The sequence below is a fragment of the Accipiter gentilis genome, chromosome 31, assembly GCF_929443795.1.
Source record: "Accipiter gentilis chromosome 31, bAccGen1.1, whole genome shotgun sequence".
In the NCBI taxonomy this organism is placed as follows: domain Eukaryota; kingdom Metazoa; phylum Chordata; class Aves; order Accipitriformes; family Accipitridae; genus Astur; species Astur gentilis.
Window position 1 is genome coordinate 5,005,567 of NC_064910.1, and position 144,179 is coordinate 5,149,745.

At 41.6% G+C, this 144,179-nt stretch overlaps 1 protein-coding gene across 3 annotated transcripts; it reads right to left on the reverse strand.

The window, feature by feature from the left end:
* Positions 1-18,119: 18,119 nt before the first annotated feature.
* NCK2 (NCK adaptor protein 2) lies at positions 18,120-106,734 on the reverse strand. 3 transcript variants are annotated; one of them, XM_049834223.1, is made up of 6 exons: positions 106,451-106,734; positions 104,312-104,403; positions 72,924-72,995; positions 51,376-51,617; positions 30,165-30,886; positions 18,120-20,536 (listed from the first exon to the last, which is right to left on the reverse strand). In XM_049834223.1, the coding sequence occupies exons 4-6, from the start codon at positions 51,599-51,601 to the stop codon at positions 20,342-20,344; spliced, it is 1,143 nt and encodes a 380-aa protein (XP_049690180.1). In that variant the 5' UTR covers positions 51,602-51,617; positions 72,924-72,995; positions 104,312-104,403; positions 106,451-106,734; the 3' UTR covers positions 18,120-20,341. The 3 variants fall into 3 exon arrangements, with proteins under 3 accessions (XP_049690180.1, XP_049690179.1, XP_049690181.1); XM_049834222.1 differs by lacking the exon at positions 104,312-104,403; XM_049834224.1 differs by lacking the exons at positions 72,924-72,995; positions 104,312-104,403; positions 106,451-106,734 and adding an exon at positions 52,801-52,908.
* Between the last annotated feature and the right edge of the window lie 37,445 nt (positions 106,735-144,179).

Below are 144,179 nucleotides of genomic sequence, written 5' to 3' on the forward strand. Positions count from 1 at the left end.
ACTGCTGAGATGATCCAGTTCTAAAAGGCTCCACTGCTGCGTTGTACATCTTAAATTATACATGCAGTGCTCTGCCATAGGAGAAGAGCAATCAAAGTGATTTATTTCTGGGTGAAGAGAAAGCATCCCCTTTGTCTCAAAACAGTAATTACTGTGGGCCACATTCCAATGCTAGCCTTAGTCAGGGCAGAAGTTACCAGAACAGAGATTATTTGTGGAGTAAGGTATTTCTCAGCAGGTATCAGGATGTTGGTTTTCAGCCCTAAAGCTCCTACGTTAAATACCACATCTTTAATTATTTCAATTTATCTTTAATCAAACTATGTGTAACTGCAGTGCCTCCCTTTCTCTTTGCTGATAGCTGCTCCCATAAATACACAGAAAAGCAATTAATTAGTGCAAATTTTAGAACAGAAATAGCTATGCAGATATCTGTGAAGATGCTAAAAATGTCAGGAGGAAAGCAAGATAAATGTCAATGTTATTAAAAATAAATGTCTACTTAATGCAACATTTACCTAAATGTTTGCCAGGAAAACAGTAAATACAGAATTTAAATCCTTATGTAGCACAATTACATACAGAGGCTCAAAGGGTAAACTCAAGCCCTGCGCTGAAAGGCAGCCCGAGACGAAAATTTCATTCTAAGCCTTTGTATCATCCGTGCTAGCCCTCTGCACAAAAGTGGACTTTATCCAACGTACGGTGCCTTTGTAAACAACCCACTTCCTTTTACCAATACCGAGATTAGTTTTCTGATGTTTCCTTCCACATCCACAAAGGTGCCTCGTCAAACCCCACACCCTGGCAGAGTATCAGGATTTAAACTCCTTTTTCCATCCATCGGGGCCTCTCAGTTGCTGCTCCGCAGGACCGAAGCCTCGGGCCCCCGTGAGACCTGCTGTCCTGAGCTCTAAATACGAGCCCCTGTACTGGGCAAATAATAAATGAGCGTTTCTTACATTCTCCCAGTTTATCAAATAATGCAGGTGGCTCTGCCAGTGAGCTGACTTATTCATCACCTCAGCAGCCTCCGGTCTGCACGCACATCTGCAAACATTATCAGTAATGATTATATGTTTTCTAGCAAGCTACTGATACAAGTGTTAAATAGCGAAAGGGCAGCAAACGATCCCCGAGGAATCCCTCTATACACGCACCGGCTCAGCGATGATTCCCTCCATCCATCTCCATTTGGAGGTCTGTCAGCGTCAAAACCATTTTCTCTTGGACATTGTTCATTTTGTCTCTGGATCAAGATGTGAAGGAGGCCCACTCAGAAGACTACCGCACCTTTTATCAGGCAAGTTTGTAATCTTGGTAAAGTAAAATATATCAAGCTGATTTGAGGAGGTCTGTTTTCCTTAGGCTCAGGTAGATAGACATTAACGAGGTGGCACTCCCTTAATTTGTTATTAAAGGACTCCTATTCAGTTGTTCCATTATTTTGCCTTTGACCAATGTCAAGCTGACAGACCTATACTTACCACCAGCACTCCATTTTCAGAGCATGTTAACAATATGCTTTTTTCCCACTTACTGACTAAAAAGCAACATATAGAGGTCAACAGAGCTCCTCTCTACAGCTCTTTAAAAATTCTCGGATACGAATTTCTTGGATTTAATGATTCTAAAATGTTCAGAGGCAGCAACTGTCCTGTGTAACCTTCTCTAGCTGCTGTCTCAATGGAAAATACTTGAATTTCATCTTCTGTGATAGAGCTACATCTTCCATTTGCTAGGCCATGCAAAACTCACGCATCAGCACTGGCTTGAACACCAATCCCAACAGAAACCACCAAAACCGAGCCAGTCTCTAGGCTGAACGTTCAAAGCTTCCACCTGAAAATATCCTGGAAGCTGGTTTCAGCTCGGGACGATCGCATCCTCTCAGCTCCACGAGGATAACTTCTCTTCTGGAACATCTTTAAGCATTTCTGGCTGAGCTGTAACAACTTCTTTGACTCTTGCCTATAGGGCTAGGAGGGAGTATAGAGGGCTTCGTGCCAAGGATAGTTATACTTCTTCTAAACTAGGATAAAGTAAAAGCTTTGTTCTACTTACCATGGGTTATGAGCAAGACCTTGGATCACTTCCTAATTTGACCAGAGTGATTTATTCCCCCCAAAAAGCCGTGCTGGAAGCGATCACCGTAACACCAGGGTAACGCGCAACTTCACACACATCACAAGAACAGTGACAAAAACCAGCAAATGTCCTCCCATGCACTGGCAGCTCCTAAACCTGCAGGGGTTGGCCTGCCTGACAGGGAGAAAGCTGGGACCTTGACACTGTTCAGACTAACAAGCACATGCTTGACTAAGATTTGAACAGCAGCTGTAATTGCCATCTGCATGATTTGCCTCTGCCGTGTACAAACAGTGGCAGGCCCCCGCTTCTGGAATATTCAAGGAGGAAATTCAAGATGTTAATATGTGCCTCCCTCTCGCAGGCTGGGGGTCGGGGTACACAAGTTACCCGTGGTTTTTTCCACATACCACCCCCCTCTCTGTTGGATCGCTTCTGCCAACGTAACTCTGCAGCTTGACCTTCTGTGAAGTTTTGAGCAAGGTGTAAAAACTTCTCTTCCTCATGGAGGGCAGGAGGAGATATTTGCAGATCGTAAAGATTGCATTTGCACAGCCTAGATATTATCAGAAACATAATACCTCTCCTTAGCATCCCAGTAATACCTAACCCATCCTAATTTCCTGTTGTTTCTTTCAGCAGACAGCGCGTCAGAACAGCTGTGGCAGCAAACATCCCCTTCAACAAGCTGGAGATGTTGCACGGAGAGCTCCTGCACTCACATCCCAGGAGTTTTTGTGGACTGGCCCCCATTAAATGCCTGTTAGCAATCCTTCCCTTTCCACTGCTTCAGCTTACTCTAGCTGCTTGATGCACAAGAACAGCAACGGTCTATAGCCAGCCAGACTTGAGTGAACGCCGTAGATCTGCTTAAGGAAAACTTTTCATCGTCAAATATGCAGCTCCTCATCCCTCTCGGAGAAAAAACACCTCCTCCCCAATAACGTTTTAAACCTCCGTTGCAGAATTTACTGGAACCGCTTCTAATGAGAGAAGCCACGCTGTCAGTATGAAAGATGAAACTGCAACGTAACGAAGAATGAATGCCCACTTTTGTGCAAAAACGCAATCCTAGAAAGCTACAAAAACATTTGGAAACAACAGCTCTTTTATTTGGCCGTAATACTGCCCTCGTGTTCAATCCAGTTCACCAAATAAGACAACCCCATATCATTAAAGATGATCTCATCGAAAAGCAGCTCCTAGGAAGTTTTCTTGCATAGGAGGCTTGAACTGCCAGCCCTGATGCAGCCTGACTAGGAGCGGTGTTTGCTCAGCACATTCTGGTGGTTTCAGAGACAAAGCCAGCGTTCCCAAGGCTCGAGATAATCGAGCAGATGAAGTCATGCACTCCGGATACTCCAGAAAGAGAAATGGATTTGGGGGGGGGGGGGGGGGGGGGGCACAGGGGACCACACTTAGCGTTACCACACAGAGAAGGAGAGAGGAAAAAGTGTTCCCCTTTTAATGATTCTCTACACGAATGACACACTGGCATTACCGATAAAATAGTATTTGAAGGGATGAACCATTTAACCCCAGGAGAAGTCAGACTCGCAGGCAGCCCGTCTAAGCCCAGGCACTACAATGGAGCATCTGGGTCTACGTGCTCTCCCCAAGGACAAAGATCTTTGGGAGGGAGCATAAAGCCAGTGGCTTCTTATGTGAGGGATCTCAATTAAGCGTCACCTTGTTATCATCCCCAGCTCTTTTGAGGAAGGTACCGCTAATACCGGTCAACAACACGTAGAAATAAAAGGTGAATCACATCCTTACAAGAAACCCTTCTTCCATTTTGGGGCCTGCTTAGGGAGCAGAGGAGAAGGGCAGAGCAGCTCTCGGTAGCGATACTTCAAAGGCAGCCCAAGGTTGGGAAGCAGGACGGGATTAGATATCGATAACCACAAACATTTTTGAAAGCAACTGGGGTTTTAAGAGCCCTTGGCTTTCAGACTTCAACTCCAACTGCTTAAGGGAAATAGATTTTCAGCCCTTTCTAGAAAATCCTGTACTAGTTGCTTAAAAACTGAAATCGTTGCATTGACCTACCCCTGAACTCCTGTGCCTTCTTTTTATATTCATCTCTGCCTGCAAGCCCTCCAGGGAGGGATCTGGCCTCACATTGCAGCATATTTCTGGGGCTTACATTGCAATTATTATAATGGACAGCTTTCTTTTCAGATTGGGGGAGAGGTTGGTGAAAATCCTTTCCATTCACATGTGTTTTCAATCATTTTTTCCTCCTTCTTACACATACACATCTCCTTCCAATTCAAAAGTACATCATTTCCCTGCAGATAGCACAGCTGGATGGGTACAGCTCATTACATTCTTAGAAGCTTCTTTTCTTCCAAACTCCTTATTTCTATTTTAACACTTGCTTTATGCTTTCTTCCACCTGGGTACGAATTATGGGCATGGTGTCTGCTGCTGGATAGAAGTGTACTATATTCCACTTATCCGCTGCATATTAGATACAGCCACCTCTGGATAAACTGGAAAACTCCCGAGGGAGCGTTTTTGGAAGGAAAGCCCATGCCAGATGCCACGCCAGAACTTCTCTCCGTACGAGACAGGCAGCTGCGATTGGGCTCCATTCACTCCTATTGCCGCCGAAATGGCAGCATGAAACTTTTAACAGCGAAAATAGTTTACGCTCAGGCATTCCAGCCGTGGATAAAACATAGCTAGCATCTCTGTTGTCAAACATCCTGCTGTCTCTCACCACATTGATTTCACCTCCTGCTGATCCTAGTGGCAAAATCTCAGCGCTAATGAAGTTAATGGTAGTTTCACCATTGGATTCCAGAGGGTTGGGATTTCACACAAACTCTTCAGATATAAAATTCCTTCCGCTCACCTCTGAGCTTAAAGACTGTGCCCGTTACACCCAGCACGTAGGATCTGGGGCTGATCCAACATCCTTTTAAGTTAATGGAAAGGCTCCCACTAACTTTAATGAGGACTGAGATAGATGGTTAGTGGATGACAGCATTTTATTTGAGAGCGGAAGATGTTGTTCTACAGCCACTTACATTGTCTTTTTAACCCCTCATGTGCTTTTTTTGTGTGTCTTTCTCTTATCTCCCATGTTGATTTCGATTGCTGCTGATAACCATTTTGCAAGAGTGGGGGAAAGGAGTCTCCCATCACGATCATGGAGGTTTTTACTCTTCCCTCTTCCTACCATTTAATATGAGCCGTAACTATTGAGGAAGTCTGAATATCAACAGAAGCATTCAGGAGAAAAAAAATACAGATGTAAAAATACACTAGAAAAAAAGACAGGCATAACTGTGGTTAAGAATATGGCACGGCCTCAGTTATGCCTGCAGCTTACGGCAACCTCTCCGCATTAAGGTAATGTCTTGTGTTGGGAGGAGACATTAGTAAGCAAACAGCTGTGACAGCACAGTTGTGCTTAAGGGAAAAGTATTACTTCTGTACCGATGCCAATCAATAGATCTGAGTTAATGCTCTTCCCTTTCTGCGTGAGTATCGGTGAAGACTCATCCCTCCTCCGGATCTTCCCTGTCACCCCCCATCCTTCTTACCGCATCAAACCCCCACGCTTGGCTACCTCAGCTTTCTCTTGTTCTACCCCACGCTCAGTTTTTCTTCAAATACCATTCTACAGGGCGTCTCCTTAAGAAGGGCTCGCTTACAGCTCCTACTACTGCCCATTTGTTTTAAACCCCACTCCTAGAACTGGGAGGCAGTTTCTTTTATCCTGGATGAAGCAAGGCACAAGGAAAGAGGTTGCGCTGATGCTCCAGGTAAACTAGATCCGATCCAAGTCTCCGAGCCTGCGGGAGGACTCTGGATGTCAGCGAGAGCTGCACGACACTGAAGCCCATGGGAACATCATGCGAACCTTCACTGTGTTTCTCTGCCCAACCACTGGCATGAAATAGGGCTTGTGTTAATGCTTCGCACCTTTATTTTTACTGTGCGCTTTAAGCCCTGTCCTCGGTATTGCAGCATGCTTGAGAACTGAGCAGAAAGCTGCAGGGCCACGTCCAGGGCTGAAACCACAGCCACAGCTAGTTACCTGAAGCATCAGCCAAGGGGTTTAAATTCCATGCCACTGGAGGGAAACAAACACATTTTGGTCCTGGCCTTCCCACCCTCAAGGCCACATCCCCGTTTTTTAATTTTTTAGATCCCAAGTGTATTCTCAGAGCAATGTATTCAAATGGAAATGAATGATTACCAGCTTAACAAAAGTCATTAATCCCCTGTAAGCATGCTTCTGCATGAATCTATTAATTCTCATTTCCAAGTTTTCAGAATTAAAGTAAGTGTTTGATATAGTACGTGCTACCTGTTCTCTTTAATTAAACAACCTCCCACTGTTGAAGTGGGTGAAATATTTCATCAGTCAACAGCATGCACAGCCCTCATGGAGAAAGTTTCCAGGATTGCCTGACACACAATAAAACACTGAACATCAGCTGAAGTTTCATCAGCTCGCATTAAATCCCATTTGTGGCAGAAGCAGCGAGGGAATTAATTCCCTGGCATCTTTACGACATGTACCTTAAGTGCAAATCGCACAGTTCAGATTTATATTGAATATCCTCTGCACCCTTCTTCACAGCCTACAGTGTGGCTCAGATCAACAGCAAAAATAAATGATTAATAACAACGCTAATCACCTGAATGACAGCACATCAGTCACCTATAGGAAACAGTTTTGCAGTGCCAATGCAATTTCAAGTGAATGACTGTCCATTCACTAGTGAGATTCACCGCTTGGCAACTCCGGCAAGGAATTTGAGTAGCAGAGGGATACACTGTCTAAGCAATTCTAGAGAAGGAAGAGACTAGCTGTGTTTGTATTTCTCAGTGCTGCAAAGCATGCGGAAGAAATGGGAGCTCTAACAAGCCGGCGGCAGAAAACACAAATCATTTGTTTTTCTAATTCCTTTTTGTAATTGCCTCTAGTTTTTTGGGTGTGTGTGGGGGTGGTCTGCAAAGTGCGTATACAGTGTGCAAAAGTAATCTTGTTATATTTTGTGATTTTTTACCATTCTTATAAATAGAAAATGGAAACATACCACTCGGTCAGGAAGGCGGACTTCCACGCATCCGAGATAAGCAGAATTCCGTAGAGGCTTTTTAATGGTGTCTCATAAGCAGGTTGTGCTTTTAGTTCAGTGCGTGATCGAGAAATCTCACAGACTAAGCAGACAGATACGAGAGGAAGGCAGAAGAGTGGAAGCGTCGGGGCAGTACAGACACCCATTTGACACGGGTGCCCCTCATCCACGCGGGATCGTGACCCTGCTCGCACGGAGGAGCTTCGGACTGGAGGAGAGGCGAGGAGAGCTGAGCACAGAGCAAGCGGACTCACTTAAAAGACCTCGGGCACTTCAGTAACTCACGTTTTAGGGCCCAGAACTGAAAACTGGTGATTGTGTTGAGACTTTTGAGCTTTTAGGTCACTTTGAACAAGGTTCCCTTAAGTGTGTGCAGTGCAAGCTGTTCCCAAAAGTCCCAAAGGCCTAACACCATCCGCTTGATGGAGTCAGATTACAAGGAAAACTTGGGTCATCCAAGAAACATCATCTAATAACAAAGTCATCTCTGGCAGTCCCAGTGGACTGCAGTGTAGGAGGCTGTGAATCACTGAAGACGTGGGAAAATGGCAGCAAGGGAAAGAAAAAAAGGCCAGCGCGCAGCAGATAAACAGGTGTAACCTCGCTAAATCCTTCTGCAAGCAGTTGTCAGAACCTGATCCCTGCCTGGAAACTCGCTGCTCTTCTCTTTAAGTAACCAAGCTCTGATACTAAACATCTTATAATGAATTCCAGAGTAATTACTGCAATATTAAGCTTGTGAATCCAGCCAGCTCCAGCCAGTAGAGAAGAAAGGAACATCACTAAGCAGCAAGGACTGAGAAGCTGAAACAGAGAGAACCCAAGCAGAACAAACTGCCTAACTTCAGCTAAGGTTTGTGTTGTATCGCCATGCCATCGCAAAGATAAACATCAAAGCCCATGAGATGAACGAATTGAAAACAACCATTCATAATCTACCCTTTGAGCTCATTCACATATTGATAAAGTTTTCACTACAATGACGCAACAAGTGACTATCTCGAAAACAAGTCCCGAAACTGGGAATATGCCAGGTGACTGCTCTGGAATTCCAGAAGACTGAGGGAAAGCATATTTCTACATCCAGAGTTTAGTTTTTTCACGCTGGCTTATTGTAGATGAACAAAACATGAAAAATCCCTGTGGGATGGGAACGTAAGGTCCAAGAGCACAGGCACAGTAATACCATAAACAAATAAGAAAAAGCAACAGCATCTTTTTCTTCTCCAACCTGAGGTTTCTAAGTCCAGATGCAGTATAATGTTCCGTAAATTTTTAATAGTAGGAAGGTTTTGTCCATTAAAAATATATCTATCGCCTAAACCACTTTCCTCTAGCTAGGATAAAATAACATTAGGAAAGGGAGCTCTGGAGTTGGAGGGCTGAATTTTAATAACCAGAAAATCTTGGAAAAGCCATAGTGATTCTATAGCAAAAAACCTAGGAAGTCAGGTTCAGTTAAAGAACAGTGCAATAGTTGATACCAAAGTAAGCATGAAATCCTCTTTCATATGACATTTTCTTTGCAGATTTGGCACTACCTCCACTTTTTATCCTTTTTGCAAGATTGGTAAAGTAAATATGCTTTGCCTATGATAGTTTAGAAAACACAGATGTATAATTCAGTCAGCTGCTCTGGAACAGAAGTTAACTCTTCTGATCCCCTCGATCCTCTAAAATTAGGCCTCTTAAAATCATAAGGGTAAGTGCCTTAATACTTTCTGATATCAAACAAAAGTCAGTAAGAAATGAATTGTATTAGAGTTTGAACCAAAGCCAAGTCTAGTCACTTTGATCTTTTCATTAAATTTCAGCCTGCTTTGCTATAAGCCCTTAGAAAACATGCAAAGTAAATGTTGATGCTCTTTGTGGTTATTGCATAACATTATGAGGCTCTTTGCAAATGATTTTGTCTTTCTGCGTCTCAGTTCATGGCCGCTGCCCATTAAAAACCGAAACATTATCAAAGTGACAATCAGGGTGCCAGATAAAGGATATGAATCTGCATGCAGGATCTAGTTATGGAAAGCAGCCATGCACACAAAGGACCAAGTCTACAAAACCACATAATAAATTAAGTAAGCGCTATCACGTTCTAACACCTAAAAGAAAAATGTTAAAACATATATATATATATATATATGCAGAGGTACACGTGCACTCACCCAGTGCAGGCAGCATCACTGAGGGTCAGCCATTTTGTGTCTGTGCTTGCATAATTACACAAGAATCTTACTCAAGTATGTTAACAAGTCTGTATATTCAACACATGTGGCGAGCGTAAATTGTAAGCATTTACCAGAAGGCAGTACCAAGACTGGCCAGTTTCCTGAGTTCTAGGGCAAGAAATTAGGAGGGGAGGAAACACTGTCAAATTTCCCTATGGGCTGGAAAGGCTGAGGCTTGCAGGAAGGGTGAATGAAATTCAGAGAAAGGAGTATCTTCATTAACTCTTCCTATTTTTGCAGTACCTGGCTATCTGTCATCTTAGATGAGCATGAAAATCTCTAGCTGTCTAAATCACAATTTATCATAGCTTAAGTTCAAAAGACTGTTCTTTCTCGTTTCTGCTGACTCAGATCCAAGCTTTTGGGAAAACATCTCCGCTTTCTTTTTCAGGCCAGTAAATGATGGATGTGGTTTTCATCACCGGGAAGCACAGCAGTCCAGAGGCCAGGGAAGGATTAGTTCGGAGCACCATGCTAGAAGTTCCAAACTCACTTCTACCCATCCCACCTGGGAGGACACGGGTCCCGTCCAGAAGTCAGGACACCCCGCAAGAACTGATGGGGAACCAGCAAAGAGACTGCATCAGTCAATACCACTAACAAGAAAGGTGTATCGTAGTCCAGATCCACTGCTTTTGCAACAATTGTGTTCTCCTGCTTTAGAAACAGAAACACCACAGGGAATTTCAGTGCTTTTCAGGCCTTGCATCACCCCGACGTAAGCCAACTATTACAACTGTACGGCTTTAGGAGGGCCAGCACAGCCATTAAGACCTCTACATTGAAAAGAGCCAATTCAGAACTGACACGTACCATATTTTACCTCTCCTCCTCGAGTTTTACACACTATCGGCTCCCGATCCAACTCATATCCTTATGGATGTGGAATGACACAGGCTCGACATAGAGCCTCATACTGCTCTTCCACTGGTGATGGAGCAATCCTTTATTTTCTGGATGCTGATGGCAGGCAACACGTTCATCTGGTTATGGCAGTGGACATGTCACCAGGTTCCCTGGCTGGCTTCTGTACAGCTACACAAGTGCAGCCATTTTTCATATTCAATGGGAAAGGCTGGTGGGAGGAGAAGCAGACTCCAGGAGTTTTTTCCAAGTATCAGACTTAAACTTAGAATAAATTTGAACAAGTAGCAGGGCTGCAAAACAGATCACAGAAGCCAAAGGGATATATGTCCCCAAGCAACAGTGTGGTGGGGAAGGTGCATTAAAAGCCCTCGACTCTTCCAATCATGGGCACAACTCAAATTGTTCAAACATCGGTGCTCCCTCCAGAGAGCACTGAGCTCATCAAGGATTAGTCACCCATGTGCAGCCTAGGACAAGTCAGCACTCATGTTCAAATGAAATCAAAGCTTTCCCCAGTGAACACCCTGCTACAGAAATGTGTGCACTGATTCTGAAAGGATAAGTGAGTTAGCTCTGGAACAAATCAAATCTGAAGAAATCCTTTAAATGGAGGGGAAGTAAACACGTACACACACGCACATCTACCCGGGACAAAGGGGACTTCTTAGATGTCTTCATTTCCTACCGCAGAAGCAGAGGCTGACTGCTTATTCAAGCCTGCTGCTGTTTATACCCAGTCTCTGCATCTCGAGAGAAAAAGCAAGAACTGCTTCAGAACGAAACTGAAGTTCCTCCAGCCTGGGCCTGCTGAGCCTGGTCCCTTAGCAAACGCCTTGTGCAATCGTTTTGAACTTCCCTCCTGCTCACTGATGCCAACACGTGTATCATCACATTCGTGTGGGCGAGCGCGCTCCTAATAGTGTTATCTGTCACCAGTCCTTTTATGATGCTTCATTTCCATGGCTCCTTGGTGTATGCTTTTGTCTGCTCTCCATCATCATTGTACAGTACCCAGCAATTATTTTGGCTGCTCTCTTCAGTTTGAGCTGTTCCTTCCTTTTGTACGTGGGCTGGGGTGGTTTTGGTTTTTGTTTTTTTTTTCTTTTTTAATTAAAGGGCTTTGTTTACAGTATCAGGTTTTTGAATAAAGATTTATAGCAGACCCCGTAATTATAACAGTCCCAATAAACAGTACGAACTGTCATTTACAGCTACAACACAGCGTTATAGTTATAAGCCAGCATAACCTCTCCACTATGTCAGCCTTCCTCTCTTGGAGGAATCCTTGGTATTTTCTCTCTTCAGTACTGGAAAATACCATCCAGTAAGTCGAGGAGAAGAAACTTTGGCAAGCAGGAAAGGAGGGGTAGGCAACCACCCCCAAATACCAACATAAGAATTTCCCTGCCCCTGTTTTGAGGAGCACGCTGAGTGACATTTGGGGTAAATATGCGGAAATACTGACTGTGTCTTTTTCCCCTCTCCATTTCAGAGTCGCAGCTGCTTAGCCAGTTTGAGCACCAAGCCTTCAGCAGTGAGAACACGTGCACTGAAGCCCTAAATTCAAGCTGCTGATTTAGGCTGGGATTATACCGTCCAGCAAACCACCTCTGTGAATGATAAGAACAGGTTTGCTCGAGCAATACAGTCGCTTGATGGCCTGTTCCTTGCGGTGCCCACAGCACAAATACAGCTCTACCCGGGGAAGGGGGCCTGCTTCTCTGCAACCTGGATGTAAAAGGGACAAATGTGGAGTACAGCAATTTTTCCTCTTCATTAGGTAGGTTCTAAATATTAAAGGTTGAAAATGGAGGGAGAGTAGAGACAACTGAAGAAAGGAAGAAGGAGCTGAAGAACTTGAGAGGCTTTATGGCACAAGAGAAAACAGAGGAGGAAAAGAGAAAAGGCAGAGTAGGAAACCCAAGAGCAAATGGGGCAGGGAAGCAGTGCAGAAGAACAACGCACAGGACAAAGCAGGATTCCTGGAAACTCAACCGGCTTGAATGGAAGTGATGGTAGACCACATGCAACTGCGCTAGAAAACACACAAGAAAAATGCATTCATCTGAGTCGTCATGAAAGTAAAATCGTTGCAGTTAACAGAAAAATAACAAAAATCCAAGCTAGATGACTGCGTGGTGCCTTATCCTCAAAGGTTCAGAACTGTATTTAGTAAGCACAGCTTGGTTTCGGGTATGTTTCTGAAGGTGGTTGGGTTGGCTTTTCAAAAATTCAATGAGTATTGCAGAATTAACATTCTGCTAATGCTGAGAAAAGCAGTCTCCTCCTTCCATTGGTAACTAAAGTAGTTCCTGGCATTGCATTACATAACGAGCTCCTCCATTCTTAGAGTTTTAAAATGATTTGCAAGAATTTACAGAGTGATTTGATTTAAACCAGAACTGTAACCTGTTCCCTTTTTTTGTTTCTTTTCTAAAGCATGGCCAGAGTTCATTCCATTAGCACAAAGTGCTTCCAAGAAATAGCATAAAGTAGGAAAACACCTTTGGTTCTTATTCCACCCCCACCCCTCCCAGGATCATGCAATTCATCAAAGAAGGGTATTATTTCCCATTAAGCCAATACTGGATGGAAACGCTCTTCTAAATGGCCCACAAAGTTTCAGAACAGTGGCCAAGGAGACTTTCCGGGAAATAACAGGACTGCCAAAGACAGATGCATGTGCATTTCTGAGGAAAAGGTGGAGGAAAAAACCAAAAAGGCAAGGAAAAAAAGAAGAAAAAAAAAAGAAAAAAGGCAAATCTGATGTTCATTTAGGGACACAAGTCTCAAAGACCACCGTTAAAAAACCATGAGATATTGCCATCAAGGGGGCCATGATTGGTAATCAAACACTCGTCACATGGCAAAGGACTGAGCTGAGATTGCTAACTTTTGAAACGTGCTCAGACTTCTCGTTTTTCCAGAAGAGGTTACACCAAAGAGCATCAGAGGACTGGCAACGTAGGTGTGCTATATACCACATCAGAAATGTCAGCTGAATGAAAATGTAATAACTTCTCTTAAACCATCCTGAATTTCATAGCAGAATGATTTCACAGAGACAAGCCAGAGAAGTGGCACATCTGATCAAAGTTGCCCGTTAGCACAAAAAAACAACTCTGTGCCTTATTAACACAGAACATCAAACACCGATAATGTCAGCACCCACTGCTGAATTTGTAAAGGCAAAGGACAAAAATAACTGGATTAAAAGAGTTCTCTACGGCACCCATCCATTACTGGTGAACACTCATTCAACAGCTTGCTCTCTTCTCTTCACCTTGAACTCTGTGCTTAGCCCAAGCGCCTTGACTACATTATGGAAATCTCTTCTACCATAATCACAGTTATCCTGTCTTCAGTGGAGACAGGTTATGCCAGTACAAAGTCAGGCTGACGCCAGAGCGAAACCAAGTAACACGGAGGAGTATCCCACTTTTCACTGGGATATAAACCTGGAAGGATTTTCAGTGGGAAAGCTGCCACAAACACCAGTACCCTTCACTTTTCTTATGGCCTCAACATCCACTTTCCCTCCTGCAGTGATAATTCCCAGAGTTTACTTCTGAATAAATAGACTGTACACCAAAAAAAGAGTTAAGTTTCACTTTTACAAATTAGCTATGCGTATTCAAATGAAAATAAGCATTCTAATTCTCCAGAGAGAAACCATCGGATACTTGCTTCATGATCCCAGGAGCCTGTTCTCTCCGCCTGTCTGCTGGTGCCCTTACCCACGATTTTTTATGGCTGTATTATCATCATCATCTATGGACTTAGTATTCCAAACATACCAGCTGCCCACAACTGAAGGGCTTCTTTGCATTACAAATTATAATTGCACTGAATGCACTACTGGTTCTGTGACATAAAAAGGAACAACAAAAAAAAAATCATCAAGCTTATTTTAACTTGACAGTTAAACCCAGGTAAAAAAGCTAAGTCAGTAACCCACAGAACCCACTAATTAATTACCATATAGATGTATGTATCCAATCTAATGGAGATCAAAATAAAAATAAATAAATAAAAACGTAACCCATTATTCACCACCAGTTTCAATTACAGCTGGGAGAATAAGTCCAGTTAACATATTCTCTGTGGCCTGGCTCACACCCAAAGAGGTGCTTCTCAGGAAGAAGCTCAGAAGCAAAATTTGGCTTGAAAACTGGAGCAAGACACCTCTTTTGAAGTCTTCTTTCAAAAATCAAAAAGATAAAAACCCAACAACAACAACAAAAATCCCCAAACTCATAGTTCGCCCCTTTTGAAGATTACTACTATTTTCTAGAGTAGGCCATTGAGATTTACAATTTTATCTATCCATTCCTTCATTAAGCTGGACCAAGTCAGCATTACTTTGTTAACCTTTGTAATAGTTCAGGCACTAGTGCCATATGGTATCAAGCTAAATGCCAAACCAAATTCACTTAAGAGAACAGAAAAGAACATTTCTTACCTGTTACTTTTTCCTCATAACTGTGGACTCCCACTGCTGATGATAATCTGTCAAGTTAGAGAGTCTTCTTTTTTCTTTTCTTTTTTTTTTTTTTTTAAACCTCCCACTCCTAAACCATTTAACATTACCACATATGAAAGAAAATGCAAGGAAAAACTTGCTTAATCTATCAATGGTTACATGCCACTTCTGTTAGTCAGCTTCCGTATGAGCTTGGGTAGGTATTTCAAATAACAGGGGAGACAATATATTTTCTAACAAGAAACACCAAGAATATGCCAGAAAACCTTGCATTTTAAAATACAAAAGTAGCACAGGGTTCCAGAGGCATGCAAAGGACCAGAAAATATTATCGTTTTAAGTGTATTATATATAGGTTATATTTCACGTTAAGTCGATTTAGGTCAAAAACCATTCTGTGTGTTGGATTTTCCAACAGCTATAGATATGAATACCCACCTAAAATAGAGAAAAAGACAATAAGCTATTGCTTTTGCAAGACAGCAGCAGAGGAACATACACATACTAGGCATTGTTCTCATATACTAAAGTTGGTGCACATTTGGGTTGCAATTGCAGTATACTTTCTAGAATGGTATCGCACAACTGAAGTACTTGTTACTTAAAAGCCTATTCCACCGAGGAGCAATTAGTGAATGAACAGCAGCATTTACCTGCATCCTCCTTTTACTCCAAAACCTTTCATGCACGTGGTCCAGGTGATTTATAACACTATTCAGGACTGTGCACCCTGTACTCTTGCTGGTTTACACTTCTTAAAAAAGACACTGAATTTTGGATGTACTGAAGAGAAAGGAATAGAAAGATTCACGGTTCCCAGTGCATTTTAAGAGCTGAGAGTTACTTTAGCAATACACCTTTCACAGCTAATCAGTATAAATATGTTAACAAGTTTCCATTTAAAAATGAGTCATCCCATCCCACTGGAGTAAGAAAACAGAACTCATCAGATTCATATTCTGGAGATTGCGCAGGTTTCATTTACCTCTAAATCACTGAATTAAACTAGTTTAATACCAAGAAAGAACAAAAGCCCTTACAGTTATTTGTAGCTTTTGCCAAGTAAATTGCCAAACCTAATCCAAAAGAAGTGTGACCCCTAATCTAGTTTTTGATTTATAATTTAGGCAAAATCTGACTCATTTTTATAATTAAAATTGTATAGTGGTATTTTAAAAGTAATTCAACTTTGTGTTACAACAGAAGTTATCATTCTAAATGTGGAAGATCTCTATTTCTCCTTAGTGAAACCATTAAACCAGGCAGCAAACTTTACAGTATAGAAAAGCTACAATAAAGGCTTGGAAGAACAGCTGTAAATTTTAAGGATTTCATATAAATTTATGAGACAACAATATCTGAATAGAGAACACTAAACAGAATCATTCAAGAGTGGGACTGTACAGTCCATTCATATAGTCCACATTCACGTTAATTACCCAACCGCACGTCTTTATTGCCTCTTCTCTCCCCAAAAGCAAAGACTAAGCAAACCCTTTGCTTTTATAATACAGTAGATCCACATGAGTTTACCTGGTATGCTCTCGGTTCACTCTTAGATTAATCCTCTAATAATTTGTCCCCACCTGAATGTGACTACCCTCAATACTAGATCAGGTTAGCCGTAGCTACCTGGTACCCGACCGTGCAGTTATTTTGCTGACAGATAACACTGCGCACCTGTATTCAGTGTTTCTGCCGTACTCCTCTGCAAGACTCTCAGGCCGAGACTCAGCACCATGCCATGGGTTCACGCTTCTTCCAATTTGGATCTGGCTAGCAGCTGCCCAGAATTTGGATCTGGCTAGCAGCTGCCCAGGACCCATGCAGAAGCTTGCAAGCATTTACCTGCAGATCAGTGTAAGCCTTGAAGTTCTCCAACGTTTTTGGCCAAATACCACCACCATCAGTCAGAGTAGCGTGGCAGTGTGGGTGCTGGTGCAAAGAGCAGCAGCTCCCAGTTGGCATGGGGCGGTACAACACTCTGGAGTGGCTGGTGTAACACTTGTCTCCCCATCCCTTGGAAAATGTCTCATACACACATACTTTTATAAGACTGAACAGCATAAAAGCTGGGACCAAGAACTACACTGTAGATATTTATGAAGAGCAGCTACTACAGCACCCTTGAAATAAAACATCCTCAGGAGAGGAGTGCTACAGAACTGATAGGCTATGATGTGTAAGTTCAAAAGTGACAGGATTTTGACCATCTTTTTGTGCCTATTCAAGGTAGGCCTATTCGGTGATAGCACAAACGGTCGAGATAACTGGAAGAGGGAGCTCGTCAACAAGCTCCTGGGGCTGAAAGTAAAAACATGGATCTCAAATTCCCGCCACTGCATGGAAAGTACAGCAACTGCTATGGATTCCGGCAACTCATTCACATTCTTATGTAAACACCAGCAAGGCAAGAAAACATTAACAGCCGTACTGGAATAATACTTAGAAGTACAACTTACGCACCTATACAAACCAGGTATGATGGGAAAAGCCAGACTGAATACCATAAAGAAAAATCACCACTTCTACTCCATCAGAAATTATTTGAGCCTTTAATGAAAACTGCAGGTGAAGAAACTCAGGTCACCACAATTGCTCTCATCTTAAACCTCTCCCCCCTCCCCCCAAGCCCAAGCTTTGACAAAGAGGCTTTAAGTAGTCAAAAAATAAGGGTGAGGTTTTGTCAAAAGATAGAAAGGTACATATAAAATAGGAAAATAAAAAATAAAACCCGTGTCTATTGCACCTTTATTAAGCAGTTAGTACTTAAGATTGTTAATGCTTAGGCCCAATCCAGCAAATGAGGTCAAAAATGCAGCAAAACTTGCAGAAACTTATCTTAAAGACAGGAAGAACTGAAGAACTATTAATGAGCCCGTTGAATGGAGAGCATGTTGATTAAATACAGTGTGGGCAAAACCAAGATGAGGCTTGTTTCAAAAAAACCCCCCAAAACCAACAAAACAAAACAAAAAACCCCACCCAAACCTCAAGCTAGTCATGCACACTGCTTGGTTGTAAATTAACTAACTGCTTCCAAAGCAAAATACTTTAACAATTCACACCTCAATACACAGAAGCTGTTTACAGAGGATGAGGTAACACACACAAAAATTAAAAACTGATAAATCCATTACAATATAAAGTATATAGTAAAAACTTCACTTAAACATCTATTTGTATTGGTTCTAAGCTACCAAGGCTAGAAAGGGGTTAGGAACTAACAGACCTTGTAAAAAGTGGCTAATAAAAAAAAGTGAAAAAAAGGATCAAAAGAGGCATATGACGGCGCCTGGAAGAGGAAACACGGGGAACATTTCAGAAATATGAACAAGGGGCATGAAAGAGTAATTGCAGTAATCAGTTTACTGAAAAGGAAAACCATTCCCGTAAATCATTTTTCCAAATACTACAAAGAATCAATGAGACTGAAAAGCAATTCAGTCAAACCTGAAAATGCTCATACAACATATAGCTGACTTTAACGTCACTGCCATACTCAGTACATGCTTAGATTCACCTAAAGAACGAACTAGGTATTAGAAGGCAAAAAAATAACATTCTCTGCAGAATTCATTTATGAAGTTTAAGCAGCAGCCCACTGTGGAGTCCTTTTGTAGGCAGATTGTAAACAACTGGTACTTCCCACCAACTTCCTAAGGAAAGCTTCTATATTCTTAGAAGACAGTCAGGGGTAGGTGCTCTTCAGGATAATGCATGACCATTCTGGATCACTCCGAATCACTGCTTTCCTTCCTTAAGCTGGACCAAGCAGAAGTGTCACTGCCCAGTTAACTGTATGTTAATGCACATACGGAAAAATACAGTTGTTAGTTAATTCAAATACAGTTGTCAATTCAGATGACCTTACAGAAATAAGATTTCAAGAGTAGTGGGAAAATAGTATGTGTGTAGAACTTCAAAAACTGTACTTGCCTCTTGAGTCTGAGCAAGACTGCAATTCATTCACAGATGTAGCGGTGCAGTTTCCCGGTAGCGGTATGATTTACACCAAGGCAAGTCAGACAGCACTGGTGTCTGCTTAACCTACACTGGAGTTATGCACAGAGGTAGCTGTACTACCACTGGCTGAAATACAGAATAGGTAAGGGACATGTTTCAATAGCAAAAAGGTACCAGGAAACAGCTCCGTCTTGCAGTTTTCATTAAAGCTATGAACAGACTTACTTATCACAGAAACAAGTAACACAGAGCTCATTAGACACTGCCTCATATCAAACCGTTCTCTGCAGTCGCAGAAGTTTTCTTTTTAGGCCACACGAATTCCAAGACAAACAAATTCATTATTCACTCTATTTCACCTTGCTAAAGCAACACCAGGACTACCACCCAAGGATAAATCCAGTACTCCATCATGACATAATACCTTTTTTATTACAATATCCAAAAAACTGAGTATGCAAGATTTTGAGATCTCACGATCCCTTCTTCAATCTGAGGAATGTGCCATCTAAAGACTGTATATTTAAACCATAAAGGAGTTTAAATGTAAAGAAAAGAGAAAAATGCATTTTCTTCATAAACATTCTCTGTGTCTCTTCCTACCAACCACACCATCCTCTGTAAAACCCGAAGATTTCTTTCTGTAAAGCAAATATATATATAGTGTTGGTAGCCCACCCCGCCCCATCCCAAGATCAGTTTTTATTAATCTTCTGTATTAGTGTCAACAATCAGCTACAGATACATATTACTTTGAGAATTAAATACATAATCGTTTAATTCAAACAAGCAGAAGGGCAAGAGGAAAAAGCATTATGTGGATGGCACATTTGGTTGTAGATTACCAAAACATTCAGCCTTTACAATTCAATGATTCTTTCTCTAGTAATCAACTTTCAAATAAAATTTCTCTTTGTTGCAATTACAGACCAAAATACACTAGATAGTTTTCTTTTACTACAATCTTACCATAGTAGTTTAAGAAGTACTATTACAAAATGCTTTTAATTAGTGTACTCTTTACAAAGAGTCAGAGAGGCAATGTAATAGCAGAGTACAGTGTAAAGAGTGCTTCTAGGAACTAGGAGTTTTTGTAATATACTACTCGGTAAGCAATATAGCTACAGAACTCACAGCCACAACTGTTATGTCTACTCTCTCACTTAAGTAGCTGCAGCTTCAGTGCATTCAAACTGTGCCCGATGTCTCTGAACGGAGAGTTCTGCCTGCGTGAGCAATCTGAACAGATTAACACTGGTTTGAATTGAAAACGCCCCTCCTTGATCTGAGCTAACTATGTAAACGTACACAGGAGAGGGGAGTTTTGAACTCAGCCGGGAAGGTGAGTGCTCGCCACGGCCACCCAAGGGAAACTCTCAACCTGAAGAGAGGTGGTCGGAGATTAACAGAACTGGAACACAAAAAGAGGCAAACAAAAAAAAAAAAAAAAAAAAAAAAAGGACAAACAGCAACCAACAGAGCAAACACTTTAGAAAGAGCCTATTCCTTAAGCCTGCTTCAGATATTGCTCTGCTCTATAAAAGTGAATTTAGGACCTAAGGCTTGTAAATTATAAGAGGCCCAGGTGGCCAAGTCCATCTTCAACGTCACTGAAGTGCTTTCACAAGATATAGCTTTTCCCCGTGTTCACTGGTGAAGATGGGAGCCTTTTTGTAGTGTTCCACCAACTCATCCATAGTATTAAAGCGACGCTGCCCAATACAATAGACATTGTCCACGAGCTGCACCTTGAAATGTTTGTTCTTCCCCGACGCCTTTAGAGATACCGAGAAGTCACTGGGCTGTTGAGAAGAATTCAGAAAGAAAAAAAAAAAAGAATTACATAAAAGTGAACAAAATGAAGGCGTAATTTTGTGGTTTCAGGAACAAACTGTGTCACATAGTTGATGGTAATTTATGCTAGTCTTTGTTCCACAGCTCAGTGCTTTAGCTACTTAAGAAACCCAATAGTCTATTATTCAATAAATAATTGCCATCATTATTAATGTGCAGAGTTAAGACAGTTAAGTGAAAGCTCCCCAGATGCACAGTCTGAAGTTGCCAATTACATGACTAAATTGCAAATATTATCTTAGTTACTTAGTCTAGAAGCACGAGAACGTCAAGGAGAAGGGAAAAACTTTCATCCTCTATGGTTTCCTTGCCAGAGAGTCCTGGAGAAAGCAATTATTGCAATATTGCTTGGGTGAGATGAAGAAAATTGCCCGTATTGCTTTTTTTAGAGCCGTGACCACCACTAGAGGGCTGTTCTTGCTTTGCATTGCAAAAGACAAAATGCACATTCACCTTTTACCTTCTTACCATGGATAGGGAATAATTTCTCCTATTAAGTACAGCTTTTTTTAAAAAAAAATAAAGCTATAGAATAAAAACACAGTACAAATCTCGCCATCAAACCACCATCCACAAAACACAAAATTTAAACACTATGTTATTCGGGACAGAACAATTTCACATGATAAGTCTTTTCGTCTTGGCGATCGGTTGCTTTAACGAAGACAGTGCTGTCATCCAAAGAGCCGGGATGAGACCATTCCGCTTTTTGCACCACATGCTGCTGTAGGGAGTGTAGAAAGGACACACTGTCCCTCGCTTCCAGCTGAACTCCATCTCTAGCCATTGACCGCTGCTGGCCGGCTGTAGAGATCGGAGCATGGGCTTTGCCCTTCTAGAGGAAGCTGGAGGCTGGTGTTGCCAGCCAGTGGGAAAATGGAATAATAAAAAATAAAAAGCGCACACCAGAGTTTGTAGCAAGCACTTAATGGGGATAAGTAACGCCTGATGAGACTCTGGAGGTACTGCTGCAGGGTCTCTGCCCACTGAAGGCACGGCTTCGGGCAGAAACCGCTGAAGGCATGTGCTAGACTTCAGACACGGCCTTCGTGCAGTCCCTCGGTCCTCCCCGCCGCCACGCTGCTGCTGTGGTCAAGCCAGCGCTGTGAACCTGAACTCGTCCAGGTTAAACAAAACCCACAAGGGACTATTTGGTTCACAGCATCGCCTTACGAACAACCATGAGCGGAGCTGTGGCGCAGCAGAGGACTGAGCTGGGGGGGGAACTGGGAGCCCTCGGCCGTTACTGGTGTCACCAGACTTCGGTTCATGAAACCACAGCCTCCGGAGCCCTCTACACTGCACTTGGGGGGGTCAGATACACACTGAGTACCTACCCAAGGAAACCGAAGGACAGCCTTTTCTCAGGCACGCTGTCTTTTATCCTGCAGTGCTGTGGGTCTCTGCCCCACACATCCCCCACGTTCTGCCTATCCCCAAAATCTCGTCCCTTGCAGCTCCCCCTCAGTTGTTTTAATACTGATGCCTTCTCCGCCTTCCCTTCCAGCTCCATCTGCCCTGTCCGCAGCAAACAAAGCTCCTGCCATGCCCATCAATCTGGCTCTGGCTTGCTCCTCAAGCTTTGGGCAGCAGCTCTTCCCCTCTTGCACTGCTCAAGCCAGCAGCCAGCTCCCCAGACCTCTGGGCTAACCCCCTTCTACCTCCAGTCACTCATTTCCAGATCCACAAGCATCACTTCTTTAAACATTGTTTTTACCTAACATGCATAGGAGAATTACTCCTTCCACCTATAATCCAGCGTCACCGGGCCTTGGCCGGGTCAGCGCAGGCTCCATCAGGAAGGCTGCCTCGGGCTCTGAGCAGCTCCAAAGCCACCGGCTCAAAATACAGGCAACACCCCCCGTGACCACCAAGAGGAGAGGACTGGGGAGGAGGGGGGGAAAGGGATAGAAATAAATGTGCGTAAGAGCGTATCTTTGGGGTTTCCAGTGCTCCACCCAAGATACGTTTCGTGCCCGGACATCCGTCCCTAGCTCCAGGTTCAAAACCTGCTATTTTAGGCCAGCCAGCTCCGATATGAAACCCCTGCCTCAGGAGCATCGCAAACAAGGCTGCAGAGAACTCACACCAAGAGTGACCTATTTTCAACACCTACCTCACTGGGTTAAAGCTAACCCAGTTGCACCAACACCGCGCTGCGGGTCAGAGCCCAAACGCAGCGTGGACAAACCCTCCAGCAGCCATAACCACGTAGGACCATGACCCGTTTCAATGGACATCTCCATGGCCCTAAGAAGGGACAGCCGTTAAATGGTAACGAAGCACAAGCCTGCACAAGCGAAGCTCTGCAGAAGCTCTGGGATCCTGGGCTCACGGAGGAGAAATTTAGGGTACGGGCTCTGGGCAGCGAGCTGATCGCTGTGCTCTAACCACAGGCTGCCAGGTAAGTCTGTAGGGTCTCTTCAATTGAGGGGAGCACGTACGGACTAGCTGCTCAGGATTCGAAAAACAAGATCAAGCCTTGCTGACTAAGTTCTGCTGCTTCCATGGGCGATGCCTATGGCAAACAAAAACCAGTAAGCAAAAGGCCTTCATTTAAAACAGAAGAACTTACCATTTGTAAGTTCATAATCTGAACCAAACGCATTTCTTTTTTTGTTTTAGGAACGAAGGTTTAAAAATAAGTGAAATAATCACTTCAAGCTCAACAAAATTTTAATGTTTTCTGGCAAAGCACAGTTGTTTTCAGCATGCCAAAATTATGAGGTTTCATCGCTCCTTGTATCTGCTAAGAATTGTTATTTTAGACCAGAAAGGATGTGCTAATGACACACAGAGGTGCTGGAATAGGTCTTAGACCTCTGATCTACTGTCCTATGTCCCAGGCACTGGCCAGACTTAGATCTTTGCGGGTGATCTACACAATACATTAAATACTTTTCCTGCCATTTTCATTATAACTCTAATGAATGAACATTCTCCTGAACTATTGTCCATTCTTCCCAGCCTTAGAGCTGCTAATTAGATTGATGCATAAATAGAAGACATTATTATCGCTTATTTTCTCCAGAATATGTTACAAAGTTTATTCTTTTCGTGATCTGATCTAATTAAAGAAAAAAAAAACCCAACACCCCCCCCCACACACACAACGGAAAGGCTGATCTAACTCTTTTGAGAGCCATCATCCGGTGCAAAGAGATGGAAGAGCTCAAACAGCTGTTGCAAGAATCCTGAAACCCTTTATTGGCCTCAGCATAGTAACTTCTACAGGATTCAAGAACAAACAGCAAAAGCAACTGGACTTGCATTTGTTTTTATTTTGGTTCTTTCCCACTCTAACAAATATGCAAAATGGTTAAAAAGACTATTTAAAAAAAAAAATCTCTAGATAAACTACTGCTCTTAAACATTCCATTTCAAAGTATGCTGGTTCGATGCAGCTTGAATTGGTTCCCTGCTGTCCTCCTTGGATTTGCTCCAAGTCTGTTTATTTTATTTACTGTTTAAGCTATTTTGTTTCAACTGCTGGCCAATTTTTCTCCCTTCTCCCTCTTAAATTAATTGCTACATTTGGATGTTTGCACACTAACTTTTCCAGGAATAAAAGCCGCACATACACCAAATAAGGGCACACCAGAAGTAAGCTTTAATCCCTGAAATGTACAGAGGAGCTGATGATTCTGCAACAGAATTACAGAGCATAGCTTCATGGCAGGGAACCTGTGAATATTTCTGTACTGGCATAATTGTGAAGACCTAAATCTGAAGTTAAACTAATTCCTAAACCAGAAAATTGAAGATTAGCTGTTATTCATTTACAGCTCTTCAGACCAGGTGTAGTACTTCTTTGAATTGTTTCAGATTCCTTCATTTTAACTCCTGCTTATGACTAAGATGACCATAAGCCAGCTGGTGCCTACAGCATTTGGAAGACAACAGGTAGGAAGATGTTCCTTTAATTTTACTTATTTGGTCAGGAGCTTCACTGTCTTTTCAAAAAAGATGGAAAACTATCATGAAGACAAGTTATAAAGCAATATAAGGGAAAACAAGTGAAACCAGGAAAGAAATTCCCCTCTTTACAAACTCCATTTGAGAATGAAACAAGACAATTTTATCATAAATGGCAATATTGGGAAAAATAACTCCCTCTGAAAGCCTTTTACTGATCCTGTAACTTATTGTTTTTCCTTTTAATCCAGTTCCAGTTGGCAATGCCCTTTCTCCATGGAAGATATTCTCAGGCACTCATTCTTCAAACTGTTTTAGACCCTTCGAGCTCCCACCTGTGAGCCTGCCCTGAAGCTCCCCAACTCCTTCCACCTCCACACCCAGGCTTTCCCTCACTCCTCCTCCTACTCAGTCACCCAGCCAAAAAAAGTCATAACTCAAAAGTCTAAGGTCAGGCTGGACAGAACCACCTGGGAGGATTAAAAATTCCTTTTTCTACCCCTTCCACCTCATTTGGATATAAACAAATACCTTCCTCTATGTAATGTTCACCATGTTCCAAAATCAACATTACACAGGGCAGAAACATGAATTAGCTCCACTGATCATCAAATACAGCTCTAATAAGATTTCTATTCTTCCATTTAAAATAAACCACTAGGTACTTCTTAAGCCTGTTTTTAAAAATAAACTTTCTCCTCCTCTCCACTGTACTCATCAATCACAATATGTCACAGAACATGACGAATGCTTCAGTTTTTTAACTGTTGCCACATTTCATTGCTTCTATCCAACACTTGCAGGATTAAAACCCCAGGAAAAAATGGGAAACCCTGAATGCTACAGAATTAGCAGCTCAAAAAGCACACAGACTCTCAACCTGTGCCTCCTCCCTCTGCTGCCACTATCGCTGGACAAAGAGCCCAGAAGCTAAATGCGACCTCAAAGGACTGACACAAATCCAGTCGCACCTACAATCCTCAGTATCATCTTAATACTATATAGCCTGCAACCCCTTTTAGGATCGGTTACTATAATCTGATAACTGTGACACTATTGGCAGAAGGTAGCCATTACTTCCCAATAAATAATTGCTCCTGAAATCGTCCAAGAAATTGCATAGATCGCTCATGCTAATAAATAGAGCTGGCCTGAGAAAAACACCTCTGCTTCACGAGAAGACATCACGCGGTTATGAAACAGCCGGTGTTTGCCTCATCGACAGTTTCGCAGCCGAGTGCGAGGGGACTGTGAGTCCTGATGGAAGCTCCCTTTGAAGTCTCGGGGTGCCTGCAGCAGGGGACCTGCTCAGCAGCCAGCGGCGAGCTGTGGTTGCCCTCCCTGGTCACCGGCCACAGCCTATTGCTGGTTCCTGTTAGCAAGAGCACTTGTTTCCCAGGGTGAATCTGAACCAAAAACCCCTCTTCCTTCCAAATTTGCTTCTCTCCCCAGTGGAACCTTAGATCTTCAAAGCATGACGATCACCTGCCCAACCCAGGCCAACGGTGTCAGCCAAGACTTGTTTGTCTTGTGGTAGGTACTACACAGAGAGAACAAAAATCTGACCGCTGGAAGAGCCTGCAATTCAAAAAGGGTAAGAAGTGGCTGTACAGAGACTGCATAGATTAAATCTGCATTATTTGTTCAGGAGTGCTACTTAAACGAGACAACAAACTTCAGTTTTTAATCAACAGAGCGGCCTGCAACACAAAGAACAAATCGAGCGGTTATTTCTTACTAAGTACGTTCTACTTCACTCTGCTCTTTCACATCTCCAAAACTGAGGCCACATTACCTGGGTATAACAGAGTTGGCAAAAATGTTACCAGTAGGTAACTGGGCCTGTTACATAAACTATAGGCTTAAATGGTTCAAACAAGTTTATGGTTCTAATAATAGTATTTCGTAATTAATGAAGATAATCAGGCTCCTAGCTACCTGACAGAGTTCATCTCAGGATATTCTCCACTATGGCAGCATCCCTTAGATCCAAATGTATCTGAGGAGAATGTTTTTGGCTAAAGCAATCTAGCTGTGAGACAAACATCTGGTAAGTTAAATCTAGAGAAACATTGTAAAATCTTGCAACTACTAAAATTTGAAATGGAGAAACATGGCAGTCTCATCAAGTGAATACAAAATACAAACCTTCATCTATCCAAGGAGAGCTTTTCATAGCTCAGTAACAAGAGCAAAATGCAAATCTAAGGAAAACTTTTACAGATGACTTTTTGTAACTATGGTGATGGAAGTCTAGAGAAAACCCTAAACCAGGTCAAAAATCAGGCACAGGATTAGCAGGATGACTCAGAGTTTTGTCTATGGGCCTTTTTAGAAAGGAATAACCCCTGCAACTACAGCTGTAATAGGTGGGTTCATAACGCAATGTAATGGGAACTGCTGGTTTGGTGGAAAGATGAGCAAACCACAGAGCTGACAACTTCGCTCAGTTCAGTCTGGTCTCTCTAATCAAGATCCTTCGCTCCGATCGTGCAGACACTCCTGGTGACTTTTAGCCACAGCGTGGCCCAATGCTTTTATAATTCACATACATAAACAAATTACATGATGGTATGATATATAAAGCATGATATATAAAGATTAGGGTAGGCAAAAGTTTGAGATGTAGTAAAATATTTCTTTAAACCTAATAAAAACTAAAACCCTCAAGTAGTACCAAGACAAAGGAGGCATTTACATGTTCAGTTACAGTTACAGTTTTTCTCCTTGCTCACAAAAACCCCCCAAATACAGGATCTGCAAGACCAGATCAAGATTAGAAAAAGAAAAAAAAAAAGCCATAAGTTCCTCAATTCAGCACATTTTTTTTGCGTGTGTGAAAAAGCTTGCTGTAATGTGAATGGAGCAAGTTTTCTAGGATTCCAGTAAGTGTTAGATGCTAGACACAACTTGAAGACCACATTCTGAATGAATCTTTTTGTGCTCCGCAAGCAACAATTTCCCCAGCAACAATGCAGGCAGCAAATTTGAAACTGCTTTGAATACAAGCGTCTTTAGTATTATGATGTCATATTAAATTAAAAGGTTACTGTGTCCTTTCAAGGAAATTTGTTTACTCCAGAGGTTAGACTCTTAAGAGCAAAGAAACGAGCCGTAGCACAGTGGTCACTGTGACATGACGTGCGCTGAGAAATGGCTGCGCATTTTTGTATTTTAAGTAATGTATTAATTTTCAAACTGTCCTTCTGGCACTTTCCCAAAAGACACAAGAAAATGCAGCATCCAAATCTGAAAGTGAGCTTCTACCTGCTGGATGGACACACCAAGGGTATACTGACTGCATCCACGATACCCGCCTGCCCCTGGGAGACAGGATGCTACCTGGAAGAGACAGCTGAACTACTGTAATTTAATGATTACCATAATCCTCTCGTGGCTTTCTACATTTTAGAAGGCTGCATGCCTAACCTCAGTCTTTTCTTCTGTTGACTAAACAAACTTCAGTCCTCTCAGCCTCTGTAAGTCAGAAATGTTTTCTAAATCTCTATTTTTCTTCCTGTTCTCCTCTGGTTTATTTTTATTTAATCTCTATTTTTCTTCCTGTTCTCCTCTAGTTTATTTGCATTTGCCTTCATTTAGTGATTACAGTTAAAACTAAGAGCAGAAATAGCAACTCAATGACAGAGAACTTCAAAGGAAGGGTAGTCTGACAGCTACCGTGTCTTCTTCAGAGCAAATTCATCAAGGAAAGATGCTTGAAATTTAATCAGACAATACTGTATGCAGGAAAAAAAAATATTTGGGACTATTACAGAATTGTATTTTGTCAATAATGTTACATATGATGTAAAAATTTCAGGGAATAGCAAGAGTCCTAACTTCAATAATAATAATAATAATAAACTACTACTGTTTTCCAAAAATTAGAATGCAAAGTTTTAAAAATCCTACACAGTTAACAATTTCCTTGTCTTTCACCTGTTGTTCTGCTGTCTCTAGAAACCTCTGTTCATCTCCCTCACCAAGAGTCAACATGCCAGCCAACCCCAAATTTAAGTATTACATATGAGGAATACACAAAAAGCCTAAAATATTTAGCTGCTTGTCCACTAAAGAGTATCCTTTAGTACGCACGACCTAATGAATCTGCCTCAACACCCCCTCTGATTTTGACTTCACTCTGCAACCTCTTCTGAGTAGCTGAAATTGCAACTTTGGAAGAACAGAATCAGCAAATGAAATGTGAAACATACTTCCAAAAAAGTATTGTGAGCTAAAAGGATCTTTACTTCCAGATTTGAGCTCAAGCTTAATCCTGCCGTTTAGAGCTAATTCTTTGTTTTCCAGCACGCAGCCATGCCAACATCTACTACCAACTAATTACTAAAATAATTTACACGAGGAATAGTATATAGGAACAGTTTTCCCCCAGTTTACAGACAATTATGATAAAGAATATCACAAGTTCTAACCAGAAGTGACATATGCAATCAATACAGCCTTCTAAAGACATCAGAATCAAGAAGTCTTAAAAACCATATTATGGTTCAAACTGTATGCTGTTGACACTGCTTTAGTTTTTATTCACAACCTACGCTGTAAATGAAGATAGCCCATAATACGGGCACAGTGAAACCCAATACAAATACGGCATAGAGATAGATGTCCGTAGCTGTATAAGGTATACTTATTTTAGTAGTACCGTATGCTCAAATTAGAAGACTGAGCTAATGTAACTACATTATTTTTTAATTTTTATACATGAAGCGACAAAATACTTAGATGGAGACATCTACTAAACAACGTGTTTTCATGGAATGGCTCTACAGTTGAAACAGTAAATGCAGAAAAGCCCTAATCACAAATTCAGATATTTTTTTTTTGGTACCTTTTGAAAGATATATTAAGGGATTATTAAAATCTGTCACCTTTTCAAAATCACAGTCAAGGGTTAATTAAATTTTGAGTGCTTTGACTATGAAATCTCTGGCCTTAGCATACATGAAAGGCCTCTCAGTGTAATTTTAAATTTGAACTTTCAGAATCACAGTGATCCCTAATCAGCACTACTCGTATCCCTCTGATGTCATCAAGGCTCAATTTCCAAAGCATATGAGCTGCTGACTTGACCCTCTCTGTTGTTTATCATAATCTTAACAGTTAGATACAATAATAAGTTTCCGTTATTACAACCTAAATAATCTAAGTAGAGCAGAAATACATTAAAATGGGATTTTAACCCATAGTTTAAAGAACCTATGTTATTATTCAATTAAAAGCAGAACAAAACTGACCAATGCAAAGATCCCATTTGAAATTAGCTTAAAATCAAATTCATAACCAAATTTGCAATTCACAAGAGTTATTTTACCTTGTAGCGCTGTAAATTTAAGGAGGATTGCATATGAGGAATGCCTGAAAAGTCAAACTGAAGCCTGAAATATTTACTTGCTTGTCCACTAATTAAAAACCCCTGGATAATACAGACCACAGCTGCTAAATTTCAGTGTAAATGTCACTGCATTTCAGCAACAGACCGATTCTCGCAAGCAGTAAGCGTATCGGTTGGTAACGCCAAAGCGTTGCTTGCTTCGTTAAGGGTGAAAAGCCCTTTACTACAGATAGGGAAGCTATTAACTGTCATGCCTGCTACCCCAAGCGTCGGGTATTACGAAGCCTGCCGGGCTGAGTACCACTTACCGAAGATTCACTATCTCTAACAAGGAAGTCTCCTTCCACTCCCCTTTCGTTCAGGGCACATTCTGCTTGGTGTCGGGTAACATTCCCGTAATACCACTCTCTTCCAGCAAACCGTCCGGTGGAAGATGGTCCCGTGTAGCTTATCTGAGGCGGATGGGAAGTGTTAATGGTAGGACCATCGCTAATGATTACTACATAGTTTTTAGGAACAAGACCAATTTGCCCTCTGGAATTTTTACATTTCCACCATTCTGGGTCGTTTTCTGGCTTTTCAATGACTTCCATCGTTTCCCCTTTTTCAAAATTGAGCTCTTCTTCTGTGACGGAGCTGAACGGATACAGTGTCTGAACAACGTGGAGTACTTTGGTGCCCTGGCCGTTACTCATGGAAGCGCCTTTCCTTAAGCTGAGAAAGCTGGGTGAATCTGCAGTTGCCTCCTCAACCTCCTCTACCACATAGTTCGAAGGAAACCAGCCAATCTGTCCATTGTAGCTACCTCTCCACCAGCCGTCGCTGCACTTCTCCATGACAATCACTCGGGATCCTTTAACGAGGGACAGTTCATCCTCCCTCTCCGCGACATAGGCAAATTTCACGTAGGCTGGAATGTTAAGATCATAAATCCGGTCGGCGCTGCTGCCGTTGGATGGGTATTCTGCGTCCGTGCTAGGAGTGGGTGAGGCGTCTCTCGCGCTCGTCTTTCTCTTGGTTTTTCCCAAACCTGTTAAAGAGAGAAACGTAAAGTGGTCATTGGGAATGCTTGTCCCCAGACTGCCAACACTGGATTTGGTGGCATGCTCCTCCATCACTTTAACAACACTGCTAAACGGAGATCTCTTCTGTGACACCGCATAGTCGGGAAACGGTAACGCCTTTAAGAGATTATCTTTAACATCCAGCTGATGCAGCATCAGGTAAGGGGCAATGTGCATTATAATGGCTCTCTTCCCTTCCAGAAGTACCACAGTTTTAGCACACTTAAAACCAGTGGTTTCTTCACTAGGAGAACAGCTAATCACTGGAACGGTTGCACAGCTTGCTGTTCTGTCTCTTAAAAATCCAGCCAAATGATCATGCCTTTTAATTTTAGTGATGACTTTAATTTGGCTCAAGCAAAAGATGAAAGAAAATCTACAAAAATAAATAGCACAGCAACAGAAGCTTAAGTTTCACTGCAGATTACATTTTGCTCCCTTCATTCTTCAGTCAGTCCCCAGGCAGCTACAGCTACAACTCCTTCCAACTGCAAGCCCCCTTTTGAAATCCACACCTCTTTCATCTACATTTCATCACATACTATAAAAGCGTAAACCTGACTGGGAGGAAGACCATTTGCATACGTTCCTCTGTAATATGTAAATTCTGATGTACTGTCGTGGCTTTAAGTATAGCATGAAATACAATGTACAGAAGAAACAACAATAACATTAAACACATAACTTTTTTAAAATTTTCTTAATTAGAGGAACCATGCTAATGTCTGTTTAAATACGGCAGAAAAACTGCACAACACGCTTGGTGTACTTTTCAAACCTTCACAGCAAGGACTGCTGAAGCTTATATATGAACAGAAAGATAAAGTGAACAAGTAGCCCTCTCTTGTGAAATTCACTTACAAAAGTTCTGAAAAGAAAACAAAAGATGAAGTCTCAGTTTAGCACAAACCAAGCAACATCCAAAATGTCATGCAGGGGACAGAAAGCAAAAACCAACACAGAAACAGGAGCTTTTGTACTTTTCTCCATGTTCCTAGAGCCTTGCTGGCAGGCGAGAGATTCGCTTGAGACACAATGAGTACACACTGATTATGGCAGACTGAATGAAAAAAAAAAATAGGACTTTGCTTTTGTTTCTTCCAATAACCTGATAGAAGAAGATGCATGCTATTTAATTTCTAACAATTCAGGACTATTTAATCTGACTGCTCCACTGCTGAAAAGTGTGTTCATTTTTTAATACATATATACATGAATAGGTACATCCACACACAATTACTATCTTCAGCAAAGTTGTTTGTTCAGTGCAAAACTACCTGTTTTATTTCACAGGGTTAGCTGTACAGCACAAAGAGCACACACATGACCACGCAGGGATTGCTAACTAGAAGGGTTAAATACATTAATTAATACATGTTTAAGGTCTCAGAAGACAGCAGAAAATTCCAATCATCCTAAAGTGTTTCCTGACCTTCCCCAGCAGCTCCTTGCTTCCTGCTGGAGCCTGCTTACATCCTAATGTCATTCTAACCACATCATTTCAGCCGACAGCCAGCGGCTGCACTCTCAGGCAAAAAGAGGGAGAGCAGCTTATTGTACTAGGGGAGACAATCGCAGGAAAAGAACGTCCAAGCAAGTGCTAATCAGAAGCTGGCCAGGCTCTGGTCTCTGCCAAGACTGGAAATTTTCATCAGTTTAGAGATCGTTTGCAACCAAAAGACAAGGATCTATCAGAACTTAGGAGTATTAAATTAGGGTGACAGAAACAAGGACAACTTAAGGGTTGCTCTGTTAGGAAAGGGGGGAAATTACTTGTATAAATTCATGGAAAACAAGCAATTTTATTTCAATAGATTCACTCTACATAAAGCCCTACACTGAGATTGAACCTTCCAGATTAAAAGCTTAGGTTTTGATGTGCTTTGTAATGGAGATCTGCAGCACCACTTCTTGGAATTACAGCAGCAGAACTAATAAAATAAAAAAACCCAGCAGATGATGAAGTAGCTAGCCAGGAGAAAACTAGTTGAAAATCAAAGCACAGAGATAACTGTGAGCTATGGGGATGTAGAGTGATAAGAGAATGCCATAAACTGAAATATCTAGAGAAGAAATTGTTGACAAACAGGTGAAAAAAAATTTCTGAATTCCAATAAAGGTGTCTAAACATTTAGCAAAAGGTTATCATCCAAGCAGTCTTTCACTTGGAGTTTCAGAAGTTGCATCTTTTTCCACAAACTTTCCAATGCCGTGTCTGACATTTTAAATGTTCCTTTCTATCCTCCCCATTCAACACAAACCATAACAACACAGAAAAAAAACCCCAAACAACAGAAACTTCACTTTTTTTTCTTTATCAATAAAGGCAGTCAGAGCTCTTCAGTTTAAGCTTAACATTTAATGTAACCAAACTTTTTAAGGCCGATAGCATGGTAATGATTGGCCTTTTGCACTACCAGCAACATGCACCAAAGGCTCTGTTTCCAGCTGGTTTGAGCAAGGTAACTGACTATGCAGAGACCCAGCTGCAGCCAAGCACGGCAAAGGGCACGCACAACATTATCCAACACTCATTTTTTCTGTGAGGCTACAACATTCATAACTGCGTCTATGACAGAAGAGGAAACAAGTTGTTCCGTGAGCAGAACGAAGGAAATCTGTTCCTGTTTTTCTCCTTACACCTCCTGCTGCACTATTCCTCCTCTGCCTCCCCCATCTCCTGCAGGATCCACAATAAACCCCCTTACCATCTGACTGCTTTTGCATCCCCCCCATCCTTCTCGTACCTCCAGCTCCCCAGTGCGATCTCCAAACTGCCCTCAAAGTATACTCCGTGTCCCCTGGTGTTACCCTCCCTACCTTTGTTGGGCTGGCCAGCCAAGCACCGTGCCCAGCGTCCCGCTGTCCTTCAGGCCCGCTTGGACCGAGCAAAGAGCTGGAATTGCTCTGGCTTCTCCTCCAGCGAGGGACACCAACAATGACCCTCCCAGGCACCAAGTCGGAGAAAAGTAGTTAGCTTATCTCTGCCAGTCTGTCAAGTTTGCTTAAAATTGGCTGAGTTATCAAGGGTGGACAGATGGACGGACGATGACAGCTGACTGTGACAGCATGACTACTGCAAGCTTCATTTCCTTAGGAAACAAGTCTAAAAATATAATTTAGTAGGGTGGCTGGTCATAGCTAAGCAAGAATAAACTTAGCACGATTATGAACTTCGTATGCATCTATGACAAAATCAGAACTCCATTGAAAAAAAAGTACAATCTACATGAGTCATCTCTGGAAGAGTAAATGCTGCCATAACTCGCTACTAACAGAAATGTTCGCTTACTACGATTTGCAAGGGTATCCCTATTCTTATGTCCAAATGGAATGAGGCCCATGTAATGAAATTCATGGAAAACATTCAAGCACTTTGGGAGTCACATTTGGGAGAGTCAAATATACTTGTAATGGCAGTCATTATTTTGGCATTTTTATTGTCTTTGTTTTAAGGAAAACTTATCTACTAGTGAGATACAACTGTATTTTCCCATTCTGACTCATTGGTTACAGTTCACGTGAAGCCGTAATCCTTTGTAATACAACTAAAATCTAAAGCAATGGATCAGCTTTCAAGTGAGGGGAAAACAGTGGGAGCAAATGCACTGCAAAGCAGCAGAAAGCCTGGTTTACGGGATGGCATCTCATTGGAAATAACACTGTTCACAATCTACAGCTGACCCACACTAAGCCAACTCATTTTCATTTTTACAAACAAGTCGCCAAGTGAGGTGAGTAGGTTTAATTTTTAGGTGGATATATTGCTGAGATTAAAAAAACAACTGGCTAGCATCATTTCCAGAAAAGGGATCCACTGCAAATCCTCCTTCTCTCTGCAGTGAAAGAAATCCTCCGGCCCCAAGATTAGTCCTAGGGAGACTCAGAAATGTGCGTTATTTCATGCCCTCTTCCTCTCCTCGCTCAGTTGCGGCTCTAAAGAATAGCTTGTTTTGCGAGCAGCAGGCTGAAGGAAGACCAGTTTCCTATGAATTTGCTTCCTGTCTCTTAAGTCCCCATTGTGCAAACCCCAACTTTACACCCTTTCGTTACCAGCTTGTCCCTGTGACGGCCTTCCCGTTGTACCCACAGCTCCTCCAGCTCGTACCTCCAATGCCCTCTCCCTGCAGCACTTCCAGCCTTCCCACCTCGCATTCCTTAAGCTCCCCCAGGAAACACCGAAGTGGTGGAATTTCCTTCTGGTCACTCCCTTTTGGCCCGACACCGTGATAATGCCAGTTCCCCTACCTCTACCTAGGTCTTCTGCCATGCTGGCTACGCTCCTGGCCCAAAGCTCGGCCGCCCATCAGACGGCACGGACGCCCCGACTGCTCAGCCTTCTCCTGCTAAAACCAATTTCTCTTCCTTCAGCGAAGGCACTGAAACAAGGCTGTGTAGCCACGATCTTTATGAAAATTGGTGCTTAGGAGAAACAAGTTTAATTAAAACTTTATCTTGATACATACTTTATCAAATACATAGATAATACCTGTATAAAAAGGGATTTTGCCGCCACTAAATTCATATTCCATTTGCTAATTACGGTTCGTATTACATACTACCTTTACTAGAAAAGGCCCATCTACAAAACAGGTTATCTTCCTAATTTTAGGAAGACTTATTTGATGAGTCTTTCCATGCTCCTGCAAGCTGGTGTCCTTGCCTGAAACCGATGAGTGACCACATTTGTATTTTAACTGCTTTTGCTCATCCCCAGAGGTGAAAGAAGATTCACTGACATGGCTGTATAATGCATCTCCGCAGGCTTATCCGTACTCATATTTATTTTATTAAGTTCTATTTAAGAATAACATGCACTAAACACTGAAGATATTTGCAGTCAAATTGTCTAGCATCTCCCTCCCAAAACTGCTCCCTAAATTTATGACATCTTGTATGTCGCTTAACTTTAAATAGACTAAAACCAGCTGCATTTCTTTTCCAAAGGATTTTTAAGTTTGATACCTCAGATTACTGATTTTTCCATTCTCCCATTTTCTGTATATAAAAAAGGTCAGTCAATACCCAAAGCCAATTTCTGAAAAATCATTGGCAAGTGAAACTAGTGTCATCTGAATTCTCCCAACCTACCTTTTCTAAAACCTTTTCCGATTTTAATACATAAATCATGAGCAAAAATATTTTCTGTAGCTTACTTGTACATCAAATCACATTCACAGGACAAAAAAAAGGCCTTTCAGGAAAAAGGTGCAATACAAGAAAACTGTATTGTTTTGAGAAATCATAAAGGCAACACTAAACAATTTTGAAAACAGAATTCTTCAATCCAGAACTCAACGAAAGAGACCATGCCACTAAATATGCCAGACACAACTGCTTAAGAAGCCTCCAACAACTTCTTATTAAAATACAGAGAGCAATTAAGGAAGAACAACTCCCCCCAAAGTAAGTGGCCTTTAAACTACAAAAAACACTGCAAAAACAACAACATAATTGCCACAATACAACTGACTTCTTGGAAACTACTAAATTTCTACTAAATGGTATCCTTCGAATATCCTCTATCACTTTTGAAGCAGCTAGTTTTAAGTCTAAATATACAGCTGGAAGTATAATAACAAATGCTACCGAGTAATACCGTTACCTTCCCTCTCCCTGCGGCAATTAGAAAAATCAACTTTTAATATATTTTCTTTTATTGCTATATTTACATATTGTAATAGATTCTTTTTCATAACAAGTCAGAACTGATTTTTGTATCATGTATTCAACCTTTCATGTTTGAAATTAGTCTTCCATCAGTTATTATATATTATTACAAAGCTGTAAATCAGCAAAAAGTTACATCAAATATGGTAAGGGTCATCAAATTGATATCTTGAATTAATAATACATCAAATACTGCCAGCTACTTTCTTTCAGTGTATTTACAAATAAAACAAGCTTTTTGTCAATTAAAAGATTAAATTATTTGACCTAGTCAAAACACAGGAACTGATACTAAAGCTGAATTAAAAGCACGCTGATGTACAGCCAAAACCAAAGGTGGGTAAAAATTGATATATTTAATTTTTCTCTCTCTAAACTAAATTTTCTAGTGAAAATTTAGGATCCCTGCCTTCCCACCTCGTGGCTGCCCACCAGCCCCAAAGTTGCCCAAACCAGCCATGCTTTCCCCAAAGAGACTTGCTCTGCAGTCATGTTAGCACCCCCCCCACACCCCCCCCAAAAAAACCAACCAAACAACAACAACAAAAAAACGACCCACGATCCACGGTTCTGTCAAAAGCTGCCTAACCGAACACAGCACCGGGCTGATTTCGATGGGTCCGCAGGAGTGCCGTGGTGGTGGGGTTGTGGTTTGCGGGGCTGAGCACCCCCTTCCTTGCACACCAGAACACCCTCACCCGGCTTCCCAGTTTGCAATGCCTTCCAGCACGACGCTCAACTGCAGCGCTTGACTTTGCAGCTACTCCGTATCAAAGTGACTAATACATCAACCTAAAGGTATTGGAAAGAGGAGGAAAGGGAGAAAATTCCGGGAGACGGTTCCTTCAGTTTCTACCTTAAATCTCATCCATGCTGCCACAACTCTCACGCAAACTGTCAAAGCACAGGTTTTAAACATAACATGAATGAGTATTTGAAAAATTATTTAGGGGAAAGAATGATTAGAAAAGATCTTTCATTGGCATTACAAATTACCCAGTAGCTGAAATTTCTTTACGTTACTGGTCATGCTTCTCTGAATTAAAAAAAACTCAAAAAACAAACCAACCAAATCAACAACAGAGCAGTTACTTGTAAAATTTTTCATACAAATTTTAATGCATCTCAATTTGTGTACCCTCCTCCTAGAGTAAAATGCTTTAAACAGTACTACTTGCTTTATGGTTAAAAAAAATGATCCTAGAAGCCACCACAAAGAGCATAAGTACAGTACATTTTTTATGAAAATATTTTCATTTTAATCAGATTTTTAAAATAATGTTTTTCTTCTTCAAAAATAAACCCATTATAATTCAATTTGAAACCAGGCACTCCAGAGCTGAAAAATTTAAGACCACTATAATCTATTAAGACAAGTTCCATTAAACAGCTGAAACATTCAAGCAAAACAGGTTTGAGGCTGATAAATTTAAGGAAGTCAAACAAATGAGCTAGGACAACTCCTAGTATAAATACCTAGAGCAAGAGCTTGTTCAAGTACTGAATAGTCATCTCTGAAAGAGTTAGGAAAAAGTATTTTCAAAAGAATTTCTGTTAAGTTTAGTGACTTATATAAAACCCTAAAGAAATCAATTTCAGCTGAGATGGAAATATGTTTTAATTCCCCCAAATATAAAACCAAATTTTACAGAACAGCTCTCCTAGTTCTAAAAATCTTCAGAGACAAGGTAACCAGACATTCTCATTCAATTTACTAATCAAGTGTTTTATGTAAGATGCAGCAGGAACAAGCAAGTTTATTTAGAGGTAACATTTATTTAACATTTTCGCCAATTTATATTTAAGATACTTAAAATAATGATTTTTTCCTGTGCATTTTAATAGAATCACAATTCCATCTGGCTTCACACATATGTAGTTAAAAAAAATGATCCTTCTCTGTTTACCAAATAAATTATTCATCGCCTAATACTAAGGCTCTGAATTACATTGCATATTAATGCATACAGTTAATAAGTATGCAAAGTGTACAGTGTTTTCTTAAAAAAAAAAGTATTAAAAAGGAAGTAATTAACTTTTCAGGAAAATTCTTAAGAAAAAAAACATAAACCAATGTAAATTAAGTAATTCATTCACCCAATACAGAGATAAACACATAACTTCTTGACAGCTGGAATGTCCAGATCAGACATTCATTTAGCTTTATGTTATTTATTATTATTATTATTATAATTTTAAATTAACTTGTCTTTGCTTCTTTATTAAAAAGGAATTCAGCAGACTGAAGTTTCTTCTGTTACACGGAAAGAAACCCCAAACATTCCTGCACATTTTCAGTCTGCAACCTCCCACCCCTTCTCCTCCCCCTCCACCTACGTGTCCAGTTTCCAAGCGAATGTTCAAAGGCCAAGATCCATATGGGATAGTCAGTATTTTAGAAGAAACATCTCCATCAACAGCACTCTTTAAAGGACACTGCTATAAATCCTAGAAATCTTTAACTGCACTTGTGATACAGAAATGAAACCTTACAGCTCTATTAATGGCTTTTTGTATCTTCTTTAAGAAGCTCAATATCAAAAAAAGCCACAGCAGAACAAATCAGAAATTCTGACATTTCAACAACCAGTCTGCTTTACCACTATGTTTTTAAACACAAGAAAAAGTAGTGTCAAAGTTCCCCATACATCAAACACTATTTGGTATGGAGGCTTCCATAAAGAAATCAACTCAACAACTGTATTAAAAACAACTACTGCATTAATTCTTGTAATTTGGACTGTGTTAAACATGCCTATATCTTATCAGGAAAGGTACATTCAAATTCCAGTACTAGATAAGGCGTTTCCTGTACCCAGAGTGTTTTAAAGCAAGAGGTTAAAATGAAAGATGTACTACAGGGACATATGTGGACAGAGTTTTCCAAAGGCATCAAACACACGATCCGAAGGCGTCCATCAACCAACTCATGTATGTTCTTACCCCAGTGGAAAAGTGAAGTTGATGAAGTCTTACTAGGCAAACTCAAAATGGCCTTGGGATTTTAAATCCTCTGTGGAATAGGAAAATGGCTGTCCTAGTCTCAAAGAGAAGGCATACAAAATGAATGGGGTTTCTCAAGATCTATGTCTCAAATTCTGTTTACAAATTTAAATTGAAGACAGCTTGCTTTAAATACACAGTCTTTGCTTTCAAATAGAGATCATTTCCACCTACTTTGTAATCTTCCTACTGATGCTCTCTTGATTTTGTAGGATGCCCTGATAAGAAAAAATAACAAGGACTGCCTATCGTTCTAAGAACAGATCTATACGGTATGGGGAGAAGGTATCCCCCCAGTCCTGTAGGACTTCCAGTGCTTTCTGGTCCCCTGATGTAGAGAAGGAAAGCTATCCCATTTTGCCTCTCCTTCACAAGCACTAACAGAATATTGACAAAGAAACCCCTAGTATGCATGAGGTGCTCCCCACTGTCTACCCCAATACATGCTCCTGTCCCTCAGTAAGTATACAACAGCTTATGGTCCCCCTCCTCCTCCAGCATTTGATGGAAAGATGACTTCTATTTAGCTATCTCACATTTATATTAAGTAAAAGAGGTGCACGGGACAGCTAAGGATACAAATCCAACTTGCTAACATGAACCCACTCAATTTTTTATTTAAAAAAACCAAAAGAAACAAAAAAAACCCAAAACTGCAGGTACATAGTAGACTACCCTGAATGTAAGATGATAACCCCCCAATTTAAAAACTCTTCCAGATAACTGAGAAGGATTTACTCTATTTTGGATACAGGCAATTATAGTATTAACTTTGTCTTTTCACTTCTTGTTTGCTCAAATTTGCTCTCAATTCCGTACATGAAAATGAAAGGCTTAAGAGGTGTTACAAATACAGATTGAAGTTTAGATCATCAAGCCCAAACCTGAACAGATGAATTACAAAGGAGTAATTATACAGCCCCTCAATTCAAAGAAATGCATTAGAAGACTAAAGGACAATCTCTCAGCATCAAAAAGCTCAAGATAGTCCCCGTGCAATGTAACATGGTCAGACAGTCTTTGAGGTTATAGCGTTTTATTCCAGTTGGCTCATACCAACACCAAGCATGATGTAAAGCCTTAGTAATTCTACCACAAGGTCAGAATGACAATGCTATACTATACTAATGTTTTCAAACATTAAATACCATCTTACAACAAAATCCAAGGTGTTTATTACTTTTTTCTTTGGAAACCTCAGAACTCCTTAGAAGCCTGTCATAGATACTGCAGTTTTATTCAGAGCTTCTTTTAGGAAAGGAAAGGAAAGCAAAGTAAATACCACCTTTTCTTTCTTAACTTCCTCTCTGAATTGCAATGCCCATAGCTTCATTCATCAAGGGCTCTCAGGTTATTTGCAACTTCATAGACAACACCAGACCTCCCCATCACTGAAGGAGAAGTAACAGGGGAAAATGGCTTCTTTCACAAAACAGCCCGTCTCCTCTGAGAGAGGGGCCAAAACTCAAAACCCCACAACTCACACGCAAACTAAAAAAAATTATTCTGTAGATTAAAACTCAAGAATGAATTATTAAGTAATATAGTAATAAATTTAGCTCCCATTCTGGAGAACAACTTCCTGAATGAACAATTTAAAAAATATCTTACAGCTTTGTAAATTGGTATAACCCGTGTACAAGAACAACGGCATTTTCACTACATCAAAATACATTTTCTCTTTCTTTTTTCTTTCACTTTCCATTTTCTTTCATTTACAAGGTCCCAAAGACTGCTAAATGAAAGCGATGGCAATGATTGCATATAGTTTAGACATTCTACAGCCAAAGTCCTAGACCAATTTTCTGGTCCAAAATACAGCTACAAATAGTCACCTGGTAGAAATAGCACGCCTGAACGTCCACCTCGCCAACCTGATCACCCATTCACGTTAAGAGCAGTGTCTTACCAAATCAGTTTGCTGTGACCACAAAAACTACTTGTCAGTAAAAAACCATGTTCAGCACTGAAGTGACTCTCCAAGAAAGCCATCTCTGCCACTGGAACCCTCCTCCTGAAAAATAACAGAGGTGGGCATTTTCTCTCATGTAGCAGATTTATGCTGGGAGTCTGCATACACTGCACACATCTTGATTCCTGCTTTATGGACGCACTCCGCATAACATTTCTGAGACTCAGAAGAAGGAAGGAAATCTTCTCTTGTACATTATAAGATAAAGCCCATTTTTTTTGGCGTGAATCCTAATTTAGAAATTTTGTTGGCATAGTATGAAAACATGCCCCAGGATGGCCATCTATTGTTCAGGTCTTCAAAATACCCAAGAAACAGAAAGCAATGGAACCCAAGTGGGACCAAGCAGAGAAAAAGAAACAAATTAATACTCTGAAAGACACTGGAAGATTAAATGTTAAGACAGCCCAAGGCCTCAAAAAAAGAGAGAGCCAGTAATACTGAAAGTATTATTTAGGGATGCATACCGGAGGAAGTACCCAGACCTAAATGAGAAGAATTCCCCTACGATGCTAAGACAGTAGAAAGAGCAGCCACTGTCACTTTAATATAGAAAAATCTCCTGTCCTCTGAGTCACTGGAATTCTTTGGAAAATGATGTCCCCAAGACTACATGGACAGGCTATTGATTTTTGCCGGCCATCTTAGTTTGGTTTTTAGAAGGGTGACCCAGCTATACACACGGAACAAGGTATACGCAAGACCTCAAAATCAGCTACTGTGGACTGCTGCTTCTCTGCTACCACCCTCACGTGCTGGGACGTGAAGCTAACGGAGAGGACAGTACGCAGAGCACGCAGAGACCACGTTTTCTGGAGAACCGTGGTCACCGCATCCCCCCATAAGCACACGTTTACGGGGAGGGTCCAACCCAGGCAGCAGCAGGGTGCAATGCGGTGACCCACGCCGCGGCCCCGGTTCTGGTGCTTCAGACTTTGGTCTTCCCAGGAACCTGCGGGAAGGGAAGACAGAAAGAGACACAATGCAAGAAATCCAGTACAATGCTACTTGGAAAAAAAAATTAAAAAATAATAAAAAAATAGGTACTCTATTTAGTCACTGCCTCAGAAGAAGAGACATCATTAGCAGATCGCTTAAAGGATTTTATTCTATGGAAAAAATGAAACATCAAAAGAGTTGAGGGTTCAGACGCAAACTTTTAACGCTAAGAGAGCAAAAGGCTCTGCCTCCATGGCTGGAACAGGGTGTAGGAAGAGCTACTGGCAATGGGGTGACTCTCTTAATTTAATAGGGAACAATGAAACTACCTTGGGAGCTAATTTTTGGGCTTGCTCTAAGGCCAAACACAATTACACACTGAAACATAACTGGCTCAGAGAGGGGCAAAACCAAGGGTCCTCAAAGGTGAGAGCTGAGGGAAGTAATACCACCAGACACTAGTACATGCAGCCACACTGAGTTAAGGCGATCCTTTTATCTTTTCAGAACATAATTATGACTAAAATAAAGGCTCGTTCTGCAATCTGTACATGTCAAATTGTACCTCCAAGCACACATATACACTGCACGGGGAGGGGGGAGACATAAAACTTCTATTACAACATAAAGAACAAATTTATTCACTCGATGTGGACTAAAACCAGCAAGATTTCTTTATGCCTTCAGCCTTGAAACATTTTACTGCAAGCACTGTATTAGAAAAATCTGCTGAAAGGTAGGACACATCATGGCTTCCATTATATGTTTGTTTCAAACTCCTGAAGCAGCAAGTCCTTTAAATAATCCACCTCAATAAATAATTCACGTAAGACAAACTTTCAGCAGAATATAATACATTCAAGTGTAAACTTAAAAAAAAAGAGCAAACTTCTGCTCCCATCACCAGCCAGCGCTGGAGCTCAGGGGCACCGCAACAAGCTGCAGGTTCTGCTTTCACTGCTGCTTTTGGCTTTTCACCTCGGATCAGATAAAGGGCCCGATGCATGCATCCGGCAGAGAAAGTCTTTTATCAAGCAGTAAAAGAAGCATTACTCCGTACCTTGAGTTCTCCAGAACATTTACCAATTTTCTTTGCTTTCAAGTCTTTTTGCTGCAGGTAACAAAAAAGCATGAAGTTTGTGTTTTATTTTGTTTTGGGGTTTGGTGGGGTGGGTGGTTTTGGTTTTTTTCATTAGTCTGTTCTGCAATTTCAGATTTTTTTTACTTCTTAAGCACACGTTCCTTTAGAAATTGTAACACGGTATTTTTTAGAATGTCTGATTTTAGTTGCACAAAGCGGAGACTTCAGTTCCTTTAATGCTACTTTCACTGGACATAGTTGATATGCATAAAGTTATTTAGATTTTTACAGGCATACAATAGGTCCATAACCATAAATTTGTGAGTTTGTTTTGCATTCTGGATAACTATTTTAACAGCCATAATAGTAACATTACTTCAAAATTCATATATTCTTCTGCCATTATGTATATATCAAATTGATAGTGAGATAGCAGACCCTACCGCGTCAGCAATATCTTCTTGTATCATTTTCCATATGCAGAGCTACTGCTATTGAATATGCCTCTAGATCTTCAAAGACTGTCAATGAACTGAAAATAGCCGCTTAAGCTAACTCTAGGTTATTATGATGATCACCAGGCAGATATATTTCCAGAAAGTAGCAAAGCATTTGAATTCCTTATTATACAAATCATCTGCTACCACTCCCGTGGTATTAGCACCGCCAGCTCCTAAGTCCACATGCTCTAATGGGAATGGAAGACATCTCTTCCCTGTGTTTTGAAATCATTGTGAGCATCTCCCATTTCTCCTTCCTCAGCATCTATTGACAGGAATCCATGCAACTGGACTGATCTATCATTACTGTGAAGATGAAAGAAATGCAATTGTTCCAGCCTTTTTTTTTTTTTTTTTTTTAAACCACCAAAGACACCACACCTAAACAGAGCTCCCATCAGCTTCTCTCACTACCCCAAAACCACGTTCCTCAGTTTCACCACTGGTGAAGAGTCACCGCTGTTGCCATGCTGTCCCACAAACAAACATGCTTACTTTGAGCAATGCAACCAAAACAGGAGGATGCAATGCAGCAGGGAAAGTGCTTTTGCTGAACAAATTCAACCATAGCATAAGCTATTTTAACACAGAGATTCTAGGCAACTGAACAAGAATTTGTGCTTCATGTAAAAACTTGAACTACTTCCTCTCTGTAAAGATGAACTTAAATTCCTGTATATCTACTGATTAAAAGTGCCAGTACAGACAGCTTAGCCGCATCCAGTCCTCCAAGAGACACGACAGACGTGTCACTACTGTCATGCCCACATTTTCTGACAAGCTAGAAAGCTTCAAAGCAACATAAAGTGACACAGGAAAAATACTTTTTTTGTGTTGAATTCCTATCAAGGGGATTTTACTGCTAATGTCAACTGGAGATATTTGGCTAAATGAAAGACTTTGTATCATTCCTTCTTAGAAATCTTTACATATGATAAATAATTTGACAAGTAGCTACATACTGTAGAAAGTTCTGAAAGTTGGTTGGTTATTTTTTTATTTATTTTTTTTTTTACATCAAATTAATTGTCTTCTTTTGAGTGAAAAACTAGCATTTCTTACAGGTCTGTGACAAGGAAGTCCAACAACATTGGGAACTCCAAGTTCTAGAGAGATTAAAATAACTTCTGTTTGTCTTACAAGGCAGCTCTGTTTTTATTAACATGAGCTCTACAAAGCTTAAGAGGCTGTGCGATACAACAGTGTATTTATTATACAATGATACCATATTTATTCTTATTTCCACCATTCTTTCATCCTGTAGTAAATTTTACACCCACATGGTGTCCAGAAAATACTAAAATGGAAACCAACTAATTAAGAACTAATAGAAAAATTTTCAAACTAGTACTTGGTCATATTACCAATTTAATGTGTTTTCTGTGATTTTGAAGCTAATATGGCTAAGGCAGTTTGCTGATAAACACAAATTGATCATGCAAAGATTACGAAAGACTTTATTTATAGCTACGACTGTGCCAGAAAGACTGTGTATGCTTCTCATGATTACGCTTTTAAAAAACTAGTGCTGAAGAAGTGGAAAAAGTTCAGTTAAAACCCACAACAAAGTCATATAAGTAACTTTCACCAGTGAAAGACTCGAGTACTGAAATTTGATTACCAAAGACAAGATTTAGAAGCGATTTGATGAATGTCAAAATACCACCTTGTACAATTAACTAGACATACCAAGTCAGAAATACCGAAACTGGGCCACTAAGATAGTTTTAAAAAGAAAAAATCCTCAAAACCAAAATAAAAAATAAAGACCACTAACCCACACACCAGAAGTTAAAGATTGATCACTTATTTGGAGAATGAGATTTCATGACCATGTTATGCAGAACTATGATGGTTAATAGTATATATTTGAGTTATTTCGATCTAAAAAAGAAGTACACCAAACCTCTCAACCAACAGTGTTTTCCAATGCTAAAGAAAACATTGCATTAAAAAATGATCTATTCCACATTTCTGCTTGTTACTAAGCAGTGACTGACTAATGAAAAAGAGAGCTAACTTCCCCAGCAATTTCCAGAAAGGCATGGTGAAAGTGGTATTAAGTAGCTCTCAAATAGGAAAATGTGAAGTTATAAATGTGGACCCCCCCCCCCCCAAAACCAAACCAAAAACAACAAAACCCCAAACCTTTTCATATAAATAAATAAAAATAACCAGGGGAGAAGGGGAGAGGTGTAAAACTGTCGATTTCTGGAAGCGACAATAAATACAGCACTCAGGAAACTGCTGCACAGATCTACAAATTGACCCAGGTAGACACGGTGGAGGCTGACAAACACAGGAAATACTCCTGGACGCTCACAACACTTCTGAAATAACATACTAGCAACAGTGATGCAAGTAAGGACTCGTTTCTGTACTTACACCTCACTTGGCAGTTCTTTCTTTCCACGTGAAGAGCTGGCACACTGAGTGATTTAAAACTAAAAAGTTACTGAAATGTTTTGCCAACTTACAGATGCTTAATAAAGAAGTCATTTGAAGAGTCCCTCGTGCAACTTAAAGATCTCTGTGAAATGTTATCAAGATTTCTGTTATTTGCCATCATTGCCAACACTCATCTCTAGTGTTTCGATTGTTCCTACGCGTTTTGCAAATCTATCTCCTGTATTCTTGGTGTCCAATCTCTCTTTCAATACCTTTTAATAAACCTTCTTTCTTTTGCTGGGCATCCGTTCAAAAACCCACACTGAGTGGAAATGTCTTCAAGGTTTCTTAGGGGTTGTTCGGACACCTTTAAGGAATCCCCATTTATGCAGTGCTGGTTGTGAAGCAAAAGCAGCAATGTTCAGAAAATCGTGGATTCCCATGAAAATGGCACCCTGCTGCTGGATCACATGCATCAGTCACCCGTGGCACGTTGCTGCCTGGGGATTTGTGCTGCTGCCAGGAAAATGACTTGCAAAGGGATGGAAAAAATGCAGAAGTTTTATTTTGCTTACACAAACAACTGATTTCATAATTATTTTTACTTCCTTCAGATAAGGTTTATGTTCAGCGTGACAGAGATGAGCCAGCCAGCATAGATCATCTTTGCTGCAGAAGAGGAAACCCATGGAGCCGTGCTCAGAGGCAGCTCTGGGGGTGGTGCTGGCAAACACCCGCTTCATCCAAATGGGTACGGGAATTCCTTCCCACCCCCGGTGCATGGGAAGAATTGCATTACAGAAAATTACGGTTTGGAAGATGCATGCTGGAGGTCTGTTGCTCAGTAAGGCTTAATCGAAATGCATAAAAAATACCCTCCCCACAAAAGAAATACTGTACAAGGAAACTATTTTAAACTTCATTATGATGAATGAAGATGAAATTTTAATCACAGGCCTGGAAGCTGGCTTTTGCCTTAAGAATAGTAATAATTACCAGATTTCATTCAATATGAGCAAACAGTAGACAGTAATTTGAAATGGCTAAATTGCCATTAACTTTTTACTCACAGTATCACTCAGTTAAGACAAAAAAGGGAATGAGAAGATGAATCATTTAAAATACTTAATAGGTGGCCTATATGCCACATTTCCATAATTAAACCCAGGCCATCGTAGCTAAGTATCCATTAGAATTCACTCAAGAAAGAGATTTAAGAACACAGAAGTAGTGTATATCAAACAGAATAAACAGACAGCCATCAACAGAAAAATTACAAGTCTCAAAATGTCTCCAAGTCACTTAAGAAAAACTAAAAGTTCTGGAAAATTTCCCTCCTGACAGGACTAAAAGAAGATACAGTATAACAGAGTAAGCCCTTAGAAGGGGAAAGACAAAGTGAATGGTGCAGAACAGGATATTGTTTTGTAAGACGACACAGGATGATCTGAAAGTATCTCTTCAGAAATTACTGGGGGTCATCTGAGATTTGAGGCGAGCTGTTTTTCAATCCACAAGTAATCAATTTAATGAACATATGCTAAGAATTCAGCGACACATTTCAAAATGTGTTTAAAACACATTTAAAAGAGCTGGCTCTGAACACATTTTATTTGCTGATGTTCTTTTCCAAAAACACTGAAATACAATGGAAATTCTAGGAGCCTTAAGACATTGCTGAAAATGGGCTGAAGTTTTAAACCATCAAGCTGCGTGTTCTAGGTACCCACATGCCCATTAACCTTCCACCAACACCAAGCCAAACAGTAAAGCTGATGGGATTCTATTAATAAAGTATTCAAGGGCTGAGATTCAATTAATGACAGTCAACAGAGTTCCAGGAAAATTAGTTTTCAGCTTCAAACAGGCATGACTTCATTCTCTGATGAGATTAGAAGTTTTCCTGATAAAGGCAACTTTGTAAAAGGTAGTAAACTTTCGTGGTATATTTGGCTTTTTATGAACGGGACACCGATGTATTAACTGGTGTCGTAAACTTTCATTAGAACACAGACTACATGGATTAAGAACTATCTAGATGATGCATCTTCAACAGCCAGCGATGGGGACTATTAATTAAATAGTAATAGCTCTTTATAGGGTCTGCCACAATTTGAACTATGGCTGGCACTCTTCATATTGATTGAATATCTGGAAGTAAGTGTAAATCAACCACCGGTAATTACTGTGGATAAGCGTAAGAGTGGCAGATAGCTATGGGCAATCACACAGACAATACACGACATCATTTGTGCGATAACAATGCTTTCAGATGAAATATGTTTGAACACAAGGAAACCTAATTGATTAAGGTATAGGTAGGGAAAAGTGCATCTCCATGGGAGCAACCGTTTGCTGGAGTACCACAAGTATGAAAGGCGGGTCCAGGTCCATCAGAGGGTCTATCCCTTTCTTTAAAGCCCGTTAGTCTTATCACTGGAAGCAACTTAGAGCCTGCTGTTTTCCTCCTGAGATTTCACAAAACTTACGATTAATTATTGACTGATTATTAAATGACTTTTTTTTTTTTTTAGTTCAGCACCTGATATTTTGATAATAGCTTCAAGATCAAAGTCGGAAACAGATTTGGTTTAAGGACTAATACTCGTGACCGCCATTCCCACCTGTGCTAGCTTAGCGGGTATTTTAATGTGAATTTTCTTGTGATGTTGGGAGAGGCATGTTTGGTGAGACATTAGACATACTTCTTTAAAGAGAACTTAAGAACTTGTTTCACTGGGTGCAGCAAAACTTTCAAAAGCTGTTTCACTAGATCAAACACCAGCCTTGCAATTTGCAAGCCTTTGTTTAAAAAAAAAACCACCCAAGAATTGCATTCCTGATGGCCGCTCAGAACGAAGGATCCTCTAAAGGACACATGCTCTCCTTGTTCTGAATGGGAAATTACTGTACAGCCAGACAAACATGGCTTAAAGACTATATAGTTTAGCTGAGGGGGTGTTAAGAATATCCTGAGCCAATTTGTGGGTTAGGTATGGCTTAGGCAGTTTCTTACTGTCACAGGATGTACGAGCATAAAAGAGCATGAAAGGTGCTTTGTACGCTTAGCACGCACGTGTGGTCACTGCAAAAGAAAAAGCTAAGCTCTGCCACGTGATATTTTCTGCCTCAGCTGTACAAACAACACAGAGAAAACTATTAGAAAAGGTATGGGGGAATCAGTAGATTGTAATAATGGTCCTTCAGAACTTAAAAACCTGTGGACATGTGTGCAAAGGGCTGAGGTTTAGAAGATGGAACACTAGCGAAGGCTCGGCCATGAAACCACCAAGCTTTGCTCTCACACCGTTTCATCGGTCGCCACCACAGTGAAGCGAAGCACCCTGCAGCATGCGGCTTTGTTAAGATCAAGGAGGTAAACACGCATATATGCTAGGACACGTCTCTATTCTTTCACTTAAACACTTTTCTGTTGGATATAAATACAAATGTGTTTGTTCACGTCAAGTAAATACTGTCCACATTTTATACAAACACAATACATTATCACAACAGAAATGCAATCCTTTCATAAAGCAGCTTTTAGGCTACACATATATATATTTTTAAACAACATAAATCCATATAAAAGGAGCTTAAAGTCACAACTGGGATTTTGATTTTAACTAGTTAATTGATGTTGGAGCTTATTCTTTATACAAATCTTTGAAAAGGCATAATCACATTTGCTGGCACTGTAATGAGTATATTCCAAGAGTATCTGTAGAGAGGCCTATGATTTTAAATATTACCATGGTAAATCTTTTGGTAACCTTATTTGCTTGCTACCTGTCCTGTAGTCCCCAATTTCCACATACTTTATGGCAGCTCAGCAGCGGAGGATACAGTAATGAAGAAGTGACCAAGAAGTCTAACCTGTTAGACACAACACTAGCAGAGGACACCTGCAATAAACCTATAAGAGCTACTGCCATTTTAAAGCAAACTTTTTTGCTTCCTAACAAGTCCAATCCCAAATTCTAATTTTTCTGTTGAGGAGTCAGTATTTTCTACAGCAAACTGCAACAGAGTAAGTTTTCCCTATGTAAGACTTCACAGGTAAAAACCAAAACACAAGCAAAAAATAACCTCAAAACACCTCCAGGTGCATATCTGTTTCTGTTTTATTCACTATATCCTAAAATACCACTAGTAGGGGTTTTTTGGACTCTATATGTAAAATGATCACTTATCACTGTTTAGCATTTCCTAGCCATATGCAAAGCCCTTTATTTTTTAGTAATTTAAGCAGTCACTAGAAGTAATTGCAAAAATAAAGAAAAAAAGAATTCGTTTCACCTGACTTCCAAATACATTTCTTCAAAATACACTCAAAATTTTTCAAAGGTATATTATTTTTTATATATTATATACTGTTGTGAAGAATTTATGTGCAAGTATAAAACAGAGTACATATGAAGCAGTTGGAAGCAGAAGGAACATCTCAGACCACAGAAACTTAACCCCTGACATTGCACATAGCCACATCATATAATCCCATTCATAAAGTGGTTTAGCTTTGCTGTGATAGTTATGCTGAACAATAAAGTTTACATCCTATTTCTGAGCAAGAGGACTTGGCATGAGAGGAGAGGATTCAGCATTTGGTATCTCAATGAAAACACAGTTCTTCAGCCACTGAAAACATACAATCTCTGACAAACTGGAACAAAAACAACATCTTATTCTCCTGGATGTGATACGAGAAAACCCGTTACAGATTTTTCAACATGATTCTCCCCCCACACTCTCCCTCCCTCCCCCACCATGTCACCTCAAACTAAGGATTAAGAAAATCCAAACAAGCATGTTAAAAAAAAAAAATATTTATATGAACATTACATTCCCAATCTGAAACCCATCAAGTCTACTAAAGTTCTTCCAAAATACAAAAGGACTTACCCAATGTGTCTTTTAGATTTTTAACCAGAGAACCTTTCTTCAAGCTGTTTTTTCGCTCCACATAATTTGATGGCACGTATCCCGTTTTGTTGGCCGCGTTTCTTACCCTCCACCATGTCTTGGAATCATCTAATAGCCAAAGACGCTCATTTTTCTTGATGTCAAGTTCTTGGTCCTGCTGTGCAGTGTAATCCCACTTTGCAATAACAATAACTTCTTCTGTCATCTTTCATGGAGTCCTTCTGCAACAAAATATTAAAACACGCTCATCAGTACGTTATATCATGTAACTCTTACTCAATTTTTTTCTTTGAGTTCTTCTGAAATAGAAGGGTAGGGAAAAATGAGAAAGCCATACAGAGAAACACCTCACAGATTGGAATGCCTCTTTCAAAAATAAGGGAAGTCATATTGACCTTTCTTGCTTTTTCTGTCACTGAAATATGACAACACCTTGATAGAAAATTCTAGTCATAATGTATTACATTCACTTCCCCTGAATGTATATAAAATATTATTCAGAAATACGTTAACAAAGGCTAATTTATAAAACCCATTTAGTTTTCGTATGTAGCATTATAAAACTATCCCACATCTGGCATTCAAAGTTCTGGTCTGAGAAAAAAAAAAAAAATAGCAGCATTCAAAAAATATTTTTTCCTTCTGCCCTAGTTCCTCATCTTCATACTAAACGCAGAAAACTTAAAAATAATACATTAAACAAAGTTATCCATCTTTTTTTCATAGGAAGTTAAAAATACTTCAAGTAATGTAACTCAGCAGGGAAATTTGCGATCAAGAAGAGGGTACTGTCTTTAGTTAGCCTTTGTTCACAATGTTTTGCACAGGCAGCACAAGACTGCATTTTAGGAGAAGCCTTCGCTCCCATTTTGCTCCCAGGAAGATCCCAGCTCACCGCAGTCCTGTGCTGGGCACAAGACAGCAGGGTGAAGAGCACCCGCTGCGCTTCCCTCGATTGCATTGCTTTTCTTCCCTACCCGAAACTTATCCAGAGTTCTGTTAAGACTGAATAAGTTGACTTTTTTTACTTACCTGTAACAAGAACAATCTTTCCCAAAGCAATTTGTCAGCTGCATAAAGACAGCTGCGTGCCTCCACGTTTTCCTACGCATCCCAGTAATTACCGGGAACAATGTGAGGGAGGACAATAGTGTACAAGGAAGACAAAACTCCCATGCCAGTACCACTGACATTCAAACATATTACAATGCCAACAAAAACATGTTGATTTTATCCTCTAAATTCTGAGAAGTTACCTAAAATTTTCTAACCACTGCTGGGAGTTTTTGGGGGAGAGGGAAGTGGAGGAGGATGGGAGAGAGTGAGAGGTGATAATATATTTAAAATCAATGTAACAGATTATTTTTTTTAAAAAGTAAAAGCTGTAGATTTTTTTTAACTTACAGATTAGTAGAAACAGGTCCCAGAGTACTTCAAACTATTAATGTCCAAGGATCTTTTTAACATTGACTTTGTTGCCTAGTTCTTAGCAGTCCACAACCCTATGAACTTTGATACCTAATAGTTTATGGGACAAAAAGGCAATTAAAAAAAAACCAACCCCAAACCTCATTCAGAAATTCTGTTCAGCATATCACCTGTATTCAGAGAGGTTCCTTCTGCAGTCTGTAAACACACACACACACTTTCTCCCTTTAGCTACAGTACAAGATGTGAAAACTACGTGCTAGACAGCCCAGCAGTCTACTCTTCCAAAGGAAAAGAAGTGTTTCCCTTATTTAAAGTTAACCTATTCATAAGACACAACAGTGGACTCTATTACAATTTAACAGCCTCCTCTTATCATCACTTTTGTTTCCAGGAGAGCATCACATAAGGTTGAGCTATGGTTGCTAAACTATTTGGCAGCAAAGTTCTGGAAAGCACCAACAACGGCACCCCTCATGGCCAAGGCAGGATGACATTTTTGAAAATCTGAAGCTGAAATCAACAGGTTTAAATTCTCATTTTCCAATTAGAAAACACAAAGGAACATACAACAATTAAAACATTATTCAAATGCACATTTGCACAGCTGAGAGCTCCAAGATTAATTCAAAAAGAAGTTACGATGTTTTGAACAATTGAGAAGAAACACCACCCTTAGAGTTCAAACAGCCAGTGACTTATGCAGGTGGAATTGAGGATTTTACAAGAAATAAGTCACCATACCCTTCAACAATTTTTTTTTTTCTCCCCTAAAATAATAATCCTGTCTGACAATGACATAGGAGAGCCTGAGCTTTGGACCACAGCCTCCAATAAACTGCCCTGGTTTCTGACTCACAGAAAATGGACAGATAGCCTACAGGTCGATAAGCTGATGTAGCCACAGGGGGACTGCAATCAAGCATGTTCTGGAGGCCGGCGTTGTCAATATAATCTCTCTCTCCCATTTAGATCAGTTTATTTTATCTCAGCAATTGTAAAATGGTCAATTCTTACTATTCCTGGGGACATGGAGAACATGAAGAAATAGGACACCATCAATGCAGTTGGCTCATGCTGCCACAACACAGGCTCCACTTCTAAAAAATGGTTATTTTCACAACACAGGCAAGTTAAAATTATCAATATTACAGTATATTAGTAATAAAAAAACAAATTAGGTGTAATATTTGACTAGTGACTGATGGAAAACTATTAAACTCTTCTTATCCCTCTGAAGCAACAAAAAATAACTGAATTGGCTCCTGTTGTAAGAGTCGCCAAGTTTTTCTCCGAGCTGTTGGGGCAAGGACAGAAGCACAGGAAAAGACCACACGTCAGGGCTGACGACATCAACTACACAGTCCTCCGAAAAAATCACTCTGGGAGCCCCAAGCCACCCAACTTCTACAATTCTAGTTATTGTTGAGGTATGAAACTGCCACTCTGCCTGAGAAACAATGTCATTTCACAAGCAGACCCCTTGCATGATGCAATTTTGGCAGAAGTGTAGAAAGCCAAGTTTCTCAAGTGGCACGCTCACGCAGAACCCATTTCAGTAAAGCACTCAGGTTTTGCTGAATGTTTAATGGCAAAAGCACTCCTACCCAAGTGGGGACAGGATTTATAAAGAGTCAAAACGCATCATATAATTGCAGCTGAGCATTTGTCCATTTAAAACTGCATGCATGTCTGTCAAAGAGCTTGATTGTGCTGGGTTTTTAGTTTGGGGTTTTCTGGGGGAGGGGGCAGATCTGGGTTTGGGTTTTTTTTGTTGCAGGGGGGGGGGTCTTTCTGTTTGGTTTTTTGGTTGGTTGGTTTTAAATTTGGGGAACTAGTATTAAAGTTTTTAAAATTACTTTCTTATGGTTACATCATTAGACTGGCTCCATCAAGGACAATAAGGTTCTTCCTGTGACATTTGCAGAGCTAAGATTTCCTCGTATGTGAATAAGGACACATTTGTTCCCCAGAAGGGGGGCTGTAGAATTAGTAGTTTTGAAATACTTCTGCAGCACAGCTGTGTGCCGAACAAAAGATTAGAAGTAAAGGACATATCTAGATCTGGGGAAAAACATAAGGAAAAAACAGTAATACAGCCTTCCAAAGCAGGCGAGTGTCCCATAAAAACTTGACACGCACTCAAAATGTGAAATTTCTTCAGTATACTGCTTATACACTGTGCAACAAAATATACCACAGTCCCCATAGATTCTAATGTTAACATGAGACTCTTTCACATCAAGAAAATGAAAGTCCTTTACTGCTAAGAGTGTACAACGTTCTGGAATGTTCCTCCTCAAAAAGCTCAGAAGTCCTAGTGCTGACATGCAGTCTCCTCCTCATACCCAACAGGACAACACCCCCCACTTTAAAATGCACCAGTGAAAAGCTTTGAAATACCTATGCAAGGAACTGTAAATTTATGAAATACAACACAGTCATTTCTCAGTACAAGATTGCTTCACTTCAGAAGTATATGTATGGCCTTAGTTTTTAGCTTACCGTATCAAGCGGTCATTTGCTTTACTTTTATGGCAATCTAACTTCCAATCGCAGTTTTTAAACAAACAAACAAAAAACCCAAACAACCCAAAACAAAAGACACCACACTAAATGAGCCAACAAACAAAACTCCACATCCCAGACCTTCAACAGGCAATTCTTACACTAGCAAGGTGACCGATCCCCACTTCCAACCCCTTTTAACCCAGCATTTCCTTCATTGCTAGCAGTGGTAGTAAACTAATTTATTTTACCAACATTGTATTTGCTGAAATGTTACAACTAATTAGTTTAGATTGAACTCGGGTATTTTCAGCCACTTTTGTTTCTTCCCTCCAGTTTAGGTTTTTTTAGCCGAGGAGTCCTGTCTTCAGTGGCAGCTGCCCTACTGCAGAAGCACACCTGAAAATTTTCCCCCACAAAAACATCCTGGGGAGAGAGGGAAAACCTGAAAAATCTGCCCGGCTAGGAAGGCAGTGAACAAAAACCCAACCAAGGTAAAGGCAGTTATAAGAAGACTGTACTGAAAGCTTGCTCAGACAGGTGAGGAACATTAGCTAACCCTAAGGCAGACATCAGTGGAATGTCTAGTACTGTAGCTCCTGTAAAGCCTTTATCAGAAAAAAGTCCAGAAGGGAAAAGGTTACGTTCAATAAACCATCAATGATTCAAGAATTTAGCAATGTCAGAAAGAAACCAAAGACAAACAACCACCTATGCCGTTTTGAACCAATGCTTAAAACCGAACCATGCAAGCAGTATTTGAGGTTATGGAAACTAAAATGTAGAGGACCTGAAGAGAATTTGCTCCCACAAACTTTTAAATCTGCTACGTGATTTTTCATGTGAAAGATTTGTTGGGTTGATGTTATTTCAAATATCAAACTATACACAATTGTTACACAGATCTCATTATCTTCTACCAAGCCTGGATTTCTCCCCCCACCATATAGGTCTAATGTGTTTCTCCCACAATGATAAATAAGAAAGGATCCATTCCAGCATGCCGCCTGAACTGGAATCTTCTCCTATAGACTGAAACAAGTTAGCACTCCCACTAGTTTAATGCCCTAGCCCAAAGGGCAGAAAAGCAGTATTTTTTTCTTGCCTTCAGGGTTACATCAGGGATACACAGTTGGTATAGTGCAAACAGGAGGAGGTATGGTTGAGCTTTAAAGAAGCAGTGAGAAAGGAAGCGGTTGCTCTCCTTGTTCACAATTTATTTTGCAAAAAGGAACATGGCTGAAAAATGACTGACAGTAATGCTTGAAATTTAATCCCTCACCAAGGGAACAAGCAAAAATTCTATTAATAGGAAGTGACAATTGATGTAACAGACTGTTCTGGAATTGGATGCCCTCCTAAGACACACTGAAAGAAAGGCACTAAATTGATACGGAGGCTTTTACATGACACTGATGTACATTAAAACACGTAATTGCTATGCAACATTACATAATATTGTACAGTAATTATGTCTTGAGTTAATTGTCTTGGGAGAATGAAAAGCTAACTAATGACGTATCACAGTTTTCTCTAAGATTTGATGCTGAACAACCTCTCTCCTTCTCCTGCCCCCAAACTCTGAATCAAAATGGGTTTGGAACCCTCCAGCACATCTTGCTGGCGGGCCAGCTATCCGGTGGTGTCCACTTGGCTGATCTTTTGTAAGCTACAGCAAATAGGCAGTATTTGGTCCTCTAAGGTATCACAGCTATGAAAAAATAAAAAAAAGTCTCTTTCCATCAAGGCCTCTTTTATAGTAAGCGGATGTGCTTACTGTATTCTGTAATTAATAAAATAACTTGTATTGGATCACTTCATCTGAAGCACATTCTAAGTCTGAAGCTTTCTTATTTATGAAGAGGCAATCTCGGGTTAGCCTGCCTACTGTTTCAGGAAGTTTGAAGCTTTGTTTTCACTTACAGATGTTCTCTTTGTTGCATGTGTGGTTAGGTTTTTCTAAATCAGCCTGGATGAAGAGTTTTGACATATAGAAAGATTTCAAAAAAGCATTTCTACATTTGAGATTGTTTCACTCGGTTCTTGGGGATCAGTAAAGCACCAGACTCAAAGACAGAACTCAAAATGCATTAAAAAGAACAGAAATGTGAATTCAAATGAAAATTTGTGAAAAAGAATACACCTTTTGGACATACTTTCAGCAATTTCCAGTAGAACGCAGCACTTTTTACAATTAAAGTATGTATGTCTGAAAAAACAGGAAAATATCATCTCCTCCTTGCAAAGGCTAAAGTTAACCTAAACCAAGCAAAATGTATTTCGAATGATTGCTACAAGAAAAATCTCAAAATGCAGAGGTTTAGAAAGAGTAAGCAAGCTGACCCAAATTATGGCAAATCGCAGCCCTTTGTTAAAACCAGTAAAAACCCTTCCATGCTTTGTTACATGGGCTATTTGCTGGCACTTAGACAAATGGAGATGGATCACATAAAGGCCACCTTGTCTAACTGCTGCTGCAGTTTAACACTTTTAATACTGCATATAATGTGTGTCAATCCACCCCAAGGGACACATTTCTTTGAAAAGAGGTCACTGCACCAAAAATTATTGTAAGAATACTCCCCCCCTCTTTTAAAGGAAGTTAACCAAATAGCTGTAGTGATCAAACATTCATCATCTTGCTATGCAGTTCTGAGGTGCCAAACTGATACCCGGGCTGCCTAAAATTGCTGACTGTTTTAACACAAGTTTTACAATTAATTTGGGGTATTTCACTATTAGGTCTCATTAGGATGCATTGACTACAGCACTAAAAGTGATAGCTGAGTAAGTGCAAGTGATTATTATCTAATTTACTTTGATGTGCAAACTGAAGACACAATCACAATCAATAGAAGCTGCTGTTGGTAATTTAGGAGGGTCAGTTTTCCAAAGCTGAAAACAAGCATGAGTGGAAGCTGTAAACAATAAACGTGAGCAAAGATATAAATAAATGGATCCACTGCAAAGGAGGACTGTTTTATTACATTTCCCAACTTACTCTCACAATTTAGCATTTATGAAAGAAGTATTATATGGTTAAAAGAATATTCTGTTTAAAAAGTGAGGTAAAAAGCTCTGGAAGTTTTCTGTGTCCCCTCTCCCTGGTCAGTTAAAAGAAAAAACTGATAGCAACAAGCTCAAGTCAGGAAACGCAAACTGAAGCTAAGAAAAAACTGCAGTTCAGCTCATTAAGAACTATAAAAAGTTATTAAACTGCATCTGGAATAAATTAAATATTAGCAATAGAATAAGTACAGAATTAGATAGAACATAAAGTTTCCTGCACATGATGTAGGAAAAAAATGTTTAACACTTATTTCTACACTATGGGATTATTTTACAACGACAACCATTTTCTTCTCTGTCATTAACTAGGGTATGAAAACAATACAAGAAATTAAACACTTTTAATCTTCAAATGCACCCCAAGATAGCAGAACCATGCACAAAGCTTTTACAGTTTTAGTGTCAACTCTGACAAAATTTAGAGCAATGAAGAAGTTCTGGAGAATTGCAGCTGTGCCACTAATTTGAAAGCATAAATTGGACAATCCTTGATAACACCACCAAGCAGTCAGATGAACTCTAATCCTAAAGAAAAATAAAGGAAACAGACAAAGGACCCCCCCCAAAAAAACCCCACACAGTATACCAGCAGGTTATGGATGTGCAATTAGTACTTATCAAAAGGCTTTTAAGGAAGATAGTCATGAACAAACTATTTTTTCGGTACATTTTTCACTTCATTTGATCTCCCAATTTAGGTCTACCAATCGACCCAAGCCCACAGCCATGCTGGACAGATGAACAACCAGCCGACGGACAGCTCCAGCCGCAGGGCTGACTTCAAAGGCAGGCTCAGCAGACACCATGAGCCGTTCTGGCAGGTCCCGAGACATCTGTTCTTAGGTGCAAAAGTACTCGGTTTCCTTATGAGTCACTTGGGGAGGGGCGGGGGGGGGGGGGAGAATAATTATAGATAAAACTGTGAGGGTGATACAGCCCGGTAAAACAGTTAATCACATGCAGGACTGCCCTGCCGCGGGCCCACTTCTACATGACACTTCTTGCTAAAATATAAGCAGGCTGTATATCTTCAAAAAAAGTGAAGGATCAGTCTTAATTAACCGGTAGTTTAGAACTCTACTAAATAACTTCATCTTGATGCTATCCAACAGGCTGCCCCTGCACACCTCGCACCCTCTCCCCTTCTGTATCACCTGCCACTGTTTCAGGGCACAATCCTGCAAGGTTTGGGGTTTTGTTTCTTCAACCGGATGCCTCCGACAGCTTCTAAGCAATGTTTTCTTCTCTCAGCCCCACAACATATCTGATATCCCAATCTCTAATACAACTGCAGCTACACTCTGGCGCCTTGTATCTTGTGCTACAGAACAACTGCAAACAGGAAACCTCAAGACTAGTTTAGTGGTAACGAATTTCTGCACAGCTCTAACAAAGCACAAAAGCCAAGCTTGTTTTTTGTCTTGTAAGTGGCTTAGAAGTCTTTTTAAAAGACACACAAAGAAATAAAGGAGAATACAGATTATAAACACCCAGAAATACATCCTTCCTGCTAAGAAGTCAGTACAGCACTTTACCATTCAACAAAAAAAGAAATCTCACTTTATATATGTTTGTATAATAACATATAAAAGGATGTTTGTAAAAAAAATTTCCCACCCAGTGTTTTCATCAATGTTCACACGAATCGGTCTGCCCTGATAAAAAAAGCAGGGACTGCTTCAAGTGTTCTTTTCAAATGTAAGCTCACCATTTAAGGAAAAGAAATAGTTTTAATCACAGAGTCCGCATCTCTTCGGCGAGACCCACCTATGTTTTGTGTGCAGCCCAGAGCCTTAGTGATGACTGTCTCTGATGGCTGCAGGTGATGCTTAGGACCTTTCCAGCTCTCCAAGCCCTACTCCAGCAGGAAGGTGTAGCACCAGTGGGGATGCCCTTGAACGTAGAGACCGCCAAGCACAACGAACGCAGCGAGGGCAATCCCCCAGCTCACATCTTTCCTCCTTTCTTGTAAGCCAAAGTCACCTCACAGTCACAATTGCCCATTATTCAGATCAATACAGCTTCGTAATTTTGAGGTATATGGTCTCAGAAAAAGTTGAAGTTGCAAGAAGAGGACACAATGCTGTCACAACAGTAAGACTTTGGACAATATTATTAGGTAAGAATAAAATTGCTAACATTTATATGAGAAACTAGCAGATACTTTAGCCTGCTACATCTCTAGTGGTAGAAAAGAGAAAGCCATCCAGGCTATTACAAGGTAGGCTGCTGGAGCACTAAAAGAACCCAAAACTGAGTTCTGGCCTTCTATTAATTCATGCAATACCACCCTAATTTTATACGATATACACTGTTCCATGTTGTGACCTTCATAGAAGCTAACCTTCCCAATTCCCTATTTTTTTAATTTCATTAGTAGTACTGCTATGCCCCAGCATTTCCTGGTCTGGGGCAGTTCAAGATACAAATGCTTAATCAATGGGACAGTTTTTAAAACACATAATACGAAGTACTATCTTTCCTGTTTATGTGATAAGCACTCTGCTGTTTTGGGAAGCTAAGTTTTTTTAAATCTTTTGATGTCTAACTTAAAAAGAAGAGGATATTTCTATACCCTTTTTGGAACAGCATGCCTGATATAAAGTAGGCAGTGTTCATTTTTAGCTTCTGACAGATGATTTAAATTGAAAATTCTATTTCAAAGGACAAAAAGCTGGTATTCTACAGCAAAAAGCAACATATGTTACAGTTTTGCAATACTAGTTAGGAGCCTTATAACTTACCTATGCTTAAAAGATAGATAATGTTAGTAATAGAAATTACAGAGAAAACACTCTAATAGGTCTTTAGCTAAGCTGAAGCTGAGTATAGTCACAAACACAGTTATAATAAAAACCTGGCTCAAGTCTTTCCATAAATGTGGGATGACTATTAAGAAAATCGCTAAGGATAACCTTAAGGGATTAAAAGACCCAAACAAACATATTTCAGCTTGTTTGGGGGTGGGGGCATTTTTGAGAAATTTGTACTTTTATTTATTTGGAAAGCAAGACAAAGATTAACAGACAGTACCGGCAACGTTATAGAGACCAGGCAAAAAACAAGAGAGGGGGTTTTTGTAGTTAGATGATTTTATTAGTGCTTCATCCAACCCAGACGGTATTTTTGGAAGAAGGTATTTCCCTATACCTTGAAGACTATACAAAATTGCGTCTTTTCATGCCCTTTTATTACATATTTATCAGAAAACACAAGGAGCATGAATTATTAAGTCATCATCGCTGGTTTTAGTCTGTCAAAAAAGAGTTTTAAAAAAAAAAAAGGTATTGAATATAAAGCAACTCTGACCGCAGACAGCCAGCTAACGTCCCTTCCTACCAACCCCTTCCTTCCTCCAGCCTTTGGCCCCCCTGTGCTCGTACCATCTGCCCTCAACCTCCCTCTCCTGCATCTGTTGCTGCAAGCTCCACCAGCAGGCAGGGCTCAGGCAGGTGCCGGCAGCAGCTGCAGGTTCTTCTGCCTCCATCAGCAGCCTACGCAGATGCAACCACTGCGGCTGACCCGATCTGCGGTGACTTTTTCCACTATTAGGGCAAAAAGCTGCTGGTTGCTTTGTTTTGAAGGCACTGCCATCAAGAGCCATGGTTTTCCACGTTCTGGACAGCAATGGTAAAAGCCAGACTGTGCAGAGAGGACATTTTCAGACCCTTCGGCTGCAAACGGCATGAGACAAACAGGGAGGAGGCAGCTTTTTTGGCCTATGTTTCTCGGCTGCTGAGTAAACAAAACAGAACCCCAAATGTTACCTCACATTTAGACAAATATAGCGAGAGGGTCAGAAAAGAGCATCGGCTCACCTTTTCTTGATTTCTTTTAGAAGCAGTTTCAGAAAAGCCACGCTGCTAATAAACAGCTCAACTGCACTAAAGGAAACTTTTGGGAAAAGAGACCTCATCTCTCCTCTAAAACAGCAGCAGTGATTAACAGCCACACCTCCTCCGCGTTGGTTTACGGGTATTTCTACTAAGTCAGAGACACAGATAAGCTTAATGTTTGTTGTTGGTGTTGCTCTGGACTGTTGTATCTCCACTCCTCCCAGCAGACAACATTTAAGCTTACCTATACCTTTGGAAATACATGAAAATAATAAAAAAAAAAACCAAACAAAACAGAAGAGAGAGGAAAGTCCAGGAAAAATACAACGTATGTTAGGTGTCTACGCAAGACAAAATTAGAAATCATTTTACATCTACCAACCCCTCCACAGTCCCTTACAAAAAGGGGGTAAGGAGGGAGCCAAGCACACAAGATCATAGGAAAAAAAATCCAGACACTCTACTGAGAGGACATTTAGGTAATATTATCTATATGACAGACTGGTGAAATGCTCTGCGGAAGAACAAATTAAGTGTACCGCTGTTTGTGCATTTTCATCCTCACTGTCAATAAACCTGCCTTCTCACCTTGAAATTAAAACAGCCAGCCACTCAAGATAGGGTGAACACCATGAAATTTTATGAAGGCGACATCCTTGAATTTCTTTCAAGATAAAAAAAAAAAAAAAAAAAGGCGGCATTTGAACGATTTGCTTCCATTGCCGCTTCTTTTCCCCTAGCTCAAACATTCAATGGACTGCAGGAATTACACTTCACTGGAAGTGTTAGTACATTTATGTATTGTATAAACAAAGAACAGTCCTCAGACATAAGAAGTTTAACCTTGATCTCACACAGAAGGACAAAGCTCAGAATCACTGTGGATTGCTACGTTTTACTGCTAATCCCTTGAAACACTGCTACCTACTTTTCAAGGGATTTCACTTTAAACTGTCTATAAAATGCTGAAAATAAAATTGAACTGCTGACCTTCTGTTCCCCAATAGAAAAATCATATATTCGCTTTTTAACTAGAAAGAGGAAGAGATGTTTGTTCAGTTCAAAAACGCATTTATTCCCAACCAAAGCTGTTTAGGAAAAAGAGTACATTGTCCATTTCTAGACAATGTTCACTTTATAGTCTTAAGCAATTTATCAATTGCTTTACAAAAAAGCCCATTCAATCTACCTCATGACAGTAGGAAAATGTGAAAAATACGTATATTAAAACAATTTTTAACTTTCTAGCTCACAGAGCCCTAAGTAACTTACGGGCCCTGTTCAGACTGTTGCTGTGAGCTTTCCAGTTCACTATCATTTCAAATACTGAATAAATTCTTGGACTTCTGGATTTATTTTTTTTTTTTTTAACCACCTGGACCAGAACTTTTGTCCAATATAAAAAGGTGCACGTAGCAGCACAAAAAAAGTATTAAGACGCTTCTCAATTTAACTCTCAGGCACACAGTTCCACAGATTTTTACCTGAATTTGGAGTTACTGAACATCTATTTGTCATATCTAGGAGACTTTCTCACAGAAAAAGCTACTTTCTAGAAGCAGAGTCTTTGAATAGTACAGGTAAAAATAATCACCGGATGCAAGATAACATTCTTGATTCTGTGCTTATGTATATAGCCAAAGAGGCAGCTTAAAAGATACAGTGTTAGATTTCATTAAGAAACAGCTAGTACTCTTAAATTTATTCCCGTATAAATCTGTACATCTTCCTGAAGAAGACTGGACCACAAGATAGCTACTCGGAAAGCTATCCTTTTAATTTCCTGATAGGAACACGTACCAAGAGAAAGCACAATTTAAATAAAGAGACACTCTTGGACCTCGTATGAGACATGAGTAAATGCTGCAGCTTTACAAGTCTCTGGTACGGCATTAGCACAGCAGTCAGTCTGACTGACAACTGGGAAAGTATCAGCCCAGGCAAGAAAGGGCTATCTCTCCAGTCTCTCCCTAAAGTTATCTGTTCTCCTTCCATCTGACAGCTCTTCAGAGTCAAGACAGGAATCCTGTCTTACTGCTCCCAAAACACAAGTGCAGGGGAAACTCCCTCACGCTTTTCCAAATAAAACAGGTTTCAAAATGACCTGTCCTGTAGCTCTTAAAAATGCTTTAAATCTAAAGTCAAGACTGCATTTTTGGTCTGGAATGTTGGCAGCATTCATATATTTCAATCAAATTATTTCTTACATATCTTCCTCCCGTTCAGATGAGGTCCTCTTCTGAAAAATAGTACTTGCGAGTGCTCTGCCGCACAACTACAGCAGGCAGCCATTGTTAAATCCTCAATCGAAGGGGAGGGACACAAAACCAAGAGAGAAACACCATTCACTGAAGGGGGAAACGGATGAAAGGGGATTTACTGAAACCCTTCTGCCAGCCGTGCTCCAGAGAATGCAGGCTGCTGTAAGCATGTTAGGAAGATGCTCCTTATTCTGAACTCTCACCTTGCTGTTCTGGTGTCAGCTGCTCTAAGACTGCTTACACAGACAACCTAAAAAGTTGTTCCACTACTATTACCCCAACATGATTTTCCACTGCTGCTCAAAAAGGTAAGCTTCTGAAAGTAAACTTTTACCAGATGAAGACTAGGAATATCTGACTTTTTCCATAGAAACAGTTACCAAAAACCAAGAATAAGCAATTAGAAGAGTCTACATTTCCATTAACAAAATATACATTCAATAGAGACCAACATTGCCTAACGATGCCAGACTCTCATCCTCCTTTACTCCTACTCTCGGCTCCAGTGCCTGAACAAAACGGAATCTTTCCAAACTCCTCTAAATCTACTGTTTTATCTTCTGCCAGAAACTTCTTCACAGCTCACTTTTCTGAAGAAATTCTCCCTGCAATAAACAAATCGGTTCAAAATTAAACACTTGGTTTTGGCTGCTATATCACATTCCCTTTCATACAGAAATGTTATGTACTCTTACACTGATGAAGATGTTCTATCCTCACACACACGGACACATTTTCTTCCTTACTCCCACCAGATAACAATAAAATGCATCAACAAATGTGAAAGGGAATTAATAGTAGCCAAATAATTTCCAAACATGGAGAGAGACTGCGGGGATTAATATCTGCGCTAGAACAAAGATTAAATAAAGGAAAAACAGGTTCAAAACCACAGGTCTGAAATTTGGAAGTTTAGCCACAGAATTCTTGTTCCTCCTAGATTAATACAAATTTAAAAATGTATATTACAACAGAAGAGAAGCCAATAGCGTTACCAAATCTGCATCAAGCCTCAATGAAAAAGGCTTTTTAAAGAAAATTCATACACAAATATTGGGAGCTGTGGAGCAGCAAGTTACAATCCCTTGACTCATCAAAAGTAGGAGGAAGTATATAAAAATTCACAGATTAGCTCCAGGTGGGGAAGAGAATAGGGAGAAAGGGGAAGACACATGTATCCCCTCTCCCCCTGGACCTCAGGGAGAACTTACAGAAGAGATCCCTTTTCCTTTCCTACACCACAGAACCTCTGAATGCTTCAAGTGGCTAATACCAAGCTTTTTTATTTTATTTGTTCCTTTTCTTAAGTTTCTAGTTGAAAATTAAGTTCTGAGGAACAGGTCTGGGACTGAAGTGTTACTTGATGCCTCGTTCCTGCTCCTCTACTGCGTAGTTAAAAAACTCAACCCTGAAATCAAGCTTTAGTTCCACAAAGGTAAGCAGGACTGTGTCATTGCATCAGATGCTGCCCTCACAGTTTTTGTTTCTCCTATTTTTAAGGATCCTGCAGAATTAGCCAGGGTACTGACTCAGGATGAAGAGATGCCCAGTCACCACTTACAGGCCAGAATCCTCAGTCTGACCAGTGACCTGCTTAGTGCCGTCATTTTCCTCCGCTCCTCCTAAAGCGCAGCCAGCGAGCAAGTCACAACCACCTACTGATGTCTCTGCCGCAACACCTTCTTTGCTGAAGAGTACACAGCAGCAGCCACTCCTCACGCCACTGGACATAAACCCAGCACACATACGGGACGCCCCCGTTTTGGCCACACGATGATGTGTTACCGGTTTCACGGGAGAAGGCTTACAGCTCACAGGTCAAGACTTCCTGAAGTTTCAGTAACTTACTGCAGTCAGAAAGTATGTTATAGCAGCCACGCATCCAATGAGTGCCTGAAGCACAAGTCAGCAGTTGAGAATGCAAGTTTCCATTATCCCTCTGACAGTAAATTCAATTCTCTAAGGAGCACAACTGTCAAAACCTTGCTTAGGAGCTACTTTCAAAACCAGTTTTATAAACATATATACACACACACAGACACAGAGGACGTTTGTAGTTCTAGTCAAAACACTTAAGCAAACCCAAGGATGTCACACCCTTTTCTTTTGAGATAAATACTTTAGCTCACCAGGCACCCTGATCTTCATCATCATAAACCAGCACTCTCTCTAGCAATAATGGAATAGACCTTTCCAGATCTTATACAAATCCAGGGCTGGCAGCAAATGCCATTCAGTAATCTTCAGGGAGAACTAAGAAAGGAAAACTAATACTCTGACTGTTTAATCTTGAAAAACAAATTCAGAGATCAAATATGAAGAGAGGTCTAACCCTCATTCAACAGCATTTTTGGGGCTGGTATGTGATAACTTGAGAACTAATGGTATGAGACAACCCAGCTTATCAGAGAACGTGCCAAGTGACAGACAAAGAGCTACTGATTTTGGTGCAAGATGGAGAACTCAAAACCAGCCTCTTGGGAAAATCCGGATCCCCCAACCGCCTGCTGCTTCAGGGAAAGGATGTCTCTGACATCACCCGCCGCAGCCAGCTGCCATGAGGGGCAGATATTTAACTTGCATATAGGAACACGTCTCTTCAGATGTCTGTATTTCACATTAAAAAAAAATATCAGGCTACGGGTAAATTGTAAAGGTTAGTAGGAAGAGGTGGAACAAGCGGTCGCAAGGAAAAGACATGCTAAAAAGAAACGCAAGCACTCAAACTAGTGAGGAAAAAGAACAGTGTGAGTAGCACTGACAGTAGCAGGGGACCTACTGGAAGGATTATGCATACAGCTGCTGAATCAAAAAGCAGGAGTAGGATCATTTAAAAGAAAGGGGTTAGCGGGGGGAGAGTGATGGAGCAGGTAGAAAATAAGCTGCACAGAGGCTCTATTATGGGGAACAACTAAAAGCAGCTGACACAGACAACAGCCTCCAAAATAAGGAGGGATAAGAGGAGAGCTGCAGGGGAACTCTGAAACAAAAGGGTGTGAAAAGCGAGGACAAAGGAAAGCGGGGGTTAAACCCAGGAGACTGCAAGGAGGCTGTGATGTCTTAAAGTGAGACTCTCCAAGTCAGGGAAAGAAAAATAGACTGTAAAAACATTTCTATCTGTACACATGGTATTCTATGCTTTGTGTTACTACTGGCTTAAAAAAATAAAAAACAGGACAAGCTCATTTTCTCAGTCCTCTCTGCTTAGTACAATTCGAGCTTTGTTACTACAGCGCAAACAGTAATTGTAATCCAAGATTAATTAACCAAATTATTAGAAACAGAATTCCACAGCAAATATACCACACTAACCTTTAAACATTTTCTGTTCTGTGAAATTCACCACTTTCAGCATTTATCCAGAATGCCCGTGGGTAACACGCGCAAAATCATTCGCCAGATACGAAATGAGATGAACTGCATGTGCAGTCTCTTCCCATGCATTAAAAGGCAGTATTTCAGCAAGCCGAACTGTTTTTTAACGCCATAATACATTTGATGTAACACATACCATTTGAATATGATGTATGGAATACGTTAACAGAACTACTGAAAATACACACATTTAAGGCTTTAGCTGTATTTCTACTACACACCAATTCCAACATGAACAATGAAGCGTTTAAAGTTCCCTCAAAGCCTTCACACCAGAAGAACCGCCTTCCAGCCATTATCGAATGGAGAAACAAGCCTTAAACAGATTTTTTAAGTGACCTACACCAACGCTGGCTGTGTACCTGCTCCTGCAAAGCACCAGCCAGCCCCAAAGAGCTACGGAACAGGGACGGCACCCCTCAGAAACCCAAGGAGGCATTTGCAAGCAGGAGATGACAACAGCTCCTTTATGGGGCAGTTAGATCTTAGAGTAACTCGGTGACTGTGGCCTCAGCCGCTAATCCGTTTCCTCCGTCGGGAGGGTTTGGGATCACTGACCTGGCCCCGCACCGATACAGCCCTATCGCACTGCACAGCGCTGGCGCAAGGACTGCTCCCCGTCCCCGCGCCCCAAAAACCTCAAGCTGACTTTCCCCGATGTATGCCTCCACGTACAACACTCACCTAAGGCATGAACGCGTTCAGCATCTCAGGATAACCTCCCTGTGATGTAGCTTAACTACGTGAGCTACCCTGAAGAGTTTCTCAAGATCATATTCTTGGCCACATCAGTTGTCCCTCAGAAGTGCAGTGCATATTCAAATCTAACTGAAACTGGTGTAATGCAGGGATATGTTTATTTAGAAGCCACAGAAATACGGGCTCAGTAACCAGTTCTGCCAGTGGCATTCCTCTAAACACTCATCAAGACACCAAGGTTGGTTGCTGAGTGTTCTGTACTCAGTTCACGAATATACTGGGGCACAAGCTTAACCTTAGCCTACTCATATATATCTATTTTATACACACAGCTTAACTAATAGCTATATTCATGAGCAACATGCTAGATGCTTTTCAGCAGGCAAAGCTTTTTTTGGCTCAGAAAAACTAACATGCTGGATGAGAAGACAGACGAAGTCCACATTAGCTATCAAACCACAAAACTACTTCCACCAGGAAGAACGTGGTCATTGTTTTATTTTTACTGAACTGAATTGTCATGTATTGATGAAAGAGCTGTACAGTGTCCTCTGATGAGGACTCCATAGGGACTGCAGTTAAAGTATGCTGCAAAGGCTATTTGTGGACCATAGCAGGTACCATTGATACCCACAAACCTGAGTTGCGCCTGAAGCTATCAATGCGGGAAAAAAATTATAGACAAGTGATTCTTAATAATCTAGTTTTATATTATTAGTATATAAGAGCATGCCTGTATTTTCATGTGAAGAACTACAATTACTACAAAGAGAAATAGAAAAAAATGTAAAAAATCCAAAAGAGAAAGTACTAAAATTATGTAACTCAGGGAAGATCAATTTATTGGGGGGGTGGGGCGGGGTGTATACCTGTAGTTATGGGGGCGTAGGATGGTATGAAAGTGTTCTCCCTACCGTCCACAATTACAGGTTAGAAAGTATTCTGCCACTAGCATAGCATAATGGGCAGTATTCTACAAATTCATTTATTATACTAAATGTCTGTAAATATATTTAAGTAATGCTAAAGTTGCATTCGAAGGCTTAAAAGCAACACTTTAGGCACCTGGGATAATTGATGTAATTACAGGAAACATTTTTTTCTTAAGGGAAAGGAATCCAGACATCCACTCAGTACATTCAGTACATACCTTTCATTCTCTTAATTACTGTCAGAATCAAAATTTCCCATAACTATCTCATACAAAACACCAAGAACAGGGATTGTTTTCCTTGGGTTTAAACTCCTCAAAAATCAACAACTACAAACATGCTGATCCATAGAAAAATACCAAGAACTATTTTGGTACAGCATCGCAGACAGTTCCATCAAATTGAAATGTCTGTGGTGCTTTTTCCTTTAAATGAGGAAGATCAGTCTTTCAGAAGCTGCGAGCAGGTCCCCAGTCTCGCAACACGAGGAGTACATCGGCCTCACAGTTGTTCCAAGTACCTTTACAGACTAGGCTTTCCACCAAATGTTGTGGTACTGCAGCCATTGACATCTGATCACATTTTGGCGTATCTGCTGAGTACTAGGACACTGATAACTTTGCTTGTACCTGTTGCTCCTGATATGTTCAGAGGTATCCCTGAAGAACCAAGCAGTACATTCCATAAAGGTGTACGAAGTCTCAAAAAATTATACTATTAAAGAACACTTCCCAGAAGATTTTATCTAAAATACAAAAAAGAACTGCTCAAGGCACATATTAATATTGCAATCACTTTTTAAAATATTCTATTATGAAAATATGAGATGAAATTTATTTTTTGATTCAAAGACCGCAAGTGAATGAGGAACAAGTTCAAAAGTACAGAATACCACTACATACAACATGATGTTCTATGTTTTCCGGATAGTTTCAGATTTGCAACAACTGAATGATTGCAATAAATTGCCAGAACATTAGGCTTCATCTGTAACTTCATACTAATTTAATTGCAGAAATGACAGATCTTTTCTTTTTTAAAAAAGGGTGCTTTCCATATAGTTCTCTTCAGAGAGAGAGAGAGAGAGAGAAACAAAACCAAACAACTGAAAAAAGCCAGCTTGCCCAGCTAGATAAAAGATGAGCTGGCAGATCTTGACAACCACATACTAATTACACTGTAGTTCTGACTCAACAAAATCCCATAATGACACATTATCGTCTGCAGTTCAGTGAAGTTTAAGAAAATTTTGACTGTAATTTGTGAATATTTACTCTGTTGTCAATTGCATTTCATTTTCAAAGGGCAAATGGTTTACTATGTTCTGGTTCAACAAAGCATTTCAAGTGTAGGCTTTACTGAGCACACACCTATGCATTCATTTCCTTTCAGGAAAGGCATTAGAAGGCTCCCTGTTTTGCAGAATCACATCTTTACCAAGTTGAACATAGTCCATCAGAACCATGCACACAAAGGAGGGAAAAAGACATAAAATATTAATACAGAAGTTAATTTCAGTAACAAAATTAAATCTAAGTATTGTCTCATTGGACGCAGCAAGTATTCTGGGTACCCATACTTTAGAAGAAGAGAAAAAAAAAAAAAAGACGACAGACTACTACACACCCTGTCAACTGAGATGTCCAAAGAGTTCTTGCTCTACTCCCTTCAGTGAGCTATTATCTATTTATTGCCTTTTTGGGAAGTATAGAAAACCTTCACCTGCTGTAAACACCTGCACTTTGGGCATATTTGGCTCCCCTCCCCCCTTCTTGTTTTAAAGAGTAGAACTAAAAATTACTCAGTAAGCCAAATATCACAGAAATAAGTTCAACAAATAAAGATGACTCTAAATCTATAACTCAGATTCCAAACACCTATTTCCTTGAACAAATAAGTGGATTTTTTTAAAAATTCGTTTCACTGAACATTTAACTGAAAACTATTATAAAAGATGACAAAAAAGAGATTCCAAAGATAAAACTCTAAAGACTTTTATATTACACATTTGAAGTCAATGCAAAATTTGGGACATAGTCAGTAAAATACAAGCTTAATTTTTAGTAGAAAAAATAGAATAATTTTACTATGATTAAGTCTACAGTCTGATGAATCATTGGCTATACTCTGATCTGTTGGAAAGGCCAGCGTTATAAATTCGTCCATTACGCTTAAAGACATATATCAAATAATTTGGAAATGTATTGCAAGAGCCAATTGCAGCATCTCAGAGTTTCTATTCTAGTACTTCATAATTTCCTTGTCAGTTTGAAGGAAACTGAATAATTTGCAAAAACTTATGTAGATGTTATACTTAAGACTGGGCTGCATTTTTAATTCTAACTGGTTGGTTCACCTGCACTTTATTAAACAAATTAAGTCTAATTTCAACATCTAATAACACTTCATTGAACAAGTATTTAACAGAACTCGCAACAAATATCAAGGCACACAAGGACTTAATACCTTGCTTTCCATTTAAAGGCTCCAAAATGTCAATAATGAGCCTTCATAACTTCCTTCTGAAGATGGTAACATTACTTTTATTTTATAAACAGAGAATTGGAGTAAGAAATAATAAATCCACCTGGTGAAGTAATGAATGAAACTAAGATTCCCAGTTTTCTGTTCGGTCTGCAGTCACTACAATGCTGAAAGTTCTTTCAGTGTTCTGTCTTTTTGCTTTTATTTTTTGGTACAGTTGTAATGAGGTTGACTTTTATTAAAAGCTTCTGTTAATAAATCTCTGCTAAGCCACAGAGATAACTACAGATACTAGAAACAGACAACAGGGTACATGAATTAACAGAAAAAAAGATAGCCAGACTTTACCACAAAATGAATCCTATGGAAAACATCAGCTTCATTAGGTTATTTCAGGTCTTCAGAGCCAGCCCAGGAAGATACTCTATATATACTGAATGCAGTTCTGTTCTACTCCCACAGAAACCCCAAAACTCCTTTCCTCTCAATGCTTTATAAGCTATTACTTAGTTTTTAGATTTCAATCAAAGAACAATATTAAGTCTGCTCCACCACAGGCTATGGATGGCTGCTACTCCTCCATACCTCCCACACTACTACATCCTGCCTACAGCACCTTCAAGGGAAAACGTCCCAAGTCAAAGCAGTAGGTAAAGGGAGACAGGAGCCAAAAAGCAGTGGTAGCAATATCTGGTGCTTAATTAATAGTCTGAGCATATCCTTTTTTCTTGTCTTTTTCTGCAAGTAAGAGCTAAAACTGATTTGTCTCAGATCGCTGAAGGAAAAAGACTTGCTATTTAATCATCCATCCAGCAGTTTAAAAAAAAATAAAAAATTGCAAGTACTACACTGCACAGAAGCAAAAATCAAGCAATACATCCAGTTCACTCATTATCTTTAGTTATGAAAACAACCACTGAACTTGAACCACTCACCTTTGGCACACTGTTAAAAGGATCCAGGCAGTGAAAGGCAGGACTCTCCAACAAAGTTATGTACACCACTATCTGAAACAACAAACAACACTTATTTTAGTTTCAGCACTAAACTTAGAAGACCTTCAGGTAGGTAATTTAGTTTTCATACTACCAAGATCTCCTCAGAGATGCTGAAGAGCAGGCAGAATGGCTCCAACTTAAGCCACCTGTTCAGCATAAATAGAATCCATCTTCATACTTAACTTTTCTCCATGTGAATACACAGACAATCAAAACCATCTAGGAAAGAAAGTAACTACAAACCCAGCCATCACAGTACAGAGAGAAACCAATCAAGAAATGGAATTAAAAATTCAGCCCAGTTTTAGAAAGATTATGTTTTAAAAAGCACCATCATTTACTGTTTCCTTCACTTTTACATTAGTCAGTTTAACTTGCCCATACTTCCTAAGAAAAGAGAAATGCTGTTGCACATGGAAACTTGAGGTACATCAGCAAAAGCATAGCCAACAGTTTTGGGGACATGACTATTTCCACCCAGGAGGCAGTCACACACAGTTGGATGTGCAATGCAGCGGGATTACCATCACATCTAATAGCGATACTGACCCAACAAGAGAGCTCTGACAGAGGCAGTGAAACTGGGCATAGGGCTGGAGAACTCCATTAAGGGATATTCTGGCTGGATGTAAAGAAGACACGAGGGTGGCTGAGCACAGCCACGTGCCCCCTGAGAAGTGATGGACCTCTCTCCCGGGAGAGTCTCAAATTCTCCTGGACATGGCCCCAGCCTCCAGCAGTCCCTCCCAGCATCCATTCTTCTGTTAAGTATTCCTAGCCGCAAAAGTAACCTTTCAGAAGGGACTTCAAAGTCTTTAAACATTTGTTTCTTTTTTTTAATGACGCTTCTAACTCCATAGGTTGTCTGACAAATTCAGGCAGCGTAAACCCATTAAGATCCAATTCAAAGAGAAGGAAAAAATTCTGAGCGTCTTCCTGCGCTGCAGCCCCTAGCTCGTAAGGATGATATATCACAACTCCTACTCAACCTGAGGCCGCTCATGGACAAATGTTTCTGTTCAAAGTCTTCTCTGAACAGATTCCAACCAGTTGCCACTCTACAAAAGCATCCTATGAAGAAATTAAATTAAAAAGAGCAATTCATCCAATGAACCCACACATCATAACGAGGGGGGGGGGGGGGGGGAGTATATTGACAAAGGTGTAATAAATACCTTACACAGATGTTTAAATGTGAGATTTAGACTTCCACCCATTAACAAGTGGAGTAACAGAACTACTAAAACCACAGTTTGACAAACATTTAAGCACAAACATATTGTTAGGGTATAAAGCACTAGCGAATCCCTGCCCCTCAGCTCCCCAGCTGCTCACCCCTTGCTCCCCAGCAGCTGCAAGGGAAGCCAGAGCATTGCCAGCCCTCCTGAAAAACACACAAGGAAAAAAAAAAAATAAATAAATAAATAAATAAATAAACAGAGGAAGGCAAATCATGAGGCAGTGTAATTCAACCAGAAGAGCCTCCTGATCCAGTTCATCACCTGAATGAAGATATGCCTGTGAAAGCAGAGGACAGACGGGACTGGAAGGTGACCTATCCCTTTCTCTGCCAGGCTGCTGGCTGGAACGCCTGCTGCCCCACCACCCGACCTGGGTTTTCAGCTTTCTGCAGACACAGACCATGGGCAACCACACTTTGCTCTATCAATTTTCCTACCCAGTTACAGACCTTAACTGTGTTCTTGCTGAAAACTGCTCTGTATTTGAAATTATAGGACAGATATCAAGTAAATGGGAAAGATACTTTAACAAAGGAAGCAACATTAAAACCCAGAAGCAGGGCAGATCTATTTTCCTACTGGGTGAGTATTTTGTAGTACATGTTTTCCTCCTGTAAATAATGCAAGAACATTTTTAATAATAAGGGGAAAAAGTGAGAAAATAAAAGTCACTTCATTTTTTGTTACAAGATCTTCGGAACAGTACTATCTTTCCCCTTCCTACCTCACAAATCATCTACTGCCCATTACCACCCACCACTGAAGTACTGTACCAAGCTTCTGATTTCGTTTGGGGTTTTTTTTGTTTTGTTCCTTAAAAAAAACCCAACACCTCTCTCAATTACTGCTTCCACCTTCACAAATGCACGTTTGCATATAGAACTTGGGTTTGAAAGTGAGCTGAAAAACAGTACTGTTAATTGTCAATACCTGAAAAACTAACCTCATATGTGTTAGTCAACTGGAGACTAAATTGGGCAAAATAAGAGTCCAAATTCCATCTAAACACGAGCCGTGTTTATCTCAATATAACAATGCTAAGTTCCTTCTGTACAGCAAGAATGGTTTTTACTATCCCAGTTCAATTAACATACATTAAAAGTAGCTCAGAACATTAATGGTGATAGTGCAGAGTCAAAGGAAGAAAACGCACAAGAAAACCTCATTCCTATCAACACTTTGATTGAAATGAATCTCTGTTAATCTAACGCACTAACGAGCGCAAGATGCAAGACTGGTTTCTGTCCTCTCTGGGCTCAATTCCACTGCATTATGACCTCCTTTTCTATTTTTCTTCTGGTAAAAATCTTCACTTTGCTATGGAAGAGCCAGAGGAAGTTTTTTTGCTAAGAGTCACACTGAGAGTGACTTTCCCAGCAGAGTAACCAATTTCCATCACACCCCCCCACGGCCCAAAGCTTTGCTTGCAAAACGTCATGACTTGCAGAGTGACTCAAACTCAGGATGGAAACCTGGACCGCAAATAATTCACTTGTACTTTAAATATGTTCCTTGAAACAATCTTTCAGTTATAGAAGTTTAAGATCTTTCTTCTCAAAGGGCAGTAAATGGAAACAGTGGTTAGGGTTTGGGACTATCACTCCCAGGCAAAGGGTTTGCACCGTAAGTAGGTTTTTCTGGTTCTGCTGCTGTGTCCTACCAGCCAGGACTCTAGACAGCTGTATTTGATAGCAAAGCCAGGCTGGGGAATGAATAGTTAAAAACTTTGAGAGTATAAAATGCTCTCCATCAGCCTTCAAGAGCCTTGAGGCACACATGGCAAACCCTTAACGTCCACCCAAAAGACAAACTGGCATAACATTACAAAACTTGGGAAATGAAGTCAACAACTTTTTTGAAAGGCTGTAAGGCAAACAGAGGCACAGAGCTGGGCAGTTATGTCCCATGGTATCACCAGCGCCCATCACTTCAGTACCATCTAGTGTGATGTCAATTTGTCATTATCTCAATCTTAACAACAATACTACTGCAGTAATGTCAGCCCTGCTGCATCCAAAATGCCACGGTTCCTTACCACTCACGACTGCCTTCAGATCCTACGCTTACCGTGAGCCCAGAGCAGAGGAACAGAAGACGACAAGGAACAGGAATGGCAGCGTATAGGAATTGGATGAACATGTGATCACAAACATGCAAGGCAGAAAGACAAATTTGTCTATGTCTGAACAGCAACCTCAGTTGCTCTCGTTTGTTTTCTCCATCAAGGCCTTCCAAACACAAGGACTATACGCATGCCACAGTGAAAAGCACTTTTGAATAGTCAGAAATAAAAGTTTGAACCTGATGCTTGCCAACAAGCACCAGAAGATAAATATCAGTAACTTCTAATATAATAAGCACTTTAACTGTATAATCTTTAAAGATTACAACCTTAAGAATAAATTAGCAGTCTTGTAATGATTACAAGTAACATCCAAAGTTATTAACCACCTTTCTTTTCACTAATAATAGCTCTAATGTGCCCCATTCTCTTTATCCCCATGGCTAAAATCCAGATTCAGCCTTACAATGACTATTTCAATGACAATTCTCTCAGGCTTTCTTCCCAACACCCAACCACCTCCTATTTAAATTCTGACATGAAATAGCTAAAATAATCTCTTTGATACTTAATATGCTAATACACAAGAATGACCCAACCATAAACCTGTATTGCACAGAGTGGGTATTTCAACTCCAATGGTAAGGCATTCAAGTGACTTCGATAACTATGATAAAATTCAACAATTGACATATTACTGGTGACCTTCTGGATAACAAGTGAAAAGCATCACATTAATACAAATTCTCCTCTGGAGAAGATCATGCTGGCAATCTGCCAGTTCATTACACCATCTAGCTCCACTCCCAACATTAAATATTGCCTTCCTTTGTAATTGCCTGAAATATACTGGAGCAATTGCAGGTAACCACTTTGGGCTATTAAAGTATTCCATTAAGACTTCTCCATTAGGCAGATATTTCAAATGAAGTTACATCAAAATAGGCTATGTTCAAAATATTTTAACTATGCAGACAATTGGGCAAGCACAATCCAGTTCCACGGAGAGGCAGACAGATCAGCCTAAGCACTCAAAAGCTCAGTGCCTGAATTTGCTTAAAGGAAAAAGAAATCCACCAAGTTTATTCAAGACTCTAGTATATGCTTAGTATTTTAACCTCCTAGTCATATATATCCTCATCGAACTCACTTAATATTACCTTCTCCTAAAGCTAAGAAAATGGTAATGTTAAAATACACAACTATTCTTTAACTTGGGTAAGTCAAGGCATCCATTGAATACTACATTTTAAAAACTAATGAAAGATTGGCAGGAAACAAAGAACTGGATTTGCATTGTACTTAAGGTTTCAAAAAGGCAGCAAACTGCAATGTTGCATTACAATGGGTATAACATTCTGAAAACAAACAAAAAAATTAAAATCCTTTCAAGCTATATACTCTACACAACTACGCTTTTCTTCTCTTAAGATTGCGGTTCCTTAACCGCAAGGAAGCAAGTGAAATGGGGCACAAGAACAGGTTCACTGCCTTGCATGCAGAAAAGACTGCCAGATTCTTAAAACGTTGGAAAAGATTTAAGCCTGTATGCCAGCTGTGAAAATGAGCCTAGTTCCTGAAGCAAAGACGAACTTCTGTGTTTAAATGGGCTTTTTTTAAGCGGTCCAGGTCTGGAGCCATCACCAGAGGCTGTAAGAGTTAGCCTACAAAATTCAGTTCTCTTCTGAACAGTGCACGGGCAGCAGGTTGTGTATCTTCCCTGCGCTCCTATCTGGCATGTGAGAGCTGTAGTACACCTCCCGACCACGCTGTCTGTATCAAAGAGAAAGCGATCAGACATGTATCACTGCTCACTCAAAAAACTTTTTTTTTTTTTTTTTCTCTTAACAAACATATACTCAGAGGGAGAGGTAGGGAGAAGAACACAGCTAGAGAAAGTGTGCAATGGCTCACACTTTAACGACATGCAATGAAAGAGGCTATGCTGACGTGTATTCCCATTTAACTCCTGCAGTCGAATGCATATCTCCTGGAGACTCTGGTGTATATACGATACGTTTATCAAAAACCAAGACCATTTTTTATGACTACTTGCATAACCACCAACTCCCAATCTACTCGTGAAACACAAGTAGCTGATTCTCTAAATGATATCAACATTTAAAATAAATACTGTATTTCAGAAACCAACTTCCAGTGTCAGCTTCCTCTGTAGTTGCAATCCAAATACATGCATGACTAGCATCTTTTTAAACTGGAAATAATGAGGAGAGTTACATCTGTTCATGACTGCATCTGCTAAGAATTCTACTATATATATTGTACAGATTTACACTACTTTCTTAAGAGGAATCACATGCTTCTTACATTCTCTCAGCTAGAAGTTTCCCCCAAAAGTCTGAGCTATTAAAAAACCTAATACTGATACCAAATTACTAACTAAACTCACTGTGATATGCAAATTTTTTAATTCTTGGCTTAAGCAGGATTTTCCATCTTGATACTTACTGATACTGACCTAATTCAAATTAGATTATGCTGAGCTGCAAACACTTCCAGGGTAGTCCCTGAATGAGAAAAAGAAAAAACCCACAAAGTAGAGCAGAGAAATCATGAACGGGAAGCCGGGAAGCCTGCCCCCAGCAAGGGGGACAAACTCTTTGAGAGGACATGTAATACTGCAGTCTCAAAAATAAACAAAAAAACCCACACACCTGTTTTTCAGACTGATAATCAAGCATCAAAATAAATGCAAGCTGTGTTCAGTCTCCGAAAGCTGAAGGAGGCTCACAACAAAGGTACTGTGACACCAAAACAGCCTCGGGTTTTTTAAGCATTCGTATTCAAGAGCCATCTGTGAAAGGTGAAGTAGTTCAAACTCCATTTTATCTCAATTCCCCTATTTTTTCTTTTCTATTTACAATACAGAACAGGAACTCACAATCTTTCTAATTTTCCTTATTAAGGGTTTACCAGCTGGCTATGTAAGCACACGCATAAATATCCCTAAAGCCCACACAGGAGAAGCAACAAAGGTCTTTCTTGATATGCTTAGGACAGCTCTAAGCACCTCAAGAACCCTTACAAATGTATGCTGAAAGACCTGAATTACCAATTATAATTGCAGATAGATAAGCAGAAACGGAACTATACTTACCAAGGCTGTTCTTAAACTTTGTCTCGCATTATCTTTAAGGAAAGGAAAGGATTAGACTTCAACCTTATGTAGTGCTTAACTAAGCAAGCTTCTCAGGCCATGGTTTGAACATGAGATAATTATTTTGGTTTCCTTAGCAGGATACCTTGTCATTCAAATTGCAGATTTCATTTTTAGAAACATCCTAGCATTTATAGTTGGATAACTTTCTTCAGCACTTTAGAAATTAGTATTTTGTATATACAGTTTAATAATGCATTCCAGTGGAACTTTAGCCTTTTTCTGATTGATACTTTATTGTTTGTAAAAACTGCACAATGACAATCTTTTCCATTCAGTAAAATCAGCTCAGAATCTTTGAGGAACCAAGTGGTTAACAACTCATCAGCCCAAGCAGCTCCTTCACAAATCTATTTTTCCTATTGCATCTTTGCCATTAAAATGTTTTACATAAAGACATATACGACCCACCAAACCATATCAGTTCTTCCGAACCTCTCTACTAGAGTCAGAGCTTTTAATTCAGTACTTGTGAATTTCAGGGCTGTGAAAGATGACTACAAACATCTTATTAATATACTCTTTACAGTAATCTAGTAATCTGCACGTGTAAATTACTGAAAATGCACACCCCCACTGGAAAAGAAGTGAAACCCACAGATTCCGATGAATTAGCTACCACAGAAGGATGCAACACTAACTCACTCTCAGAGAAACACTAGGCCTCTAGAGACGCCTGGTTACCACTCTTGGCTAGGGAGACTAATGTTTAAAATAAGCAAATAAATCTCACATCTACACAGTTAGAGAAGATTTGCTTTGGAGTGAGATGTAACAGAAAATGGGTTGTAACAGGGGCTACAGATCACTAACACAGTAGAGTCAAGTAAGGCAGACTTAGCCCATTGGCAATTCAAAGTTAAAGGCTGGCTGCAACCTTTACTATAGCTCCTGTTCTGGTATAGTCCAAAGAAAATCTTTCCTATGCGTACATTCAACGCAGCATTGTCTGAATTTGAAATAATAGTGCCACTACTGTCTCAGTGCTAAAATATACAGATAAGGTGATTTTAAGAGGGATAGATTAAGGTCCATGGTTGTCTTTGAAACCACCAGGCAGACAGAAGGAGTTGGAGGAAATGCACAGAGCAGATCCTGACTGACATCTTCAAGGAAAACATTGTCAGAAACTTCTTGATAACTCTCAAACTGCCAAGTGGCAACTTGATATGTTACGCCAATAGAACAAGACCTGGTCTGGGCACTCCTCACCTGCTGTAAAAGCTGTCATCACCAACAGCTGCAGCGATCACTCCCTGCGCCTGAGCCTGTTTGCTCAGGGTGTTTCTGGGTTTTACCCTGCCTCCAGGTGCAGAGCTACTGGGTATAAAAAGATGCTGTAGGCATTACTGTCCAAGTAGAGTAATCTTATTCTGAAGAGTAAGCAAGCTCTGCCCTATTCCGTTCAGGCAAACTGCATCTGAAGTACTGTCAGCATAAATGAGCGCCATTTCATATCTAAGGGATGGTAGAAAGAAGTCCAGGCATCTTGGCCCTCAGGTGAAGAAATCTATAATGACTTCAGCTGAGGGAGCAAGTTGAAAAAATCTCTCCCAACCACCACCAGCAGAAAGAGTAGATAGATTTACTGTTTATTCAAACTTGGTATTTCATTTACAGCGTTGAAAAGCACAGGGCTGCAAACTCACACAAACATAAACTGGAACACATTAGTAAATTGAGGGAGGGGAAAAAAAGCAATGACCACAACACAAAATCCCTTACTAAAACTGGAATATGCTCAAACGGTACCTGGTGTTAGTATTCAGTAAAGCACTGCTAGAAATGATCTTCCCTGGGAGGAGCAAGACATTTTTGTCCCAACATATTTGTATATCAAAGGCTGGGAAAAAACAGCATTCCAGATTTAAAGTTTTTCTGAGCCTCCTCTGATGACCCCACTGAAGAAAAACAACAAGCTTCATGCAGTTCAAGTACAAAACTACCACAACGAGGGGTTCACAACTAAGACCCAAAGGTAAGTGGAAGACAAACACTTAGAACCTGGAAGTGGCCTTGGTTCCTACAGGACTTGGTAGGTAGTAGACGCTAGTCAGTGACGTGTGGGGTACCGCGACCGTCCTCTTTGGACATGGCAGAATGGCAGTCCCTAAAGTCTGCACCTTCAATGTGCAGGTCAAAACAAAATGGCTAGGTTCCTCAGATCCACAAAAAGGAACCAACGCCTGAGTTGCCAGGATTGCTACTTCCCAAGAACGGGGAGTCCCCCAAAACACCTCCTTTTTCTTCCAAGTTAATCACCAGAAACTGTTGAAGTAGTTTTTGCCTGAACTGCCCCATAAACTTTGCTTTGGGTTGACAACAAGAAGTGAAATGTTAACACAGGTTTGGTTCCACAACAGCATACAGCAGCCCTAGCCACAGGCGCTGCTGTTATTGCTGTTTGAAAGATAACTAGATATTCCAAAATCTTGTAATACCCAAATAAAATTTGGCAACAGCCTACCTTCTGAGGTTTTCAGAACTGATTTTCTCCCTTTCATGTCTTGTACACATTTGATGGTGTCTTATTCTACTCATTTTAATCACGCCAATTCAATGGCAGACTACAAATGAAAATGCAATAGAAACATTGCAGGCCCTGTAACAATAGTCAAAACAAAGATTTCCTATGGCAGCTGTCAAATTAATGACATCTCCAAAGCTATCTAAATACAGTATCTGGGCAGAAATCCAATCATGTCAATTCTTTGTGAATACCCCAAAAGAAAGTCCTACTGGGGTTAGAAGTGGAAATAATTTTAAGTGCAGATTAGCTACATAAGCAGCTCCACACTTGAAACCAGAACAAGGGAACAAAATCCTAAAGGCATGACATTTATCTGGACACAAGGGAGAGGGGAAAAAGAACTGTTACACATCTGGCAAAAGGTCAAAGCCAATTATCTTGTCGAAATTTGCCCCCCAAGATAATAGCTTCCACATTCACTTCTTCAAAAAAAAGATGTATTGACTCCAGTAATTAAAAAGATTTCTGTCTACCTCTACATCCTCCAGTACTGCTTTGGTTTTTCCAAAACTTCTTTTTCCCAACAAAATATTAACAGCAGTAGTAGAACATGCCAACTTCCTAGAAGCACAAACTAAATTTATCTAAAACCTACATAAAAGAAAATAATATTCTCCCTCACTTAAATATTAGGCAGCAGTGACAAATGGTATTCAGGGCTTTTAATTCAAGAGTATGATTTCTTGCTGCTTTTGCTTCTTCCCTTAAACCATTGTAACCACTGGTTTCCCTTTTGCCTTGGAAGTGTCTGTGTAACTGCTTAATTATGTGGCAAATTCAGTTTGCTGAACCTTGCCACAAGATTCTGCTTATTTGTGGTTTTAAAACAAGACAACGATCAAGGTGGGGGGAAAAACAGCATTTTAATTCAACAAAGAAAAGAATACAAGGATTGTTGTTTTCTTTCTTTGCAGGCATATTAAAGTAACTGCTTTTGAAGCTACAGATAAAATTATCTGTTTTTTAAATTAAACTATTCAAGAGTGCTACAAAACTGAAGAAAAACCTGCGCGTGCCAAATAACTGAAGTAATATATATTGGTTAGTAACTACATTCTAACTAGAAATGTTTATCTCTATTACGAATAGATAAATAAACCTTTAAATAAATATAAGTGAATGATGATGAAAAATAGCAGGCTCAGACAAGTTTCTAACCCCGATCTGCCCGTATACTGGAGAGAACACTTTCAAAGCTAAGGATATAACTCACTGTACACATATTGTGAGTGCTTCTGCTATCAACACACTATCAAATTCTGGAGAGAGTAAAGCATTCATTATGAATGGGCCTATATTTAGGATTGCACATTCCAGGCTGTGCTTCTTACACCAAGGCTCACACAGTTAGAGGTGGGGGTTTTTCTTGTTGTTGGGTTGCTGTTTTGTGTTTGGTTTTTTTTTCCTGAGCACAGTCATTAGGGATATTCAGAAAAGTCTGAAAATAAGAAGCATTTTTGGCCTAGAGCGTACAGCTAATTCAAAGAGAAATTCAAAGTGGGTAATACGCAAATGCAGAGTTGCACTCCAGAACTCCAGGTAGCCTTAATTCAAAGCAGTACCAATGAAGACCAGCTACCATCTTCACCCGCTCCGTGCATTTAACCTCAAAATCATTTCTAGAGGCATGCACAGAGATCCCTTTGCAAGCCAGCAATTTTGGATATTACCAGTTTGGACCAAATTCAAATCAGTAACCCACCACATTTTCTGATGTTAAAGCATAACTTAAAATATCAGACAAAATAATTTTAACTAAACTTGATAATAATATACTTTACTGTGAGTGTTTTCTTACAATGAAAATACACACAGTTTACTTAAAATAGCTTCCAATTGAACCATGCAGTCAACGAGGCTGCCAGAAATGTTCTGGCAATGCCTAGAACAAATTTCTTCAGCTTCATTTTTTTTTTCTTTTTAAGTTTAAGAATATATACAAGGAATCCATTTGTTGCCAGTTCTTTATTAGAAGAGATTTCATTTTTGCATTTGCTCTCTGGAACGCACTGAACACAGTACCATGAATCCTCCTTTATGTCACACAGGCACTGCAAATCCAATTACTACTCTATTAGGTCTCATTTAAATCCCATACGGTATGACAATAAACTAAACGAAATGAGCATCAGCACGTTTTTCAACCATCTTTACAGTATGACATAGATGGCAATCACAGCTTAATAAAATTTCATTTACAAGGAAGGTAGCTCTGAATTTTCTCTTTCTCTGCCAGGCATTTCAGGGATACTTGGAAAATGCTCCTTCTTCCCACCCACCCTTGAAGAAGCCAGTTGGCCATCACTATTTCATGCTTCTCAAACACCTGAGCCTTCTGCCTGTAGCACTGAAGTTTGTCCTGGTGCTCCATGCTTAAAAGTACATGCAAACCCTACCAACCACCACCTAGTGAATTCAACATTTACTCCCCAAAGTGTCACAGTCGGGTTTGGTTTTTTGGTTGTGGGGTTTGGTTTGGTTTTGGGGTTTTTTTTGTGGGTTTTTTTTGTTGGGGTTTTTTTTTTTGGGGGGGGGGATAAATTTCCCAGGCAAGGAACCCTTTGACACAGGGTAACATCAGGTTGGGAAGCAGGGAGGGGAGAGTGAAAGAAAACCCCACCAGCCTGAAGGGTACTAAAAAGATGATGGCCTTTTTCAGTAAGCTCTCATCCTATCTGGATATAAAAAAAACCTATCGTTGCTAAATATTGCAAAGTAAATTTGCACAACTTTCAGAAGCTCTGAATACCTCACCACTTCAGTGGAGTTAATTTATGCATATATTATAATCATGTCGCCTCTACCTTCATTACAATATTTCCCAAGCTTGTGTCACTACCCAGCGACTACTGTTTACAGATGTCCAGGACTGGCCTTTCTTTTGGGAATGCAAAAAAAACCCAAAGAAAACAAACAAAAAAATCCCTCATTTGTAGTAAGCAGTCGCCACAGTCAAAGCTTTCTCTGAAGGATGCATAAGAGCCTTGTTGAATAGCTGTTTCTTAATAGCTGACCCAACTAAATCATCTTCCTCATGCAGGCTAGAAATCAAAATGTCATGCTGACATTTAAACACATGGTCTGTTGTTAAAGCACAAAAGCCAGGAAAACATATGCTGTCCACTTTCAAACACAGTCCCCAGACACTTTCTTGTTAGGACAGAAAGGTTCAAAGTTTCAAGAACTTCAAATACTTCAGTCATTCCATTAAACAAATTTATTTATAATTTTATTAATTTTTGTCCTTTACATGCCTACTACCAATAGTCAGTAAAACCATGAGAAATAGGTAAGTTCCAGGTTGAGGGAGAGAGGATGTTGATGGGGGGAAGGGAGAGTAATTAAGTCATTTCAAGGTTTGTGCTCCAATTCTGCAATTAGAATGGGAAGATTTGGTCCAAAGCTTTCTCTGTGCAGAGATTATAAAGACAGTAACATTACTGATTTTTTTCCCTTTTGCTAGAAAAGGAATCAAAAGGCAGAGGCATTTTTCCATGCATATTACTCAATCACATGGTCTTTTCTAGTGTATTTCCATGGGCTGCTTCTGCATGCTCTTTAAAACACCTTCACCAGTGCTTTGCCTATCTTTTGCTCCCATTTAAGTCTTTCCCGTTTAGCTTCACCTTATATCTAAAACCATGAGCAGGCCACATTAGGGAACAACAAAAGCCAAAACCCACAGACCCTGAATTAACTCTGCCTGCAACTTTGAGCAACATAACAGACTTTAAGGAACATAAGCTTCGCTTACAAAAATACGAAGATGCCAGCTTCATGATCCAAATGTCTTTGCCTGAAAATGAAGCTAAGAGTATCACCTCTTCGTTTTTAAAGCTAATAAAGAACTGAAAACACTAAATTGTACTTGTAAACTTAAAAAATTTTCAAAATTCTGGTTTACCTTCAAGGAGGGGGAACAATTTCTCCTCCTTTCTACAGGATTTTAATTATATTTGCTTTCATTGTATTTCACCATTCCTTTCAGTAAGTTATGATGGCAAATACAGTTCCTACAACAAGAACTTATCCTCTAGGGAAGTTACACCTCTTGAGCTGCAAAAGAGCACAAACTTCCCACATGCTTCAGAACACAAAGCCTATTTCCATGAAACCTAAGAGTAACAGTCTCAGAAACCCACTGTCAATTGCTAAAGCTTACACACAATTTTTCTTCAAAAAGTCAGTTACAGCAACCTTCCATTTAAATCAGCGATATCACAGATGCCACAAATGCCTTCTTCTTGACAAATATAAAGTAACAGTTCCAGTAAAAATGAAGAATTTTCAAAACTGGAGCCTAAATACAGACTACAAACATATCAAGTGCTTACATTATAGCTACTGTATTTTTAGAAGCACTAGGTACCTTAAGAAAGCAGTTCAACAAGCTTCAAGTTCTTAGCACATTTGACATATGGTAGCAAAAAAATTACAGAAAAAAAAAAAAAAATCAGTCCAGGAACAGACATCCTGTGCAAACAGGATTCAAAATTCTGGTGATGGTCCAATAGTCAGAAATAAACATACCACAGTGAAGCAATACCAAGGACAAAAAGCATGATGCATCATCTAGTACTGGTTCTGCCCCTTATGGGGTACACCATTAATTCAATCCTTTGCCAAAAAACAATTCTTACCTTACATTTTCCTAACTTGTAGCAACTTCACATGTGTAAGCTTACTTGTTTGACTAGAATTACCTTACCCTTCCTGCATTAATGAGCTCAAGAAGGGTCAATCAATATTCAGCATTTCAAAATACACATGGAACAAAGCAACTTGGGTCTACTTATTTTTATTACAGATTACTGTCTCACTTTGTGAGATGCCAAGGGAAACAGAGGACAGGAAAAAAAGCGACCCTCCAGAGCACGTACCAACCAAAATGCCCTAGTATGGGCTTTTATGCCTATTACTATGCCTAGTGATCACTAATGCAGTTCTGAAGAACAGAGTGTTGCACTTATAAACTGCAAAGCTAAATGTTACACGCTTTGCATAACTTATGTTTCAGAAGCCAATTTTGTCTTTGCCACCTAAAAAAAAGCTGGCTGGCTTCACCACAGAAACATGACTCCTCTTTTCTGCAGAATACAACCTGATGGGAGCTTCAAATGAGCACACTGGGTCTGAGAACCAAACTCAAAGCCATCAGAGAGCAAAAACGCCTCCTGTTTGAGTAAAGCTTCAGATTCTTGCAGGAAGGATCACCTCAAAGGAGGGTGGTATTGTTTCTTCTTCCAGCCTTTTAATATACCCACAGGCAAAAAAACTTCTCTTTCCCATCAATGCTCTCCCCAGAGCTGCGAGGCAGGAGGACTGCCTGGACCTGCTACTTGACGAAGAGTTACGCTGGCAAGCAGAAAAGTAATCCGACATAAACACCAGCTTTAAAAAGTTCTTGGCACATGTTAGTCAAATTAAAGAATGAGCCATCAGACTAATACACACACATCCACAAACTCTGAAGGCATCTTGTGTACCTACACAAAAGCTTTCCTGGAAAACAGAATGAGACTGTGGGGTCCTCAAAAATCAACAACAGGACTTCTGTAATTCTCCACAGGGCAGGATTTCCCCCACAACTCAAAAGACTGACTCACGTTAATTACCACCAAATGTTACGAAACAATTCTTCCAAAAAAAAAAAAAAAACAAAAAAAAAAAAACAACACCCCAAAAACACGTCTCAAAACAAAACAAAAAACCACCCCACACACCTATGGTTTCAAAGAAAACTTGCAGAACTATAAGTATGTGTAAATTGATGGCCTGAGGACAGCATGAGTTCCGCTTCAGGTCTACAGAGCTTCTCCAAACAGTACCAACATGTAAAGGAGAGTACAAATCTACCAGGGATCCTGGTTGCTAGACCACACTATGGCATCTTCATTACTGCCATTACCTGCAATATCTAGATTAAAGCTTGGATGGGCATACAATCACAACTTAATTTTATTGCAGAAAGATGTGCCAAATTGCCCCTCACTGGTGTCTTCAAAAGGAGAGCTTGGATAGCAGATGTAGTCTTTTAGTAAGCGGCTGGTAAAGACTCCATGCCTTGCATACAATACGGAGCAGGAGGCTGGTGTGATAACTCACATGAGAAGGTTGAGCACTGCAAAAGCAGAGGAAGAAAACAGGACAAGAGCAGCCAAAACGTAAGAGGAAAAACACAGAGACATGCAGAAAGATTTTACGCAATTAGCAATTCCCTGCACAGACAGGGAAGGAAAAATACACACACAAGAGCTATGCAGAGTTTAGTTTTCTTAATTAAGCTGACGACAAACCATCAGTTATAACAGATTCTTTTAAAGTATTCAGAACCATTTGACAGAAAATAAGGGTTGGCTCGTAATAGGATGTCTGTACCTAGGCTTTCTGATACATTGAAATTTCAGAGATAATAAATTTAAGGAAATTTATAAACAGTAAAGGAAATAGACCATCTACACTGAGTACACACCAAAAGATCTCAGGTTTTAGTTAAGGTTTTGTATTTAACAGCTTAAACTCTAATCCTGAAAGCTAAAATAAAACACCAGTGAATTTGAACCAGTCTTTCAGAACTAGAAGAACTGCAGAGATTTTTGTTGTTAATTCTGACCCAAGTCAAAGACACAAGATGAAAAGGTTCAGCGTACAGGGATTCTTCAAATGTCTGACTACTTGTTCATTTTGTGATTTTTCAAAGTTTCCTTCCAAAGTTTCTTTAAAGATGTGAATACACACAGCATTTCTAGAGAAAGTGGGACAAGAGTTTTCAAATGAAGATATGAAGAAAGAGGCCTAACTAACAAATCCACTAATACTCCTCTTAAAACATTTCAAAACCAGTTTCTATACAGATGGAAATTTGACAAGCGTGTTACCATTCTGACACTGAACACTATGCCTAAAAGTTGTTTTCTGTGGAAAACAGGTAAAGCTAAAAACTCTGAAGTGTCTTTCATTTTATTCCTACCAAAAAAAACAGAAGTTGGATTTCAGAAATGCCAAATCCTTGATCACAAATAAACATTACATTGAGTACATGCTTACTGCTACATATGGTATTACAGAATTTCAAGAGCAAAGAACAATGTCCTAGGGGTTTTTTATTTATACTCCGGAAGTCTTTAAGTGGAGTACAGATATCAACTGAGATTCTGTTAAAAAAGAAGTTTGCTTTAATTATTAAAAAAAAAAATCCCTTGTCTCAGAAAGAGGAAGATCATTTGAAGATGGATTTTTTAAAAAAAAAAAAAAAAAAAAAAAATTATATAGTCTTCCCCTCCTAGAAATCTCCCTGAATTTTCAGACAGTTACTCATTGGCCCCCACAAAAGAACATGCTCTCAGCATCAGGAACCCCCCCACCCTGTGCCCGTTCATGTTCCTGACCATGATTTCTAACAGGGGAGAGCTGCCCCATGGCCCGGAGCAGAAACACACACATCCAGATCCCAAGTGCAGCTCCTGGCCCTCCTGCCTGCCACCGGTGATTGACTCTCACCAGAAGATCCATCCTTGCCAAACTGATTTATTAATTAAGAGTGGCTTAATGAATCGGTGTTTTCCAGGAGGAAGGAAAACATTTTTCCACCAGAAGGCTGTGTGACTAAGAACATCAGAAATGTCGGTAATTATAAAAACACATGTAAAACTGCAGCTTTACATCACTGAATACCATCCCTTCGCTGTCACATTTTTATTGCAACTGGAGTGCACAACACACGCTTTCATTCAAGGTCAGAAACAGCAATTAATGGGTACATGGCAAGTTCAACTGAACTATGGAGATAATCTAACATGGAGGAAACTCACGACCTTATCAAAAGCCTTGGGGTTTCATACGAATCAAAGAGCATAAGGGCTGTGGGTTGGAAGTGGTTATGAACAATTACCGTATCAAGGTACAACACTTTTTAAAAGAAAAATTTAGGGAAATGATTTAGTAGAGTAACATGATTTCCCCTGTGAACTCTCTCTTATTGCTACAGGAAGACAGAATTAATTTTAACAAATTCTACCAGTTAAGCAACTACTAATCACTCAAATTATGTATGTCACAAGTTTCCCCCCCCCCCCTCTTTCTGTATGAAGAAAATTTCAAAATTCATTCTTTGATTCTGAAGAAAACTCACAGAATCTGTGTAAGCTTATATGAGCACAACTAACCTTAATAAGGAACTACCTTATTACTTTACCCTTTGCAAGGAGATGTTTTTTTCTAACCAAAACCTGACAAAAGTTCCCCAAACATCTTTTCTGCATTTAAAAAGTTTTCATAGAGTCTCCAGGATTAAAAATAACCCTGGTACAAATATCTCCAGTAATGCCTCCTCAGCTTTTACTAACCAACAAAAGCTTAAGAAATCTGCACATGAAGTACAATCAATACAGAACCTTTTAAGGAGACACAGCATATATAAAAATAACAGTTCAACAATACTTAAGAATTAAGTTCAGGCATTAAAGCCTGAGAGAGAGGGTTAGGCACAAAAAGGGTTGGAAATGAAGGATTGAAAATGGTAACAGAGTTGCCAGCAGCAAAAGGATGCTCAGTATTTCTTAGCATCTCCCAGAATAAACACAGTGGCACGTAAACTGACAGACCTGCTGAAATTAGTGCGTATTTTGAAACATAAATTACATCTATACCTTGCTGCATTAGGACAGCAGCTCAGAAATAAGCATGCAATCCCTCCAGCAGGATTTACTTCAAAGCTTCCCCCCCTCCTCTACCTACAGAGCTCAGCAATAGATAAAATTGAGAATGTGGTTTTCATTCATTTCTTCCAGGCACTCTAAAATTCACATATGCACCTCGGAGTGGCTTGAAATCTGGCGTGCCATATGGCAGTGCATTTGTCATTTCCAGAAATATGTTGAATATGGGTTCCAGAGATATAAAGCCCCAATAAAAAAAATTAAAAAAAAAAAAAAAAAAAAGACAGCTCCTGAAGCCAACAGGTTCTGCTCAAACGCCACCAACTTTATACTACATGCAACTAGAGAGCCTGGGCTTTGATCAGGCTTCAAAGAACCTCTTCATTTGCCCCAGAAAATGAATCTGATGCCTTAGCTTGTGGAGGCTCATTTCCCTACCGTTTTGCAACTCTGTAAAGTTATTTACAATTGCCTTAAGTGAGACTGAAGTAGAAATAATACATCAACATCAATACTAGAATTACACAAACACGTTGTACTTGGAGCACCAAATAAATGATTTACAAGCTGCAAAACAGCGGTGAATCAGGATCAAGAGTTTTATGGCTATTTCAGTGTGATCCAACTGAAGAAGAAATAATTACTTCTTCCTATTCCTGCATACAGAGCTTAATGGTGCACATTATGAAGAAACGTTCAAAAAAAAAAACCCCACCAGAACAATTAGCAAACAGATTTTTTTTTTTTTTTTTTTTTAAACCTGAAAAAGAAATAAGGCTCTCCTTCTGGCTGGAATATTAGCAGAGTCTCCAAACTCAGCAAATCAGACTGAGATTTTAAAAAAAAAAAAAAAAAAAAAAAAATTGGTGGAGCTGACCTAAACACCTTGCTGTTGGCAAAATGAGCAAGTCCTGTGCTGTAGGTAGAAAGCAACTAATTCATCCTTCTACTACAATTTCTACTTTCCAAGGTCATCTACTTCCCACTATTTGCAGTCTGTGATGAAATGATCCTTTTTCTTTTTCTAAGAAAGAAAACGTTGATTAGCAAGCAGCAATCAAATGACATTACATGACCAGAACAACTTTCCCCCCCTTTTTTTTTTTCTCCTTTCCCCCTTCCAAGGCTGGAATCACAAAACATGATCTTTTCTGACACAGATACAGAGAAAGAGAAACAGAGAATAATTCACCTTTCTGCTGGCACGCTCAGTTTTACCTTCCTCTCTTTTCTCCTCACCTTGCCTCTTGAAACTATGTTATCTTAGCACACATCTTTTTACCCCAAGGACAAAAATTAACAGCAAGTAGTAACTCTGTTGACAAGAACTGCTTTGGGGGTAGTACTTTATTTTGAAACACACACAGAAATCAAGAAAAATCTTACTCCAGAGGGTTGGATCCTAGAGTCTCTGAAGAACTTCCTGTGTGCATATTCCATAGCAAAATTTGTTTTCAAGACAGTGTGTGTATACAATTTATCCAGCATGGGGAGGTGAGCAGCAAGACTGCAAGAAAGTACAGGTGATTCTGTAATCAGAGTCTAATCCAGACCTACTGCAAGGTTTCTAGATATAAGGAAGAAAATCAAGAGCATTTTCGCCCTAACTGGGAGAGAATACTTGCAAGCACCAAAAAAAAAAAAAAAACAAAAAAAAAAAAACAAACAAACAAAAAAACAAACAAAAAAAAAAAACACCACTTACGGCAGCAGCAACTGGGATATTTAACATAGCACAGACATTGTTCCACTATACTAATCAATCATGTTCATCCAAGACCAGGATCCATTCAGCTGCTCCAGCTGATGAGTGTTTCAGCCATCCAGAGACAAGACTACCGCGTATCTGCCAGTCACATCTCCTAATGACGACAGCATATCTGCTCATTCTGCTAGAGGCAGTGGGCTTCAAGAAAGCCAGGGCTTTTTCCCCAGGCTTAACAAGCACAGAGCTGCCAGCCGCTGGTGTTGCCATCTAGGGAAGCTATTCCTAGAAAAGCAAGAAAAACGTGTGGGCTGAGCTGGAAAGACAATGTAGAAACTAAAGCAAGCAGAAGAGTCCTCTGTAACAAAGAGGTAAGGAAAATCCCCATGTCTGATAAGATTTAGGTTGATGAGCAGATCTCCAGCCAATACCTGGTTTTTTTAAGTATACTGAGCTTGTGGGTGGGATGAAAAGCTGCTTTCACATGCTACAGCAAAATTTTACTGTGCCCAGCAGACAAATAAAGTGCACTAAATTTCCTGAACATTTTAATATTCATTGCAAGGCAGAATAAAAACAAACAAAAACCCTACAAAATCTGTACTTTACAGAACTTTCTGTATGTTTTGCAGGTTGCATGGAAACCACTTGGTGATGCTGCCAGAACAATCCAAGAACACAAGTCTGTGTTTGACAGGTCCAGACCTACTGCAAAGAAACGAAAATCCCACACGGGAAGCCTAAGCGAGGGAATGACTTCAGTGTGATAGAGGGAGGTATTCCTGGATAATTCAGAAGAAATTTCTTCTTTAATTATTCTTACAAGAAAACATTGGCCATCAGTCTGAAATTCAACTTTTATCATATTCTTAAATCTAGGTCTAGAAAACAGAAAAACAGCTATTGAAGTTACACATACTCTACCATCCTCCCACTGCTATTACTACACTGGCAACAGTAATAGCTGTAACTCTATGTGCCCATATAGGAACACCTATGTAGCTGCGACCCCACGTTTTATCCGTCATCACCCCAGTTACCTCCTGCAAAGACAGTAAGTCAGCGGTAATTGTCTGTACTAAGACTCTCTGAAGTAACTACATAAGGATTGCAAGACAAAGTTTTACAAAATGATGTTAAGAAAGGTTTGATTGTAGTATTAACATTTAATGAATACATTCGTATAGTAATCCTATACAGCAGGTAGATAATTGTCTTCCTGTTAAAATAGGGTTTTAGTCTGTAGGATTTCCTTCCTTTGAAGCAAAAGTGAACAGGCACTGCCAATGACCGGATACTAGTGTAGCTATATCTAGGATAGCAATCTAGGATTTGCTCAAATCCTAACAAACTATCTTAGATGGACAAAAGTATCTACAATAGCAATTCTCACATTGTCACAACTAAAATGCTGAAGAGACCGAAGAACTGATTCTCAACTATACATACACTTCTTTTAATCACAGTTTTCTTCTTCACATATGTGTTTTTCTTGCCAAAGTCCAAAATCTAAGCCTCAGAAAAGTCAACTAAACATATTCGTAAGTGGCTTGAGTGTAACAACTCAGTTGATTAAATATTTGGAAGAGTTCACCTGGTGGCTTTGAAGTGAAGCAGAGGACCAAAGCAGAGCTCTGCAGGTGGTAATATACTCCTTGGGGATCTATCAATAAAACAGTAACAATCTTTTAGCCAAAGCAAAGCCAAAAGATTCAAGATGGGAAATGAAGCTATAAACAGTAAGAACATAAAAGTTTACTTCCTGTACCCAAGGTTAGCAAAGTATTACAACTTTAAGGTACATGCCAGTAAAGCTATTTTCCTTTCTTACTTACAGATTTAGCCTTTAAGGTGTTCTATGTACTTTTTCAAGCTCTTGCTGCATATTTTAATTTTATACTTAAAGATCTTCCTGCATTCCTAGACAATTCTTATTATTTTGCTTTGATGCTTTTTTCCTTGGATGTTTTCCAGATGAAGCTCTAAATTGAAGTTCAGCAGAAAAACGATCAGAGCACTACATTTCAATAACAGAAGCATTGAAAATGTGGCCTTCAGTGTATTAAACTCATTGCTGGAAGCTACATATGAAAATATATTACCCACCTCAGAAAACTCTCCATTGTTATAATTTGGTCATTTCACACACCAGTGATCAATCTCAGCTGAGCACATTCTGTAGGTCCACACATAATGATAAAAAATTAGACGTACCAGAGAAAAATTAAAGCCCTTCCTTGGTGAACAAGTTTATTCACCTAGTGATTTTATATAAAAATCACTTTTCTACTGGTTCCTAGTATGAAGCTAAACAAGCTGAAGATATATAAATTGTTGATTACAAGGGTCAATGACTCAGCAACCTCCATTATGTCCACTTTGCAGCAAAAGCAAAGAATCAACTTTAAAAAACAATCTTAGAAGCATGCCCAAATAAACATTCTTCTTCCAAAAAAGCTACATACACATTCAATACTACTAGCTGTAAATCACACATCCCTTGTCAAACTCTCCTTAAACTCACGATTTCTATTCCCCTACTCACTCTCCTTTACCTACCCTTAGAAATTTAAAAGTTTCAGATTGGCATTGCATATAAAAGACTCAGAATCAGTGGTTGTCACAAATCATATTACACACACATCTGCAAGCCGAAAACCCCAGGCTACGTTTCAGCACAGAAGAACGGAGACTTTTCATAACAGCAATGCTCTGGAGAAGTATTACTAAGAAGAGAATATCCAGCTATTGGGAAACAGAAAAGTTAGATTGCTTCTGCTGTCCCCCAGCTCCCTATCACACCGAGATCCAGCGCAGGACCTCATCACATACTTTGCACTAGGGCAGCTCTCCCATGCTGAAGAGTGGGCAAGCAGGAGGAAGATGCTGCACAGGGAAGAAAAGTACAGTGCTATTTTTATACAATTCATGTTATCCAAAGCCAGCTCACACTGGTAAATCCTACCCCAATTTGGACTACAGTGGTATTCATAAATTAAGTTCAGATTTAATGAGTAATTCCCAAATACCAGGTTGCAGGCATATACGTACGTAAGTAGAAAAAGAAAACATGATATTCAACAGAATAACCGGTAAGGCACCGTGTACTTATTCCCAGCCTGAGCAGATAAAGCAAACAACCTTATTTCATGCGACTACATGCTTAGAATAGTGAGCCAACAAAACAAGAACAAAAACATCTCCATCCAAATCCTATTCACAGCTGTTAATTTAATGGAAAGACTCTTTCAACATGAAAAATACATGAGTAATAGCCTCCACGGCAACTTTAAAGAGCAGACCGTTAGACAAGGGGCTTCATAACGCAGCGACTGGATGCCATTCAGCTACCTGACAGCCTCTAAGTCGCTTGGAAAAAGTGAATTAATAAGACGACATGTATTTCTACGGCAATGACCAGTGCCCCCTGGTACTGCAAAGAGAGCAGAAGGGAGAAGAGGGGAAGGAGGCAGATTCGGATGCTTTGAAAGAGGGATTAGAGCAAGGGGCTGCGTGATTCAAGACAATGTATGATGATCACTCTCACACAGAAGCTGCAGGAACATAAAGACTTCTCCACAGGATGGTTACACACATTCATTTTAGCCTTCCGTAAATTTACAATATTTTAAAACAACTGTACTGAAAATGATACAAAAACAATGTAAAACATTCACTCACAACTTTTCTCTGTGTGAAAATGCTTCTTTTTATTTAGTGAAAGACATTTACTGACTGAAACATGTGGGAGCCCACACCAATACCCTAATGCAATGCCAGAACATAGTCATGGAAGAAGAAAGTTTAAAACAATTATGCAGAAATGTTCTACGCGAGGGTCCACAAGTGTGGATAATCTGTCCTCATTTCAGAAACATCATCAACTGTATTTCTGAACATCACTTTTAACGGCAATATTTCAGGCAAATCTCGCTCATTTTATTCCCAAATGAGCATAATCATGCTAGACAGGATACATGGGGTTTTAGTTTTATCTAATGATTTTTTTTATATTTGCTGAAATATTTCTGCCATATGAATGGATTACAGACAACACAAACACACATCCACTCACAATCAAGGCCATTCCCAATCCTATGTACAAAACACTGCAAATGGAAAAGGAGGAGGAAAAAACCTAAAAAAGCCACAAAGCAGAGGTGATTGCCATCTGCTTAGATAACAAGACAATCAACATATGCGCCAACTAAAGTTCTTCTAGAATGAAGATCAAATATTTAAGACTTTGTAAAATAAAATGGTATTTCCCCAAGAAAATTTAAAGGTGCATCTACACAACCACCAAAACTATGAATTACATTGATACCAGGGGAAAGTATTCTTACTGGGTTTTGATTGTTGATGGGGTTTTGGGGGGTTGGGTTTGTTGGGGTTTTCTTACATCTAGTAGGCACCACAATTTCAGGACGGTGTCAGCAATTTAACCCGCTGAAATCTGCCTGCTTAACACTGGGCACGGTGTCTTGCAAGGTGGACACATCGCTTCCATTCAAAAAGCTGGTCCCAGAAAAACGGGGCAGAAGCCAGCACAAACAAGAGCCGAGGGCTGCTGCCGGGCAGGCAGCAGGCAGGGCAGGCAGGACAGACCAGCAGGGTGGCAGAGGGAGGTCACAGCTGCCTGCTGCCAGCACTGCCCAGGCAGACAGAGCAGGGACTCACCTGCAGGCAGGACGGGCACTGCCTGAGGGTTGGGGCTTGAAAGGCAACACCTGATTTATTCCCCCCCACCTGGCTGGGATGAGAGCCAACCAGGGGACATGATTGGAGCTGTTTGATACCGCATTTCGTTTTCCTGGGTTTTGAGCTGCTCACAGTTTAGAAGCCCTGCCCTGCACTTTTATCAACCCCTCCCCACGTAGCTGTGGAGCATGGGAGACCTGGGGGACACCAGCCCTTCCCTCATCCTTACCAGCTCCTTTGCCAAACACGTTTGGTTCGGTCATTGTAAAACAATTTCTAACCTGCCAAATGCACCTGGAATTAGCAATGCCAAGCTGTTCTCTACACAATCAACAAGAAAAAGGCTGTATGTGCACAAGTTAGTTGATTATTATCTTGCTGATCTATGGTTTATATATACATATGGACTCCTCCCAGGTTTTTCTGTAACTGAAGTGACTTGATAGTACAGCAACAGGTGCTCTACCTCAACCATCAGAAAAATTACCTCCTCTCTAGTGTAACTCCACCTTGGCTCACCTGCATTCACAATTCACTGACATAAGACTCAGGATTACTATCTTTGAAGAATGAAACATTTAAAATTTTACTACCTCCTTAGCAAGCACAGTATAATCTACTGAATACCAAGCTGCTTCTAACGCTGTGTACACTTAGTAATGGTATGCATGCCATTGCTGCAGAAGAGTAAGGCAATGTCCATTAATTCAGATTGCAGTTATGTATGGTATCTTCTTTTAACCACGAGTATGTCACTTATGTTATCTCAAAGGAATCCAAATGACCAACTACTTAACCACTAAAATTATCCATTCAGAAAGAAGAAAAAAATCAAAGAACAGATAAATCACAAGGGCAAGCTGAAATGACTTTTATCGTAGAAGATTGAAACTAAGTCTAGTTGCATCGCTAAACAATTTATTATAGTTAAAATGGGGGGTGGGGGGAAGAGTTTTAAAAATTGTTTATTTCAGTGATCTGCATTAATACACTTATCTTCAAACCTCGATTCCTCCAAAACAGATATTATAACCCTCGATGCATTTAAGAGCTTTTCCTGCATTGCATTTTAATTTTCTGCTTCCATACAGTCTGGTTTTCTGTTTTAAATTCTAGGTTTCCATATTTTAAAATTAAACACCAAACTAAACCATTCCTTGTTTTCCCCCATGACGAACTAACTTCCTTTTTCCATCAACTTAAGCAGGCATTATACGAAGCACTGCCTGATCCATCCCTGTTCTTTAACATCTCAGTATTACCATTCATTAAACAACGCTAAACTACTAGCAGTCCCACTGACACTATGGGACTGCTGATAGAGTAATGTAATACACAATGTATAGGTGTAAAGTCTGTCTGTAAAAGTAAGCTGGCTATGTGACACTGCAGGCAGAAGTTCAACATGCAATTTAACATACATGTCATGACAAGTTAAAGAATGTATAACTAAAAAAGAGTTGACCTGCAATGTAATTGTGGTTCTTGTCTTGAAAAGACATACTTATGGCTCAGCTTCATGTTTCATAAATAAGAGATGTTCGTTCCAATAGGACCACTAGCGGTACTAGGCGCATGCTCGCATTTTCACAGGGCCACAGCAACAGTGGGAAAAGCTGGGATACAAGACAAAGAATGAACATTTTGGCAAAGCCGCAACGTTGCATCTTCCCGACGTTCCAGAGCAGCAAAAGGAATATCTGAGCAAAATAAATATCCAGGATCTCCTGTCAGCAGAACCGGAAAAGATCCTAAAGGAATACAACCATCAGTATTACAAGACAGGACTAACAGCAGAAGACACACATCGCCACAATAACAACATTACAGAGACTTTAATAGTTTTCTGTCATAGGAGGTCTATAACATTTCAGTTCATTACGATTCCCCATGCATCCCTTAAGAGCCTCAGAGCTCAATAAAAATGATGTGTCATATTTTGATACTTGTGCTAAACACAAAGCTTTATTATTACCAGTGTTTAAACCCAATACAATCCACACAGTCCTTACTGAGATATCTGATTAAATTTCTAATATTCATGAACTAGAATTTTAATATTGAATGCTCAAAATGATTTAAGTCTTCTGATGTAACGAAACATAAGTCATTCAGTGTCAAGTGGAAGGCAGATCCTTTATTATAGCATTAATTATTTGGGATATTAGCATTAATTTCTTTCTCTATTTGAATTAAATGGAATTCAAAACAGTGTGAATTTATGAATAGTCCACAATATAATTATTTCTATATTATCCCTGCAGCACTAGCAAAAAGACTGCCTACAGACCTGAAAGTCTAAAGGAAAGAGATTGATCATCAATTTTTCTTTTAATCTTTTTTCTGAAAGACAGGAAAGGTGAAGCTCAATGTTTATATTCTAAATGGCTAACGCTCTTTTTTTGATGTAGAAATATACGTCTATAAATGCCATCTACATATTTTCATATTCAACATGCAATGATTAAAAGGAAAACACATTTAAGCAAGATATACCATAGCCAATTTCTTTTTACAACTGGAACAAAAACATTCTTAATTAAAACCACAAAGCTGCAAAAATACCAGGGACTTTTACAAAATTTCAATACTCGCTGGGAAAAACACTACGTCTTAACTTACATTTCCAAAGTTGCTATGTGCACAGGATTTCAAGGAGTTCTGGTAGAAAGGACTAATTAAAGATACAAACACGGTACCTTTTTTCCAGCAGCTAAATGGTACCAACTTTTAATTAACTTACGTTACAGGTATAGCCAGACAGTACTGCTAACAAAAAATAACTCACAACTATGAATAAATAAATAAATAAATACAACCCCACTCATGTAAAACTGCTGTTTGCAGATCATCCAAGTCAGAGTTACCAGAATGCTAGATACTCAAGGACCATAACCCAGCACAACATTCCCATATAAAACACACAAAAATCAGTATTTACAGGTTTTTATCCAACTTTACAAGACTTCTGCAGTCTGGTTAAACCAGAAACAGCTGTCCAACTGAAATTGCAACTTTACAAATAAACAACAGCCAAGGCTAAAAATAAGCCAAACAAACCATCTGTGCCACTGCCCCTGTTCACAGCCCATCTACACAGGTGTCAGCTCCCATCCCTGCACACAGCAGAACTAGCATGGGGTGTTTGTATCATCACCGACTGATAGCACTAACACAGAATGAAAAATCAGTGAATAAAGCGCTCACTTCCAACCTAAAAAATACTCAACACTTGTCCTTCTGGTTCTGCTGAAGTTCCTACTAAAACCAGTGAAAGCGTCTAAATCATACACACCTTTTAAGTGGCTGGATCAATTCCAAACACCTTTTTTTTTTTCTTCTACCAATCTAGCAAGCAAATTTTCAATCTAAAGTTATCAATTAAATTTTCAACACACACTAAATCTGTTTAAAACAAAACAAACAAAAACCCAAAGGGCACTTGTTTTTCCACCTGAACTCAAAACCAAGAAAAAGCCTGAAGTAAGTTTTGCTAAGCCAGGCGGCAACGTGCATTTGCAGCAGCCCAAGTCTCCTGTGGTGGAATCCAGAATCCTTGACATGTCATCATTCAAGATCTGTCAAATTTGATAACACTCTGTGTGTGTCTGGAGGGACACCATCCATTCAGGGAAATGAATGTGTGATTTGTTGTCATGACAGCTATCAAAATTCAGCCCAAGAACACATCATACAGCCACGTATCTCTCCTTCTGCATTAAAAGGTTGAAAAATACTTTCCTCATCGTCATCCGAAACATCATTAGGGTGTCAACTAAGAAGTCAACTCCCTTGGAACAGTGGTAGCCCAGGTCAGCACTGGGAGCCAAGTCCGACACATAATGGAAGCAGGAGAAAACGAGTGTGATGAATACACTGCTACTGCAATGACAGGAAGGAAAAACCTTGCAGCCGTGCTATGCTGAGGGTGTTCCTATTCCATTAAAACCAAGAGGTCAGTCCGATCGATGCTTGGGACTCCTCTGGTATCAGTGGCACAGTTTGCTAAACAGGAGGCTTAATTTATTGCTGTTCCTTGAATTGTTTTATTAGTTCAGAATGCCCTAAAGAAATTCAGAGTAATACACCAATTTAACTCTCCATACGTAGAGGAAGTTTTAACAGGATTTAGTGCTCCTCTTCTCCCTTAAACCTCTGAAGGGACTACTCATGAACTGCTTTGTTTTACTATATAGTTAACTAAAGACTTAATTGGTATACAAAAAGGATGATTTCAGCCAACTTAAATTTGACAAGATAGACAAGTTAGAAAATTCCAATATATTTAACTTATAGTTTGTGTGCTTAATGAACACCACATTTCCTTTCTAAACCTTCCCACCCTGCAAGCCTCTATTCTCATTTTGAAAGAAAGATTCTAAAACAGTGTTTAATGACTTTTTAAAAATAATATAAATAAGGACAATATAGTTACATCAGGAGATAAATGGACTAGGTTTTTTTTAAAGAGCTTACTTTTATTATCTTAAAAATAAAAAGTTGGGGTTTTTTGGGTTTTGGTTTGGGTTTTTTTCCTAAATGCTGCACTGCTAGCAGAACCCAGAATCTCATCCCAACATAAGCAGAAAAGCACCTGCTTTTGCCAACCCTCCTCCCATTCTCCTGCAGGGTCTGACGGCTCCTCTGTATTCACATGGAGCTGATCCAGTGTAACCCGTAGGGAAAGAGAGCCAAGAGACAGCACTCAGCTAAAAGCAGCTTCTCACACCGTAAGAGGACATGACCCAGTTCACCTGTGTCGGGAAGAGCATTCACAGCCTCTAGCCTCTTGCTAAACTTTGGTACCCACTTCCACACCACTGTCGCTTCTCCTTATTAAGGCTCCCACAAATACTCTGATCATTTCTAGAACTCAGAAACTTCAAATGGCTCAGAAGGCTAAAATCTGCCTTTTTTCGAAAGAAGTAATAATCTGAAGGCCTGCTCAATTATTTTTGGTTATTGATCCATTTTGGCTAAAGAGTCCAGCCCTGACACTGCAAACGCTATCCACATCGCTTCCAAGGACCACAGGTTAGACACCTGCTAGAGCGACAGAAGAAGAAAGCACTCTACCTATCAAAAGAGCACAACCTGCTGAAACACAACAGTAATGAGTTACCATGTAACCATATTTTGGGGGTTGTTTATGGGTTTTTTTAATTAAAAAATCTTCTTGGAAACAATTTTATATTTCATTTGATTTTAAAAAAAAAATTTAAAAAAGGAGGTTGCCTAATAAGTTTACTACTTGATTTTGTAAACGTACTAAATATACCAGTTTTATCTAATAAAATTTCAGGTATACTCTATCTGTGGTGTATCTCACTACCTGTTTTTGCACCTATTTCTACAGTTGTGTGTACTCTGCAGTTAGTAACTTAGATGAGTTGAGGAAAACTAGATCAAGTTTCTCCAGCCTAGACTGAAAACACACCTGTACTGCATTTTATTTTGCATCTGTATTCTATCATGACTGTGAGAGAAGCAACATTTTTGAGAATTCAGATATCTACCAAGAGTCCCAGCATGCTCACCCCACTGTCTGCTTCACAGAATAATCAATATTAGTTACATGTCACCATATTAATACTTGTTAATGAGATCCGGACCAAATCCAGCACAACAAACCTACAGAGGAAAAAAGCCTCTAAGCCACAAAGTTTGTTTCTACAACTTTGAACAAATACTGGCTATACGAGCATACATGAGCTTCCACCCTAACAGATGGTTTTTTTAGCACGAGTATTTCTAAAACTTTACTGACACTGGGTTATTGTGCATAGCTGCAGTAATTTAAAATGCAATGGGTTGCTATTCTCTAATCAAGATTTATTCCTCTGCACCTGCATTCTTAAAATTTACAATACTCATATTAAAGCTTAAAAACATACACTGCCAGGCCACCCCACCGCACACAAAGTTATTTATGCTGGGTTTAAAATATGAACTCACTTCATTAACAGTGAGAAACAAATTCATTTGTTGTGTCACATATATTTAATGGAATATAAGAATGTGTATTTCATATTTCAATGCACTTCCAATTTACTCATTTCATTAGCATTTATGAAACAATTAAGAATCCTTATGATGGGGAAAAAAAGATTACTCCAAGAAAAAAAACAACTCAACACTTGAAAGAATTACTTTACCCACCACTGAACAGAGCAACGGTTTAATTGGGCAGAACACCGACGACTACGTTATTATGAGGAAACTAATGGGCCTAATTGAATCGGCAAGAAAAATTTAAATGGAACTACCTAAAACAGAAATGAGCTTAGGATTCCTGGGCCGACATTCATAAATTTGCAAAGCAAAACAAACAGAAAAGTAATTTTTCAAAAGGTGTAAGTCACCAGGATCTCATGCAGTACCTTTTTCAGAAGACTGAACAATGGTGCATGGGTTAAACGACCAGCACAGGCCTCATTTCTACGCTTTAGGAGGAAGAAACAACATTACTTCCCACATTACAAACACCACCCCGGTTCTCTCTGAAGGTCTTCCACTCCAGGAACTAATAAGGATTCTTGACTTTCACTCTGTGGAAACTATTGTTCTGCAACATTTCTATATACCTAGTAAATACAAGGATAAAGTGTATTGCCTTTAAGTTTATTATTTCAGTAGAAGTAGAAAGCAGCTTTCCTGCAGAGCGCCTCAACTCTCCGCCTCTTCAACAAGCCAGATGACCTACTTCAGGAGAGCAGGGTGTCCAGCGACGAGCACCCAGCACCTTGCCCCGGGTCTGACTAAACTAACCAAAACACGGTAGCATCTGGTTTCACAGCCAGTTTTCAGCCATCTAAAAACTCCTTCAAACACCTCTAATAAATCCCCACCAGCAATCCCCCTTCCTCAAAACACAGAGCAGGGGGGTGGGGGGAATATCCACGGCTTAGAAACCATCGGTCCGATGCAAACGGGAAACATTTTCTAGAACATACGCTTCAGATTCAAAGATGCCTTGGTTTTGATTTCAAACCTGCAGCAAGTAAATTGATACAGCACCTGTCTCCATGAGTCTGGAAGCAGCTTTTATGCTCAAGGAGCATGAAAAACACAGATACTTCGGGTAGTTTCGCTGCTGCTCAAGCCCATGACCAGCAAACAAAGCTATCTGGGCATTGCTTTTTGAGTTGCTACTGTTGTAGCTTCTACCGAGGAAAGCCATGAGCTCTGCAAAGCCAACAGCAACACAAGGTACAAAAAACAAAGGCTGGAAAAGAAGCAGACACCACTGACCTTGTCCCTCTTCTTTAGCTGACAGTAGATGCGAGGTGGCACATAAGAGAGCAAATACCTTTCCTTATGCTCCCACACAGCTAGCCAGGAAACTATAGAAGAGAGGAAGGGGAGATAATAAGTTCCCTTTCCACTGCGGTAAAAAGCCAAAGGCTGAAGTTTTGAATTTATCATATATTCAGTAGCAAGGATGTAATAAAAAGGATCATCCAGACAAATCAAGGAGTAACTCTGCTGTTGGTTTTGGAAAAATACAGCAAAAGAGATTTTGTGGATCATTATACAACAACAGCAATCAGAAATGTCATCTCGTAGAAGTAAAAGGCCAATACAACAGCTAACGTTGCAATGACAGAATGACAGCAATGAGAGTTAACATCATAACGAGTCTGTATCTGTTTCATGGCCTATATAAAAATATTTGCTAATTACAGTCTTGATCTTCTTGGTACAGGTGCCTTCTATCTCTACACTTATTCACTGTTCCCGAAAGTGACATCTTCTGTCAAAGTCTCCAGAAGCAAGTCAGTTACAAAGACAAAGCGATCTGCTTAACTGCTTAGGCTGACTTGGGTCAGACAGAGGATTTCAATTTCCAGAGTTGTGAAATCAGTATTTCTACGAAGCAACAACATTATTTTACTTCAGAAGTTATAATCCTAAAAATGGAAACACAGTACCATTAACATCACCTATGTGGTGCTAACTGCTTCAGGTTCCTAAAAAGCAGTGGCAAAACAAGTACTTTCAAACAGAAATTCTTCATTCGCTCCTACCCAGTGAGCCCTTTCAAATTCCTCCATATTAAGTTACCAGCCTGAACTCCCGATGATACAAACCACGCGTGGTTAGGCCATGAAAATTTGTTTTTACAAAGGCCACTACCGCGCTTCATGAAAGAGAAGTCTGATTCTCCTACGTTGAGCTGCTACAACAGTAGCGGTATGTTCCTCAGAAACAAACATTGCTTCACAGCAAGGGGAAGAAACGCAGTACAGCTGAAGAACGCTTCAAATTCTTGCCGAGGTTCGGTCAGCATTCAAGTTTTAAAGTCACAAAAGAGCAAGACCGTTCCGAGTCAAATGCTACATGAAATTCACGGAATAACCCTGATACATGTAGAGGGCCACACGCACTGTTAAAAAAAACCAACCGTGGGAGACGTTAACATAGGAACCAGAGTCGAGAGGCACTCACGATTAGCCAGTCGCAGGTCAGACCTGAATTACAAACCTGAACCCCGATCTGACAACTTTATCTGGGGTGGGCCACAGCGCCCAGCCTGCCAGCAAGGGGTACCTGTTAGCGTGGGCACATTTTTAATTAAAAACAGGATGAAAACACTTAGAAGCTTAAGTAATTTCCCTGCCAAAACAGCCAGGGATGCGCTTTACCGAACAGTCGGTATGCGAGGTATAATTTTACCTTTATATTTTTATTTTTCTCTTTTTTTTTTTTCTTTGAGCTTTATGTCCTTTACCTACATCAGCCTCGACCCGGGGGGGGGGGGGGGGGCAGACTGCACCGTGCTCCTCCAGAAACCCACACACACACCTTCAGCCCTCGTGAAGTCGGGAAGGGAAAAGAACGAAGAAAACACAGACCCGGGGCTCCCCGGGGGCCGTACCCCGCTGCGACCGCCCGCCCCGCACCGCGGCCGCGCTCCCGCCCGGGAAACTTTCCGGTTGCGCCGCGCTCCGGCCGGGAGGCGCTGCCCGATTTCCCCCGCCTCCGTTCGCCCGACCGAAGCGGGGGGGGGACGACGGGGAAAGCGGGGTGTCCCGACTCGCCCCGCTACCCCCCCACGGGGGGGCAGAACGGCGTGTGGCACAAAGCAGCGGCTGTCACACACACACGCACTCACAAGAGGCAACTCGGGAGGATGAGGAGGAGCCGACCCCGACACCCCCCAACACAACACCCCCCCCCCCCAAAGCTGGACGTGGCACACAAACACCTTCCCCCCCCCCCCCCACGGGGGGCCTCCCCCGCCCCCAGGTGACACCCGCCCTTCCCCCCGCTCCCGGCGGCCCTTCCCCCCCCCCCCCCTCCCTCCTCCGCGGCCGCCACAAGTTTACGGCGGGCCCCGGCCCCGGCCCCCCGCCCCGGCCCCATCCCCGTTCCGCCCGCCGCGCTTACCTCCGGCCGGCCGGCCCGGCGGGGAGCAGAGCGGGGAGGCAGTGGGGAGGCTCCCAGCCCAGGCGGGCTCCGCTTCTTTGTCTCCTCGGCGGCGGCGGCGGCGCTCGCTCGCTCGCTCCCCCCCCCCCTCCGCTTCCCTCTGCCCTTCCCCGGGCGGATGCGGGCCGCGTCCTCCGAGAGGGGCCGGCTGGCTGGCTCCCCCCCCCCCTCCCCTTCCCCTTCCTCCTCCTCCGTTCCTCGCCGGACGCCTCCAAGGCCCCGGCCCTCAGCTCCTCTCCCTGCCTCCCCTCAGCCTTGCTGCGCCCGGCGGCGGCGGCGGCGGCGGCGGCAGCCCCTCCCCCGCCAACCGCCCGCCCCCCCCCCCCCCCCCGCCCTGCCCTTCCTGCCGCTGCCGCTGCCGGGATCGCGCGGGAGGAGCTCCCCGGACTCCCCCTTCTCTTCTCCCCGAAGAGGAGAACCGACGTTCACCCTCTGCCCCAGCGCAGGAAGGCCGAGACGAGCCGGGCTGGGCCGGGCCGGGCGGCTCCTTCCCCTCTGCGGGCCGGGACCGGGGAGCGCCCGCCCTGACTGACTGACTGACACACACACACACACCCCCCCCACCGCCGCCTCCCGTCCCCGTCAAGCCCCGGTTCTCCCGGTAAAGCTTCCCCCACCGGGAGCGGAAGCGCCCGGGGAAAGTACTACCGAAGGCTTAAAGAACCGGGGAAGGGAGAAGCGAACACTTGGGGGCCGGCGGAGGAGCCCCGGAGCGGGGAGAGGAGACCGGGGGACGGAGCCGCCGCCGCCGGGGAACTTCCAGTCATGGCATCAGGGCGCCTCCGCCGCCCATTGGCCGCCGCTCGTGACGTCACGCCGGGGCGCGCGGGGCGGTGGTGGCCCCAGCCCCACAGTGGCGGACGGGGTCGGGGCGGGAATAGAGCGGCCCCGATCTCTCTCTCTCCGTCTCCCTTCTCCCCTCTCCTCTTGCACCCCGAGGCGAAGTTTCAGCCTCAGCGCCCCGCGCATTAACCGCCTTGAGGCGGTAATTGTCATGAAGTGGGGCGCGGTAACGTACCTGCCCAGGTGTCGTTCCCTCAGGAAAAAGCGCCGGAGCGCGCAAATCACCCCGATCCGCCCTTTATCTTACAAAAGAAACGCCTGTCCACGCATACCGGGCTGGTCCCGGCCGCCCCACGAGTGGTGGAAGACGGGTTTCCCCACGGGTGGTGGAAGGCGGCGGGCAGAAGCCCCCCCACACACACACACACGGAGGCCGGGGAAGGGCCGAGGTGCCGGCCGGGCCACCGGCCGCGGGCAGTCACGGTGCCGGGGCACAATCCCTCAGCGGGGGGGACTGTCCCCGGGCTGTGAGGAAAGATCATCGTCCCTCGATTAAGCCGGGGAGTTCAGAGTAAAAAGCGGTGCTGCGGAGAGGGGGGCGGGGGGGGAGCCGCTCTGAAAGGTTCTAAACCCGTTAACCCTTCCCAACATGGCGGCTTCCCAAGAGGGCAGGCTGGCGCCTTTCCCGTGATGGTTCGGGCTCTCCTCAGGACGCGTTTCCCGCCTCGGGAGGCAAGGCTACGCAACATCACCCTTCCCAAATCCGAAATAAAATCGGCAGCCCCGCTGTGTTGTTTTCTCTGACCAAGCTAAAAAGCAGCAGGGAGAACTTTGGACAAAGACTTTCAACTCTTTAAATGTAATGATTGAAAAATGCAGGCTTGGAGATGGTTCCACGCTCCTACTTGGAATAGTTTAGAAATCCTCAAATAACTCCCTCTTCCCTTTGTTAACTTTTACTAATTCTTGCAGCGTTTAATTGATGGTTTGGGAAGCCCCAAGCGCCTTTCACGTGGCTGTGAGATAAACCTGAAAGGAAAATGCAGCCGCTGCTTTCTTCCAAGAAAGACTTTGCGTGCACCTCAGGGAGGAACGGAAAGCCCCTTTCCTTTCCAGGCTTTTCATGCACGCATTTGACTTCGATTCAGGGAGGTGTTAATCTTCCTTTTGAAACAATAATCTGACCCTGCTTTTTGAGAGCTGGAAAATATTTGGGGTCCCTGCCGCCTCCGCCTCACCAGGCGGTCAGGCCTCACTCCAGCCTGCAGAGAGTTAGGCTGAATTTAAATGGGATCGGTCATCCAAGGACTTTCAGATAGAAGTCTCTGTTGTTCCTGGAACAAAATGCACCATGGGAGCGATAAAGGAGAGGTGAATTATCCCTGCTCTCTTTTGCATGTATAATACACAGTTAGGTTTCAGTCTCAGGTTTGTCCCTTCTTATCACACCCTTGCTAATGCCGTCCTACAGAAACCTTCTTCCACTTCGTTGTTTCCCCTACGCTGGTGTTGAGTTGAGGATGTCCAGGGGAAGATGACGTGACCCTGCAAGGTTTCCAGGCTAAATTAGACCTCCGAAATTGTTCGGCACTGTAAGACGCCGAGTGAGCAGTAGATCTAAAAGCTTTCCAGGTATCTGAAAAAAAAAAAAATGATAAAGTACACCTAGCTTTAGCAGATTAATGCTAATAGGATTTACAGAAGAAGAATGTTTTAGGGAGGGATTTGGATGAATACATTGTCTTCAGGCAAAGGACTAATTTAAGGACTCTGAAGCATACCGTTGTTAAATATATTTAATTACATTAAGAAATGATCCATTAAAGCTGTTTTTTTCCAAACTGTGGCTTAAGATGAACGGAAGACACTGTAGAAAGGATTTGCAAGAGTATGTTGAAGGGTGTTTTAACTGCCTGTCTGCTGAACGGATCCTTATGTTTCACCAGCAAAAAACCCCACGTTGTTGCCCTGAGTATATTTCAAAATGTTGAGCCTACTGAAATATTAATGTACACTTTTTAAAATGTCGTAATTAGCTGTTATCTCTGGAATAACTGTTACTAAGAAGAGCTGGCTGCTTGTGATTTGAGTGAGAATTGCATTCTAAATATGAGAAGATGATAAATTTGAGGGAATCTGCACAGAAGTGAAAGCGGTACATGATGTGGCGGGCACACTATTTTGTATAAAGAAAGTAAATATGCAAAGCATGCACTTTTGCATATGCATAACAGCATTGCAGTCCTTAGAAAATATATATGCAGGAGAGAAGAGCATGAATATTTCTCCCAGCCTAAGGCTGTAACCGTATAGTAAAAATAAAAGAAAAAATGGTTAAGCAATAGAAAGATTCCCCTTCATCTTTGGCAAAGAAACATCCTGCCTCATGCTGCTGCTTCGAACAGGGTTACAGGCAAATAACAAACCCAAAGGTTGTGTGACCGACCTGTTTCGCGATTACGTCATGGCAGTCAATTCATCTTGGCATTCGTATCTTGCACAAGAGGCTAAAAAATCATATTGTGTCTTACGGCTTGGATTTCTTCATTTTTCTTCACCTTTCTTTTTTTTTATGATTACCCATTTTCTGTCCCCTATGCAATGCTGCTTGTGCTTTACCACCCGCCCAGCAGAGAGGTGGCTTCCTCGGGATGGGCACGCATCCGTAATCTCCGCCACGGATCCCAGCCATGCAGATCCAAACCACGCTAGTGTATTTGCACCCTGTTGTGGTGAGGAGACAACTGCCACCTCCCAGGTGGGACTCCATCCACCTTCTGTGCAAATACCTGATCCTTTTTCCAGGTGCATCAGGTTTTCTCACCAGTTGCTCTGTCTAGAGTACGAGCTAATACCCACTCCTGTAGGCCACTGGGAGATATTTCAGAGGGGATGTGAGAAGGAGGGACTGGAAAGTTTTTTTTAAATCTGGAAAACGGCATTTTCCAGTTCAGAGGTGGACAGCAAAGATGTTTGGTCACCCTGTGTTAGTCCATGAGGGAGAAAATACACCTAAATCTGAATTAACCTGTTTTAAAAATCACTACTACTGCTTTTCAAAACTGCCTTTTAAAGGCCTTGATGTTGTAATAAACTCCATTTATACGCCTGGGGTTGTAATACTGTGTCACTAACAGATGGAGAGGTGAAGAAACACTGGGTACTCTGGAAAAAAAAAAGGTGATTTTTAATTCTCTCTAATCTGAAAAAGATGTTCATTTTAATAACACCTTTCAGAAAACTTCCCAGCTTTCTATTCAGTTAATTTTAAAATGTTGAAAGCAGTGTCAGTGTCTTTTCTCTAAAAAAAAAACCCAAACACCTCCTTAAAGGGCTTCCATCACTACACATCATCTAGTTTCTGCTTAAAGCATATGCTCGGTTCCCATGTAGATGAAGGGGAATTACATGACCGCTACCAGGGGAGAACAGATCCCAAATACTCAATTAGTTACTGCTGAGTCACTTAAGTATATTTGCACAATGATTCTAATTCAGCCTGACGGTAACGCAGCTGCTTTTCTCACTTGCTGCATGGCTGCTGCATCTTCAATGACATTTACGAAAAATGTTGAGGGGGAAGAACGTGTCCTTAGAGCTCAAAATACATCCAAATTCTTCTCTTCAATGGACCAAAGCTACCCAAAGGTGCTGTAAAACTGCAAGCTAAATCTATCAGCAGATCACATTTTATTATGACAAATTCTATCGTTATCTTTTGTAGACAGTTGCTAAGATTCAAAGTATTTATGTAAGGAAAACAAACTGGTGTTTTGGGCTTTGGAAATGTCAGGGCCCTTGATTCTCCTGTTTATTTAAAAGTGAAAGTGTGCTGAGGGACATCTTTTGAACTCTATTCAAAGGTTAAAACTGATCTTTCATACAGTTTTGAAATTCAAAATATTGCTGCTAAATGCCTTGGCTCTGCAGCATAGTCTCCATTTTGCATTTAAGTACCCAGTCCTGCCCAGAGCTGGCCATTCTGCGCACCGCAGAGACCTGGACATCGCATCTTCCAGCCATGGGATGCAGCCATCTCAAGGGAGGAGCACAACACCCCGACACGTGGCAGGGCCGTGGAAGAGTTCAGAGCAAGCGGCACAGGATAGAGTGTCCCACTGCCAGGGTAGGTTATGTTGGCAAAATCTAGTTCCCCACACTGGACTTTGCTCAGGACTGCAAGCTGATACTTCCTTCTCATGCAGGGAGAGGCAACAGAAGAGAGACAGAAGAAGTTATCTCTTACTTGGAGATCCAGTAGGCTGCATGACCGATTTATGGATTGCATAAGCCCAGGGACCGGTCTTTTCTTTGCTTGGAAGGAGCATTTTTCAAGTGTATGGGTTTGTTTATCTCTACTGATGGAGGGAAACTCAACCCGGTGGGCCCTCAACCTGGTTAAGCTCCATGGCAGCTTCCTTGGGGACCCACCAGCCGCAATCTTGCAGCATCTGCGTGCATGGGCAGGACTTCTTCTCTGCCCCATCCCAGCTTGGCATGGCAGCCACGACCTGGGGAGGTGGGCAAAGAGAGTTGCTGCAGATCCATAGTTACGTGGTGGACCCTGTCAACCCAAGCGTCTGTGCAAACGGAGCAGGAGGTCGCTGGAACTGATTTGGGCCAAGAGGTTGGAAAAGCAGCTGCAGGTTGTGAGTGAAGGCAATGCAACAATCCTATAACGTGAGGCTGACTTGGGTTTATGTTCCTACTCAGCTCTGCACTATGTGTCTACAGCCTTAAATTACCAACTTCATAGGTGAGAGGCAACTTCATCCTTAAGAGCTCTAGCTGGTGTCAGAGTTTCACAAGCTAACAATACTGTAGTTGACTACAGAGAAGGAAACAAATGCTCCTTATTAGCCTTTCCATTTCCTTTCTAATAACTGATGACTAATTGTAGGCCCTGCCTTTGAAAACCGTATTGCTAATTATTATAGCATTGTCATTGTTGCACAAAATATTTGTTATCTCTCAGAGCACCGATTCCAAGAAGCATAAGGCTATGTGAGAAGCTCAACCTTCAAACAATGTTTTCATCCTTCATGACTGCCAGGGAAAGGCTGGAAGCCTGATCCCTGTGAACTTAGAAACCTGTAGATAAAAGAAAAATCAATGTGCTTTTAAATCAGAATTTGACATTAGTTCCATGATTGGTGTCCTGATTGAGTTTTTGAAGGTTTGAGGTTAGCGATTCTGAATTAGGTCAGATGCTGTAAGTAGTTTTTTGCTATTATATACTGGCATGAGGTTTACCTTCATGCAACATTTCATATTTGAATAGGGAATGCAGACTGTTGCAATCAGTACACAAGGTTTTAGTCTACAGTCTACACAGATGTACAATCCACACAGAACAAACATCATCTACAATCTACATGGGTCATGGCCAAATCTGCTTTGTCTGGTTCAGAAAATACGAAAGTGTAGTCTGTATTTTGCCTTTCAATCTGGAATTAAAAGACAAAAAAGACTGTAACAGTAGAGTGATCACTAGATGATTTTCCCTACATCTACATGACCTACAATAATAGGGAGTAAAACACAATGGATGTACAATAACAAACCAACACTCCACCTGCTTCTGATGAAAAACTTAAGATGTTTTGTATGGTCAGTTTTCAAAATTCCTTCTTAACATTACAGAGCTTATGATCTCTACACTTAACAAGCGAAGTTGTCCTTGTTTTCTAATGGGAAATAGGTTAAAAAATATGTTAATAGGTGTAGCTTTAAAATCAGAATTTGGATATACAAGATGATGGACCACTGTTTCCAGTGGAACCGGTACGTAATTATTGTAAAATACAGTGTACTCTGGTATTTTGCTGTCACTCAGCAAATAACCTCAGTCACCACTGTGGAATTAATTGAGTAGTACATCAGTATAATCAATTGCTGCTCTAACTAATTAAAATTAGAATTAGCTGAAAGAAAAATAGTATGAAGAAGTAACATGATTGAAAGAGAAATTGTTCTGTGACTCCATCAGTTATAATTGAAATTGCTGAATGATTATACATAATAGAAAAGCTGAACACTAGACAGCAATATAAAAATCACTGGTCAAATACAAATACTACATAAAAGAATCTGGAAACACTGAATTGTTAAATCAGAGCTGGAAAAAAAAAAGTAACTATACAAAATTCTAAATAGAGTTTGTTAACTGAAATCAAGATAAAGTAAAACTTATTTTCAATATTGATTGTATTTTAAACAGAACTCATGCTTTATAGAGTTAATTATTTTAAGGAGCAATCTTACTTTTTAGTTGTGACAAAAGAGCTGGGAAAAAAATAACCAGGTTGCAAAATACAGTTACAGGGGGGAGGGGTGTTCAGCTTTAGAGAAATCCCTTTTTAAGCAGCTATTGCAAAGACAGCAACCTGGTGATAGCAAATGGCTGAGCATATCTAACCTCAGATCTGCTCCACTACCATTCTTTTAGCTGATCTTTATTACATACAAGTATTGTCTAGAGACAAGAAAAATAATTCAGAAATCAGTGTTCCCAGCCTTTGTTTTCTATCTGTCATTGTCAGCCAAGCGCTATATAGTGTTAGCTTAGTTGGTAAAGCTTTGGCAGTTTAGCATTCCCATTTTTTATATGATTATAGTAATAGTTCACTGGGATGATGGAGGGCTAATTTGTAGATGTAAAGCATGGAGGGCATCGTATACAGGTGGTATATTTTAGTGTTATGATTCACAGCAGTGAAGTCAGTTCTGACTTAGCTGAAAAATCCAGCACTCAGCTGAAACATATCAGGTGCTATTGTGTTTTAAATAAATTTTGGGTAGATCCGTTCTATTTGTAGTTTTGACACTCATTAGCCAAATATCTTTGTCATTATGACGTAAGTCAAGGAACGTTTATCTGTAGTCTGCCAACATACATGGCCACATGAAGCAGGGGACTCTGAACGAGCATCTGAGTCAGTGCCATCTGCCAAAAGTAGGAGCAATTTCTACTCTTGGCAAGAAATTGGCTATTCCGGATGAGGGGTCCACATAGTTCCCCAAATCCCCAATTTAAAATATCGCAGCTCATTCAATGCCAAACCTCTCTGGAGTGGAGATTGCTCGCCGTAGCTGTGAACGCACGCTCTGCCGTCAGGCAGGAGGCACGGCGAGCAGGCGGCCTCGTGCTGCTCGGCTGCTGTACGAAAACGCCGTGGTCCAATCCAAGGAGTTATTCGACCTCATACTAACGACCAGGTCTATTCTGGGTTTGAAATTACCTACACACTGATGTTTAAATTTATGTGAAATGAGTTAATTCTTACAAAATCTTGCACGGTGCTTTCCTCCTTGGCTCCTGGAGGGTTTTCTGCAGCGCTCACCACCGCGGCACCCTGCCGCTCTCCTGGGATTTTAAATCCAGTGGGTGAGGTCCCTAGCTGACAGGGCAAATCATGTAAGCAACCTTAATTGCAGCTCATTTACTTTGTGTTGATAATGGTAGGTCCTGACGGTCCTTTCGCAGATCAATCAGGAAAAAGACCGTTTCCTCTGCCCGCACCCCACAGAACAGGTTCATTGACCATAGGGGTTTGCCAGCAGACCGCAGGGAATCCTGCAGAGGGTCAAGGCTCGAGGTCCGTTGCCTCTCCAGCCGCCCTTAAAGCCCTCACCAGTACAGCTGTAGCTGGCTCGCCTCCCCTTGCCAGCTGCTGCCTTCGGAGCTCCCGCAAAAGCATCGGGGCGGGAGAAAAGCTCCACGCCGTGGGAGGGTGGGTGGGAAAAACGATAACGGGGAGTGGTTGCATTCTCCCCATTCCTGTCCTAAACCTCCTAGTCACTAGGCCCTCCCCACCGAAATAACCCCGGGAGGGGAATTCCTGGGAAGTATTCAAGCTAGAGGGAGTGAATTGTGCCTTTAGGTCCAGATGTTATTGTTCACATAGGTCTAAAGATGTTGCAAACTGGGATTTGTGCTCGTCCCCACACTGTTCTTTGCCCGGTGAGGCGGACCGCATCACGGTGCTGTGTGTTTTAATGGTCACCTCCCCTAACGGGGGCCTAACGCTGCGCTGCCTTGTGCTTTGGTGTCTGTAACTTTGAAATTGTTTACGGAAAAGCTCATGGCTCTCACTGATTTCATCTGCTCTTGCAATTTCACTGTGAGTCATCCAATATGGTGTGTACTTTGTTTTACTTACAGACTGAACTGCCTGGATCGCATCTTTAGTTAGGTCATCTACTCTCAGCTTTCTTTAGGCAAAAAAGCAAGCAAATAGAAAGTTTCTTGCTCTCAAAGCTGTGGAGGCACACTTGAAAATGTGTGCTCCTAAGCTCTTTTTTACTAGGAGGTAAATAAAAATAAGCCTGCCATCGCGCTTTTAATAGTGCTTATTTGGGGTCATGAGTTATGCATACCAGTGGCTGGCAGCTCTGGGTGTTTGGTATCTCTGAAATTTTCACGTATCTCCATGTGGGCACCCAGAAATCACATTACCCACCCTTGGGAAAGGAGCGATGTTATAACACCTCACAGGGCGGTGGTGAGGCTCGATGAATGTTCATAAAGTGCTTTGAGATCCACAAAGGGAAAGCACTGAAAGAATAGTAGTCCTGTGTTTTTTAAGTGCTTCTAAATAGCCTAGGTCTACTTTCAACTGCATTCAACGTTTTTTTCTTAAGTGGGCTTGCACTATACTGCTTTGCCTGTAGATCTTTATAATGGGGATGGCATGATTGCTACAGCAATGCAGCATCTACCCATTTATATTTCAGTCTTAGACCTGACTTGGTCTTCCAAGGGTGGTTAGTTAGAAGCAGCAGCACACAGCGGAGCCCAAAAGGAGTGCAGCGGAATCTGCTGAGATGGGTGCAACCGCCCAGTCCTCTTCTAGCCCAGAGCTTCACTTGCTGCCTCTAACCTGTGGGATAACAATAAAGGCAATCTCACACTCTTCTGCCAAAGCTGAGCCTACTGAGAGCACCAATTACTGTGAAAATCCTTAAACTACACTTGCAGGGAGAATCCTTTTAATTTTATGATTTGCTGTGAAGCCAGGAAGTCACTAAGTGAGTGCAGCCCTCTCCGAGCGGGGATGCTGCTAATAAGCAACATCAGTGTTGGTTTTAAGAAAAACGCATTCAGGTGCACCAGCCAGGCTAACGGAATGGAAAGTTATTTTTCCAACAATTTGGCTAAAAGTGGCATAATTATGTGCATTACTTTATCAGAGTTGTTACCTTTGCAGTTGTAAACAAGAAAGCCTTGCCAATTTTCTACTCAATGGAAAAATTCTGTATGCTTTGATAGCAATACACCAGAGACAGCACATAATGGAAATGTCATGGAGTGCCAACTCAGAAAGAGAGGAAAATGGCTGAAGAATTAACTCTCAAAATACTTTTTCCTTTTCCTTTTCCTCTCTCTTTCTCTTTTTCATTCTCTTTCTCTTTTTCTTTCTTTTTAGTATAGAAACATATCGAGAAAAGGATTTCTATCTCAAATGGGCCTGTATGTCTTTTTTTTTTTTTTGCTATAATTTAAGATTAAGACCTATAGCAAATCCACTTGACTTTTCAGTTGTAATTTCCCAGGCGTTTCCTGCTTATGTCTTTTATCAGTGCTGGTTAAATACTGGAAAAATAGACTTGCGGGCATGCAGAATAATGGAATTAAAGGTAACTTTCTGCATAAACTGAATAAAGCAGTTCGGGGAATATATCTGCCGATGAATTTTTCCCAGTTAGATGAATGCTGTACTGTTTTTATGTATCTCTGGGTCAAATTATGATCTGCTTATGTGCCCTCACCTGGCAGTTCCTTGCCTTCTGAAGAGCCGGATGGGCAGAAGGGTCTTGGTAAACTATAAGTCTGCTCAGTCTTTGCTGCCTACATACATCAGCTGAGCTAATGCCAAGAAGCAACCTGTCCCATTTGGAGCTATATTTGGTCTTAGTTCTTTTCCTGCAGCAGTGCAGAAGTGTATGTGTTTGACCTGTGTCGCCTGAGTCCTCTTTAATTCAGATTAATTATTTGCTGACCAACAGCAATTGATTATCTGAAACAAATGTAAATATTACTCTAGACATTTGCGGTTTCCCTAAGGCTAATTCCTAGATTAAATCATAAATGTTTATGCTCTGGGAGAAAACGTTTATTCAAAGCTAGGAGAGCATGTATCTAGTATGAACATATCCCCAGCAGCCACCATTTAGGCTGTATGTAACTATTTGGACAGCCACCTATGTTCATACTGATTAACCTTTTGATGAAGTTATACCGATCTTCATTCCTCAGATCTTTGCTAATATTTTCACCGGCAGAGGTGTTCATCACATGCAAGCAGGAGTACAAGCTGGGCTCGGTGCTCCAGGGAGAGCACACACGGAGCCTGTGGACGCAGCCACCGAAATGCTCAGCTCAGGACAAAGAGGGGAGGCTGCGCGTCCCTCTCCTCCTTTCCCAATCCTGCGTCCTGCTTACACCAGCTCTGGCCCCAACTGGAACCTCCCCTCTGACTCACTAGAGTGGCACAAAGCTATGTAGGTCTTGCTGTTGGTTGTTTTTCTTCCAGGCTGTTGAACTGATGTGGTTCAAGTACAAAGCCAACGCGTGAGTGACAATGTCACCGTGAGATACAGAGTGGGACTGTGCGGTGGCAAGGCGTGAGAGATGGGTAGGACCTCCACCTTTGGGGTCACAAAGCGGTTATTTGACTCCGCAGGACTTGTGAAACCAAACCCTTGGGGCAAAGGAGTCAGAATAACAACACCCTCAGCCGGCACCTTCTGCAGGGTGCGCCTGCAGCCCGGCACCAGGAGACGTGGTGCACGAGGACCCCTTAGAGATCCCACCCCTGCTCCTCTGGTCGGGACGGAGGGATCCTGAACTTGCTTTGCTGATGGAGATCTGTGGATTTTACTGACTCCCTCCTTTCCACGTGAGTGCCTGACTTATTAAGCAGTGACACCACACAGCCTTTCTCTGGTCCCATAAATCTTGCCTTTGCCTTCAACAGCAAAGGTGGAGGGTATTTGTAGTGAAAACTGCTCCATAACCACTGCTACCTCCCATGGTGGATCCATCCTGCGGTGGTGTGCCAAGCCCACTGTGGCAGGCCCTCAAGGCGAACGAGCGCTGTATTTTTGGGTTACGATCAAGCCCAGACATGACAAGAGCATCAGGGCCGGTCCCAGGCACATGCAGGCGCAGAGTTGGCGGTGTTTAGAGACTTGTGAAGTCAAACAGGAAGGTATGGATTTGTGATGTTGAGCATAGGCGTCTTAATAATACATAAGTCTTTCGTTAGTCACTTAAACCTTTCATTGGGTCAAGCCCTGAGCAGCTCATTAAGTTGCAGCCATACAATCAGGAAGCCGAAGCGATGTCATGTAGAGCCACTGCCCCCACGTTGTCCCTGCTGAACAACTGCAGGAGTGTGGTGAGCCATCCTTAGCCACCTAAAAATGATTCCTGCAAACTATTTCGTGGCTACTTTAAAAGTAAAGTATATGTTCATGATTTATGAGTGATTGGAGAATCAGTCTTCCGATTCTCCCTAATTTTCTTCAACATTTGGTTTACTGTTTGAGCAGGTGTATAATTTCTACAGATTATATTGATACATGTATTTAGACAAGAAAAAATCTAGTACGAGTGCCTTATTTTACCGATTTTCATGTACTAGGAACAGATCCTTTACGTACTTTAGGTGGAAGTGGATTTGATGAAGAAACAAAAGTCTCCAAGCATCAGCCTTAGGCAACAGCATTTTGTTATTAAAATAGCAAATAACAAACAGCTGCAGAGAGGGAGGTAGAGTCTATATCGGGAAATTATTGGAAGACTGCAGCCAGGGAAGAGGGAGGCTGAGTGTAGGATTAACAAATGAATTCCCCTAACTCCTCTCCCGCAAATAAATCAGTGGAACGTGGATGACCCTAATTCTGGTAGGGAGAGGCAGCACGCAGTAACCCTACCCCTTCCACCCGGCTCCCTTTGCTCCCAGTAACACTCCCGGCCCCAGAGAGCAGAAGCCCTGGCTTGTCCTGCCCTGCGGCCGCTGCCAGACGCAGGAGCATCGCCTCCGCCTTCGGCTCCTGACTGAACTGCTCCTCCTAAGTTTATGTGTTTGCTGTTATTCCTACGTGCTCTTCCCAGCTTTCATTTTTCGAGGAAGTGGGTGTATTCCGACCCAAATTCTTGTGTATTTTAATAACCCTTCCATTCATTTACTGCTTGCTAAATGAACAGCGTAATCAGTATGTCCAATACAGGAAAGAGTTCAAGGGGGATGTTCACTCTAGGAGAGACTTAAATATGTATGCAAGAAGCAATTTACTTTGGCATGTTTTTAAGTATTTTGCCTCCCATTACAAATGATGCAGTCATGCCATTTGGACTAATCAAATATGATTACGGATTTCTTCATTTTCATTAAGTCTGAGGCAATAAAATAAACCTTCTATAAAACAGAACCACGAACTACAGATACATCTCATACTGCCCAGGCAGGTAAAAAGAGAAGGCATCTCTACATTGAGTATATATACTGGAAGCCTGCATCTCTTATTCATACACAGGGAAATTTTGCTTCAGGTTTAAGTGCTCACCAGTTCAGATATTAGGATGATGAGCCAGGTCTAAAATGGTAAACCTATTGATTTAGAATAGACATGTATGTGTTGAAAACTTAGGTCAGAACATTAGCTGGACTAGACTGGTGCTGTACCGCTGCAGCGGTGTAGAGATGAGGGTACGAGCATGGGTCATCTTGTCTGGATAACTTTAAATTACAGCCCGACTCAAAGCAATAGTCTTTTCTTCACGATTTCCTGTAAAATACCATCTATATCCATAGTGGCATGGGAGCAATAATAATACTAGTGCAGCATGAATTAATTTCTGAACTGTCTCCTCATATGAAAGTCATCTTGGAGGGGAAAAAAAATAGATCAATAGGCAAAATCCACTGCATTTGCACCAGGCCAGGATGCTTGGGCTGCCTGTGCGGCTGGAGTGTGGTAATCCAAATCCTCTCCCCACGTAACCGGAGTGAGCTCGGGCTGCTTTGCTGGGCTCTTAAATGTTGTTTTTTCCCAGGGAATGAGGAAGCAATAGGCTGCCGGACTCGTTGCACCCAGACTGCGAACAGGTTTCTTTGGGTGCTGCGCCTTGCTACCTGGCCGGCTCCTGGCTGTCCGTGGGCGAGCAGGCGTCTGGAGATGGAAGCCAACCTGCTGGGGAAGGTGCAAGAGCTCAGGGGTCTTGACTGTCCCTCTGAAAAACCATTTTGTCGATGATGCTGGTGAAAAGTAGTTGCGCCCTTCTGCAGCCGGGCATCGCGGCTGAGACGGCGTGGGCTCCTCGGGGAACGGGGGTGAAGGGGTTTGTGCGGGTCCTCCGCACCGCAGCAGGGGTCAGGATGGCTGCAAGGACAGCCCCGGTTGACCTCGCCGACACTCTGTCCTCTGGCTCGGTCTGAACGGCTCAATTAATGCAGCGTGGTCGACCCTGCCTTGCCTACAGCTAAATCTTGCAGCGCTTGCGAGGGACGCGGCGGTGAGTCCCCGTGAAATCTGCCTTTCCCCAACATGCCGAGCCCTCTGCGCAGGGGTCCCTGGCCTTGCTCCCATCTCCAAATTTCCCTCTACAACGGAGCGGAGCAGGTGGGGAAAGCACTTCTGTGTGTGCGTGCAGAGGAATGGGCGATGAGGGCTCCTGAGCGTCCTCCCGCCGCGGCATCGCTCCCACGCACAGCCCGATGCTCAGATGGAGTTCGAAAACAGCCAGGTAAAAAGACCAAAATAAACCATCCTCTCTAGTACAGATACAGCTCTTCAGTTTAGTCTAAACCACTCAGCCAAACCACAATATTTTGAGAAAGAGAGTAAATGTAAGTACTCATGTCCTTACAGCCAGTAAAACAAAATAAAATAAATGCAGCAGATAGCTAGTTACAATGGACAAACGGTCCTTTGGGGAAAACTTTCCCAAGCCAGCCATTAAATTCAATACATTTCTCCCTGCTTGGTCTGGGCTTCTAAAGAAAGGGTCAAGCTCGGGGGATGACAGGGGAACTGAGGAAATGAGATAAAAAAGCTACCAAAATTGAATTTCCTCACAGAGTAATTCTTTCATAAGCTGCATAAACTTTCCTTACCTAAATAAATACTCCAGAGTGCATGAGTTTTTTTCATTTCCAGTGTGGTTCTGATGGTAACCTTTGCCTATGTTGTGACTGCCCAAGAATCTCAGAAAATAGCTGGTACATTTACATCTTATATACCATCTTGAGCTAGGCAACAGTTGGGAACCACAAAACCCATCCAAATGTTTGAAAATACCGGAGCCTTAAAAAAAAAAAAAAAAAAAACCAAAGCAAAAAAACCCCCCCAAACCCAACCTCCCTTCCCCACCCCCCCCCCCCCCCCCCCGACTGCAAATTATTTTAAATTTGTAAAGAAAAAGATCTTTGGACTTTTTGGTGACCAGACCATAAACACCCCTACCTCTTTCCTTGTAACTACTTAATTGATTCTGCCTGGACAGGCCACATATAAGCAGAAAAGAAAATAAGGAGGTAATAAGAAAAGTGTTCCAGACACTTAGGCTGTAAGGTATCAACCTAAATATCAGCTATAGTTGCACTGTGTAGTACTTTCGATATAGACAGTTCTATTCATTGCCGGAGTATCCCATGAGGCAGGTATACTTTATATACAGCTACATTTAGGACAAAGAAGTCACAGCGTGCAGCAGTTAGGAGACTTGCCTTTGATCAAAAAGCATTTCATTATCAGAGACAAAATTCAACAGAAAGCTCCTGATTCCACTGCTCCCACCGTCTCAACAAGAAAATAAATATGTTTACATTCATAAAATAAGAATTAAAATTCTTTTGCTTCAAGTGCTTCTGATGTCTCAAAAGTATTCAAAAAAATAAACCCAGCCCTCAATTTCTTACCTTACCTATAATCTAATGAATGAAGAAATCCATCCCGTAACCACTAACCCTACATATATGTTAGACAGCAGCATAGGGACTAATAGCATCAGCTCTCGACAGGTGGTGATGGGTAAAGTCTTACCCTCTTGCTCTACCAGAGCCAGCCTTTGGAGAGTTTGCTTTTAATCTCTTTTCTCTCTGTTAAATGAACAGCTGAAATCAGATGGATTGCCTTGAAAGGAATTAATTTTTTTTTTTCTCCGTGAGACTCTCATAAAGATCTACTTTCCATCCTTGAAAGAAAAAAAACACCTAAATAGAAGAAAAAAAAAACCCAAATAGCAGAGCGTGAGCTGTGATTTATTCAGTCCAGCATCAGAGAATCAGTTCTTCACTCAGAGCTGAAGATGGAGAATTTAGAACCAATTTTGCTCCTTTCATTCAAAGAAAGAGAAGACCATGAATCAGTACTTGTTTACATACAGTCTGTCTTACTATACTTTGTGTAGAGGAAGTGTTTTCACCCACATGTTGCTCCGCCTGACCTGTTCTTGTTCAGATTTCATGTAGAAATGTCCTTGACATCAACAATAACAAGAACTAAATATAGTTTTGTAGTATTTAAATTGTTTCATCAAAAGTGTCAATTAAAAAAAGATACCTTAAAGTTAACCTGCTGGGAAGAAAGAGGATAAAATCCATCACCCATATAGATTTTTTTTTTTTTTTTCACTCTTCAGAGCAGCCTTCAGTCTTGCATCCCTGGAGTTAATTACCTTTAACAGAATTTTGCTATCCCCTCACTTTTATTGTTTAAAATAAAGTCTTCCATCGTAAATTAAGACCACCATAAACTGAACCACAGACCTCAGCTTATGATTATTGCTACCACCGATAATGAAAAACTTCTCTGCCATACTGGAACAAATCCCACAGCCTTTCAAGCTGCCTGCATGAATAATCTGTGATGTCCCCTACTTTAAATCTTTACTAACATTGCCTCCGACTTCTGAGAGCATTGAGAATTTGACAGGGCAGTTTCAATTTATTGCAGCCTAAAGATCTTTGCAGGACCAGGAATAAGAAGAGTCCTTGTCTAAAGGGCAGGGAAGAGGTGGCTCCAGGCTGGCTACCTGCTGCGTTTGCAAACCCTGCAGCAGCTGATGGTGCCTACAGGGGCGAAAGCTCCTTCCATCCTGCTTTTCTCCCTCTCCTCCCCTCACGCATCATCTCCGCTGGGTGATTAAAGACAATATTCTCAATAAAATGCTGTCATTGGAGATACAGGAAATACAGCAGAACAAAAGGTCAAAGTACATTCTTGGTCCACTGACCTAAACATTCAAACCAAATCAGACTGATTCAGTTATACAGTATGAAGAGATTTATATTGCTGATGTTGGCCGCGTGCATACTTCTGCAGTCCTCCTGACCAAGAAAATGCCATCGCCTTCATAGCTTGGAGTAGCCTAAGTGAATTTTACAGTCAGAACAGATATATGCACACAACATCACTCAGATAGATATAGAAACAGTTGCAGTCAGGGGGAAAATGCTGTTTGATATTATTTTGAAAGAAGTAATTATTTCCTCTGTTGCAAACGTTGAAGAGTGTACCAGAAAAGGTGCTTGTGCCATCTACCTAAGTGCCTTACCTCTCACATAATAAGGGACAAAACCAATGGGAAAATAGCTTTGGGGAAATCTATGAATGAAGGTAATATTTAAATAATTCAGTTCTCTGGAATGTTCCCTGAAGTCTTTTTCCCATCTTAGTGAAAAAGGTAACATCCACTCGTGGCAGCCTATAGATGAGGACTATGTTGAGGCATTTAAATCAAGATGTGATTCCAGCAATTTCTAACTTCCCCTACTTTGGAGAGCACTCTTTTGGCATGGACTGAGGTTACAGGAGCTGTAATAAATATACAGTTTTAAAACATCTTGTATAATTTTTAGACTATTTACTATTAGCAAAACATGGCCTTTGAAATAACAGAACTTAAACCAAGGATTGAAACTCAGCTCTTAAGCAAGATTTCCACCTCTGCAGGATCTGGGTAAAACAAAAAAATTTGCATCGACTGCTCTAAGATGCAGATGCAATGGAAAGGATTGGACCAGAAGCATGTTTTTAAATAGAGATATCCCCAGAGAGATACAGTTCTTTGGACCGCAATATTCTGGGGTCGATGCTTGGCGACAGGGGTCAGCAAAACTCCAAAGCTCTTCTTATGGGGGGCATCTGTACAACAGATAAAGCATAATGCACCCACATTTGGGGCAGGGGGCTGAGCAAGAGACGTCTGTACGGTAAAAACTCCTTTTGCAGGTCGAGTGATAAATGCCACACACAAGACCTGCAGCACCGTCAGGACAGAGTGGGTTACAGCTCCATTCCTTCCCCCGTAGCTCCATCCCTGGACATAAATGTCAAAAAATAAAGACTGCCTCTTCAAATGCCGTTTAACACAAGAACTGCATTTTGAAAATATATCTTTTCAAGTGAACCCTGTTAGAGTTTTGTTTCCCCAAAGTACAAGGGCAACAATGTTAAAAAATAAAGGAAGAAAGATGAATTGGAATAAAACATTTGGGTGGAAACACTGAGTTGTTGCCATGGCTAAAGGGAACTAATTTATTTACTTATACATTCTTTGTCATCTCATTTTCTCCCATGCGACAGCCAATGACTCATTGTTTGTTTACTGATGAAGAAAATGTACTTTCTGAAATCTGTACATGCAGGGATCTTCTCCGGATGGTCCGCATTCCTCCCGCGCCCAAAAGCGGGCTGAGCATCCTCCGCAGTGCCCTTCCCATACGGCCCCACAGCCCCACGGACACCAGCCCTCAGCACCCCGGGGCTGGTGGGGCAGAGGCGTTTGCCTTATCTTTTCCTTCCTCTCCCCTCTCTTACATCCACATCCTGGTAAAAATGAGCAGAAACTGAAATGGAAAGGTGTTTCTGCGATGCTTCTTCAAGTCAGCAGACGAAAGAAGATTTCCATTGAAGAAGAGAAATTCATAGTTTTTGACAAAGGAAGCCAGCTGCAAGAATATCTGTGGTAATCTGCCAGCATCTTAGGAATGAGGACTACCCGCTTGTAGGTGCCTCATGTAGAAGGCTGCTACTTTATTGTTGTTGGTTTGCTTTTTCCTCTTCCACTTCAGAGAGACTTGCTGGACCTCTCAGAGCGGTTGTTGGCTGGCCACGTACACCGTCCACCGCCTGGAAGAACGTGAGCCCAAACCCCAGTGCCTTTCCCCAAACCCCAATGCCTTTCCCCAAATGCCGGTGCCTTTCCCCAAACCCCAGTGTCTTTCCCCAAACCGCCGGCCTCTCTACCATCTGAGGTGACAGACAGCCACCGTCGTTTGATGCAGCGGATTTGCATCATTCTAGACCTCTAGTTATTAAAAAGTAACAAAACTCCCAACAGATAAACACATGAGATCATCAACCCTTCCGTTAATTAAAAGGGAGTGTTTCAATACGAGCAATAATTATCTTAAGTGGGTACGGGATACGAGCCTCATCGTAGGACTGAGCATAGCAGGGAAGCCCTTAATGCCAGGAGGGAACGTTAGTCACCTGGGAAATCCTGGGAGCACTCTCGGACAGCAAGACTAAGCTACCTGTCTGCAGCTGGAAAACAAACGATTTCCTTCGGTCTAAGCCAGTGCCTCTGCCCAAGTCCACAAATTCTGCTCGTGGCTTAGCCGTAGGCTCGCCTTTGACAGTCCGCTTCACGGGTCTGTAGCTCGGTTTCTGTAATTACAACAACAAACCTAAAAAAGAAAGCCCCAGATTCAGGAAAAAAAAATATGTTTCAGCGGGGTGACTTCAGGAGGGAAAGGCAGCAGCTTGTTACTCCTCTCTGGAGCTGTGCTGGGATGGGGACGATGGCGTGGAGGAGATGTTGCTGCCCGCTCCCAAGAGCCTGATGTTTTTTGGGTTTGAGATATCGAGTCAAGGCTCCGGACTGCGGCTCCGCAGGGAGCCCCGCGTCGCTGGGCTCCAGGCACGTTAGCATTTGCTATACCGCAGGAATGAAACAGGTTATTAGAAATATTTTTTAGGTAACGCAGGCTCCAGTAGTAACGTTATTGCTTCTTTTGTGTCACAGAACCGAACTGCGAGAGCGCGGAGCTCTGCCTAGCACAGCCCTGCAGGAAGGACACCCGGAACGCCTGCAAACCTGACAATAATTGAAAGATTTTATGCATATTCATCTTTGAATCTTTGCTTACAGGAAAATTTGGATGGACATATAATTTATCTATCTCTAACCTAAAATACTCCAGGGTGATTTTTCAGCTTGTAAAATATTTAGATGCACACACCCACGCATGGCCCAATTTTTTAAACTGGGTTTGTGTAGCTGTATGCCTAATTTGTTTGTGCAACTGCTGTGATTGAATGTTCAGCTAGGAAATGGACATGCAAATGCTTAGATGTATAGATACCAAACTCGCTGTTTCCTCATTTTTAGGTGTAAATAAAATAAATGTTAAATACAGTCTTCTGTCAGACTCCAAGCAGACAGCAGTCCATGCTCCTTTTAAAAAGGAAAGTGGGCCCAGGAAGAAAAAATTCCAGTTACCCCACCACTAAATGCATTAAACCTAAAATAAGTAGTTCTATAAATATATGTACTGAAGCTGTAAGTGGGAACTATTCATAGTGGATGGTCACATTCTTAACCTCAGTCTGTGTCGCTTGTCAGATAACTACTGGAATTCCCAAGTTGCATTTACAAGCACTGCATTGTATTCCAAAAACACTTGAAAATAAAGTTATGCTTACTGTAAAGAGGTACTCCTGAATTTTATTTTCTCGCTAATGCAAAAAGATGTAATTGGCACATTCCTCGAGCACTGGTTAGGTTAAACTTCATAAGGGTTTTACCAGGTACCATACATAACTCCTAGGGAGTAGCTCAGAGAAGTTTTAAACTTGCATTATAGGGACAGATGAAAATAGAGTCATAAACGAGGTGCATATATAATCTATATAAAATCATATGGTATTTATGCATCAGTCAGTGCTGTGACTCATGTTAAACTATAGTGTGAACACTATATCACTGTAATACAGGTATTACCTATGGGAGATCCTGTGCCTCACAATGCACTGTTGTTCTCCTCAGTGCTTAAGAAGCAGTTTTCCAAATGCCTCTCTGTAATTTCATAGACGTCATCCATATGGAATTTCTGCTCTAATATTCACCTTAATCTCTGCAAATTGAATCTTTTCCAGTCGCACAAGGTATATCTCTTGGAGGAATCCCCTCCCTCTCCTCGGCATTTTATTTGCCGTCCGCGGTGGTGGGAGTGGGAGAGGTGCGATGCTGTATTTCATCAGGGCACAGAACTGTCAGCGGGGAGTATTCTCCACTCCCCCTCTGAAAAATCACCCAGCATTTTCCCAGCTCACCGGCCAATCTGACCACGTTGGTGCGGGCACGCTTCCCGCGACCCTCACCCAGAAGGAGCCGAGATTTATTTCACCCCAGGAAGACAGCAAACGGAGAAAACCACAAGCCAGGGCTGCTGTGCTGTGGTTTGAAGTGATGATGCACTCACAGAGCGACGCGGCATTTGTTTTTAAACAAAGCTACCTCTGCCAAACAAGTCCCACACAGGCCACGGAGGACGAAGACAAGCGGTTGACTCATTTCCTCAGCCCGGTCCCCGTTGCTGTGACTCAGGGTGGCGAGTCTTGCCCTGGGTGTCACGTCCTCACCGGGGACCCACGCTGCACCCCGTGGGGTGTGGGTGCTTCTCCCCACGGGACCCCAAGTCTGAGGGTGAGCTGGACGTGGGGGAGACACGGCTTTGCAGGGAAAGGAGCCGAGGTCTGCTCACCACGCAGTGCGGTCGCCAACACGCCGGGGAGGAAACTGGAGCGCGTTACAGTTCTTCTCTCATTTTGCCATATGTAATTAGCCCTCCTAGCGTTTCTTCAGGAGAAATCACTTCCAGACCCTGGAGAAAAAAAAAAAAAAGAAAGAGCTGCTTTTCTTTTGCGTGCACCAGCAGAAAGCTGGCTTCGGCGCTCGAAATGCTGAGAAAAATCACTCTCTTTAGGAGCACCAAGCACTTGAGAAAGGGAATCCCTCCTATTTTAGAGGTCTGCTTTGGAGCGAGAGGGGTTGCGGCTCCGTGCCTGTCTCTCTTCATCAGCTGTGGAGCGGGTAGCTTGCTCTGTCGTAAACGGCTCTGAAGGAGATGTCTGAAGTTAGACCAGGATCATGAAGATAGCCGGGAGGAGGACCCCCGCCTCTCGCACAGCCCGGCGCTGGGCTGAATTTCTCTGCTGTACCTTGTGCTCTGAGTGCCGTAGGTGCCCGTACTAAGATTAGCCGACGTAACCTTTGGACGTGATGTTTAGATGCCAATACCTATACTGAATCATTTGTCCACTGGGGGGATAGAGAAGGAACTTTAACATCTAGCTTATGTGCGGAGATGGGCATTTGGAGCCTTAATTTGGAGCTACCTCCCGCTCCCAGCTCCAGATTCGGCCGGTTAACCGCAGGTGCCCGGTGCATTTTGTGATGCTCAAAGCCTGTCCTGTCCTGCCTGGCCTCCAACCCTTTGCTCCAGAGGGACGTGCGTTCCCGATGGTTCCTGTGAGATATCTGTCAGTCCCCAGTGCATGTCTGCTGTCCCCCGGGGCCGTCAGGCCATGCCTGTGTGTGAGCAACTGATTAAGCCCCAAATTGCCACCGATTATAATGGGACATTGGATACCTCCACCCTGTGTAGACGCCTCCCTGTTTATGGGTGTCTTAAATCAGCAAGCTGAGTCTTCCCCTGTATTATTTCCCCCGTCTTAATGTATTTTTCCGTTTCTCTGAGGCGTAAGAAATAATGTGCAATTCCATAATAATCCCTTCAATATTATGGATTAACTTAGTCAGGGCAGTTAATTTACCAAATATTTTCTTGCATGCTTTTTTATCAACAGCTAAAGCGTTGTCGATACTTCCTAATTGCCAGCACTCCATCTTAAATATTCTTTCTATTAAAAAAAAACCATTTAGAAATAGTTCTGCATCATTCCCATTTTGTAACAATTCCTTTCACTTCCCTCTTTAAAAGGGGGTCCGCTTCCTCTTTAGCACAGCACTCCTCTTATCTGATGTCCCTTTGGCTACCCTTCACTTGTGTTTTCTTGCTAGTTTTATCTTTTCCCGGGGGCTTGAGCGGAGCCTGACAAGCAGGCTTTCTAAAGACACACTGCCTGCTTCCTGCTCCATTTCGTTTTCTCTTTTGGAATGGAACTGTGGACAGATATGTGGCAACTGTGGTTTCTTTTAGAGTTTTCCAGCTTTCTTAGAAACTCATGTTGGTTGTTTTGTTTGTTGACGTACGCCATTGCATCATAGTGACTAGTTTTCTTAAGACCTTCCAAATTTTCTTCCACAACTCTTACCTCCTGTACTAAACATTTAATCCAAAACTTCTGGTTATCAGCGGCAGTCTTCTGTACAACGCCTTTTGGGGCTTTGCTTACTTGAACTTGAATCATAGTGAGTACCAGCATCAAACTTTCCTATTACTCTCACATGCCTAATTTCCCCCTTACCAAAGAGAAATAACTCCAGACTAACATCTTCCTTGACAGGATTCCAGCTGTGCCAAACCCCCCAAAATCAGAAAATGCAGATCAACTTTCCTGTCTACAACTATGTGATGCTGTTAAAAAAAAAAAAAAGGAACATGGGAGATCAAGAAAACATGGAAGGAAGTTAGGTTTTGTTTGTGTTTCAGTCCTTCCAGCTTGTGGGGCATCCTTTTGCACTTTTCACTGCATCAGAGAGGGAAAGAGAGATAGAAAGGAGAGGAGGGGGGGCGGGGCAGGAGGGATGATGGAGGGAAGGAAGGAAGGGAAGGAAAGAAGGAAGGAAGGGAGGGAGGGAGGGAGGTAAGGAATTTTTTTGTGGCAGGTTAACTCCAAAAGTGAGCTTTTAATACTGCTATTAGGAAGTTCCCGGGAAAGTTAAAATAGCTGCCAACACTGAGGCACTCTACTACCTCAATCACGATGCAGCTGTATCTGCATCTTAGAAGTGCCTTGATATTTGCAGTAGCTGTAATTGCCGTACCGTGGATGTCAGGGTGGGGTGGTCCCCACCCCCTGTATTCCCAAGCTCTGGGGCTGTTGGTGCTGGGATTGCTGAGATTCCCTCTCCGCCAGGCTCTCATCACACACCCATTCTTTGTTCTCCCTAATAAAAATAATCTAACTCCCCATAACCTGCTGCCCCTTTCCTTATCTGATTGCACCCAACTCCATCAGCGTCCTCTGTCCCACCTCTGTCTCCCGTGGCCGAACCTGGACCTCTGCAGCCGGCAGCCAGCCCGCACACCTACGATGACAGCCCTGGGGGCTCTTTTCTTTGCTGGCACCCTCCAGCACCATCCGGGGGCTGCAAAAAGAGGTTGGGGTGCTGCAGTGGGGAGGGTGCCGTGGAGGAAAGCACGCACCTCCAGGACGGGCAGGGACCGTGCTTCGGGCGGTTGGATGTGTGAGTTCCTCACGTGCTGAAAAAACAGACAATTAGGAGGTGGGGAGCTATCAAAACTAATAGCGGGTTTGTTCTGGAAATGCTGGACAGAAGCGGTATGAAGATGAAAAGATAGGAAAACAAGATCTTCCCATGGTAGATCGATGTTGTTAATATAACTAAGATCTTTGCAAAAGACAAGGGCGCACATTTACTACGCTAGACGTTGTTATAGCGAGTGGTCCCTACTGTTCACATTTAAAAATTGACCTTTTCATCTTTCATTACTGCCATGGAGATCAATAATCTCATGCATGAGGAGAGATACTGGTATCTGTAGGATGTCCAAAAGATAAAAAAATAAGATTGTGGTACTGACTCTGCTGTCTGCCTAAACGCCTCTTTGCGAGTGTCCCAAAACAGCCTGCTTTAATTTCTTCTACAGTGTAGAGATGGAAGATAAAGCGAGAACTCATCATCATTCATTCTACATAATTAATCAGCTATGATAAGAGCTTGATGAAGCAACATTTGCAGTAATGCAGACTTTAAAAATAGATTGTATAATTCCCGCCATGTTTTCAGTTTCAGTCTACATGCATGCAGGATGTTATGCAAATCCATAATCATATCCTCTCCTCCCACACACGTGTGCTCATAGGAAGGCTGGCTGATACGTACAGAAATAAAACACATGTACCCGTGCAAAAACATGCTTGTGGTGAGGTGTATGCGTTCATTTTAAATACACTAACAAATATTTACATTACTTTCAGCATTCTTTTCAACCGCGTGTTTCTATATGTGCTTACGCACCATGCTGCCATAACATGTCATGTAAGCACAGCTTACATATATTAAGCTGTAGAGACATGGGATGAACATTGCTGGTGAGAGACACAGAGTGCATGTACAGGTGCATCTCCATTACGTACAAACATTCAATAGATTTGTGTCCTCTCTAAGTGTATCTCACAAAACCATTGCTGCAAAGGCATTTTTAGTCTCTATTTATTATCCAGTACATTTAAACAGGAAGGGGAAAAAATAAGGGGGGAAAAGAAGGAACAAAATACAAAAATAAAACAAGAAAGAAGTTAAAGAGGGGAAAAAAGTAAAATGTACTTTCAGTCAGTCTCTCTGTAATAGAGATTATAATGTGTACGATTGTTTTTACCAAAGGAGTCTATGCTAATTACAGGTACACTGTCCTACATCTGAAACCTCTGTCTCACATATGTATACATGCATATATATATATGTATACACACACGTGCATGTATATATCCATATTTTCATATGTGCTTTTATCTATGTATCCACATATACAGGTGGATATATATGCGGTATATAAATACCACCCTAACCCCAAAACTTTTGACAGGGGAGGAGACCAGTGAAGCAGCTTCCTGACTGTCGGACAGAGCTGGGGAGCCAGCCTATCTAATTTCTGTCTCCAGTTCACTCGAAATACAAAGGACAAATTTCTGCTTTACCTGCCGCTTCTAAAAGCAGCGCCTTACGGGCAGACTTACAGCACCAACAACATCAACAACGGCAGAGTGGGGATAAAGTCACTGAAATCGCTGACACAACTCCTCAGCCAGAAAAAGCCTTGCGGTGCCCCCCCAAAAAACCCAAACCACCCCGGCCAATTTCTTTCCTCATCATGTCCTAATATACATCGCTGTCATGTCTTGGAAGAAATTCAGGGCTTTCTACTGCAAGAAATAGCAAAAAAAGGAGGATAAATTGCTTTATCTTTGGCAGAAGTGGAGCAGGCCTTCTGTCATATCCCCAAAGCTGCTCCGGGGAGAGGATTTCCTCACGTGGATTCAAGCAATTATTTTACATTGAATGAGGAGCAGGAACGTTTCTAGTTCTGCGACTAAGCCTCCCTGGGGGTCCTTTGCTACCAACAGCCAGGATCTGCAGCTCCTGGGAGATGGGTCCGAGGGCTGACGTGGTTTTCGGCAGCGGGTATCTCCCCCGGGGACATCTCCCTTCCCGTGGGTGGAAAGGCTGCAAGCCACCCTTCGTTCACATCCCAACCCCAGGACGGCAGAAACTGGGGCACCAGCAGCTGTGGTTTGGACCTTGAGCCCAGCCTGGCCACCTCTTCTCTCCCATGGGGTCCAGTGGCTGGGCTCCTGGACCAGCCAACCCCAAAACCTGGGCAGGGGATGCAATCGCATCCTGCAGAGCGCCTGCCCACGGGTTGCTGTCCCACCGAGCTTTCATTCACTATTAAAAAAAATCATCTTTAAAAAGTAAAAAAAAAAAAAAATAAAATAAATATATAAATCCTACACTCAGGAAAGCTGAGAACACTGAAAAAAAAAAGGTTTTCCGAAAAGCACAGTCCTCGGCAGAGGAGCAGCAAAATTTTCTGTGCTGGGCAGAGGCCGCCCGGCCCCGGGGGGGTGGGAAGGAGCCCCCCAGCAGTGCCCCAGGCGTGGGGTGTGCGAGGAAGCCAAGCTTTCCCTTGGCGTACAGCCCCTGGCAGCCACTGTTGCCTTCCAGGTACTATCAAGGGAGCCGCGCTCCGGGAGCACGGCCACGCCATGCTGGGCAGTAGGAAAAAACACATTAAAAGATGTCACCCTGGCTGAAAGGTGATTTGTTGCAATTCTGTTACAATAAATTAAAGGGACGATTGCAGTAGTGTTCTGCGTTTCTGCTTAGTTTATTGGCTTCGGTTTCTGTAAACGCAATGGGACGGCCAACAGTGATTCAGTCCGTAGAGTGGCCATTGTATTTCTCAGCTCCGCGCAGACTCCTTGTAAACTCGATGTTGTAATTAGTGGCCAAGCACATCCCTTGCTATTGGTGACAATATCATTAAGTGAGAGACAACTGAACTTTTGTCACCAATCTAGTTTTAATTTAGGACACAGAAAATTTATTATCCAAAAGATCTGCTTATGTTTGTGGCCATCAGAATTTCAAATTTACTGGAGCACACCCGCTGTGAATACTTCTTTCTGCAACTTCTATTATTCTGGAGAATGAATCTGTGAAGAACATAAGAAAAATAAAACTGGACATGTAAACCGTATGGCCTGAATCCACCTATCTGTAATTGAAATAAATACTTGGGTGTTTCAGTTCTACTTAATTGAAACTCATACTGATTGTGGGGGTGACAAATACAATTTACGAGTCTTTAACATCTCTAAATAGGCATGATCTTCATCTGAGTTTCCACATTAGTTTGTAGCTTTGAAAAAGTGGGAACATTTTAGTTTTTGCTATGTTCCCATGCAGTGGCTGAATTTCAACAGGATTTTCTACCTGAAGTATAGTATCTGACTGACTGCCACCTTATTTTTAAGTGTAATAATTAGTCTCATGGTGTACTGAGAGCACTTGGGACATAGCTCAGGGAGTGGGAGAGAGTTACTCTACTTTCACGGAGCAGAAGCAAAACAAATTTGGCAAGGTGTGTGACGTGAAGGCTTGGCAATATTACCGCGAGTAATTTGTGCGTGAAAGAGTCCTGCTCAGCACCTGGCTTTTTCAGAGCACGTTCTGCACAAACCAATTTTTTGGTACATAGTAGTGAAGAGACAGAGAAACTTTTAGGGAGTTTTATATGTAAAATGAGTGAAAGGTATTTTCCTCTTTCCCAAGACACGAGGCTTTGTGGGTTGTGACACGAGGAGGGGTTGCGGAGCAGAACCGCTAGCAGCAACCATTAGAAAAGATCAGGAGAAGCCATTTCTGAAGCTGAAGGAGATGGAAACAGCTCCCCAAGGAGCAGGGATGTGCCTGTGACGGCCACGCCAGGTTTGTGCGACACAGAGGTGTCCTGGCACATCTGTAACGCCTGGGGGCTCTGGAAAAACCAGTATGCGGTGAATGCTTAAAACTCATACCAGGAGTGGGGACGGCAGGGACGTTGGCTGAGATGCCCCTGTGCGACACAGCTGTAGGTAAGCAGGCATTCCCCTCGCGCTCCCTGGATGGGCATTTTTGGTCATTCATCACTAAGAAGAGTCATTTCGACTCAGTGAGCTGTCGGCGCCTGACTCCATCTCCGCACCCCCCCCCGCAACCACACGCGCCGCTGCTCGTTGAAGGCACCCAGGGAGCGGCGAGAGCTGCTGGGGTTTGAGCTGAACAGCACCAGTCACGGAATGCGTGACAATAGGAAATCAACAGAAAGAGAAAAGGCTGAGGCTTCGGAAACAATTAAGCCTCTTAAAAGCTGTGTGAGACTCTTGGGGGAGAAAAAAAAAAAAAAGAAAAAGAAAAAGAAAAAGGTCTTACAGTCCTCAGCAGGGGAGCAGAGAGAGGTTTGTGCTGCTCCTTCTCACCGTGCTGCTCCACTGACACCTTGCAGACGTGAGCTCACCTTCGTTTAAGGTCAACTTTCCGCTGCTTGAAGTTGCTAATCCTGCTGAATAGTCAGGCCCCGAACGAGCCGCGTCCCGAAGGGAGCTGTCAAGCAATACTTGCCCGCTTAACTGATTAAGACCTGTTCCGAGTTTTTCACTGGCAATTGATGGATCTAGTAGTTATCTTCCCCCTACAAGATAGATCAATTGACAAGAAAACTATTTAATGACAAAGCTTCTAAATGCTTGTCTAAGTTCTTTCTGCATTTTAATAGTGGAGACAAGTTATTCAATCAAGCATGGCAGTTAGCACCGCAGCGTCTAGTTGAAATGTATCAGCCTCTCCAAAGAAAATGCTTCGGGTCATGTTGTGGACAGAACATCCAGAGACATATTTAATGTGACAGGCTTTAGCATCCAGTGTCTAGGAGTTTGGGTCGCAAGCAAGCTTGCAGAGGTACTCTAAAATGCCAGCTGAGCTCACAAGCACGTAGCCGTATTTGTTGGTTTAATCCCCAAGGGCTCTGCTGTGATTCCAGAAGTGGTGTGAAGGTGCAGATGGGCAGCTGGTGCCTGGTAATAGCTCCACGTTTGTCCTCCAGTTTCTGGCTCCAGGCTCTCAGCTTTGTTTCACATTTACACGAGCATTTCTCTGGTCATAGTTTTGTTAGGCAGTGGTTTTTCACAAGGTTTCTGTGTTTTCCCTACCTTTACGAATTGGAAGAACAGTAGATTGCAGTCTTGCTGAATAGACTAATTTATTTCTAAGTCACTGCTCTTACACATTTATGAATTTGGCCAGGAGGAGATATTACATTAGTCTGGAAAGTTTGCAACCATAGTCTGCAAAATTAATAACCCCTTTCATAATGAAATTTGACTGATTTTCTACTTTTCATAACTTTTGGGTGTGTATGAAACTTTCCAGCACTCAAAGAGGCAGTGTAAACTCTGCACGTTTTGCTGGGGCTGAGTACTACTTTGGTTCAAGAAGAGCCCATCTGGCCCCTCGCAGTGATGGCTCGCTGAGATAGGAGGTGACATAACCCGGTCTACTTTTAGGAGTTCAGAAAGAGAGCGAGAAGGTAACAAACATATTTTCTGTGGATTAGATTCTGCTTCTCTCATTCAAGCCATGTTCTCATTTCAAAACCGAACTTTTCAAGCCGAGGAGGCTGCCGCCCTCATAGTGGGAGAACTCAGTCTTTTGTGGACCGAGTTCTGTGTCCCAGCAGAGTTCACGAAGAATCGCACTTCAGTACCCTGCCCTTGCTTTGGAGAAATGACAGAGTAAAAGCAACGCAGGAGCCAAATCATGCCTCGCCCTCGGGCTTTTCACCGCTTGTCATCGTACCTGCCACCTAAGGCAGGTCATGCTTTTTAGGCTTTCATGTTTATGGGTAGTCTGAACTAAAGACCCCAAAATACAGCCTGCTCCAAAGCTGCAGGCTGCTGGAAAGCACAATCTATTGCACTCATCTGAAATGCGACGCTCTCTTGCCTGTATCCATCTTTCCTCTTGGGCACAGGGGTTTGTTAATAGAGGCTGTCTCGCCTTTTAAGCATTAACATGAAGTTTCTTTCTTTGCCTGAAAGATAGGCTAAGTCTAGTTAGCGTATGATACTGCACTCCACATGGATAATTGAAAATGACCGTCATTTCCCCACAAGTTTATCTGGCCAAGGAAACCAAATAGCCCCTTTCATGATCCCCCAGCTGGGTTACTGGTGTGATACAGGACAATAACTGGTCCAGAAAGGGCTGCTCTGTCCCCACTGATGGGAGACTCCCGCTCCAGCTGAGCCTGCTGCTGTGCTTCAGCCACCGTCAAGATTAGAAGTACTGTGAGAATCACTTAATCAGCCTTCTTACACCGAAGTTTTTTCAGCCACAGATTCCCCACAGTGCACCAGCTGTCTCAGTATTTACTCTGTTTTACAACAAAAAAGTGAAGGCTGCCAAAAAATTGCCAGACAACTTCCCGTTTTCGCACATGTAACAAACACCTGCAGCTATATTCCCTTCAAGGCATGAAAATTAATCCGAAAATGAATTTTGGTTTTGGGGAGGCTTTAGGAAAAAAATATCAAACCAGTTATTTTTGATATTTTTGAGGTAAAAGAGAGTGAAATAGTAAATAAACTGAGCAAACCACTTCCCTTGCATCGACCATGTGGTTTGCTCAGCCTTCTTTGGAGGGGAGAGGAGAAAGGCAATGGTTTGAACACATCTAAGAATACGTAGCCCAACTGGGTGTAGGCAGGTGCGCTCCTCTTCCACCTGCATTTGAGAATATGCAAAGCAAACGCACTCATCCGCACCTGTTTGTGTAGACACTTCCTGACTTTTGAAGCTTGAAATTTGGTATCAAAATAATCCCTTCTGTGCAGAGCAGGTGTTTGCGAAGTTGGGTACAGCTCATTTGTAGAAGAGCGATTCTGAAAGTTTGGCGGGGTGTGCCAGCCCCGTAGAACAGGCTGCGGAGTTACGGCTGCTGGTTCGCTCTGAGTGCACGCAGAAACTGCGTGTGAGTCTGGCTCACCGGTCTCCTTACTCATCCTGCGGCCACGATCTAGCAAGTCAACTTCTTATGTTTCAGGGGAAGTCAAAATGATAGTAATGCTGACAGTAATGCATTAATTAACTGCTGTCTAGTGGGGCTCCCTGTGAATTTCTGAAGTGTGAGATTTCGTTAGAATTGCTGTTTGTGTGCAGAGCTGCAGACGCTCAGTCAATGCACCGAGGGGGTGCGAACAACCTTGTTCAAGTCATGGTCATATTCCCTTCCTCCCCTCGTTGACTGTCATTTTGTGCAAGGACTTCTTTTGATGGCTTGAGGCCCCAGTGATTTCAGCTTTCTATCAAGAGTGTTATGGACAAAGGGGGATTCAAGTCATCGTGTTTACTAAACCGAGAAATCTTTATAATGGCACTTTTACACTAAGACAAGACAAAGTAATGTCCACACTCCTAAAAAATTACATTCTACTTTCAGGCTGAGTTTGTTCAACAGCACTGTCCCAAATCTTTTATTGGCAATACTGAATGCCTTCCCCATAAGTACCTTTTCCAGCCATAAGAACTTACACAGGCTGGCCAAAATGTTGCTGAACCCCCTCAACGATTAGCTGGCAGAGGATGAAATCCAAAAATCATTGGAGCCAAGCACTGTGGTCTCTCTCCTAGTCCTCATTTCCGCTGGTTTTCAATCTTGGATCAATTGGTGTCCTTGCTTTGACATCCTTCAGCATCTCTGCTGCAAATATCAATAATGAACCTGCACACAACACTCCTCAAAGAGGTTTGCTGATGTGGCATTCAGAAGTAAACTCTTTTTCCTACCTCCCTCCTCGACATGATTTTAGGTTGTTAATTCATGTAAACATATTTTTTTCTGCTCTTGTATATTATCTAGCACTATTCAGAATGCCTCCCCCCCCCCCCCGCCCCCCCCCCCCCCCCCCCGCTTGGGAACACCTCGCTTTTCTAGTTGAGCTGATCCTCCACAACCCTTAGCATTTAGAATAGATGAGTAACATCCATCCTAAAGCCTTTCTCTGCAGTCACTTGCAAGTTGCTGAAAGGTTTGGTGCCTTTAATTATCCCAAAACCGAATGTTGCAACATGACCGCACCACCTGCACGGCTTGGGATCCAGAGCTTGGCTGCCTGTATGGTACTTGCAAGGCTTTGCTCCCTAACAGCATCTACATACATGCATACATATGCATTTCTGCAAGACAGAGATTGCTCTATCCAATGCATGCCGTGCCATGCTGGAGCTCTCCGGGCTACAAGCTGGTATGTCTCAGTGGTGCAACGCAGCTTTGATCCCAGAATCACTGTAATTATGTTACCCTCTTGCTTCCTCCCAACTGCTTAGCTAAGCCTAGAAGCCATCTGCAAGATGGTTTGGGTTGGATGACACCTCGCTCTGATATCGCTGCTGTGCATCGGGTGATAGCACAGGCTTGCTCCCAGCCAGCTCTAGACCTCTCCAGTCTCACCCAGCTGGTCCCAGTTTCAAGCTCCCCAGCTGCGGCAGCTGTGCCGCCTTCGTTTGCACCACACCACGGGCACTGCTCGGCTTGTCAACCAGAACTGGATGTCTTCGCTCTGCTACCCGGGCTGCGGGTCACGGTCCGGAGCGGGACCACAGGGGTGAGCAGAGCTGGGAATACTCCTCCCATGCTGGACGGTGGGTTTCTCCCACCGCCCAAAGTACCGGCTGCTTTTCCCAGTCACCTGTCCCAGTGATGGACGTTTAAATTGGATTTTAGAAACCGTGAAGAAACCTGCAAAAGGCATGACTCTTCTTGGTGGGGACTTGCATGCTACATAACGGGAGACTACCCAGTTCCTACTCACATCTGCAATGATAATATTTGTTTACTAGCTCAGGCAGAGAAACTGAGCCAAGCAAATTGTCACTGTCTCACGCCTGCTTTGAAAAGCTCACTGTGATGATTATCATCAGGACAGCGCCTGAAAACAAACCTGTCGAACACAGGCAGACTACGTGAGGGCGAGCCCAGATAAAGAGGGGGTTGTTTGGCTTCAAAATCCCAGAATGGGAAACAACAGAAGGAATTTGGGGAACTGCAGATGTTCAGCCGAAACGTTTTCTGCCTTAAAAAGAGAGGAAGAGAAAGAGAAAGAGAGAGAGAAGATGCACGGAGTGGGAAGGATTGCCTTGTGGTTGAGGGTCTCGGGAGCTCTGGCCTCATTTTGCGGCTCTGCTCAGGCTTCTCGCGTAACCTTGGCCAAAGTCACTTCATCTCTCTGTTCTCCTTTACTGCACGGATTCCCCTTCTCCAGCACTACTCCCTCTCCCTCTTTCTCCTCTGCCTGCCTCACCCGCCGAGACCGTAAACTCTGCGAGGCGCAGACCGCCTCCGATTTCTGATTCCTCTCTGTTTGGATTTGATTGTTTCTGGATTTGATTTGTTTCTGTCTGTACTGTATCCAGCAACCTCAAGCAGAGCCTATGGGTGACACCGTAACAAAAACAAAATACACAACTGAGTTTCTGAAGGCTTCTGCGTTAAAAAAAAAAAATTTAAAAATGCTGAAATGTTTTGCTTCTGATGAGCCAGTAGTAAATTTCAAGAAAGATTGGCTTATTGTAACAGTGTAATGGGTTTGCTGTAATGCAAACACGAACTGGCAGATTCCTATGGTGTTACTATATGGATTTTTTACATAATGTTTTTAAAGTTGTGAGCTCTGTCTGCTGCATTTAAATATTTGAACAAAGTCCTATGCTCAGGGACTATAAACTTGATTTTGCTAACAGTCAGCAGAGCCGTCCGCAGGTGAAATTCTGGTGTAAGCAGTAATCCCTGACATGTGGCTGTTATCTCCATGAACTGTGTGCCAATTACCTCACCGATGATGGCCTTCTTCCTGGCAAGATGCAAATTTCCATAAAGTCACAACGTATCGGTCAGAAGATTAATACATTCTCTGCATTAGCGATGTAATTTTGGATAGCTGGCACTCACCTTAGGAACAAATAGAAGTTAATTCAGAATCCAACGTGCCTTGGTAAACAAGGAAGACAAAAATTCGAAACCAGTGTTTGTTTTCCATTATCAACAAGCTTACTAGCAATAAAACTTGATGGTGTTTCATTAGGGAAAGAAAGGATGTAAATTAGAGCGTATGGGTACATATGGTTGTCGTTGAGATTTTATACGCTATTGTTCTGACATATCAGCAAGATTTTCCAGACAGTAGCAGCTTTATTTAAGGTGAATTTTATAATCATCTTTGCAAAGCAGTAGAGCTGTCACATTGCCTAGAGATGTTCAAAGCGCTCTCGCTGTAGCCCGTGTCCCCCCACCCCCCCCCCACCCCAGCCAGACCCCTCTGGTGCCTGTGGTACCTGTGGGCTTCCCCTAAGTGCCAGGACCCCCCCGTGCCCATCACCGCTCGCCCCTGCCCAGCGATGGGATCCCACCTGACGGATGGGGCAGACCCGGTCCCCCAACCTCACGTTTCAAACCATTTCGCAGCTGACAAGCAGCAGGTACTTTCAGGCTTACCTCCATCCAGATTAGAAACAGCGTCTCGAGATTGTGATCTCCAAGGGATTTACCCAGAGTCTTATTTCTCTTTTTTTAGCCCTGCTTACGTCTCTTACTACTTTCCTTAGGTCCGCAGGCGGGTGAAAAGCTGAGTATAAAGCCTTGCATTTACATTTACTCTCCGTTTTCAGCTGGGGAAAGAGTTTCTCAGTGGAAGAACAACCAGACCTGCAGCACAGCCAGAGAGGGTGGGCTTGGAACGCCGGGCAGACATCCCGGGAGCAGGAGCATGACCCGAGGGAAACTCCAGACTCTACTATTCAGCTCTTCTGCGACTGATAAGAGGAGAGGCCTGGCTCTACGGTTTACAGAGGTTTATTACTTCTGTCAGGTGGGAAAGGGATCTAGGGGCTGCCTTGGCTTTCCAGTTTTGGAGAGATAACAATACTATTCACAGGCCTCCCGAGCCAACGGCAAGGGCATCTGCACCAAAGCCACTTTACAGTACTTGTTAGAGCACAAATCTTGCGCGAACAACTTAAAATGAAGTGAGATAAACCAGTCCCTTTTATGTGCTGTATTTATTTATCTATAGATCCAAGATAAGCACTTGGCCAAAACAAGATCTCGCACAGCCCAAATTCAGCGTCTCAAAACAATCACCAGCGCCGGAGCCTCCTTGCCAGGTTCATAATTAAATATAGATACACGGTAGATGAAAGCATGCTACAGTGCTGAGGCAGTTTGCTACCACGGCACTGAGACATGAGAAGCAGCTAGTGCAAAGCCAACTGTAAGGAGTCAGTGAAGCTCATTTGCAAGGGAAATGCAAATACAGAGCTGATTGCATTCCCTTAAATGGGAAAGTGTGTTAAATCTGATAAGCGTGCTCCGAGTGTCTCCTAAGCGTGGGCTTGTCTCAGCGCTTAGTTTCTGTTCTTCAGCGGGTGAGGGAACGAATGCTGTTCTGAAACCCTGCACAGGTGAGAGACAGCAATTATTTCCCTCTACTTCTTCCACTATCTGCATAAATTAACATCTAGATAGCCTTTATATCTCCAAAGCACTCCACATATATTAACTAATTAATGCTCACTGTATCCTTCTATATTAAAGAAAGAATTATCCTCATTTTGCTAATGTTGAAATTCAGCTAGGAAGATTAAGCGCCTAGGAGTGAATCCAGCTAAGCAGTTTAGTCACTGAAGTCAAAGGGACTAAAAATTAATCATACGTTTAAGAGCTTCGGTGGACTGGGACCTGGTCCTTGCACAACACTGAGCACCTTGTAGGATCAGGCGCACCCAAAGCCACAGCGGCATCGAGAATGAGAACCTGAGCTCAGATCTGAGTCCAGCACATGAAGCCATCACACGCTTTCTAAAAGAAACTGAAAACGAGCTGTCTTCGGAAATACATGGTCATATAAGGTAGATACCAGAAAACATACGTGGAACAAAAAGATGTTGCCCACATGTAAATGGTGCATGTTTTCTTCGCCACCACATTTCCAATAGTGTAATACACGAGCCTGGCACTCGCCAAAACCATGCCTCTCTGCGACATTACCTGCAGCGTCTATGGCAGAAAACACGAACTGCTACCTGCCTGTTCCATACAGCTCTTGACAAAAATCACCGCATCTCCCACACTTACAAAAACAAAGAGTCTGTTCTCCTGGAACTTTGAAATCAGTTTTCCTGGCTTCACAGCTGCAACGTTACCAGCCAACAGATCTGACAGTCCCCTCGGGAAGAAATTCGTTGTAAAAAGGATTTAGAGGAGCCATGCAGACAGTGGGGTTTGATTAGCTTCATTTGCATATATGCAGGAGAACTTTTTTAGAGGCAAAGAGGGGTGAGCCATAGCTGAATCTTTAGCAAGTGCCAGTTTTATCAAGTTCAAATTCAGGACTAAGCCCAGATCAGATATGCAACAAAATTTACATAGAGCGTTCCCAGGGCTCCTTGAATATGCCTTTCCCTTACAGATTTGCTGTGCTTTACTGATATTTCACAAGATTGCAAGGTACTCTTGTAAGCAGTCCTCAGATGCTCATATTAAACATTATTTTGATAAGGAGGGGCCTTATTTGGGGATAATTATTCATCAGCACCTGAACATGTTGAGTGGGGCATTGGGGCATTTTCCTTCTCTAAAGAAACGTCTCTTTTGTTCACGCGGAAAATAAACGGTGAGTTCCAGAACAGGCTGGTCTACTGTAGAGTTCCCAAAATTAGGCTAAACGGCTGGTGGTGACTCATTGTTGGGATATTACTCAGAGCAAGACAAATGTGTGTGCAAAGCAAGGGACGTGGCTTATTTGATGGAGTTATTGATTGATTTTGGATTAATTTATGAAAGAGACAGGTGTTGATGGGTGTGAGACCACAGTCATAGAAAAGAGTGAGGGCTTAGCTCAGCCAGCCCCTCCTGGTGTTGATAAGCTAAAAGAAAAAAAAAAAAAAAAAAAAAAAAGCCTGCAAAGGCAGAGGAGGGATAAAGGAGAACAGCAGGGCAGGGCAGCTTGTGCAAGCCTGGCGCTCGCAGGAGGCAGCCTTTGTGCGAGCAGGGAATAAAACGCCGTGTGTGTGTGTGAGGGGTGCAAGGGTCGGCCACAGGGAAACCTGGGACCGGGCAAGCCTCATGTAAGGAGAAGACTTTTTTTTTCCTCCTATGCCTACCCTGTGCTGCCGTGACTGCTGGCAAAAGAAGCGGGTATTGCTGTTAAACCACCAAATCCCAGAGAATGGGATGCGGTGGGTCGGACTCCACCTGCCTCTCCTTTCCGTGTGCTGCAAAACTGTCAAGCTCGAGGGTTACGAGTAAAATGGGGAGAAAGCAGGGCAAAGCGGTGAAGTGTGGAGAGGAAACCGCTGCCGGTCACGGGGGAAGGAAACGAGCCAGCGACGGAGGGAAGGGCTGGTCCCTGCGGAGACACATCAGCCCTGCTCGACCCCGTCGAGCTGTAGAAAACACCGAGGTGGAGAAAGAGCGCCGAGGGAGTAACTTTTAGCAGCGCCTGATGAAGTGTGGAAGAAAACTAACCGAAGGCATAAAAGCCTGCTTTCAAAAAAAGACTGCTTAACTTGGGGATTTGGGGGGACTGT

What these genes read in the sequence shown, in the direction of transcription:
- NCK2 (XM_049834222.1), bottom strand. Translation starts at nt 51,601, where the DNA reads ATGACAGAAGAAGTTATTGTTATTGCAAAGTGGGATTACACTGCACAG. An exon ending in AAATCTAAAAGACACATTGG is followed by an intron (nt 30,887 to 51,375) that starts GTAAGTCCTTTT and finishes TCTCTTTAACAG; the next exon opens with GTTTGGGAAAAACCAAGAGA. An exon ending in TTAGAGATAGTGAATCTTCG is followed by an intron (nt 20,537 to 30,164) that starts GTAAGTGGTACT and finishes TCTTCTCAACAG; the next exon opens with CCCAGTGACTTCTCGGTATC.